General features: G+C 45.7%; 4 protein-coding genes across 4 annotated transcripts; 1 reads left to right on the top strand and 3 right to left on the bottom strand.

The window, feature by feature from the left end:
- Window positions 1-5,279: 5,279 nt before the first annotated feature.
- On the top strand, window positions 5,280-28,895 carry Cmtm7 (CKLF like MARVEL transmembrane domain containing 7). The gene is made up of 5 exons (XM_057768070.1): window positions 5,280-5,616; window positions 22,534-22,710; window positions 23,789-23,887; window positions 26,901-26,982; window positions 28,416-28,895. The coding sequence occupies exons 1-5, from the start codon at window positions 5,482-5,484 to the stop codon at window positions 28,427-28,429; spliced, it is 507 nt and encodes a 168-aa protein (XP_057624053.1). The 5' UTR covers window positions 5,280-5,481; the 3' UTR covers window positions 28,430-28,895.
- Window positions 28,896-33,530: 4,635 nt separating this feature from the next.
- LOC130872911 (40S ribosomal protein S2-like) lies at window positions 33,531-34,426 on the bottom strand. The gene has a single exon (XM_057767288.1). It carries the CDS (start codon window positions 34,414-34,416, stop codon window positions 33,535-33,537), a length of 882 nt encoding a protein of 293 aa, XP_057623271.1. The 5' UTR covers window positions 34,417-34,426; the 3' UTR covers window positions 33,531-33,534.
- A 5,100-nt stretch (window positions 34,427-39,526) lies between these two features.
- On the bottom strand, window positions 39,527-63,450 carry Cmtm6 (CKLF like MARVEL transmembrane domain containing 6). The gene is made up of 4 exons (XM_057768979.1): window positions 63,268-63,450; window positions 50,392-50,568; window positions 49,329-49,427; window positions 39,527-39,972 (listed from the first exon to the last, which is right to left on the bottom strand). Exons 1-4 carry the CDS (start codon window positions 63,403-63,405, stop codon window positions 39,835-39,837), a joined length of 552 nt encoding a protein of 183 aa, XP_057624962.1. The 5' UTR covers window positions 63,406-63,450; the 3' UTR covers window positions 39,527-39,834.
- A 9,244-nt stretch (window positions 63,451-72,694) lies between these two features.
- Window positions 72,695-114,338, bottom strand: Dync1li1 (dynein cytoplasmic 1 light intermediate chain 1). The gene is made up of 13 exons (XM_057768778.1): window positions 114,105-114,338; window positions 113,854-113,927; window positions 95,819-95,935; window positions 94,925-95,155; window positions 92,519-92,688; window positions 89,215-89,308; window positions 80,507-80,642; window positions 79,923-80,034; window positions 78,816-78,875; window positions 77,406-77,450; window positions 76,656-76,776; window positions 75,263-75,415; window positions 72,695-73,578 (listed from the first exon to the last, which is right to left on the bottom strand). Exons 1-13 carry the CDS (start codon window positions 114,248-114,250, stop codon window positions 73,466-73,468), a joined length of 1,572 nt encoding a protein of 523 aa, XP_057624761.1. The 5' UTR covers window positions 114,251-114,338; the 3' UTR covers window positions 72,695-73,465.
- Window positions 114,339-120,608: the final 6,270 nt, after the last annotated feature.

Genomic DNA, 120,608 nt, shown 5'->3' with positions numbered 1-120,608 from the left:
TCCTGTTTATTTGGTTCTCCATGGCATTCCTGGGACAGCCTACTACTTGGTGACTTTGTACACAATAAAGCTGCCAGCGGTTCTCATGTCCCTTGCAATACACTGGAGAGACTTTGCTTGCTATGCTGGTTGAAAGTGTGAACTCATTCGCTGCCCACATGGTCTATGAGACAATGGTTCTCAACCTGTGTGTGGGTCATGATCCCTTTGTGAGCCAATGACCCTTTAAAGGGGTTGCCTAGGGTCAGAAAACACAGATATTTACATTACAGTTCATAAGAAGAGCAACATTACAGTAGTCACGAAAATTATCTTTCCTCATAAGAGTTCCTAGCCAGTCACGCAGGAACTACAAAGCAAGACTGTCTCAACAAGAAAAAAGTAATGTTTGGGTAATCTCATTGTATTTTATCCCCCAGGTCATCAAAAACAAAAATGAATAAAGAAGTATGATTAACAAAAGCTCAGAGACAAAAATTGGGGTTCAACCTGAAGGTCAGAAAAGCAAAACAACCAGCCACTGGCTCTTACCTCTTCTTCAGTCTGAAATGGTGATCCTGCCTCCAGGAATCTCAGAATGAAACTGTGTGAGAGAGCTGTCTCCTCTAGTCTTATAGTCCTTTCTAGTTATGGGATTAAAGGCGTGCACCACTACCGCCTGGTTTCCATGGCAAGCTAGTGTGGCTACTGGGATTAAATGTGTGTGTTAACCACTGCCTGGTCTGTAAGGCTGACCAGTGGGGCTGTTTTACCTTTCTGATCTTCAGGCAAACTTTATTAAAATACACACGAACTGCCACTACAGTGAATTAATTAAAATAGTCTTACGTGTGTTATTTCTCTGTCCTCTCTCTCACCAAAGCAAGGACACCTTTTGTGTACCCAGTGGATTTTATAAAGTACTTTATACTGCAGTCAAGGCTCCTTAAAAGGGCAACAAAGTAGAGGCCTACAGGCATGTTTCTGGGAAGCTTCCAAGGGAGGCCCTTCCAAGTACGAGGGAGTAGTCCCCTGGGATGAGCATGGCTCTTTGTAGGCTGGAAATCTCAAAGATCTTGAACAAAGTCTTACCTTCTGCCTTCCTCTGTGGAAGCAGGCCCATAAGCTCCCATGAAAACTCATCAAAACAATAAACATAGGTTCAACCAAAAGAAAGCTTTGTTTCTTCAAAAAAAAAAAAAGTTATGAGAACTTTTTGGTGAATCATCTCCAAGTTTGCATTTTCGGATGACAAAATGATTCCAGGCAGCTGATGTCAACAAGCATTCCTGGAAAGAAGCTGTGTCTGCCGTAACTGATTGGCCTATAGATCTGCAGTGATGTGGAGAGGTTGGAGTGTCCTCAGATAACCTTATCTCTGGCTAACCACCCCTTCCCACCCCTCTTGAATAGCCATGCCTTGCTCACCTCTGTGTTTGGTTAGCAACTAACCACTTGTGACAAGTAAACTGAAAACCCCTGGCATCTATAACTTAGCAGAACACAGGCTTCCTCACTCCCAAAGCTAAGAGTGTCAGTATACAGAACGGAGGCGCATAGAGACACGCCTCCCATCTTGCTGTAACCACCTCTCTCCGACGCACCCCAGTGTATTTTAAACGCACTCTTTGTTCTGTCAAGCTATAGAAGTGTTCCACAGGGGAACAATAGAGTTTGGGTTCATTGAAATCTGTGTTCCAGGGCCATGGTCACTCAAATTTGGCTCCAGAATTACTCTTTTTAAGGTGATAGTGCCATGGGGGGCAGGGGATGTTTTTGTTTTGTCTTCTTTTTCTGCCAATAGTTGAAGCATTTAAACTGGATTTGATTTTGATTGTTTGCTTTTTGTTTTTCTGAGACAGGGTTTCTCTGTTACTTTGGAATCTGTCCTGGAACTCGCTCTGTAGACCAGGCTGGTCTCAAACTCACAGAGATCCACCTGCCTCTGCCTCCCTAGTGCTGGGATTAAAGGCATGCGCTACCACCGCCTCGCTGTGGGTTTGATTTTTGTTGTTTAAAACACACACACACACAGCATAGTGTTGCGTACTTTTTCCCCCCTCTGAGACAGGGTTTCTCCACCTGCTTGCTCTGCCTCCAGAGTGCTGGGTTTAAAGGTGTGCACCATCATCCAGCATGCTTCATCCAGGACCTAAGGTAGATTTTAATTCATCCTGGTGGAAGCAGTAACTGCCAAATCAGCCAGGACTACTTAGTGAGACCTGTTGGTGGGGGGGGGGGAGAAGAAAATGGGGGAAGGAACAAGGAAAACAAAGTATAATGAGATTTACATAGGAAGGTTCCATGGTAGGGCTGGCGAGATGGCTCTGCCGGTAAAGATGCTTGCCGCTGTGCCTGATGAGTTCAGCCCCTCCCTCCTCCCACTCACTCCCTTCCCGGACTCGCATAATGGGTGTGAGGGCAGTATAAACTGCCCTCTGATCTCTCTCTCTCTCTCTCTCTCTCTCTCTCTCTCTCTCTCTCTCTCTCTCTCTCTCTCTCTCTCTCTCTCTCTCACACACACACACACACACACAAGTGTAATTAAAATACTTTGAAGAAGCCATGGTGGAAGTCGTTACTTTGTATGCTCACTTAGAAACTGTCTCTCCAGCCATTCCTGCTCAGCAGCTGAGTGTTCACTTTCCAGCATTTCCTGGCCTCAGATGGAACTGGGCAGTTTTTAACTTAATGTGTTTACTACTCCGGGCAAATCAATACAAAGATGCTTGAGGCATTTCATCTCTCGCCATTGCTTTTCCAATCCATCCTCCTAATGAGAAATATTTGGCTAGCATCTGAAAACTATAAGAAAACCAAGAGAGGGAACACTTAATTGCAATAGTTCATTTTCAGATTTTTAAATTGCTCCATTCACTGGAGATATCCCTTCAGGGTATTAGCACCCGAAGAGTTCAAATGCAAAATGTATCTCTGTAGGAAGCACTAAAGACACACCAATTTCAATGGGTGAAAACCAATTCAAAGTCTGTACCTCTACCCCCAAGACAGCGTTCGAATTGAAAAGATGGCATATTGTGGGGGAAATGGACTTTATTGAAATGTACCGGAAAAGCTAGGTTTTCAGAGAAAATAACATGGACGTGCAATGCTAGAATGTAAGTATATGAGTATACACAATGCCCACACGTCCGCAGCTGGAGGATGGCTCGGAGGGGAAAGGTGTTTGCCACACGAGTCTGAGAACCTCGATTTGGATCCTTTGCACCCATGCACCCACAATTCTAGGATTGGGAAGGCAGAGACAGGAGAATCTCTGAGACTTACTGGCCAGTCTAGGCTGCTTGACAGACCCTGTTAAAAATCAAATCTAACAGATCATTTTTAAAGGTGCCTGAAGCCAGCTTAAGTCCTGGTACAAATGAGCAAAAACCACCAGCCCCCTGCTAAAGCCTGCTGGCCTTGCTATTTCCCTCCTCACTCCACCCAAATTCAACTTAGTTACCCACCCACCCTCCCGTGCCCAAACTAGTTTAGAGTGGAAAATTACTCACAGCCAAGTTTTGCAAGATCACATGAGTCTGATAACTTTAAAATAAACAACACACGTGTATCACACACCTTTAATCCCAGCACTCAGGAGACAGAAGCATGTTGATCTCTGTGAGTTGGAGGCCAGCTTGGTCTCCCTAGAGAGTTCCAGACCAGCCAGAGCTACAAAGTGAGTCCCTGTCTCCAAAGAACTCAAAAATAAACGGGAAGCGACCTGTAAGCAGGAAGCTGTGAAAGACAAGGGGAGACTGCTGCCCCAGTGTGGCTGATGTGGGATACAGGGAGGTGATGTATAATGCTGTGGGCTGGAGCGGGTGTAAAGGAAGGTACTGGAGCATGTGAGGGAAGACTGGATGGGGGCGGGGCTTCTGGTATCACAGGGGTAACCGTTTCTGCTGAGTGTATCAGCAAAACGTGTAGTCTGGCCTCCAGCCATTATCACTTTAAGTGAGGCCTCAACCTTGTGTATCAAAGAAAAGCAGTTTTCCACGGGCTGGAGAGATGGCTCATTGGTTAAGAGCAACAGCTGCCCTTCCAGAGGTCCTGAGTTCAATTCCCAGCATTCATATGGCAGCTCACAATTGTCTGTAACTCCAGGGGATCCAGCACCCTCTTCTGGTCTCCTCAGGCACCAGGCACACACATGGTGCACAGACATGGATGTAGGCAGTATACTCATAAACAGAAAGTAAATAAATAAATTTAAAAATCAAAGAGTCTTTTTTTAAAAGTCTTAAATCAGGCGGTAGCAGTGGCACACCCTTTTAATCCTGGCACCCTGGGAGGCAGAGGACCTCTGTGAGTTCCAGGACAGTGACACAGAGAAACTGTCTTGGGAAGAAAAAAAAATTAGGACTAAGCCTGTGTTATGTTACTTCCGAGACATGAACAAACATTGATTCATCCCGGGTCCAACAGCAGACCAGAAAAAACATTCCACCATGAGTCTAAATAATCTCACTGTTGCCAGGTATTTTCTCAGACTAGGGAACAAGAGTAACCAACACAACCAGGGCTATGGGCCGCTCTGCATCGCAGGAGAGAGACGAAGACAGCTAGTGACTGAGCAGGACTCCAGACGTCCTCCTCTGGCCTCCGTGTGTGTGTGTGTGTGTGTGTGTGTGTGTGTGTGTGTGTGTGTGTACATACAATATATACATACACAAAATCAAAAAGATGTACCACGACACGAGGATGTTTCCCGGTTAGCTTTAACTGCCCCTTTTACACAGCCTAGAGCATCTAAAAGGAGCAACTCCTTGGGGTGTGGTGCACACCTTTTCGGTCCAGCACTGGGGAAGCAGAAGCAGGAAGATCTCTGTGAGTTTGAAGCTAGTTGGGTTTATAGAGATTCTAACTTGTTTGTTTGTTTTTGAGACAAAGTCTCTCTATGTAGTCCTGGCGGTCCTGGAGCTCACTGTGTAGACCAGGTTGACCTCGAACTCAGAGATCCTCCTGCCTCTGCTTCCCAGGGCTGGAAGTGAAGTGCCACCACCAGTAAGAGAGAGACTGGCTTAAAACAAAGAAAAAAAGCAGAATAGAGGGAGGACGGGGGATGGAAGGTGTGTACACGCACCTGTGCACACACACAAGCACACGCAGAAATGAACAGCGCAACACAATACGCTCGGGGCATTTCGCCCTACTGGTGTCAGCACCCAGAGGCAGCCGCATCCCCCCCCCCCCCACACACACACACATTAAAAAAAATCCCTGGAGGCTCGTCACCAGCTGTGACCTGGGCGGTGCGCTTCTGGGAGAGGCCAGGGCCCCAGGCGTCCGGTTTCCTGCCCAGGCCAGTCCAACTTCCGCGCGTCTGGTGGGCAGAAGCTTGCGGGGCAACTGCTCCCGGGTCCCCTCTGGGTCCCGCCACAGTTGGGAAGAGGGACCCGAGCGCCCCGCCCCTGAGGCCCCGCCCCGTCCCGTCCCAGCTATACTAGCCAGAGGTCTCGGGGGCCCGTAGGCCGCCGGCCGGTCTGGGCCCCCGCGATGTCGCATGGATCGGGGCTCATCCGGACCACGTGCAGCAGCGGCGGCGCGCCGGGGCCAGGCCAGCCCTCGGAGGGACTGCTGGACCGGGTGTACCCGCGCACCCAGGGCGCCCTGCTCAAAGTGGCACAGATGGTAAGAAGGGTGGAGTGGCCTGGGGACGCGTACACGGGCTGCACCTGGCCGGGACCGCGGGATCACTGCGCACCGCTTTAGTGTCCTCCTAAAAAGTTCCCGGAGCAGCCCGCAAGGTCTCCCGTCCCCTCGCATCTCCAACCGCCGCCCTGCGGGGCCGGCCCGCTTCTCCACTGAAACCTGGGGTGCGAGTTCCTCCTCATCTTCCTTCCTCTTCTCCAGGCCGCGCGTCTCGCACCCGGGCAGGGAAGGGAGAGTCCCCTGCTGTCCCTACCATCCCCAGGCCGTGCCCGGCCGCCGGAGAGCGGAGGGCTCGGCTTGGCGTTCGATATCTGCTGGGGACGGGGAGAAGCGCCGCCTTTAAGATCATCGCTGGGCCCCCTGCGCTCCCCCAGGCCTCAGAGGCTCCTCGGAAGGCCGATGGTTAACTGGGAAGGCCCGTGACTGAGGGACTTCTGATGGTCACTTGGAGCCAGGCAGGGTGAGGGGGCCTGTTGTTAGTGTGAGCAGGGCTGCTCAGAAGCCTCTGGTCAGGCCAGAAGTTGCTAGGCAGGCCTGTTCCAGTTCGCTCTTTACCCACCCTTCTTTTCTTCCTCCTGTTTGCTGTTTTCAACTTCTTTGAAATGTCTCGTCTTCAACGCCTTTTCTGTTTGTGTGGTGTGTTTTGAAACTGGGTTGGACGGTTTGATGCTCCACTCACTATGGCTGGAGAAGGGAGTGGTAGTTTTGTAGAAAGCTGTGGGGACAGAAGTTTGGGGAACCTGGTGCAAAGTCACAGACCCGGAAGCGGGGTCCTGCCTGCTAAGCGCGAGCAGCCCCCCGGAGCTGGGGTACTGGGCCAGAGTTTTCTACCATCCGTAACCATTATTTTGGTTGCCTAGCGTTTCCCTGTGGAAAGGGAGGAAGGAGAAGTTCTTGCCTCTCTTAAGAAGGGAACTTGGAGAGACCAAAATTGGGACACAGGGGCATTTTAAAAACGAACTAAAAAGGTGTGGTGCTAAGCAGTTTTGGTTTGAGTGGTGTGTGGGACCCAAGCTACCGGCCTAGATCAGCCAAACAAAAGCAAGAGGCTACCTCTTTTGTCTTTAAAAGCTGGCGGGAGTCAGAGAGACTCCAGGCACAGGTGGAGATGAGATCCGAGGATCAGAGGCCTCTGCCTCCATCCACAAGTGAAGCAGTTGAAAATTGTCCCTGTTGGTGCACAAAATTAATTATGGAGGGGAGAATTCTCGCGTTTATGCCGGTCCCTGAGTCTGAGGAACAGGGATATTGTGCCAGCTTGTGGGTGACAGTGAAACCAGCCTTTTCCAAATCGGAGAGCAAAGATTTTAACAGTGACTTCACCTGCCTGCTGCCTCTCTTTTAAAACCCAGGCCAGGAGTCTCCCACCTTCGCTGCAGCTGACCAAACCCCGGGAGGGAGGCTGCCTGCTTGAACCTCCCCTCTGGCTCATGCCTTTGCTCCACTCTTCTGGGACTCTGTTCTAACATGGAATCTTCATTGTTAGAAGCCTCTCGCTTATCAGTTGAGGATGACCAACAGAAGCAGCTGTGCTGACAGCACCCAGAGGGCCCCTATCTCAGTGGCCTACAGACCTGCTTCTCAGCTTTGTGTTAAGCTTTCAGTGTTCCGATCAAGAGAGTTTTCATGTTACCCTAAGAACCAGAGGTGGGCTGGAGAGATGGCTCAGAGGTTAAGTAAGAGCACTCACTGCTCTTCCAGAGGTCCTGAATTCAATTCCCAGCAACCACATGGTAGCTCACAAACATCTGTAATGAGATCTGGTGCCCTCTTCTGGCCTGCAACCATACATGCAAGCAAAACACTGTATATGTAATAAATAAATCTTTAAAAAAAAAAAAAAGAACCACAGAGGCTGGGGTTGGAAAGATGGCTTAGTGGTTAAGAACTGGTACTTCCATTCCAGAGGACCCAAGTTGATTTCCACACCCAATTCAGGTGGCTCTATAACTCCAGGGAGATCTGATTGATGCCTCTGGCTTCCCTGGGCACCCACACTTTCCTGCACCTGCCCCCACACAGACACACATACATACCTTAGAAACTAAAACCTGCAAAGGCCAGGCCTGGGACTGTAGCTCAGTTGGTTAGAGTACTTGATTAGAACATATGAAGCCCTGTGACCAATTCTCAGCACCCCATAAATTTGGGTATGGTGGCTCGTGCCTTTAATCTCAGCTTTAGACCTCAGGTGGTAGAGGCAAAGGAACTAGGGGGTTCATGGTCGTTCTCAGCTATTCAGTGAGTTCCAGGCTAGCCTGGACTACCTGGGACCTGGCAAGGGGTGGGGAGAGGATGCCTTGGGCTCTTCTGGGCTTGTCGCTTCTAGAAGAGAAGAGGCCAGAGGTCAGGAAGGAAACGAGTCTCCAGTGAGCCCTGGTACTCGTGTGTTGTTAGTCAGGTGTGATTCTTGCAATCCTGTGGTCGATTTCTTTCATCTTCCTCAATGGGCAGTGATGTGATCACTGTTCTTAACTTGAAGGAATTCGTTTAAAAGCATCGTTTTGCTTGTTTTGTCTTTCCAGACAGGGTTTCTCTGTGTAGCCCCGGATGTTTTGGAACTCCTCTGTAAACCAGACTAGCCTTGAACTCAGAGCTCTGCCTGCCCCTACCTCCTGAGTGCTGAGATCAAACACACTTACTGCCACTCCTGGCTCTTTTCTTTTTTTTAAGCCAGCTTTCAATAATGTGCAAGTTGCATTCTGTACGCCATGACTGCATCATCGCACAAATGCTTTTAAGGAATAGAGTGAGTCATGTCATTGAATAGTGAGGAAACTGCCTGAAAGGCTGCGAGCACCTAAAGCCACACGGCAGGAGCAGCCGAAGACTGGCTGGCCCAGGTGTCACCTTGCATCCCCAGAACACACAATTCCGGCAGAGTCTGAACTTCCTAACAATTCAGAGCAATCAAAACCATGGTGAGACAATGTCACATGCATGAAGTGGATGATAAGAAAGGACAGGTGACAAGTGGCTAAGGTGTGGAAGGTGTGAAGAGGCTGGTGTAGGGGAGACCCAGCCAATCACCTTGCTGGTAGGGCGGGGTCCCCCGAGGATATTTTTTGCTTATAAAGATTGTGGGCACGCTCCCCGCCGCCCCTTCTGCTTTTCTGTTCTCCGCTGGAACCACGCGTTCTGTGAGTTTTTCCCTAATTAAAGCTGAAAATATTCTTATAATTTCTGTCTGCCTTCATTTTACGCCAATACAGGCTGGGACTCTGGGCCACCGCTGGTGGGCATGTAAACTGACACAGCCACCGTAAGGATGCAGATGCAGTAGCTCAGGAGTTCTGTCGCATTAGCATGAAAGGTGAATTTGCTCCATACACGCACCCATGTGCACACCCATACACTCACGCATGCATACACACAGGCACACACACGCGTGTGTTTACACACATGCACACCACATGCATGCACACCACTTGCACATACACACACATACACATGCGCATACGTGCACATGTGCGTACACACACACACCACACACACAGGCACATTAAATAGGTGCCTGTGATCCCTACTCCTGCTAGCCTAGAAGTGAGGATGTACATTCATATATATTCATTTTCATAGCAGTGTTATTCAAAATAGCCAGAAGCTAGAAACCACAGAGAACCCATAAATGGTAGATGAATTTAAAAAAAAAAAGCACTACACTTAAGTATTGTACAACAAAAGAAAAAGGAGGTGGGATTATGAGATACGCAACTCTGTTGGAACTCTCAAAACATTGTGCTAAGTGGGAGCAGGAAAGCCACCCACCAAAAGATGACATTCTGTGGTTCTGATCAGATGAAATGTTGAAAATACGCAAATTTATAGGCACAGATGAAAATCAGGGGCTGCTCAGGGCCGGGCCGGGGCCGTGTGGAAGGAAGTCAGGAGTGACTGTTGGTGGGTAGAGGTTTGAGGTGGTGTCTGAAACGGTTAAATGTTGTGGTTGGTTAGACAACCGCTGAGACTGTAGTAACGGCCGCTGGACTTCACAGGTCAGCCATTTGAAAAAATAGCCTTAGAGAAGCAGTTTCGGGTTGGGGGAGGGCAGACAGCATTTGAGCAGCCTCCAGGTCTGGGGAAGCGGGACTGTATTTCAGGAACACCTACAATCTGCCCAGCCTCACAGAGTATAGGCTGATGGGCCAGTCTTCTGGCATCACCTAGGGGCCCAAGAGGCCACAGCTGGAAGGGAAAGAATGGGTATGGAAGTCAGAGGACAGCTTTGTGGAATCTTCTAGAAGTGCTGTACACACCTGTAATCCAGCTACTCAGGAGGTGGAGGCAGGAGAATCAGAAGTTTAGGATCATCCTAGGCTACATAGAGTCCAAAACCAACCTGAACTACAACAGGGCATGGTGTTGCACACCCTGAAACCCAGAATTCCCAACACATGGATCTCTGTGAGTTCAAGGCGAGCCTGATCTACATACTAAGCTCTGGGTCAGTCAAGGCTACACAGAGTGTGAGACTGCCTCAAAAAGAACTAACTAACTAAATATGTCAGCATCCCTCAAATATTGTAATAATTAAAAGTGTACTCAGACCTCATCCAAGTGTGACCTGCACCCTCATTTTATAACGCCAGAAATATAGAGGCTAAAGGACAGCCAAGAAACACACTGCTAAGATTCTGCCCAATCCTGACCTGAGAACAGGCAGCCACTTTCTGCTAAAGGCAAAAACAAATTAAAAATTGATAAGGCTGGAGAGATGGCTCAGCAGTTAAGAGCACTGGCTACTTACTCTTCCTGAGGTCCTGGGTTCGATTCTCAGCACCCACATGGCAGTTCACAACTGTCTGTAACTCAAGTTTCAGAGGATGGGGTCTGACACCCTCTTCAGGCCTCTGTGGGCACCAGGCACACATGCAGACATACATACAGGAGAAACACTCATCACATGGAAGAAAAATAAATCTTTTTTTAAGTTGATAATAAAGCTATGGGTTTTATCCATCCTAATCAAAGTGATTGTTCAGTGTACATAACACCCAGAGGACAAAGAAGAACACCTGCTCTCCATTTACTCTCCTCCAACGGGAGCAATAAGTAAGACTTCTTAGGATTTCGTAGACGATACATATAGTTTTAATGTTGTTTACAACAAAATTAGAATGACCATGTACATATGAGATGCTCGCTTTGGGTTTATTGACTATAACTTACTGTTTACCTGATGTTTGGCTTTTAAATCTTTGTAGGGTGCTTGTCTGTGGGTGTGTTTGTTTCCATGCATTTATGTGTGCAGGAGCAGGTTGTGTGTACGTGCGTGTGTGTGTGTGTGCACACCTATGTCTGGAGGCCGGAAGTCCACTTCCAGTGTCCCTCCTTAGGAGCTGCCAGTCTGGTTTTCTGAGCCAGGATCCCACACTGGGACCTGGAGCTTGCTGACGCATCTAGATGACTGGCCTGCCCCCCTGCCCAGTGCCGGCGTTACAGGTGCTTGTCGCTACGCCTGGCCTTTTATATCAGTCTGGGGGTTTAAATCAACTCCATGATGGAGCATGTGGCAAGTACCGTACCAGGCTGTGTCATGGCACCCATCCCTTGGTCCCTCCCCCTATTTGAGACAGCCTCAGACTTACTGAGAACAAGCTTGAACCATGACCCTCTTGCCTCCACCTCCAGAGTACTGAAATGACAGCACACCCCAGCAGGCCTAGCTGTAATTGCATTTTTTCCTAGTGTATTTTGCAGCCAGGCATAGAGGCACTGATTCATGTTACAGCCTCCCCAACCCCCTTCCCCTCCCCCCGTTTGCCCCACACACACTTTCAAGCTCACAGACTTCCAGTCCTGTCCGTGTAAATGTGGTCACGTGCCCCTCCTTGTAGGGAAATCATGTTGAACAAACGTGCCAATTATTCCTCGGAATAGATGCCACCTGCCTTCTGCAGAGGGACGGTGCCCCTCGGAGGTGAATAGCATTGGACACTTTTCCAGGCGGGCCTCAAACTCCCGGCGATCCTCCTGCCCTTGCCTCCCGTCCTGGCACTAAAGGCAGCACCACCATGGCCCAGACTTTTCTAGACCTTTAAAAATATTTTTATTGTACTTACTTTGTGTGTGTGTGTGCACCCACAAGAACTCACACGCACACACCTGACTGCACATGTGGCTTTTCATGTGGGTTCTGGAGACGGAACTTGAGTCTTCCGGTGCGCACAGCTAGCACCTCTCTCCCAGGCTGCATTTATCTCCCTCCCAGGCCCAGGTTTTCGACTTCAATGTCTGTAAATTCATAGCTGTCCCTTTATTGTCCACAAATTTCAAGGTGCCAAGTAGAATAGTAATCATAATTGTAATAGGGGATTTGGTGCCTGGCCCTTTGGAAAAGGAGCGATGACAGGTTAATCAGTCATGCTTTGAAATGTGCCTGTACTTAACTGATGCGACAATGACTGTAGACAGTTCTAGAAGGTGGAGCCCCACAAGTAGGAGACTTTAAATCCTCAAGCTGCAAAGCCAAAGGATTTTGTAGGCACAGCCCATCCCCTGCTCTGCTAGGCACCCTGAAGAGCCAACCACTGCTATGCTGAGAACCACTGGCCAAAGGTGAGGTAACACTGCCTAGAAACAGGAGGAGGGTACACTAGGCCGCAGGGCCGCAGAGGGAAAAGGGTGTGTGGTCCCCTAGTGTGCCAACACTCCAACAGGTTGTTTGTTTAACTGTTCAGTGGGTCCCAGAGACCCTCCAGGGCCCTCCTGACTGTGCTGGGGGTGGCACCCGGGGACAGTAGTTCTTCAAATTCTGGTTGTAGACAAGAGCTCCCCTTCTTCCCCCGACCCGGTTTCCTGCATGGCCCGTGGGCAGCGCATCTGTTTCCTGCCTGCCATCTGCCTACCGCCTGTGCTGCTGGTCAGCCTTGGCCCTGGAAGCCCCCTCTGACCTGCCAGCTGCTGCTTCCCTTGTTACCAGACTGGCTCTGCAGCTTCCTCATTGGCTGGTTGGCCACACTCCCTGTATTTCTCACAGGCCAGTAAAGGCATCCTGGGCTTGGCAGGGCCTGGACCCAGCTGGGAGGGAGCCCCACGGACCTCAAGACTGAGACAACACCCCTGCTGACTCCACTCCACTCCCTGTGGGCCATCCGCAGCTGCAGAGGGGCAGCCTCCAACAGACGGCAAGCAGGTTCCCCTGGCTCATGCTGGCAGTCAGCAAGACTGAGACCTGTGCTCTGAGGCAGCTCACCCACCCATGGTTAGGACAAATGGCTGGATGGAGCAAGTGAAAAGCTGCTCGTGAGAGCTTTCCAGGCGCTCTGGGAGGACAGCTATGGGGTCCTCAGAAGCCCCTTCCTCCCAAGGGGTTGGTTTAGAAGATGGACGCTGGGAAATGAGAACCTGCAGCAGGACTCCCCACTTTCCTTCCCACAGGTCCCCCCCCCACCTCAGCAGCTGTCAGTAACTCCCCTCCTTGCTTAAGAAGAAGCAAAACAAACAAAAAACCTTTCCCCCTTCATAGTAGGAAAGTGTCAGTTAACTAAACAGTGATGGGCTGAGCACCCCAGGTAAGAGCTGCTGAGGTGGGTGTTTTCTCATGTTTCCTGGCTAAACTCTCGCTGACTTAGGAAGTTGGGTCCTATGCCCTTGTTTACAGATGAACATTGAGGAAGAGGAGCTATGTCGTTTGTCTTCAGGCCTGAAAGCCATGACTAGTGACAGTTGGTTTCCACCAAGTCAGAGCCCAGAACCTAAGTTTTTTTTTTGTTTGTTTGTTTGTTTTTTTTGGTTTTTGTTTTGTTTTGTTTTGGGACAGGGTTTCATGTATCCCACCCTCTTCACTGTGTACTTAAACATAAGTTTGCACTTCTGACCCTCACGCCTCCCCTGCAGAGTGCCAAGAATACCAACACGGGTGCTGTGGTTCCTGCTTGGTTAGTAGATGCTTTACCAGCCAGCCATCCGCCCCATGCCCATGCTGTGTCAGACATTTTTAGATTTATTTTAGTATTCTTATTTATGTGTATGTGTGTGTGCCTACATGAGTTTCTGTGCACCTCAGTACCTGACAGTCTCTAGAACAGGGGTTACGGACTATAGGCAGTTGTGATCTGCCATGTGGGTGTTGGGAACCGAACCCAAGTCCTCCGGAAGAGCAATAAGTTAAACACTGAGCTATTTCCCTGACTGTAATTTTCTTTCCCCTTTTTGGATAAACAAGCATTGAGAAAATTACGACCTTCCCCATGTTAAAAAAAAACAAAAAAGCACAACTCTATTGAATTCCACCTCTGCACTTGAACCTGGCCAGGGCCAACCAAGTCACTTTTTCTCACCAAACCTGCAGCTTTTGAGTGTGGTGAGCAGGCTCTCCCAGATTGGCTCAGCATGACAGGCACACCCATGTCTCCCCAGGGAGACACACTCTTATGTAAGTCCATCCTGAGTGAGGGTGGAATTCAGTCAGGGGATGCTGACTGATGGCATAGGAAACAGGAATGGAGCATCATCCCATGGGTACATCACACTGTCACAGAGGTGAGGGGCTGCCGAGGATGCAGTTAAGGGCTTCAGAGGCAGCTACTTCTGCTTATCCCTTAGGAGGGCCTAACACGTGCAGTAAAAAACCTTTGAAAGGAGCACTGCATCTTCCTAAAGGGGAGATTCGCCCCAGTTCCTCTCAAATGCTGGGATTGTAGGCGCAGGGGTACATGTCACCACCCAGTTTTAGGTGGAAGTGGGGATCAAACCCAGGGATTCCGGCATGCTGGGCAAGCCTTCTACCAACCAAATCACGTTCCCAGCCCTGGGTCAAATTTTGTTTTGTCAAGATGGGGTTTCTCTATGTTGCCCTGGCTGTCCTAAAAATCACTGTGTTCCAAGATGGCTTGAAATTAAAGAGATCTGCCGGCCTCTGCCTCCCAAGTGCTGGGATTAAAGCCTATACCACCATGAACGGTCGGCTTCCTGTGTGGAATTTTGTAAATTAAGAACTTTTTTGTTGGGCTAGAGAGATGATTCAGCAGTTAAGAGCATGTACTGCCATTCCAGAGGACCCACCTTTGGATCCCAGCACCCACATAGAGGGCTCAAAACTGCTCACACTAACCGTGGTTAGTGTGAGCAGTCACCATCAGTAGGCACAGAGTCCTTCCCCACTCGTGTTAGCTCTGGGTCCTTAGTGGCCTTGAACTCACAGAGATCCATCTACCTCTGTTTCCGGGGTGCAGGGATTAAAGGTGTGCACCACCACTGCCCAGCACACTGTCTCATTTTTAACTCCTTGTAACAACATAGCTCACAATCATGGACAGATGTGTCCTGGAAAATAGTACGTGACTGCTTGAGTGGGGACCTTCACAATCCTTCCTGCAGTTTCGCTTGGAAAGCCAGAAAACCACAGACACGCACATCAATGGTGCAATGCTAGCTTCTGAGACGATCTTGTTAGGTTGCCCCAGCTACCCTGGAACTCACAATCCCCTGCCTCTCCACCTCTCTAGTGCCATCATCCCCAGCTGGGACACTAGTTTTCCAAGGCTTCTCAGGATTAGTCAGGGTGTCCATTGTATGACACTCCGGGTGGACGAAAGAACTCTAGGGCAAGGTACTTGCGGGAGTTTGAACGAGAATAGCCCCCACAGGCTCATAGATTTAATGGTTTGGTACCCAGTTGGCGGAATTGTTTGGCAAGGATTAGGAGGCATGGCCTTATTAGTTATAGTGTTGTACAGTGTATATTGCACACTGTAATTGTACACTGTACACATACACTGTACACCATACATTGTACACCATACACTATACACCACTATACACTGTACTCAGGTTAAGGCTGGTCCTTGCCTCCTGAGAGGTTTTTTATTTTGTTTTTCATCATGAATGGATATTGAAATGCTTGCCATATGCTTTTTCTGCATCAGTTGACAGGGACATGTGGCTGCTTCTCGTGTCTGTCTCTCTAGTGTGGATTCAAATCATCTGGAACTCTTAGACCAGCTGTGCATTTCTGAGGTGCCCTGTGCTCCCGTCTCGTCTGTGTTGCTGGCCTGACACACTAAGATGCAATTGAGGGGCAGAAACCACTCCTTCTGAGACGTTTGCATGTGAACAGTCCACTCTGAGTTTTTCAGAGTCCATACCTTTTGCCCCTTCTGTGACTGACTTTTGTGGGTTGTTGTTTGTTTGTTTGTTTGTTTTTCGAGACAGGGTTTCTCTGTGTAGCCCTAGCTGTATTGGAACTTACTCCACCAACCTGCTTTGTCTGACAGGCTTTGACGGTGGCCAACCCTGCAGGCTGATGAAGGGAGCTTATGGGGCTAGCCAAGGTCAGCCGGGCCAGGTTATTTTTAATAAGTGGAGGCTAAGGGGGCGGGGACCTCGCTGAAGGGAGGCCTTTGTCTCCACAAACTCACCATGGACACAGTGAGGAGAACTCACTCACAGGCCAGGGAAGGCCACCTTCCACTGTGCACTGGAACAGAAGACAGCAGTCAGACCTCGGGAAAACAAGGTATCCAGGCCTCAGACCCCAGACTCATCTTTCCTTCCTCTAAGGTGGCGGCCTTCAACCCCTGGGTCGTGCTCCCTCGGGGTTGTTGAATGGCCCTTTCACAGGGGTTGCCCAAGACCATCAGAAACCACAGAAATTCACATTACGATTCATAACAGTAGCAAAATTGTAGTTATAAAGCAGCAAGGGAATAAAACGTTTATGGTTGGGGTCACCACACCATGCGGAACTGTGTTAAAGGGTCGCAGCATTAGGGAGGTTGAGAACCGCTGCTCTAAGGGGTTTTCTAGGCTGCTTGCTCCTTAGCTGCCCCTCAGAGGACCAAGGCTGCCTGCAGGATCGAGGTGGGGAGGCCCCAGCTAATTTCATTACTGCTTGGTTTGTGGGAGGATTTAGACTCAGTCTGCAATTGTTGTGAAAAAAACTCTCAGGACTCCGTAGCAGTGAGGGAGGGTTGGGGAGGTGCATGGACGCTCTTGTTTGTGTACCCACGGGGCTCCCTGCATCACCAGGCAGCGGAGTCCCCCCAAGCCCCTGGAGGTCTTGAGGGGGGCTCTTACTGCCTTCCCCTCTCCTGGTATTCCCCTGACTGTTACAGAAATTGGTTCTCTCATTCCACCATGTGAAACCTGAGGCTCAGACTCAGCCCTCAGACTTGGCAGTAACAGCCTTTGCCCTCTAAAGCATGTCGCCAGCATTCCTTTCTGTTTCCCGTCTTCTTACAGAAGGCCGGTCTTCAAGCAGCCTCGGGTCTATTGGGGTCCCCATGGGGGGTGATCCACCTGCTGAACAATAGTGGCTGTGACCCAGAGCACAGGCCCGTCATGGTTCTTGTGTACTTGCTTGGTCGTTTTTCCATTCCAGACTAATCCCTCTCCTCAGGCTGGCGCAGGCTTGGCTCCGGGCTGCTTCAGTTTTGAATCAAGGCATCCTGCAGCCTTGTTGAGGGACTCAGCAGGCACACACTTCTGGCACTTGCCCAAAGCTGCGTGCCAGGCCTCTTACAGGGTCTGACAAGCCTCGCTGATTCTCTAAGGATTGATTTCCCATGATACTGGCCAGAGTGCCAGCCCCATGTGCTCTTTGTCCAAGACTCCTGAGGGCTCCCCCTGGCAAAACGGAAGCTGGTGTGGCCTTTTTGGTGTTTGTTTGCTTTCAACTTCGTCATTGTCGTGTATATGTGTGTGCATGGCATGTGTCCCGCGGCTCGTGTATATGTGTGTGTATGGCGTGTGTCCCGCGGCTCGTGTATATGTGTGTGTATGGCGTGTCCCGCGGCTCGTGTATATGTGTGTGTATGGCGTGTGTCCCGCGGCTCGTGTATATGTGTGTGTATGGCGTGTGTCCCGCGGCTCGTGTATATGTGTGTGCATGGCGTGTGTCCCGCTGCTCGTGTATATGTGTGTGCATGGCGTGTGTCCCGCGGCTCGTGTATATGTGTGTGCATGGCGTGTGTCCCGCGGCTCATGATTGGATGGAGGGCAGAAAAAAACCATGTGCAGTCAGTTCTCTTTCCACTTTTCACGCAGGTTGTGGGATGGACTTCCATCATGAGGCTTACACGGCAGGTGCGTTTATCTGCTGGACTGTCTTACCAACTGGTTGGTTTTCATTTCTATCTTTCTTTCTTTCCTTTCTTTCTTTCCTTTCTTTCTTTCTTTCTTTCTTTCTTTCTTTCTTTCTTTCTTTCTTTCTTTCTTTCTTTCTTCTTTCTGTTTTGTTTTCCAAGACAGGTGTTGTGGGAGCTGCGGGCTGTGTTCCTGCCACCCCAGCTCCTGGTCGCCTGGCTAGCTTATGCCCCAAAATAACAACACACAAACTGTATTCTTTTAAACACTGCTTGGCCCATTAGCTCTAGCCCTTACTGGCTAATTCTCATATCCCGATCAACCCATCTCTAATAATCTGTGTAGCACCAGTCTTACCAGGAAAGATTCAGCATGTCTGACCTGGCGGCTTGCTTTATGGCATCTGCCCAGGAGAGGGGAGCATGGCGTCTGCTCCAGAGAGCAGAGCTGTCGAGTCTGAGCTCACTTCCTCTTCCTCCCAGCATTCTGTTCTGTTTACTCCACCCACCTATGTTCTAACCTATGAGGGCCAAGCAGTTTCTTTATTTTTTAACCAATGACCTTCCTCCATCAGACAGGGTTTCTCATGTAACAACCCTGGCTGTCCTGGAACTTACTCTCTAGACCAGGCTGACCTCGAACTCAGATCCACCTGCTTCTGCCTTCTGAGTGCTGGGATTAAAGGTGGGCACCACCACCCAGCATTTTTTGCTTTTTCTAAGACAAGGTTTCTCTGCAGCCCTGGGTATCCTGGAACTTGGTCTGTAGACCAGGCTGGCCTCATAGTCTCAGAGATCTGCTTGCCTCTGCCTCCCGAGTGCTGGGATTAAAGTTGTTTTTAAGATGGGGGTCTCAAGCTGGTTTCTAACTCACAAAGTAGAAGAAAATGACCTTGAACTTCTGATCCTCCCTCTGCCACCTCCCAAATGCTGGAATTAGGTTTGTACCACCACGCCTGGTTTATGAGGTGTTGAGGATTGAACCTAGAGTTTTGTGAGCACTAGGCAAGCACTCTGCCAAACAAACTAGACCCCAGTCCCTACATCGGTTTGTTTGTTTGTTTGTTTGGTTGGTTGGTTGGTTGGTTGGTTGGTTGGTTGGTTGGTTGTTTGGTTGTTTGTTTGTTTGGTTGGTTGGTTGGTTGGTTGTTTGGTTGGTTGGTTGGTTGGTTGTTTGTTTGGTTGGTTGGTTGGTTGGTTGCTTTGGTTTAATTTTGGTTTGAGAAGTCTCACTCTGTTGCACTGACTGGCCTCGAACTTGAAGCAATCCTCTGCCTCTGCCTCTGCCTCTGCCGAGATTGAAGGCAAGGGCCACCATGCTTAGCTTTATTGTAAATTTATGTCCTGACAGACAAGGATTAGAACTGGGGATGTGGTTGATATTCAATGAATAATTATCAAATAAATGAGTTCTTTTCAAGACAGAGTTTCTCTGCATAGCCGTAATTGTCCTAGAACTCTCTCTGTAGACCAGGCTGGCCTCAAATTCACAGAAATCCTCCTGCTTCTGCCTCCAGAGTGCTGGGATTAAGGTGTGAGCCACTACACTGGGCATAAATGTGGTTTGTTTGTTTGGGTTTTTTTTTTGTTTTTTTTTTGTTTTTCGAGACAGGGTTTCTCTGTGGTTTTGGAACCTGTCCTGGAACTAGCTCTTGTAGACTAGGCTGGTCTCAAACTCACAGAGATCCGCCTGCCTCTGCCTCCCGAGTGCTGGGATTAAAGGCGTGTGCCACCACCACCCGGCCATATAAATGTGTTTTTGTTCCCTTACTAAAAGCAATGGTAGACTGAAGCCAAGCCAGTTCTGAAAATAGATGTATCAGTTAGCTCTGCTGTATAACAAATAGTTAGGGGGCTGGAGAGATGGCTCAGTGGTTAAGAGCATTGCCTGCTCTTCCAAAGGTCCTGAGTTCAATTCCCGACAACCACATGGTGGCTCACAACCATCTGTAATGAGGTCTGGTGCCCTCTTCTGGCCTGCAGGCATACACACAGACAGACTATTGTATACATAATAAATAAATATTAAAAAAAAAATAGTTAGAAATCTTAGCCAGGCTATGGTAGCCCACTCCTTTAAACCCAACACTCAGGAAGCACAGGCAGGCAGATCTCTGTGAGTTCAAGGCCAACTTGGTCTAACATAGTGAGTTCCAGGACAGCTAGGGCAGTTACACAGAGAAACCCTGTCTCGACTTCCTCCCCACAAAAATCTTAATGACATCCAATGTAAAAATGCAATGTTCACTCTACGGTAGGTGAGCCAGGAACCAGGCTGGAGACTTAAAAACACATAAAGATACATGCACACTAAGAGACACAGGGGCACAGGTCATCCTTGAGACAAGAATGCCAAGAATGTCCACTTTATTGTGCTCAGGGGCAGCTTATATAGGCTTTGGCCACGCCCCAGCTCTCAGGAGCTTTCAGCAGCAGACTCATCAGAATCCACACCCCTACCATCAGGGTCTCAAGCTCAGATCAGCTGCAGGCTGCTCAGAGCGGAGGAAAACAAGTTGTTTACAAGAAATTCAGGGTCTGGTGGTTCGCAGTCCCCCAACAATCCAGTAAGTACTTACTGCTGGCTGGACAGGACTCTCGGGCCTGAGTCTGAGCTGCTGTGAGCCAGGGTTGGCAGATGTCACCTCCTCTGGGCAGCCTCCAGTGGGGTAATTGGGATGGCTTTGCACCATTCCAAAGTCTCTTGATCCAGCAGGACCGTAGCTTGGAGTAAAAGTGTAGGGGCAGCTGGGGATGTGATTCAGCTGTAGAGTGTTTATTTACGTCATATGCAATAAGCCTTAAATTCAATCCCTCGCACTGCCTAAACCAGGCCTGGTAAAACAAACCTGTAATCCTAGCACTCTAGAAATAGGATTAGGTGTTCATGGTTATCCTTGGCTACTTAGTGAGTTCCAGGCCAGCCTGGGCTTCAGGACACCCTTGTCTTCAAGGAAAGACAGAAAAGTGAACTGAAGCCGGGCGGTGGTGGCGCACGCCTTTAATCCCAGCACTCGGGAGGCAGAGGCAGGCGGATCTCTGTGAGTTCGAGGCCAGCCTGGTCTACAAGAGCTAGTTCCAGGACAGGCACCAAAGCTACAGAGAAACCCTGTCTCGAAAAAACAAAAAAAGAAAAAAAAAGAAAAGTGAACTGAAACGTGTTGTTATGGCAAACCGGAACACCTGCCTTCCTCTGTGGCTCTTTGTTTATTCATTATTTATGTTATTTGCACATGTAACGTGTGTGGGTACACACCTGTCACAGTACCGCATGTGGAGGTCAAAGGGCAGCCCACAGGGCTTGGTTCTCTACCACGAGGGTCCCATGAACTGAGATCATCATGTTTGACAGCAGCCACCGCTATCCTCTGAGCCGTCTCCCCAGTCCCAGGAGAGGTCACATTTAGCGCAAAGAATGCAACACGTGAAAGTGTTTGGTACCAGATCCTGCTCCTAGGGAAGCATGCACGGGGGTCTAGAGAATGCTGGAGGTCCTGCATGTCACCAGCCAGCTGTCGGGTCTGCAGGTCTCTCGGGTCTGCAGGTCTCTGGGGTCTGCAGGTCTCTGGGGTCTGCAGGTCTCTCGGGTCTGCAGGTCTCTGGGGTCTGCAGGTCTCTCGGGTCTGCAGGTCTCTCGGGTCTGCAGGTCTCTCACCTACCAGGCCTATGGCTCAGAGGTGGGGATTTACCACACTGTTCTCCACTGGTACCTGATGTGGGGCTGTCGGGTCATCCTCAGGACAGGGCTCTTAGTGGCATCAGCTTTGGTTCAGCTAAGACCGCTGCCATGGTGTCTCTGGCCGGGGAAACATTGTCAGGCAGACCCTCAGGTGCAGGTGTCGAGGGTGTTCCTCACCTGTGCCCATCATTCTCCTTTGGCAGAGTCCAGCTCTCTGAGCAAGAATCAAAACACAAAACTCATAACAACTCGTATATCACTTTCAAAACATGCCAAGTGCTTTTTGTGTGTGGGGGGGGGGTTTTGTTTTGTTTTCGTTGTTGTTGTTGTTTTCTATTGTCAGATAGCTCAGCATGTAAAGGCTCTCACAGCCAAGCCTGATCCCCAGAACTCATCTGGTGCGGGGAGAGAAATGACCCTTGACACTTGTCCTCTGACCTCCACACTGGCACTGTTCCATGTGTCCACACCTGTACACACACATACATTCACACATACGAAGTGGGAAGTTCTGCTCAGTGTGGGAGGTGCTGTTCTCTGGTTGGATCCTGGACTGTGTAAGTAGAGACAGGAGCTGGGACATTCGTCCCTCCGCCCCCGACTGTGGATGAGGTAACTGCTTCAAGGCCGTGCTGTGGGTGGAGAGATGGCTCTGTGGTTAAGAGCACGGCCTGCTCTTCTAGAAGTCCACATATGTGTGTGCACGCAAGCACACGCGTGCATGCACACTGATTCAAATATGTACTGCCTACAAGCTGAGCTAGTTGAACTAATTACTAGTGACCCAGTGACCTCCATTTCTCTCTATGAAACAGGGATGATTTTTGTCTACCTGGCAGAGTTCTTGAATGCTTTAATTGGATCATATATGCCACACGTCAATCAATAACTTGTTGTCCACTGATAAGGGACAATAGATGAGTTGCTCTTTTTGCCATCTGAAACAGCTGTATATTAGTTTTAGCTAATACATAAGCCCTGGCTCCCCCTGAATGTCTTTTTCAAGCCTGTGTTACATGAAAGCAAATTCTTTCAACCTCCTGGGCAGTTTGTGTGGGAATAACCTGGACTGTAGCAGTGTATCAGTTCAGGCTTGACACAGGGACAGCCCAGCGGGGTTCCTGTGTGTCCCCCTACTCCTGGGTGCCTGTCTTGGGCAGAAGTGTGCTAACATTTCCATGTCTGCCACAGGTCACCCTGCTGATCGCCTTCATCTGTGTGCGAAGCTCCTCCCCTTGGATCGACTATGGCGCCTACAGCTTCTTTGAAGTCGTCACCATCTGCGACCTGATAATGATTCTCGTCTTTTATCTGGTCCACCTCTTCCGCTTCTACCGTGTGCTTACCTGCATCAGCTGGCCCCTGTCGGTAAGAGGGAGACCTGGCCCCAGTGTCAGCACACAGGAGTTGGGACGTGGGTTGGGACACGGCTGCTTGGACCCCGACTCCTCAGTGCTTGGTGGACATCTCTGCTGGCCTCCTGAGGGTCCCTCAAACTCACATCCCAGCCTTAGAAGGCTGTGGCTCCTTTGGCATTTACCCGCTGTGTGTGTGGCGTGTAGGACAAGCCTTGAAGGAGAGAGCTGGTAAGGGTGTGCACACTGCCGAGAGAGCCGAATACACTTGGTGGCAGAGGCTGAGAAGGTAAACCAGAAGGATCTGCTTTGAAGACAGTGTCTCACTCTGTAGGCCAGGCTGGTCTGAAACTAGCAGAGATCCTCCTGCCTCTGCCTCCCGAGTTAAAAGTATGTGCTCGGAGGGCAGGTGTCATGACCTTTCCTGTGATCTCTGAAGGGAACCATTGTGTCTTTCATGTTGACGTGAAGCTAGATATGAATTGTTACGGTTACCTGTCATCAGACAGAGACCCTAATCTGTTGAGTGTTTTGTTGTTGTTGTTTTGTTTTGTTTTGTTTTTGGGTTTTGTGTTAGACGTTGTTGCTTTTTGTTTTTAGTTTTTTTGAGAGCATTTATTACTGTCATAGTTCCTTCTGTTCTGTTTCATTTTGCTTAATGCTGGATTAAACCTAGCACCTTAGGAAAAGGCCTACAAAATGATCTCGGGAACTGGGCAGTTCTTGGTCTCTGGCTCTGCTCACCAGAGATTGTGTCTCTTACTTGCCCAGCTTCCCTATCTCCAGTGTGGCTCTTCCTGGCCCAGCACTCTACACCGGTCGCCTGAGCAACATGCCCTTCTTCTGTCCTAAGTGTTCCAAGGGAGAGAACGCAGCTCTCCCGTCTCCCTATCCCAGAGTGGGCTCTCCCGTCTGTCTCCCTGCCCCGCATTGAGCTCTCCCATCTCCCTGCGCAGGAGTGAGCTCTCCCTTCTCCCTGCCCCAGAGTGGGCTCTCCCGTCCGTCTCCCTGCCCCGGATTGAGCTCTCCCATCTCCCTGCCCAGGAGTGAGCTCTCCATTCATTCCTTTCTTTCTTCCGCCCGGCTTCCAGGAGCTTCTGCACTATGTCATCGGCACCCTGCTTCTTCTCATCGCCTCCATCGTGGCAGCCTCCAAGAGCTACAACCAGAGTGGCCTGGTAGCGGGAGCGGTGAGATGCTTTCTACAACCAGTTCAGATTTTAGCTCCTTTCCTCCTAATAGTGGCCAGGGAAGGGGTTGATTTGGGGGCCTTCCTTCCTCAAACCCATACCTACCTCAATCCAGCCAGCTACTCTCTCCAAAGAGCCTGACATTTGGGCTCCTTTCAGAGGGTCTGGGAAGTAGACTGAAGGACTGTTGACAAACTTATACAGCTTCGGGAGCAGCCGGCCCACTCCTTACACCCTATCTCTGGGCCTATCTCCCTTACAGCCACTGCTTACATCAGAGCGAAAGGGTTTCAATCCCCATGCCAACTCTGAGCAATGCTCACGGCAGAGTATTTGGGCATCACTTTTGCTTCAAGAGGGAAGGGCACTGCAATGAACTAGTGATGTCTGCAATGAGTCTTTTGTCTCTTTTCATTTGGGTCTCACTGGGTAGTCCAGGCTGGCCTGGAACACGCTGTTTAGCCCAGGCAGCCTGGAATGCACTGTTTAGACCAGGCTGACCTAAAATGCATTGCTTAGCCCAACATGGCCTTAGACTTACAAAGATCCTCCTGCACCTGCATCCCCTGTCTCCTCCTGAGTACTAGGGCTGTAGGCATGCACCACACTGCTCAGATACCTTAAAAGATATATAGATAGATAGATCTTATGTAGCCAAAGCTGAACTTAAATTCATTATGTAGGTGAGGATAACCTTGAACTTCTGATCCTGCTGCCTCCACCTCCCCCATTCTGGGATTATAGGGGTGCTCCACCCATACCCTAGACTGAGCTTCTTCCCAGTCCCCATTTTAGTTTCAACAGTATTCAGGCCCGGAAGGGGCTCCTTATCCCTTGCAGAGATTAAAATGATCTGTCAGTAGCCACGTCCAGCTAGCTAGACTGCACAGTACAGCCCTGTGGGACATACATGAGCAGACGAATGTGTAGACACATATGGGAGTATGGTTGAAACATCCATAGATTCTTGTGATCTGATTTGTGATTTTGCCAACTTCATATCTGAGTGGCCTTTAGTTCAGAACCCAGGCAAGAAAAAAATTTGTGTTTAAGACTTGGTCTCTTGTAGCCCAGGCTGACCTCTAACTTAAGAAGTAGCCAAGGATGACCTTCAACTTGAGATTCTCCTGACTCCAGCCCCCGAGTGCTAGGATCTGAGGCATGCAACACCACACCTGGTGTGTGTGGTGCTGAGGACGGAGCCGAGGGCTTGGTACCTTTTGGCAAGCACTCTACCAACTGAGCTAAGACTTTTAAAATGAGTTTCAGGGTGTGTGCAAGTTTCTCTTACAAATATCACCAGACTTCTCCAGACCGTGGCCTGTCAGCCTGTTTGCTGCTGGAGTTTGCCTCAGCCTCTCTGCTCAAGGTCACACAGTGGGGACCAAACATGACTGCAGAGGGGTGGCCAAGTTCGTAAACAGTGCTGCCCCAATGCACCTTCAACAATGCACCTCACGTTCCATGTGACCTCTGAGCAGATAGGTGGCTGCCACCTGCAGGTTGGTACACGCCGTGGGAAGAGTCCAGGAATCCACCCCGCCCCAACCATCACCGCACACATTGTGCTTCAGGGCACACACGAAGGGATTCCCATTGGGCTGTATAATCAGGTCGCATATAAGCTGTGTCAACCCCATGGTCTCTCAGCCCCAGTAGCTAACATTTATCACACCACAGGGAAGCCAGGGAAAAATAAATAAATAAATAAAACAAAATGAGGTCCCTGCTCTGCTCATGCGAAAGTAGCTCTCTAGCACAGGCGAGGACAGGGCCCATGTGACAGCCAACAAACAAGGCACTGTGGTGTAGACGGGCATTCTGCAGGGATGGGATAATAGACTGTTCGATCATACAGTGCAGACAGTCGGGGACTGGATGTGATGTGCTAACTGTGCACAATAGACAATGGGAGGCAAGGGCTGGCTCTAGTCGACCAATTATGTGGCTCAGACAATCCGTACAGAGCCCTCGCCAAAGAGAAGACTTCTGGGCATGGGCCGCTGGGGACAACCGGGTACCTAAACCAGTGAGCTGGGCCTGGAAAGAACACCAACCATTTTTGGAAATCTACTCTTTGTCCGGCTGCTCCTGGAGCACACCTGTCCAGCGTCAGCAGCTGACCAGCGTCAGCACTGGTGTGAACATGGTGACCCAAGGCCTTCGTGTGGGTCTGCGGACACCTGCGCCACAGGCTAGCGGAGTGTGAGTCCTGGAGCCCACTGCCCGGGGTCAGACCCTGCACCCGGCATGCTCTGGGGCCTTAAGCAATGGGGCTGTGAAACAGGAAGGGCAAGGGTGGAGCACCAGCCTCGCCTTGGGGGATTGTAGGTTCAGAGTCAGCTACCTGAAGGCTAAGAAACCTGGCAGATGTGGAGATACTCCTTGGTGGCTACTGGAGAATGTCACAAGGAGAGGACCTGGCCACCAGCCTCATGGCTCCCAAGACACCAGGGCCATGATTATTCTCCCTCAACCATCTTTGAGAAGCCTACTAGATCAAGTTCAACCCTCCTCAAACCCAGCACTAGATGGACCCCTGAAGTGGTAGGAGCCCGGCCCTACCTTATTTTTACTGATAATGTTTAAATGTGTGTAGACATAAAGCCTCAGCTTAAGCTGGCTGAGACCAGACCAGAGGCCAATACAAATGAAACCCAATGATACTATATAATCTTCTGAACCATTCCAATTTTTAAATCTAAATTAAAATCAACAATACCACCTCTCTCGATTTTACTGGTTCTGGATCATCAGGGTCCAGTGGCTTGGCCCAAACTAGGTTGTGAATATAAACCCAAATCAGGGCCTTAGACTTACCTAAAGTAATAAGGACAAGGCCAGTGGCCAGGGGACCAGGAGCCTGAGGCTGGATCTTTTTTAACTTCCCCTCAGCAACCTAGTGAGGACTAAGTGACTAGGCCAGCCGGCCCCCAGCTTCCTTCCTGGCACACAGAGGAAAATCAGAGCAGTGGCCCCGTGACTGTGAGCTTCTTTCCCTCTCCCACTGTAGATCTTTGGGTTCCTGGCCAGCTTCCTCTGCCTGGCGAGCTTGTGGCTGTCGTACAAGATCACCTGCATAACCCAGTCAACAGGTAAGCTCCTGTCTTCAGGACACAGGGCACACAGGCTCAGCAATAGGGAATGTCTTGGTACCAAGGGCCAAAGTAGAGTTAAAGGGCAGGGCACAAAAGGAGGAAGGAACCCAAGGACCCTGCCTGCTTTCCTACCCTTCTCTATAAGCCTGGGGAGATATCCTGGGACACTCTGTTACCAAGTATGTCCTTGAACTCCTGATTCTTTTGCCTCTGCCTCCCAAGTGCTGGGATTATCCAAGCATTTCTTACAATAAGCTTCCTGGAACAATAACAAGACTCAGAACTCTTACAAAATATAGGTGTAGTTTTCATTGTTTTTTTTCTTTTCTTTTCTTAAATCTCATGATGAAGCCCAGGGTAGGTTTGAATTTGCAACCTTCCTGTCTCAGCCTCTAAAGCAATGGGATTGCAGGTGTGTGACACCAAGCCCAGCACTCAGAAGCAGTGCCTGGTCTCTTCCCAACATCTCCTGTTTGAAAAAAACTTGCAAATGTGCTTAGATAAAGAGAACCGGGGAAGGGCATGGTGGCACAGAAGTTTAATTCCAACATTGGGAAGCAGAGGCTGGTGGGTCACTGTGAGTTCAAGGCCATCATGCAGCCTGGTCTGCACTGCTTGTGCCAGGCCAAGGCCACATAGTGAGACCCTATTTCAAACACGAAGCCACACCTGCCCTTTCTCCCCACTACTTCATCTTGTGCCAGACATTGTTCTGGTGTCATTAGGAATCTTATTTTATTCTTTTCATTGATGGGGTCACTCGCCCTTTTTCCTACTCAGTTTTAGGTTTTGGTTTTAATTTTTTTGTTACTAAATGCTGATACACATCCTTGATGGTTTTTATCCTTAAGTTCTTTGGAGGCTTGGGTGAGGATTAGCCAGTGTCTACCCGTGTAGCCCAGGCTGGTTTTGAACTTTTGGCAGGCCTCTTGCCTCAGTTTCTCCAGTGCTAGGTTAGACAGTTGTGAGCCCCCTGGCATGGGTCTTCTATAGAAGCAGCAAATGCTCTTCACTGGCAAGTCACCTCTCCGCTCCCCTCTTTTCTTCCTTTTTAAAACCATATTTAGAGGGCTGGGGTTCTGGCAGTAAGATGCTTGCTATCCAGATCCTTAGTGCTCATTTAAAAAGGCGAATATGGTGGCAACCATGTGTAAGCCCAGCACTGAGATGGAGGCCGGCAGATGCCGGCGCTTACGGGACAGACACCCTAACCCTAGACAGTGAGTGCTAGGTTCAACAAGACACCGTGTTTCAAAAAATAAGGCAGAGAGCAAGAGGAAGCCGCCTGACCTCGATCTTCCTCCCTTCCCCCTCCCCTGCACGCACACACACATTCTATCCGGAACTCGGACATGTGGAGCAGAAGCCCATGGTTTCGGGATGAGTTCTGTTCCTGACAAGGTGACCTAACTTTCCATTTCTTTCTCAAGATGCATCTGCCTGACAAGGCCATCGCCTCTGGTCCCCTCAAAAGGACCTGCAGGATGTAGGCTCGCCCCAGGAGGACCCCAGGCATGGCTACGGACTGCTCAGATGACAAGGCCAGTACCTTCCCTGGCTTTGCCAGGACACTGGGCTCCTGAGCATCAAGCAGCTACAGCCTCCTTCGAGTCTGCCACAGAGAACATTTCTCCACTCTGGGCTCTCAGCACCACTCAGGTACCAAGGAAGGACTGCACTGAGCCTAGCAGAGACTTCTGGATCCGCCTGCATAGACGCGCCTTTTTTCATAGCCCTCAGGACCAAGAATCGGACCCTAATTTATCTGGCCTGTCAATCTGGTCTTCAAGAGCCTCTGTTCTAAGTGAGAAGCCAGCAGAAACACTATGTGGCCGCTCCATTTCTCCGGTCCCTATTTCTGCCTTTGTCACCGTGGGGGGGGGGAGTTAATAAAACGTCAGTCAATCACAGCAGGATCTGATATTGAATGAGATGCTATTTTACGCAGTCTTGGCCTTGAACTTGCTTTGTAGGCAGCGGTGACCTTTGAACTCCTGAGTCTCCCATTTCGGGATCCTCGCTGTGCACCACTGTGTCCAGCTTTGACTTTCGCTTCCTGCACCTTAAATTCTCTTCTAGTTGGGATGTGGGGTCTGACGTCACTTTCAGGAATACACTGGGACAGCGCGAACGCACGACAGAATCCTCATATGGTGACGCCGGGCGGTGGTGGCGCCGCCTTTAATCCCAGCACTCGGGAGGCAGAGGCAGTCGGACCTCTGTGAGTTTGAGTCCAGCCTGGTCTACAGAGTGAGTTCTAGGACAGCCAGGTTACGCAAAGAAGCCCTGTATCAAAGTCTGATGAGTTATCGGGAAGCATCCATTGCACGTGGCAGGGACACCGATGGAAGCTGAGAGGAGTGGGTAGTGACTGGGTAGGCTGGATAGGTTGTAGTGATCAATGACAACACTGGAACCCAGCCCTTGATCCACCAAGGTGCCCTGGGTGTGCTGACCAAGTCCATCCAAGAAAGCAGAGATGTGTCGCAAGGGAAGAATCTCCTAAAGCCTTGTCCACAAGGTGACATGGCTGTGCAGCCACAGGGGCTGCTCAGAATGGTGGGAACCCACGCCCTGGGCACCCCGACACCAAACTGTTCTCTTCTGCATCTAGGAAGCCCTTCTGGACTGGAAGAGCCCTTTCTGGGTATGAGTCTAAGGAGGCCCTCACCAGGGGAGAAGGAGCCAAGGGTGTGGTCAAGCAGCAGCTTTCTGAAGTTCATGGGAACCCAGGCTACCTCCCCACATCCGCAGCCCACACCTGTAATCCCAGCACTGTGGAGGAAAGGGGCAGGAGGATCACAATCAAGGTTATCATCAGCTACATATCTGCAGTGCACAACGCCTGTCTGCGCTCTGTGCGCTACATACAGTTCATGAGCTTCGGGCAAGGGGCTGGATGAAACACACAAAGACACACAGACAGAGAGACAGACCTCTAGTCACTGGTAAGAAGCCCTTTCTTCAATAGCACCACAGAGGCGTATAGACCCAACAGTCAGGTGGGCCAACAGGTGAAAACCTTATCCTCTGATCCTCAAGGCCAAGGCAACACGTGCTCGTGAAGCAGAGCTGGTAAACAACTTTGACACAGCTTTCAGTAACTCAAATCAGAAGGAAAGTAAAGATCTCTAGCAGGGAAGAGCAGCTGGAGGCCAGGACTTCAAGTGGTCCCAACACATACCAAGTGAGCTCCTGTCTCAATTTAAAAAATAAACAAAATACAAAAATAACACAGAGCAACAGCAACAAAACAAGAGGCAGGAGAGGTGGCACTCGGCTTCAATCTCAGAATTGTGAGACAGAGACGGGGATCTCTGAGTTCAAGGCCAGCAGAACCAGGGCTACAAAACAATAAAGCATTCCCCTGTCTATTGGTTCACTGTCAAACTACTGCCTAGCCACAGGTGGGTAGAGCCAAGTGTTCGTATAAGAGGGGAAAGGAAAGAAAGTGGGGTTCGCAGGGGCGAGTAGGGAAGCTGCAGCCTGCTCAGTCTTTCCCAGTATCCCCAGGGTTCAGGAGATGAAGTCATGGCTGGGTTACCTCTATCATCCACTGTACTCAGCAGCTTCTGGGCCTGACTGGGCCCTGGAGGGGAAATAAAGTAGGGAGAGGCTCTCGATGACAAGTCTCTGCTACAGGTAAGAGTTCTGTGCTGCTCAGAAAGTTCTGGAAACTGGCTGTCTTTGAGACCCTTCAAGGAAGCAGTAAGACTAGCCCAGGAAGGAAGCCAGGATATGGGATTAACAACAGTGCTGGAGCTTGGCACCAAGCTTGGTTATGTCCCGAGCCCAGACGGGACAGCAGAGTCTTCTTCTTCATGAGCAGTTGGCCAAAGGTGGGAAACAGAGACTGCCCACACTGGAGACCCAAGGCAGGTCATTAGGGCCCTGCTCAACACTACCAGCCCCCTCTTTTGGTGGCTGAGTCATGTCCTGCTAACCTGAAGGGGCACTGCAGGGCTGTAGACATGCGGGGCATGGATGAAGTATGTGCTACCTAGGACTATAGAGACGGCTCAGTGCAGCCCTGGTTCCATTCCCAGCATGCTCGTGGTGGCTCCAGTTTCTTCCAGGGAATCCGATGCCTTCCTCTGGCCTCTTCAGACACTGCATGAATGTGGTACAGACAAACATGCAGGCAAACACTCACACATAAAATAAAAGTAAATTTAACAAAAGAGAAAGGTGGTATTATCATCTTACAGTTCACATAGGCAAGTCACTGGTAGCAAACCTCTTCTTGGGTACCCCTCCCTGTCCAGGCTTTAAGGGATGCTGGCCTCCATATCCCATGGTGATACAAGACTGTGGAAATCTTCAGCTCCTTCCCAGGTACCTACAGACCAACCCAGCACAGACACACACCTGCAGCCCCTCCCTGCACAAGGCAGCTCCTCAGGCAGAGCCCTGCGTTGTTTTCCTCTTCTTTTTCTTTTCGTATTATGAGATGGGGTCTCTATAGCCCAGGCTAGCCTTGAACTCCGCATATACTCAAGAATGCCCTTGAACTGCTGATCTTCCCGCCTCCTTGTTCCAGATGCTGGGGTTACAAGTGTGAACCACAGCTCCCTCTGTTCTCATCAACCAGCAAAAAAACCCTCTGCATGAACGGGACATGGTGGTGCAAGCCTATAATCCTAGTAAGGCGGAAGTGGAGGCAGGGGGATCAGAAGTCCAATCAATGTCAGGTGGGGATAGGTGCACCCTTAGCAAAAACAAAAACCAAGGCAGGCAGATGTGCTGTAACTCCTGCACTCAGGATGCTGAGGCAGGAAGACGAGAAGTTTGAGGCCAACATGAGCTACGTAGTGAGAAAATAAAGAATGAAAAGGTAAAAAAAAAAAAAAATTTTAACATTTTTTTTCAAGCTTGAAAGCCTACAGGATGAAAGATTGTTGCTAGACTTACACTGAGGAACCAGGTGGACAGCAAGGATGGCCACCAGAAAATACTCAGTGCTTCCTGGGAAGCTGGGACAACCGGTGGGCTCCTTCCTATAGGTCTAGAAAAACTGCAAAAAATAAAAATACTCTCCACATACACTTGCAGAAAAAAAGGAACCGGCTACTACCAGAGGAGGAGCGCTGCCTGAATTAGTCAAGGCTCTCTAAGCCCCGGCAGACCCTGCCTGCTGGACGCCTTGCTCCGGGGGTGGCAGCTGGCCCAGGGCTGCCACCTGCCAGTTGCTCACTGCTGCCAGCTGCCCCAGTGACCCAGAAAATTGGAAATCTGGGCTTTCTAGCTAAGCATCTCCCGATTTGGAAACATTGCCAAAGAAACCGTCTAGAAATACAGCTGAGACCAAACAAAACCTGTCTGGGGACAGATGCTGCGGGCTAGACTGCGCAAGAGTCCTGGCAGTTCAGGGGTAAAGTAGGGGAAGACAGGTCAAGGCCCGCAGGGCTGCCAGCTGTTTCCTCTCGCAGCCGCTCAGGGTGGAGGCCTCTCGTGGGACCCCGTGTCCCCTGCCGCAGCTGTGCATGCTTGCAGCAGCCTCTCCTCCCAGCAGCACTCTGCATCCCAGTTGCAGAAACGAAACTCCACAGGGGTGGTGGAGGCCAAGGCCTTGTGCCCATTCGTGCAGCGCGCGCCTCCTGGCGGCCAGCGGGACGCACTGCCGCCCTGGCCCCACCCGAGCAGTAGCCGAGGTTCAGAAGCATTCTTATTAGTCATAGTCCCCAACACAGGCTAACCCCCGGCCCACCCGGCCCTTCCGCTCTCCCCTCCCTCCCCTTTCCTTCAGATTAGTTTTTACTATGTAGAATCAAGAAAACAGCCAACTATAACTACTTTGTATTAGGGTTCAGAACACACACACACACACACACACACACACACACACACACGGTTTATTTGAGTGGCTTACAGGCTGGGGCACAGGCTTGCCCAGGTACTGGGGCTTTAGATGACTCCGGATATAGCGGAGCTGACAACCACAATTAGCCATCACACTCCGCCTCACACCCATCTTTCCCTTCCCTCCATCTCTTCCAGTACCAATCACCACACAGCTGCTTTTCGTTTGTTTTTTATTATTTTTATTGCGCTATACATTCTTCTCCGCTCCACACTTGTTTTTCTTACGCTGGTTCCACTGTGGCTGTACTGCACTCTGAAGGTGCATGAGCCGTGAGTTCATCTGTCAGTGGGGACACCACTGTGCAACCCTTGGTGACCTCACTCAGCTGTCACTACACAACATACATTTTCCATCCTTCTAGCCTGACACCACACACCTTCTCTCCCTCACACCTAACGTTTTTTTAAAATAGGGTCTCAGCCAGCAGGCGGATCTCTGTGAGTTTGAGACCAGCCCGGTCTACATAGTGATTCCCAGTACAGCCAGAGCTACAGAAACCCTGTCTCGAGAAAAAAGATAGGGTCTCACTACAAAGTGAGACTGTCCTGGAACTCTATGTATCACAGGATGCTGGCCTTGAACTCTTAATGATCCCCCTGTCTCAGCCTCTCAGATCCTGTGATTTTATTTTATTTTTATTTATTTATTTTTTTTAACAGACTTTTATTTTCCTTGTATAAAAACCCTTATGTGGTGGCCACAGCTGGAGCCTGGGTCCTCTGAACAGAAACTCTGGTGTGGGTTTTCACAAGATGGTCAGTGAATTCCTGATAAGGAGACTTGGTGAACACAGTCTCTTTCCAGAGGTCGGGGGTCAGGTAGCTATAGGTCTTAGAGATGGCATCAAAGGTGGCCTTGGCAAAGTTGCCCAGGGTGGCAGTGCAGCCCCTGGCTGATGTGTAGCAGTCATCAATGCCAGCCATCATCAGCAGCTTCTTGGGCACAGGAGCGGAGACTATGCCAGTGCCTCTGGGGGCAGGGATGAGACGCACCAGCACAGAACCACAGCGACCTGTCACTTTGCAAGGAACAGTGTGGGGCTTGCCAATCTTGTTCCCCCAGTAGCCTCTCCGCACAGGGACAATGGAAAGCTTGGCCAAGATGATGGCCCCTCGGATGGCAGTGGCTACCTCCTTGGAGCACTTGACACCGAGACCTACGTGACCATTGTAGTCCCCAATAGCGACAAAAGCCTTGAACCTGGTCCGCTGGCCTGCCCTAGTCTGCTTCTGCACGGGCATGATCTTCAGAACCTCATCCTTTAGGGAAGCTCCCAGGAAAAAGTCAATAATCTCAGACTCCTTAATGGGCAGGGAGAACAGGTAGATCTCCTCTAGGGACTTGATTTTCATGTCCTTAACCAGGCGGCCCAGCTTGGTGACGGGAATCCACTCCTTGTCTTCAGCTTTACCTCCGCGAGCCCCGCGGCCTCGTCCTGGGCCACGGCCTCGACCACGGCCGCGGCCCCTCAGACCGCTGCCGAATCCTCCGCGGAAGCCGCCACGGCCTCCTAATCCTGGGCCCCCGGGTCCTCCGGGCCCTCCCGCTGCACCGGCGTCATCCGCCATTTGGTGTTTCCAGAAGAAGAAGGATCCTGGGATTTTAAATGCACAGCACCAGCTGGGGGCTCCTTCTCCTATCTCTTAGTTTCAAAAAGATTTTTTATTTTATGTATATGAGTGTTTTGCTTGCATATATGTGTGTGGACATGCATGCATGGTGCCTGCAGGGGCCAGAACAGGGAGTTAAATGGCCTGGAACTAGAGTGACAGGCAATTGTGAACATAGGTGAACACAGGCATGTGTGTCACCCCATCACTGCGGAGGTGGAGGCAGGAGAATGAGAAGTTCATAATTCTGCTACTTAATGTGCTCACTCCAGGCTAGCCTGGGATACATGAGACCCTGACTCAAAAAAAAGAAAAAGAGAGATGGTTTAATGGTTAAGAGCACTAGCTGCTCCTCCAGAAGTCCTGAGTTCAATTCCCAGCACCTACATGGTGGTTCACGGCCATCTATAGTAGGATCTGTTGCCTTCTTCCGGCATAAAGTCAATAGAACACTCATATAAATAAAATAAATAAATCTTTATAAGAAAAATCTATGATGCACATTACTAGTAGAATTATAATTTATCCTAAAAAAATAATGGACCTCTTAGAGCAGTCAGTACTGTAAATGTATGCTCACACACATGCATAAATGTGCAGTTCACATGTATGAGCATGCATATATGCACACGGGTGTGGGTGTATAGACCAGAGGACACCAGTGTTCCTTAGGACCCATCCACCTTTTCTCTTTGCCCTGGAGATCACCGAGCAGGCTACACTGGCTGGTCAGAAACCCCAGCCCTTAACAAGTGCTTTATAAACTGGGGGTCCAGTTTCTCATCAGTGCACCCCCCCACTCTAACATGATCCTCCCTCCCTCCGCTAGCAGGACCGATTTTGGAAGCTAAGCTTTGAAGGCAGTATTTTCACAGCATGCTGGGGGGGTTATGCTAATGCAGTCACAATGACTCAGCCCACTAAGGGTTCAAGGGAAAGGAATAGCTAGAGGCAGGAGCATCAACAACCCCTTCTCACCTTTGGACAGTTCTTACGCAGGTGGTGTCTAGGTCATCACACAAAGACTCAACTCTGAGGACAGAACTCACAGCAGAAAATGGATGGACAGAAAACCCAGAACACAAGTTAAACTGGGACGATATTAAGAAGCCACTGCACTTCCCAGGCTGGCCTCTGACCCCTGGGCCCAAGTGATCCCCCTGCCTCAGCCTCACACATGTAGGGACTACAGACACAGGACACCCGGCAAGGTACCTTCCCCAGACCTACCCTGAAGTAAGTTTTCCTTACTGTCGGGGACACAGCAATAGGTTTTCTGCTCTTCGCAGCTGGCTGCATATTGATACAGTGTTATTTATCAACACAGAACAAAGAAGCCTGAAGAATGTACAAATTCCAGTGAGTTCCTGAGGACTATAAAGATCCTGTTATTCTCGAGGGACTGGAGGCAGGCATTCTACAGACTCCACAGATAGTTTCGGGTTCAGCAGAACCTCCCAGCTCTGCTTCACACTTTCTGGTTATCACAGATACATCTATCTGTCTATAGCACCGAGTCACATCTAGAATGTGAAGCAGAGTTCAAACTTGCTTCTTTTAAATTACTTAGGTGGAGTAGCACACATCTATAATACCAGAATTTGGGAAGTGAAGACAGAAGGATCACGAGTTCAAAGTCATTCTCATCACATAGTGAGTGGGTTTGAAGCCAGCCTGGGCTACATGAGACCCTATCTCAAAAAACAATAACAACAAAAAAACAACAAAACAAACCAAAAAACAGAAGAAAGGAGAGGAGAAAGGAATAGAAAGGAGAAAGAGGAGGCAAAGGGATTTAAAGCCATTCAGTCATCCCATATGATGCCCTAAAAATATTTTTGTTTTCATTTGTTTATTTGGCTGACTGGAACTCTCTATGTAACTCACATTGGCCTTGAACTTATAGAGATCTCTTCCACCACAGCTGGTCCTAAGAACATTTTCACTGCCCTGGAGGCCAGGTTAGACTGAAGCCGGTGATCCTCCTGCCTCAGCCCCAAGTGCTGGCGCTAAAGGCCCCCTATGCTGGCAGGTTGACAAACATGCTGTTTAAATATGCCCTCCACAGATAGGGAGCAGGTCTGTTCCTCCAGACTCCAACAACCACACACCCACAGGGGACGGCTGCCCCTCAAATAAGGGCTTATAAACAAGTCTCTGCACTGAACAACTGTGAAGACATCAACACTGAAATTAAGAGGATTTATTTGAAAAGATTATAAAAGTCGGTATTAATAGTGATAAAAAAAAAAAAGACCCACAGGCTTAAATCAACAAATACAAAAGTGATTGGATATAAGCAATGTAAAAATACATTTCCCGGTACCCACATAAAGCGTAATTTAAGTACAGTAATTATAAAAGTCTTGTGCTGTAAGTATATTTCCCTTCTAAGTCTTAAAAACCATTCCAAACAATTTGTATAAAATACAGCAAATCAAATTTGCCACAGCTGTAAATGAAGACGTCTTTTCTGCCTGGCGACCTCTGGTCCCAGCTCTTGAGCTTATTCGTGCCACAGTCTTTAACCCCATCTCCCCCCAGGGAAGGCAGAAGCCAAGCAGTCACAGGTCCCCCAAAAGAGAAAGTTCCAAGAGTGACAATAGATACAAGTGACCAAATTATCTTAAAAGGAAAGAAAGGAGTAGCCGAGGAAGCCCTCAGCTGCGGCTCAGAGCAAACCCACGGTAAACAACTGGATGCTAAGTTGCTGCATGTGTGGAGCCAGGCCAGAGTGTCTGTCCCTCCTGAAGAAGCCAAACATGGGCAGAAAGGGGCACTGATGAGGTGAGTTGTTCCCAGGCCCTGGGTATCAGAGGCCAGTTCTCCGGGATGGCACTGTTGAGAGGTGTCAGAAACCTTTAGAGGCGGGGTCTGGTGTGAGGTCCTGGGTCAGTGGGGGCGTACCCTCCAAAGGGAACACGGGACCTCAAGACACACTCATTCTTTCCTTGCTTCCTGGATGCTCTACCACAAACCCCCACCATGATGCGCTGCTGTCTAAGACAACAGACTGACCATGGGCTGAAGCCTACAAAACCACAAACCAAGATAACTCTCTTTTTCTTTTTAACTTTTAATATTTAATTTATGTATGTATGTGTGAATGTATGCCATGCATGTCTAGGTGCCAGAGACCAAAGACACTGGATCCCCTGGCAGTATCAGGCACCCATGAGTCATCCCATGTGCGTGCTGGAGAGAACTCAGGTCCTCTGCAGAGAAGTAAGAAGCACTCGTAACCTCGGGAGCCATCTCTCCAGCCCTAATGCTTCTTCTTTTTAAGTTGACTGTCTCAGGTATTTTGTTACAGTAGCAGACAGCTGACTAACAGTTTGTAACACTAACATTGCCTTGATTTGCTGTTAGTTCTCCATAGGTCTGGACAGTATTTCCAGTGACTACAGCATAGCCTGATGTGAAATTCTAAAACTGTCTGCTATAAACTGGTTCCTTTAGAATTATTTTATTCTTGGTCTCAAGAACCTACTCTCCCTTCTCTTAGATGGCAGGCCAACATCCATGATTGGTTTCATAATCAAGAAGGTATGATGCCAGCAGATCAGGCAGCGAGTAAGAAAGAGTAGAAGCTGTGTGCTCAGATTCATCCCCGTGTGAGAACAACAGCTATACGCTCGTAACCAAAATCATCGAACACACACAGTGGCAGACAGGAAACCAAGAAGGAGGGGAACTTTACAGTAAATCCCTGGGAACATGATCACACGTCTTCAGGAAGAAACCCCAGCCTGGGAAACCTCCACCAGAGCACAGAAGGCCTTGACATACTTGAGTCTCAGTCAAACCCCAGAAGATAAGAAAGGTCCCCTTTGGGCACAAAGGTGCCCCAGTGGCTCTAAGGTACCCCTACAGCAACAAGCAACCCTTCCAAAGTGTCAGGAGCAGCCTGTGGCTTCCAGCATCACCAACAGTATTCACCAGCAGGGGTTCCTACCTCGGACTTTTGGTGATAAGAAGGGCACAAGAGTCTCGACGGCCTGGAGAGAATTGACAGTGAATCTGAGTGAGAAGGAAAAGAGCAAGATGGTGACGCAGCACAGGGACCATCTAGAAAGTCAGAAAAGGCATCTTGGGTGGGTGAGCAAACCTAGCCTAGGACTCTAAAAGAGAAGCCTGCAGAGCGGTGCTCACTTGAGAAGAAATGACCATCTGCCAGAAGGAGACCCAGTTTCCAGCTCACAGAATGAACACCATCAACTGTTTCCGTGTGCACACAGCACAGACACCGTCAACTGTTTCCGTGTACACACAACACAGACACCGTCAACTGTTTCCGTGTGCACACAGCACAGACACAGTCAACTGTTTCCGTGTTCACACAACACAGGCACCGTCAACTGTTTCCGTGTGCACACAGCACAGACACCGTCAACTGTTTCCGTGTGTGCACAGCATGACCCTTCACATCTCTCCCCAGTGGTCCAGCCTGCCTGTACAGTTATATCCACTGTACAGGACAAAGAGTCTACTCTATCTTTGGTCTCTAGATGTAGTATCAATTTCTTCAGTTTTTCTGCATTCCATAACAATCTTTTTTTTTTCTTTTAAACTTAATTTCAACAACCAGAGTGCAATCTAAAAAGCACAAGGCTTTGACACTGTTGCTTTTGTACACATAAAACACCAGCAGCCCGCACGTTTTCTGTTAGGCAATGCATGAATCAGAAAGAATTCAGAGTAATTGCCTTGAAAGGTTAGCACATAGCGTACGGTTGAACAAGATACAGTAAATACAAGGATCATATATTAAGGAAAGACGCCCACACCAACAACTTAAATACAAATTAAATCTCCAACATCAGAACAGAACTTAACCATCAAAAACTAACAGCAAAGCGAATGATTTTAAAATGCAAGAGGCCGGGCGGTGGTGGCGCACGCCTTTAATCCCAGCACTTGGGAGGCAGAGGCAGGCGGATCTCTGTGAGTTCGAGACCAGCCTGGTCTACAGAGCTAGTTCCAGGACAGGCTCCAAAGCCACAGAGAAACCCTGTCTCGAAAAACCAAAAAATAAAAAATAATAATAAAATAAAATAAAATGCAAGAGTTCCTGAAAGGACGGAGAACACACGGTCTGGAAGCCAGCCTGGTGAGGGCTGACCTGTAGCAAATGACAGACATGCAATTCAAAGACAACAGTCCTCGTCTTTAAAAATAAACAAATAACAAACCTCCTCCATTTGAAACGAGTTCCAACCGTTATTAAAAACCCTCTGAGCTAACTGGAGGAGCTGCCACTCAGTCCAGCACTGAGAAGCTGCCCTCCTGTCCTTCCCTTCTCTCCAAAAGAGGAGCACACATGACACCGGTCATGTGGAAGGCGCTCTCTTCTGGTCCGCAGCACCTGCTCCATCTTTAAGCATTCAGCGGCTCAGTGAGGGCTTCAGCCCTGGCGTTGTTCTCAGGTTTTCTCAGCTGGCTCTCCTGCCGTCTCTCATGCAGCATGACGACAAAGTCAATTAGGAACACCAGACTCGCCATAAACCCAAACACCTATGGAGGAAAAGGGGAGTTACATGAGGAAGTGCAGGCTGTAACCACGTGTCCTACTCAGCCCAAGAGTTCATATCCACTCCACCCTCTAACTACTTTCCAAAAAAGATGTTCATTTTTACCTCCGTGTATGTATTTGTCTGGGGAGCGAATGCCACATGCATGTGGGTTCTTTTGGAGGCCTAAAGAGAACCCAGGGTCCCTTGGAGGTGGGATAGCGCCACTGATATGGGTTCTGGGGACCAAACTCTGGTCCTCTAGAAGAGCAGTGAGTGTCTGAGCTGCTAAGCCACCCTTCTAGCCCCACACTTAGTATTCCTTAACAGAATTTAAAAGTCACTGAATGAGGAAAAGAAGTGACAAAAGAAAAATGTCCAGAGTAACAGGTACTACTCAAAGTCCCACGAGGTAACAACGCAGCTCTTTTGTTGTGTGGTGCCAGGCACAGAACCCAGTGCTGCTGCACGCTCAGCAAGCGCGCTACCAGAGTTGCAGACCCGGTTCCGAGCTTAGGAGCTGCCACTGGAAAAGACGGCAGCCCAGGACAAACCTAGTCTATACTGGAAGAGATGGCAGCCCAGGGCAGACCTAGTCTATACTGGGAAGAGTCGGCAGCCCAGGACAGATCTAGTCTCCACTGGAAGAGAAGGCAGCCCAGGACAGACCTAGTCTACACTGGAAGAGACGGCAGCCCAGGACAGACCTAGTCTATACTGGAAGAGTCGCCAGCCCAGGACAGACCTAATCTATACTGGAAGAGACAGCAGCCCAGGACAGACCTAGTCTACACTGGAAGAGACGGCAGCCCAGGACAGGCCTAGTCTATACTGGAAGAGTCGGCAGCCCAGGACAGGCCTAGTCTCCCTGCTCCTCTCTCTCCAAGCTACTGCAGAAGTCCCCAACCAAACCTCTACCCGACACCACCAAACACATCTCATCCAGCAGCTACCCTCCACAAGGGACACTAAGAATTCCTATTAGCCTAGGACACACGAGGCTGACAGTGAAGGCTGAACTTCAAGCTACACACCCGTCTCCCTTCCTAGCTGCTGTCTTTTTTGGCCTCTCCTTAAGAAAAGGAACAGCTGCCAAGAAGGGCCCACCTGACAGGTCTCAGACATTGGGGTCTAAGGAGGCATGAATGCCACAGAGAGACAGGGGCTCTGAGAAGAGTGCAGTCCTACAAGACAGAGTGTGGGGGCCTCCCTGTAGGTTTCAGAAGAGGTCAGTTCTCTGCCATGTGGGTGAACAACAGTCCATGGTATACGCTTAGAGTCAAGTTGTCCCTGACTCTTGTGTGGCGGGGAAAGAAAGGGGAGAGCTGTGTGACCTTGAGGGTGCGGGAAAGTAGGGAGGTGGGGCTCCGAGAGAACAAACCTCTGGCCCAGACTGGCAGGTTGTTGCTCAGATGGCATCCATTAAAGACCACACAGAAGCTCTCCATCACACATCCAAGGCAACTGACGTAGTAATGGATACCTTAAAGCCCCCCCCCCCCGCCTCCATACAAACTGACAATGGCCCTGCACACACATCTAAAGTCAGACAGGGAGCCTGCAAAGTCAACAGTGCTAAACAGACCTCCACTGTCATGTAGAGCAGAGAGATGAGCGGCCTTACACAGAAGTACTGAAACTAACCAGCAAAGAAGAATGCCTGGAGCAGCCCCAAGCTCCACTAAGCCTAAGTCCTTTCTGAGTGGCGTATGAGGCTCCTGTGTTAGGTGACTCTCCCTTCCCCACACAGCCGCGCTCTCACACACCTGTAGAAGGGAGCTGTGGGCAGCCTCCCACCGCCCGGCTCCTGGCTCCCGGCTAGCTTTACCCGAAATAACAACACACAAACTGTATTCTTTTAAACACTGCCTGGCCCATTATCTCTAGCCTCTTACTGGCTAACTCTTACTGGCTAACGCTCACATCTTGACTAACCCATTTCTAATAATCTGTGTAGCACCACGAGGTGGTGGCTTACCGGGAAAGATTCAGCATGTCTGAAATAGCTGCTGGCTCCATTGTGTCTGACCTCACTTCCCTCTTCCCAGCATTCTATTCTGTTTACTCCACCCACCTATGTTCTGACCTATCAGGCCAAGCAGTTTCTTTATTTTTATTTTTATTTTATTTTATTTTATTTGGTTTTTCGAGACAGGGTTTCTCTGTGTGGTTTTGGAGCCTGTCCTGGAACTAGCTCTTGTAGACCAGGCTGGTCTCGAACTCACAGAGATCCGCCTGCCTCTGCCTCCCAAGTGCTGGGATTAAAGGCGTGCGCCACCACCGCCCGGCAGCAGTTTCTTTATTAATTAACCAATGAAAGCAACAGATAGACATATGACCTTCCCACATCACACACCTGACATTCTAAGGCACACTGCTAACAACCAGCTACCAAAGAAGCCTTCCTCTGACTTACCACCTCTCCCCATCCTCTTGAGGAACAAATTCTACTTTAAAATCCTCACCTCTAAGCCCTGCTAACCCTCTTGGTCCTTCTCACCCCATCTGCTGCTGAATTATTGGGTCTTAGCTTTTGAATTAGTTTTTTCCAGGTTAAAGCAGGCTCACAGACTATGTTAAAACTAGGCTCTACCCCTGAGGAAAAGCTCTCAAAGCAACCCCACAGCCCTCTGACCTCCTCAAGGACCTCAAACTCATATTCAAAAATCAACCAGATGAGGCCATTTCCTCCCACAACCCTACCTGCCTCTCTAACACGGGAAAGAATTCCTTCAAACTCTCCTCACTGAGCGCTGGTGACCAGCCACACTGACCATAATGATGCCCTTGCTGTCCCTGGCATAGCTGACTGCTGATTACAAGGGAGCTCTATGAACTTTCTAGATGAAACTGTGTTCTCTATTTATCCCTGGAACCTTGACCCACTCTCACAACAACGAGCTCCTCTCCTTCCTTTACCCTTTTAGCTTCCCGTGCCTGTGCGGTCTCCATTAGAGAGGTGCTTCTCTTATTCCTGTTCGGTGTTGATCTGCAGAGACTCACTCTGGTTCTAGACACTGCTATTCTGGCAGACGCCTCAGACTTATAGGATACCTATATCCAGAATATGTCCCAATTTTCCAAGCTTACAACTCAAGAACGCCCATTGTCAGGCACATCTACCACAATGCTTCCTTGGTGGCCCATGAAGCCCTCTGCTTTACCAGACAAGACTTTTAAGGAGGCACCAAGGCCGGACATCTAGATCCCTCACCCTGCAGCTTACCATAACTCTCAACACTTTTGCTGGCTGCAAGTAAGACAGTGAAATTTTGTTTGTGATTTAACAAATGAAGCCTGCCTGAAGATCAGAGTGCGGAGCTAAGCCACTAGTTAACCATAGAGGCCAGGCAGTGGTGGCATACACCTTTAATCCCACCACTAGGAAGGTCTTTTCCACATAGGAAGGGATACGGCTGGGTGGAGAGAGGAATATAAGGCAGGAGGAGCAGGCGCGTATTACATTCAGTCTGAGGATTCGTGGAGACAGGATCTTGCCCATTTTGGCCTGAGGATTTGGTAGAGGTAAAAGGTCTCTCTAGTGGCTGGCTCCTTTACTTCTCTGATCTTTCAGCATTTACCCTGAAATTTGGTTCCGGGTTTTTATTATTAAGACCAATTGGAATCCGTGCTACAACAGTCCTTTGACCCAGTGCCCCCCCTCCAAACACACTGGGCTGAATGTGTACCTCCTATCTCCTGACTCAGCGGCTAGCAAGTCACCATACGGACAGGGGTGCCTAAAGCCACACAGCTATCTCTTTCTATGGCTGCCTCAAGATGAAAAATCCTTCTAGTCATTAAGAAGGTCCCCCCACTTGCCGGGTGGTGGTGGCACATGCCTTTAATCCCAGCACTTGGTAGGCAGAGGTAGGGGGATCTCCATGAGTTTGAGACCAGTCTGTTCTACAGAGCTGAGGTGCTTGGGCTACCAAAGAAAGCCTGTCTCAAAAACAAAACAAAATACCCCCCCACACACACACACACGAAGATTCCCCACTCTATCCTCTACCCACAGGCACATCAACACCTCCGATCTCTCCAGAGCTCTCAAGCCTGGCTCCTACACATGACAGCGGCAGGACGGACCCCAGGCAATGTCTCGACCCCTGGCCTCTCTCCTCCACCTCAGTCGGAAAAGGCAAAACCTGGACCTGCTGCTTTAAGACCTGGCCACTTTAGGAGTCAAGGTAGCATGGAAGGGATCCAGACACACCACCCAGCAGCCTGCCAGCCCAGACTGGCCTTGAAGCATCTACTTACTTACTTATCAATGTCCTACAAATCCCACGTTCCTCCAGTGGAGCCGCATTTTACCTTAGAGCACCCCACCCCAAAACTTGTAAAGGGAAGGCAACGCCCGTTTCCGGCCTTTTCAATGGATTCAAGGTCAAGTCCCTGTGGTGGTGGCCAGCATTACTAGCTGAACCCTCTCAGCCTCTGCTATACCTGACATGTATGCAGAAGCCTGTGTGGACTGTCCATCAATGACATTCAGTTCAGTGATAAAGAAAATTCCACAAAATGGTATCAAACACATGCTTATTAGCAAGGGCTTCACTGACCCACAGATGTGTTAGGGGAAACGTGATTTGCAACTCAGGTTAGGTGGAGACAGATAAAGCTATTCATATCTAAAGGAAAACTCCATTTTAAAAACTCTACTGGGTTAAATGACCTAAAATACATTTTCCAGTTACTTGTCACACAGGGACATGATGTCACCACCTACTTCCTCTTCCCTAAATCACTTCCTCATTGTATTATTCTAACATATGACCAAACATTCTGAGAATTCTGTCAAGAGACAAAAGACCATGCTTCAAATTTAGCTTCCTCACTAGCAAAGCCCTTAAGGAAGTGGAGACAAAACAGGAAGAAAACAGCACCAAATCTCTTGCAACTCCAGCCTCCTCCATGACTTTGTGCTGAGTGGGGGGGGGTGTTGACTTCCTAGGTAGCTGGCCTCAGTTTCCAGGATGCTAGGACTGACGGCAATCCCACACCAGGCTCACATTTCCATGATGACTGGTCATCTCTCAGAGTCTCTGACTTCAGTTCCTCAACCCCCCCTCCACCCTGAAGAACACACACAGTAAACCGGGCTCTGCACCATTCATTTCCTTAATGTGCGCAGCACAGCCCACACAAACTAATTTATAAACTCTCTACCGAACATGGGCCGTTCCCCTTTGGAGGCCTGACTGTATCTGTCCATCCCCTTACAAACCAGGCTGGCAAGGTGACGTCTGCAATTCTCTCAAGGCTTTCTTTTTAAAGATTTTACTTTTTTTTTTCTTTTCTGCATCTGAGTATTTTGCCTGTATGAGTGCCTGGTGCCGCAGGGAGTCGGATCCTCTGGAACTATGGATAGTTTTGAGCTGCGATGTGGCCACTGGAAACTGGAGCTGGGTCTTCAGCAGAATCAGCAAATGCTCTCCATGCTCACCCATCTTTCAGCACTCTGAACACCTTTTGTATTGTTCTATCTTAAAATGTAGTTTCAGGGCTAAGGCGATAGCTCCGTCAGTTAAATTCTTGCCTTGCAAGCATGAGCACCGCATTCAATCTCCTCAAACCCACATTTATAAAGGGGCCATTGCCTGGTGGCACACGCCTTTAATCCCGGCACTTAGGAAGCAGAAGCAGGCAGATCTCTGAGTTCAAGGCCAGCATGGGCTACAGAGCAACCTCTAGGACAGCCAGAGCTACACAGAAAAACCTTGTCTCGAAAACCCAAAAATAAAAAAATAAAAATGAAAATGAAAAAAGGGGCCAAAAAGATGGCTACATGGGTAAAGGTGCTTGCTGCTCTAAGCCTGACAACTTCAATACGAGCCCACATAAAGATGGAAGGAGAGAACGACTCCCAAAAGTCTTCTGACCACTACATGCATGTTATGGCGCGCGTGTGTGCGCGCGCACATACACACACACACACACACACACACACACACACACACACGTAGCATGACTAATAAAAACCCAGAGACAGACACTGGGGTTCAAGTTGAAGATTAGAAAATCAAAGCAGCCAAGTCACTAGAGAGTTCTTACCTCTGCCAAGGGCGATCCTGTCCTAGCGTGACTGTAACTACAATGCTCTCCACCAAACCTCGGACTGCAAGGAGACCGCACTGAACTCCTGCCTTGGATTCCTCTCTAATGCTGGGATTAAAGACATGTCATCCCAAGTGCTGGGATCAGAGGTGTGAGCGCTGGTCTTTTAGACTGAGTCACACTCACACAGCCCAGGGTGGCCTTGAACTCAGAGTGCTGGGATTACAGTATGGCCACCACTGCCTGTCCTCTATAACTAACTAGTGGCTCCTGTATGTGTGACTAACTAGTGACTTAGTTCTTAACTAGTGGTTTAGCTCTGCACTCTGATCTTCAGGCAAGCATTACTTATTAAAGCACAAATAAAATACCACTATACACACATTTCAAAAGCTAGATGTTGTGATATGGATTTGTAATCCTAATACTGAGGAGGATTACAAAGATCCCCAGAACTGGCTGACCAGCCAGCCTAGCCTACTTGGTCAATTCCCAGGCCAGTAAGAGGCTCTGTCTCAAAAACCAAGGTTGTAGACTAGAGAGAAGGCTCAGCAGGTAAGAAGATCCACTGCTCTGGCAGAGGACCCAAGCTCAGGTCTCAGCTCCCATGCTGTGAGGCTGACAACCTCCTGTAACTCTGGCTCCCAGGGGATCGGACACCTCTGACCTGAAGGCATCTGCACATACATGTACATACCCACACACAGTCTTACCATCTGCACATACATGTACATACCCACACACAGTCTTACCATCTTTTAAATATTAAAAAAACTACCCATGTTGTCCTGACCTGCACACACACATACACACAAACTCACACACACTACACCCTAAGGCTTCCTAATGTGGTACTAGCTGGCAGCTCTACTGGCTGAACTTCCCCTTGTTCACAAGGCACTGGCACCTGCTGACTTGCAGGAAGACCCATCAGCCTGTGCTCAGTCATTCAGGCTTCCCACACTGCTACCAGGCAGTACTGCCCACTCCCCTTCCTTCACAATTCTGACCTGTAAAGCTACAAAACTCAGTTTTCCTGGTTTGCTTGGCTCAAAATTCACACACAGGCTATTTAGTCCTCACCTACAGAGGTTCGTGTGTCTCCCTTCATAAATACTCAGATTGGATCATAGGGTGCTGCCCCAGGCCTTCGAAAAGTGTTGAATAATTCAGGGCATACAAAGATTACCTTTCTAAAATCTAGAATAATACAAATTAAAAAAAAAAAAAACAACAACACAAACTTGGAGCCAGGTGTAGTAGCACATGCCTGGGAGGCAAAGGCTGGCGCATCTCTGAGTTTGAGGCCAGCCTGGTCTACAGAGTGAGTTCCAGAACAGCCAGGACTACACAGTCTCCAAAAACAAAAACAAAAAACAACAAAACCCACAACCTTTGGCTCAAAGGATTCAAATAACTAGCTCTTCACTGAACTACCCTTTGTTGCCTCAAAGGGTTTTACAACTCAAAGTGTGACGCCGAAGTGAGTTTGGGACAGGCAAGTATGTTTTTCACAGCGCTGTGACAGAGAACGTGAGAGCTGATCGACTCCGCAGAGAGGACTCGTCACGGTGCCAGCTGGTTTTTTGTTTTGTGGTTTGGTTTGGTTTTTCAAGACAGGGTTTTCTGCAGCTTTGGAGCCTGTCCTGGAACTAGCTCTTGTAGACCAGGCTGGCCTCAAACTCACAGAGATCCGCCTGCTGGGATTAAAAGCGTGTGCCACAGCACTGCCCGGCTCCACAGTACTAGTTTTAAGAATGGTTGATAATGCCCAGCAGTGGTGGTGGCGCACTCCTTTAATCCCAGCACTTAGGAGGCAGAGGCAGGCGGATCTCTGAGTTCGAGGCCAGGCTGGTCAACAGAGCAAGTTCCAGGACAGGCTCCAAAGAAACCCTGTCTCAGAAAAAAAAGGTGGGGTGCTGGAGATATGGCTCAGTGGTTAAGAGCACTGGCTGCTCTTCCAGAGGTCGTGAGTTCAATTCCCAGCAACCACATGGTGGCTCACAACCATCTGTAATGAGATCTGGTGCCCTCTTCTGGCATGTGAGCATACATGGAGACAGACTATTGTAACATAATAAATAAATCTTTAAAAAAAAAAAAAGCTACTTGCCTAGCATGTATGAGGCCCTAAATTCAATCCCCAGCATTGCAACAAACAAACAAGAAGAAGAAGATAAAGAAAGACAGAAAAAAAGAAAAGAAAAACAAAAAGTAAAATAAGTACTCAAAGGAAAACTGAAGAGCAGATCAAAAGAAGAAGAACTTCTGTTGGTTCACTCAAACACTCCATCACAACTTGCTGGGCTAACCCTGCAAGCCTTTTCTTCAGAGTGTCTCTGCACTAAAGCAGTACTACAGGGCAAAAAACCAAAAACTGTATAACAAAGGCTCTTGCCACTCGCATTACCAGATACTTGTTTATATGTAGGATAAAGTAAACTTTGATAACAAAATTCAGTCAAATTCAGTCCTAGGTTCTTAAGACTACCGTATTTGTTTACTTTTAGGTTTTCTATTCAATGTTACATTTAAAAGTAGAAGAAAAACTACTCTCAGGCTGGGGAGATGGCTCAGTGGGGTAAAGTGCTTGGCACACAAGCCTGAAGATCTGAGTTCAGATCCCAGAGTCCATGTAAAAGTCAGACACAGTATTAAAAGCAGATCCCAGAACACCTACAAGAAATGGGAAGTGGAAATGGGACATTCCAAGAAGCTAATGGGGCCAAGTGAGATGTCTCATGCCACTGATCCCAGCACTCAGATCTCTTTGAGTTCTAGGCCAGCCAGGGTTACACAGTGAGACCCTATCTCAAAAAGGAGGGGTGGGAACTAGTGGGCTGGTTGGCCTGGCTATACAGCAGTGAAAAGACTGTCTCAAAACAAGGAAAAAAGACAGGGCCAACCTGAAGATCATCCCTTACCTCCACATAGATCACAGCACACAGGTGCCCACCTCACAAACACGCATCATGAATATAAATCAGTAATAATTATTACTCTTGTATAGAACTTATCAAGAACTTTCTAAATTCTCTATTTCTTTCTTTTAATGATTTATTTCGTTTTATTTTATGTGCATTAATATTTTGCCTGCATGTGTATCTGTATGAGGTTGTTGAATCTCCTGGAGCTGGAATTACAGACAGTTGTGAGCTACCATGTGGGTGCAGGGAATTGAACCTGGGTTCTCTGGACGAGCAGCCAGTGCTCTTAACTGAGGAGTCATCTCTCCAGCCCCTAAATCCTCTATATCTAAGGAAACAAAAATAAGGAAGGTTAAAAATGCAAAGTACTCACGATTGCAGCAATTTCAGCTGAGGTCCCAGCGTGGGTAGAAACAAAAATGATAGATGCCAAGAGAAACACACACCCTGTTCCCAGGGTGATATAAAAATCCTACAGGTGCAGAGAAAACAAGAACACAATAGGTTAGAAAGGCAGACACAAAGTTTAACATTTTGAATTTCGAAAACCCTTGAATGACTTACACGTTCTTGGTGCAACCCAAATTTAAACATGACAACCTGGTACCTTTCCAACACGTCTACACGCAAACACTATCAACTTTAAGTTGAACATAATTGTGTATTACAAAAAAAATATTGTTTGAGACAGGGTCTCACCATGTAGCCCTGGGTGGTCTGTGCTCAATGTGTGGACCAGGTTGGCCTGAACTCACAGAGATCTAACCACTTGCCTCTACTTCCTTAGCACTAGGTCATGTGTCACCATAACTAACTCATTTTCAGTTTTGATCTGGTTTTTCTTTTCCTTTTTTTTTTTTTTTTTTTTTTTTTTTTGTATTCCTGGGGAGTGAGCCTATGGCTTGTGAATGCTTGGCAAACACTACTACTGAGATCAACTTCTGTCTGGTAGTTTTATGCTTATTTCTACCACTGTGTGTCCAGCACACAGTGTCTGGTAGGGAGCAGGCACATAATTCCTAACTACACAGCCAATGAATGACACTCTAAAATGTAAGAAACAAAAAGTGACAAAACCAAACTTCTAAAAAAATGTTTAAGTAAGGCATGGTGGACCAAGTCTACAATGCCAGCACTCAGAAGCTGAGGCAGGAGGATCACAAGTTCAAGGCCAGTATGGGCTAGTAAGACCCTGTGTTAAAGCAAACAACATCGAAAGAAATGTCTAACATGAATTAGGTGAAGCCTTTCCCTCTCATTCTAGATTCATTTCCTGTCTCCGTCAGTGAAGTGGCGCCCGAGTTGCTAGGATGCAGAGAGCTAGAACATGGACACCACTCTTCCCGGTGCTTTGCTCTGAAAGCATCACCGCTGTGCCAATAAACCAGGACGACTGGCAGATGCGCGCCCTGACTCGGGCTGTCTTCCCCACTTACCGACGACTTGACTTTCCCAGCATCCACTCTGTCATACACTGGTGTGCAGTACACAATCAGCAGGACGAGGCTCAGGAGAAAGGCGCTGCAGCTCACAAACTCAAAGAAGTACAAGCCTCCACACAACGTGCACTCGGACACAACCTCTTCACAGATAAAGGCCAGCAAAGACAGCAGCTACAAAAGGAAACCAACTGACCTCAGTGATTCAGAGAACCCATGACAACCAAAACTACACGCAGGCTGTGCCTCGTGGCATGGGCCTATAAACCCAGACCTGTGGGAGGGTGATGCAGGAGGATCAAAAGTTCAAGGCCAGCCTTGCCAAGACTGTGAGACCACCCCTCCTAAGAAAAATTAAACCCACTATTTGTTTACTCAATATTTATAAAGTAGAGACTGGGGCAAACAAGATTAGCAGACAAACTTGATTAACAGAACTGACAGTCCTCTTGCCTTAAAGGGATACACCAATTAACTACTGTGTGTCAGACAGACTCAATGAAAGTGTTGTAACAGCCCCCCATCAAAAAAAAGGACTTTCAGAAGAAGAGAAAGCTGAATGCCACAATGCACAGCAAACTTTTTTTTTTTTTTTGGTTTTTCTTTTTTTTTAAAATATTTATTTATTTATTATGCATACAATATTCTGTCTGTGTGTATGTCTGCAGGTCAGAAGAGGACACCAGACCTCATTACAGATGGTTGTGAGCCACCATGCGGTTGCCGGGATTGAACTCAGGACCTTCGGAAGCGCAGGCAATGCTCTTAACCACTGAGCCATCTCTCCAGCCCTTTTTTTGGTTTTTCGAGACAGGGTTTCTCTGTGGCTTTGGAGCCTGTCCTGGAACTAGCTCTGTAGACCAGGCTGGTCTCGAACTCACAGAGATCCGCCTGCCTCTGCCTCCCGAGTGCTGGGATTAAAGGCGTGCGCCACCATCACCCGGCTTTTTTTCTTTTTATTGTGCTGTAATGAAAGAGTCAGGGAGAGAGGTAGGCAGAGGCATAGTTGGAGGCAAATGGTGAGACAGTCTAGAGCGCAGGGGATGTGTGCCTGCATACAGACTGCGGGAGGCAGCCAAGCAAGAGGTCTGAGAGATCACCAGGAGAGGGGGCAGTCTTCCTATGCGGCAACTGTGAAGAGTCTGCAAAGCGGAGAAACCAGCAAGGGCAGTAAGGAACAGCAGCCCAGGGAGGGGTTCTGAGATGAGAGCAAATGTGTCCAGCAGGTGGCGAGCACGCTACTGCTATGCAGAGGGCAAGAACCTGCATTAGCCGCACAAAAGAAAGCCGATGGTTGTATCACTGACAGTTGGCAAGAAAGCTGTCACCTGGCAGAGAAGTCAGATAACTCTGTACTTATGGGTGGGGGTGGGGAGACAGGGCAGTAGACTAGAAAAGCAGAGTCAAGTCAGGGTGCAGGGGACGAGGGCACAGGAAGGGAAGTTCAAGGAGAAAACACTAAGCACTTTTAACTGCCTTACAGAACCATGTGCTGGGAGGGCCTGGAGACAGGCAGGGCGCAGCTCTGGGAGGGAGGAGTGGGCGGGCGCTCAGGGGTTAACTCTTCAGAAAGCAGAAGAAGACTGACTGTTCATGAGCAGGTTTTGAGAAAGCTTGGGAAATGACCTTCTGAGTGCCCAAACCATCAAAAGGACTGATGACCCAAAATGAAAAGCCAAGGGAAATCCCACCTTACCCCAGGGAGAGCAGGAGAAACAGACACAAGAGTAGCACACACTGCTACAAAAGAAAGAAAGAAAGAAAGAAAGAAAGAAAGAAAGGAAGGAAGGAAGGAAGGAAGGAAGGAAGGAAGGAAGGAAGGAAGGAAGGAAGGAAGGAAGGAAGGAAGGAAGAGAGAAAAAAAAAAAAAGCACCAACAAAGCAGACTAGAGAGCTGGTGCACACACACCTATGAATCCAGCACTCAGGATCCACTGGAGTTCAGGGCCAGCCTGGGCTACAATGTGAGACCTTGTCTCAAAAAACCACCTAGGAAGCCGGGCGGTGGTGGCGCACGCCTTTAACCCCAGCACTCGGGAGGCAGAGACAGGCGGATCTCTGTGAGTTCGAGGCCAGCCTGGTCTACAAAAGCTAGTTCCAGGACAGGAACCAAAAGCTACGGAGAAACCCTGTCTCGAAAAATCCAAAAAAAAAAAAAAAAAAAAAAAAAAAAAAAAAAAAAAAAAAACCTAGGAGCTAGGAATGTAGCTGAGTGACAGAATGCATGTCTGGCATTCAGGAGGCCTTGGATTCAATCCCCAGCCCTGGGGGAAAAAAAAAAAAACAACAGAAAGCAAAAACAAAAAACAAAACCAGACAAGATTCCAGGACAGGCTCCAAAGCCACAGAGAAACCCTGTCTCGAAAAACCAAAAAAAAAAAAAAAAAAAAAAAAAAAAACCAGACAAGAAACAGGGAAGCTTGGAAAAGAAAGTAAAAATAAAAATCAAGAGCTGCATTTCACAATGGACAGTGAATAGCTCTCCCACACTTGTTTTCTTTTTTTCTTTTTGGCTTTTTGAGACAAGATTTCCCTGTAGCTCTGGTTGTCCTGGAACTCGCTCTGTAGACCAGGCTGGTCTCGAACTCACAGAGATCTGCCTGCCTCTGCCTCCCAAGTGCTGGGATTAAAGGCACATGCCACCACTGCCCAGCTCACCCACACTTTCTTGCCAATGTCAACAGACCAGCTAGTGCTTCTTCAAAGCTAAGCACTCCTGGGTACTCCAGGGAAATGAAAACCTACCTTAAGAAAAAGCAGGTACAGGAACACCATAACAACTTTATTCTCATAGCCCCAAACTAGACACAATGCAGGTGCCTTCATCAGCTAAAGGAAGCTGAGGTACAAAATGTCCAGCTTAGATCAATCTCCAGATAACTGTACAAAGTATAAAAATTCAATCTCAGCAGCTGGGGGAGGCTATAGCTCGGTTGGCAGAGTGCACACCTACCATGCGTGAAGCCCTTCGTTCACTACCCAATACTAGCGAATTAGTTAGTTAATTTGTAGTGGCATTCCATTTGTATTTTAATAAATAAAGTTTGCCTAAAGATCAGAGAGTAAAACAGCCCCACTGGTCAGCCTTACGGACCAGAGAATGGCAACACACATCTTTAATCCCAGTAGCCACACTAGTTTGCCATCGAAACCGGGTGGTGCACGTCTTTAATCCCATACCTAGAGAGGAATATAAAACGGGAAGAGACAGCTCTCAGACACAGTCTCATTCTGAGATTCCTTGAGGCAGATTCGCCATTTCAGACTGATGTCGAGGTAAGAGCCAGTGGCTGGCTGCTTTGCTTTTTGGATCTTCAGGTTGAACCACAATTTCTCTCTCTGAATTTTTATTAATAGTGCTTCATTAATTAATTGATTCAGCCTTGAAAGGTTATAGCTAGGAGCCTGGAGAGATGGCTCTGCCAGTCCTGGGCAAGCCTGATGACCAGCTCTCAATCTCAGAACTCGGAGGGTAGAAGAGAACCAATACTCAAGAGATATTCTCTGACCTTCACATGTGCACCGTGGCATACACTCCTACACACCACACACACACAGTAAACTCAGCCTTTGGGAGGTCAAGAATCAAGAGTTCGGGGCTGGAGAGATGGCTCAGAGGTTAAGAGCACTGCCTGCTCTTCCAAAGGTCCTGAGTTCAATTCCCAGCAACCACATGGTGGCTCACAACCATCTGGAATGAGATCTGGTGCCCTCTTCTGGCCTGCAGACATACACACAGACAGAATATTGTATACATAATAAATAAATATTTAAAAAAAAAAAAAAAAAAAAAAAGAATCAAGAGTTCAAGGATAAGAGAGTCTGTCTCAAAAAACAAGTTATATCAAAAACATGGTGGCACATGCCTTTAATCCCAGCATTTGAGAGGCAAAATGTCTCTGAGTTCAAAGACCAGCCTGATCTACAAAGTGAGTTCCAGGACAACCAGGCCTACACAGAGAAACCCTGTTTCCAAAAAAATTTTAAATAATAAATAAAAATAAAAGGTAAACAGAAAAAAAAGTCAAATGCAAAGTAGCATATAATCTTCTAAGGCAGTGGTTCTCATCCTCCCTAATGCTGTGACCCTTTAATACAGTTCCTCATGTTTGGAATGACCAACCATAAAGTTATTTTCATTGCTAATTCAAAACTGTGATTTTGCTACTGTTCTGAATCATAATGTAATATCTGTGTTTTCTGATAGTCTCAGGCTACCCCTGTGAAAGGGTCATTCAATCCCCCAAAGGGGTTACAAGCCACAGGTTGAGAACCACTGTTCCAAGGGAAACTTCCCACCTCACGACTAAAAAGGTTTTATGCCAGAACAAAAGCAGACCTGTTTCCCGTGAAGTTAACCAGACATAAAGTAGACCCCTATCCTGAACGTCGATGGAGGCATTCCCTGCCATTACATCACAGGATATGGAGTGACACACAGAGACAAATCACACATAACTGTTTCCTTAACCTCCTGCACTGGTGGCAACAGTATGGAATTTTAGGATGAGAATCCAATGTGAATTGTAAATGCATAAGGGTCTACTTGCTGTATAATTATATGTTAAAGTTTATCCAAGTTTAAGAGTCTAGGAAATGTCTAAAAAACATAGCTACATGGGGCTGGAGAGATGGCTCAGCAGTTAAGAGCCATCTGGCTGCTCCTTCAGAGGACCCAGGTTCAATTCCCAGCAACCACATGGCAGCTTACAACTATCTGTAACTCCAGGTCCAGGGGATTCAACACTCCCTTCTGGTGGCCCTGGGTACCAAGCATGCAAAAAGTACAGACATATATGCAGACAAAAAGCTCATATACATAAAATAAAAATACACCTATGTGTATGAAAGTCAGTTGAAGTCAGCTGTGGCGGGCACTCCTGTAATCCTAGCACCCGAGAAGCAGAAGAAAAAAGATCAGGAGTTCAAGGCAATTCTTGGTTAACGTTCCAAGCCAGATGACTGTGAGAAAACTTTTAACTGAGAATTCTGTCTGACTGCTCTTGACCCACTCCTGTGAGAGCTGTAGACAGTAATGCCTGGCCTGCAGCACAGACATAGGCTGCCTGTCTGGGAAGAAGGGCAGGACCGCTCCCAGAGTAGAGGGTCCCAGGCCACCAGTAGCCCTGCCCTATATATTAGCAAGAGTAATTCATACTATCAAGAGGCAGACTCTACCTGGCCATCCTAGCAGAAGGAAGGGGTTCAACATCCAGGCTGAACACTTACTAGTTCTGATCTCTAGGTTTTAAAGGGCAAGATCTTCGCATCACACACTACTGTCAATGTGAAGCTCGCTCCTCCCTAACGGTTCTTTTACAATCACCCTCCGCACGATGCCTGCTCCAGCGCGGAGTGGGCTTTAAGATCAGGCAACAATGGGTGTGTATGAGCATGTCATGATGGAGCAACACGAGCGATGCACAGGAAACAATGGGCAACCGTGCTTCACACCACACAGCTGAGCAGTCCTCGAGAAGTGGAGAAAATATTGGGGAAAAGCCCAGAGTAGCCAGACAAGGACGGATGGACACATGGGCAGGAGAGGACATTCCCAGTCGAGGGAGCAAGGACAGACTCAGGAGGGCAAGAACCTGCCCGGTGAGTCCAAAGGGGTAATGACCTAACTGGGAATGGTAAGAAATTCAAAAGGAATGGGTGTGGCTATGTGATGAGAACCGCAGGAGTCTGGGAATTAAGGGAGTTCCCCAGGTCAAGAGTAGAAGGTAAAGTGGGTGGTGGTGGAACTGCACCTTTAGTCCCAGCAGAGGCAGAAAGAAGCAGGTGAGTTCAAGGCCAGCCTGGTCTACAAAGCAAGTCCAAGACAGCCAGGGCTGATACACAGAGAAATCCTCTCTCGAAAAACCAAAAAGGGGGGCGGGGTGAGTACAGAATAAGTAAGTCAGGATAGATTGGTTTTCTTTTTTTTTTTTTTAAATAAAAAGGGAAACTTTTTTTTAAAAGTTTTTTTCTTTTTTCTTTTTGGTTTTTTTTTTTTTTTTTTTTGGTTTTTCGAGACAGGGTTTCTCTGTGGTTTTGGAGCCTGTCTTGGAACTAGCTCTTGTAGACCAGGCTGGTCTCGAACTCACAGAGATCCGCCTGCCTCTGCCTCCCGAGTGCTGGGATTAAAGGCGTGCGCCACCACCGCCCGGCCTCTTTTTTCTTTTTTTATTTTTTTCCCCGAGACAGGGTTTCTCTGTAGCTTTGGAGCCTGTCCTGGAACTCCCTTTGTAGACCAGGCTGGCCTCGAACTCAGAGATCAGCCTGCCTCTGCCTCCCAAGTGCTGGAATTAAAGGCGTGGGCCAACACCGCCCCCCTAAAAAGGGAAACTTTTAAAGCAAGTAAAAACACTCCAAACAATGTATCCAACAGTGATACCTAGGAATGAGTCAGATGGGGTGTTTTATTTTAATCTTATTTTAGTTGTTTTGGTAAACAGATACTTTCTGTATTAAATAAAGAAAAAGAATGTGCTCAATAAGAGAAGGAAGAATTTCAAGAAACAGTGGTCACCAGCATTTCACAAGTGATCAAGGGCAGGAAGCAAGACTCCCACACACAGCAAAGAAACGAATTTGATAAAAGGCTCCTTGCTGTTTTCTTGGTAAGCACATCCATTATTAACAGCAAGAACTTATCATACTAGAGACTGTTCAGCGAGCACACAGCTAAGTGCCCGATGCAGCCAGCTCTCTGAGACATGGCTAGAGGAAAAAGAGCATTCAGGGCCGGGATCATCTGGAGAACAGCTTCCCATCTGAGTTTACAGATGAACCTGAGCTAGTGCAACACGGTGTAAAAGTCTGTCTCCTTAAACATCTTAAAAACTGACTGGCAGAGAGGACTGGGGTAAAGGGGACACTCCTCCATTGCTGGTGGGAGTGCAAACTGGTACAGCAGCTTTGGATTTCTTTTTTTCTTTTTCTTTCTTTCTTTCTTTTTTTTTTTTAGATTTATTTTATTATGTAGACAGTGTTCTCCCTGCATGTGTGCCTACAGACCAGAAGAGGTTACCAGATCTTATTACAGATGTTTGTGAGCCACCATGTGGTTGCTGGGAATTGAACTCAGGACCTCTGGAAGAACAGTCAGTGCTCTTAACCTCTGAGCCATCTCTCCAGCCCTGATGCTTTGGATTTCAGTATGGCAATTTCTCAGAAAATTAGAAAACAACTTACCTCAAGACCCAGCAATACCACTTTTGGGTATATATCCAAAGGATGTTCAATCATACCACAAGAACATGTGCTCAACTATGTTCATAGCAGCATTATTTGTCATAGCCAAAACCTGGGAACAACCTAAATGTCCCTTGACTGAAGAACAGATAAGGAAAATGTAGTACATTTACACGATGGAGTACTACACAGTAGAAAAAAATAATGGTATCTTGAAATTTGCGGGCAAATGGATAGATCTAGAAAGCATCATATTGAGTGAGGTAACCCAGACCCTGACAGACAAATGTCATACACACTCACTCATAAGTGGCTTTCAGAAATAAGGTGGAAAAAAAAAAAAAGGCAGCCTCTAATTCACAATCCCAGAGAACCTAGACAACAATGAGGACCCTAAGAGAGACACGCATGGATCTAATCTACATGGAAATAGAAAAAGACAAGATCTCCTGAGTAAAGTGGGAGCATGGGGACCATGGGAGATGGCAGGAAGGGAGGGAAAAAGAAGGGAGGAAAGCAGAGAAAAATGCATAGCTCAATAAAAACAATTTTAAAAAACTGACTGGATGGTGGCGCACGCCTTTAATCCCAGCACTTGGGAGGCAGAGGCAGGCGGATCTCTGTGAGTTCGAGACCAGCCTGGTCTACAAGAGCTAGTTCCAGGACAGGCTCCAAAACCACAGAGAAACCCTGTCTCGAAAAACCAAAAAAAAAAAAAAAAAAAAAAAAAAACTGACTGGCATTAGTTAGACATTATCTTCTATAAAATTACATGTACTCAGAGAAGAGCACACTATTAAAAACAGTTTTAAGAAGCTGGAAAGATGATTCAATGGTTAAGAGCACTTACTGCCCTTGCAAAGGATCCAAGTTCAGTTCCCAGCATCCATGCAGGGTGGTCTACAAGCACCTGCAACTCCAGCCTCAGGGGATCTGACATCCCTGGCCTCTGCAGGTACCTGCACTGACATACACATAGCCTCACAAAAGACACACAGACACACACACAGAGGGAGAAAGAGAGAATGGATTTTAAAAAAAGAAAAAAAAAGGTTTAAGAACATATCACTGAAGCCACAAGCGAACATGCCTATAATCCCAGCACTCAGAAGGCCAAGATGGGGAGGACACCGTGAGCCTGAGCTACACAGCAAGTCTCAGGCTAGCCTGGGTTACACTATGAGATCCTCTCTCAAACAAAACAAAAGCTGGGCATGGTGGTACACCCTACAACCCCAGCACCTACCTCCCAGGGAGGTAGAGGAAGAAGGATCCTGAGTTCAGGGACACCTTCAGCTACTTTCTGAATTAAGGTCAATCATTCAAACAGGGAGGGCTACATGAGACCCTGTCTCAAAACAAGAAAAACCATAAAGATTGTACAATTACAAAGACCTGAGTTTGATTCCCTAGAACCTACAAAAAAGAACAAATAAAAAAAGAGCCTGGCATAAAAACAAAAAAAAGCTGGAAGCTGAACGTGAATAACTATGATGCCAGCACTCAGGAGGCAGAGGCAGAATTTAAGTATGTCTCCTAGTTACATGGGAAATTCAAGGCCAGTTGTGGCTACACGAGACTTCACCACCAGAGAGAGCACCCACAGGGGCCAGAGTACTGGGGAAGTGGAAACAAGCCAGCCTTGAGGCAGTTGACCTCTGCCCTCCACATACACACATGGGCACACACACAAACCAGTATAATTCATGCAGCTCACCACAACCTGTATCTCTAATTCCAGAGGATCAGATATGACTCTTTTTACTTCTGGAAACATCAGTCATGCACATGGCACACAGATACACATGCAAGAAAAATACCAATACATATAAAATTAAATAAATTCATTTGGGGTAGCAATTTAGTTTCATAGTATTATGCTAGCCAACAGTAAATGTTTTTCAATCATATGTATAATCAACAAAGATTATATGAAGCTTGGCAGTGGTGGCACACACCTTTAATCTCAGCACTTGGGAGGCAGAGGCAGGTGGATCTCCATGAGTTTGAGTACAGCCTGGTCAGCTAGTTTGAGCAGCGCGAGTTCCAGGAGAGACTCCAAAGTTACATAGAGAAACTGTGTCTCAAAAAAAAAAAAAAAAGTATGAATCCATATAAAGACCTTTCAGACTATGGGGACGACATGATGGCTCAAAATAAAAGCACTTGCCATGCAAGCAAGGATCTGAGTTCAATCCTAGAACCTGCATAAAGATGGAAGGAGAGAGAACCGAGTCCACAAAGTTGTCCTCTGACCTCCACACACATGACATAGCATGCATACCCATCCACATGAATCATGAACACAAACACACACAATAAATTTAAGTTAAAACTTAAATCACAGACTGGTTAATGTAGTCATTTAAACATTATAACCTGAAAAAATTCATCATTCAAAAAATAACAAATAAAATAGGAACATAAGGGCAAACCTACAAATAGAATAAAGCAAAGTCCAGTTGCATAAAATTGAAGATTCTAGCCCAGTGGTAGTGGTACACATCTTTAGTTCCAGCACTTGGGAGGCAGAGGCAGGAGGGTCTCTGTGAGTTCAAGGCCAGCCAGGACAGTCAAGGTTACACAGGGAAACCAGTGCGTGCGTGCGTGCTGTGCGTGTGTGAGTGTGTGTGGTCCAGGAGCTCCTGACAACATAGTTTCCCCCACTCCTTCACTGCTCAGCTTGGGAAAGGTAGAAGCCAGTGAGCCCAGCCTTTACATTTTCCACAAGTCTTTGACAAGATGCAGGTTAGACCGAGAGACAAACAGCAGCAGAATTCCAAGAGCCAGACAGGCTTTGTTTGCACTTCTACCATAATCTCCTGTGCTCGCAGGCTCGCCCTGTGCCCCTTGGTAAATTAGCTTGGTAACCAAGTCGGGAGCAGCCTGGGAGATCTACCCATGGAAAGAACCTAGAGGACGCCCAGCCCCACCGCCCAGGGCTCTGTTGGAAGAATTCCAAGTCTACTGCTCACAGCAGGCTTCTTTTTCTCTTTGGAGTCTTTGAGAATCTGTTAAGATTTATGAACCCAGGGGGCTGGAGAGATGGCTCAGCGGTTAAGAGCATTGCATGCTCTTCCAAAGGACCTGAGTTCGATTCCCAGCAACCACATGGTGGCTCACAACCATCTGTAATGAGGTCTGGTGTCCTCTTCTAGCAGGCATATATGCAAACAGAATATTGTATCCATAATAAATAAATATTTAAAAAAAAAGATTTATGAACCCAGAATAACAAATCACACACAAACGTCCTGAATACTTATCTCAGGGTTTGGTTTGGAGGTTCCCTGTTAACACACTGTGCCTCCTCTTCTGATTGTGATGGCTCCACACCCTGTTTTCTTATCAGAGTTCTGCAACACTATTAGACTTCAAATCAACTAAAGGCGCGGAGAATGGCAGAGTATAAGGCGAAAAATGTCTTGCCTATAGCGCTCATCCTGGATGCATTTTTATAGATCTCATCTATAACTTTCTTGGGACTTTTTAAAAATCACTCCATAGTATATTTTTATTGTTAATAGGTAAAACATTATTAAAACAGAAAAAGCAGGAACAAAAGGGCAACCATAGAAATGAAAGTGTTTAAAATTCCGTGCTAAAGAAAGCAAGCCTGTAATATTACAAGTTACAGGCTTTCTCAGAGGCAGTGTTCCGTGCCATTCCCACTTCTTAGGACTGATGGCAAACACAGAGAACAGCTAACAGCCTTTTCAAAGCAAACTGAGCCCTGGGATCCAACTGTCAGTACCAACAAAAACTTCTGGTTGGTTCTCTTATGCTGAGTTATAATAAAGTAATGAGAATTTTTTTAAAAAATATTTATTATATATACAGTGTTCTGCCTGTATGTCTGCCTGCAGGCCAGAAGAGGGCACCAGATCTCATCATGGGTGGTAGTGAGCCACCATATGCTTACTGGGAATTGAACTCAGGACCTCTGGAAGAACAGCCGCTGCTCTTAACCACTGAGTCATCTCTCCAGCCCCCAGTAATGAGAATTATTACTTTGGCTTTAGCATTACTTATTAGAAAATAAAAGCAACTGAAAATAATAGATTTAATGACCAGGAGATCAGGAGGCACAATTTCCTTGGAGCTGCAAGAATGCTTTGGTTGTACAGTGATTTCTCTCTGTTCAAAAAGGTTCATTAGAACTGTGTATTTTTCCACAGAGCACAGCAGGTATCTAGGAAATATGTGAGGACGAAGGAGAAGAAGACACAAGCACTCGGGAGGCAGAGGCTGGTGGACCTCTGTGAGTTCAAGACCAGCCTGATCTACAGAGGTCCAGGACAGCCAGAGCTGATACACAAGAAGCCCTGTCTCGAGAAGAAAAAGAGAGAGAGAGAGAATCTGGATCTATAGGTATAGCTCAGTTGGTGGAGTGCTAACCTTGCATACACAAGGCCCTGGGTTCAAGTCTCAGTACCATGTAAACCGCATGGTGGGGCACACCAGTAATCCCAGCACTGAGGCAGGGCGATCAGAAGTTCAAGGTCATCCTCCTCAACTTAGTAATGAGTTTGAAGGTAATCTAGACTACTAAGAGCCTGTGAAGAAACAGTGGGAGAAATAGAGTGGGGAGAGGGAAAGATGGGGGAGGGAGAGCAGGGGGAAAAGAGAGGGGAGAAGGAGAATGAAGAGAGGCAGGAAGGGAGTGGGGGAGGGGGGCAAAACCACACCCATTCGTGTAAAAGGAACTGGTTCTGTAAAGGTGCAATGACAGGATGGAGGCCCAGTGCCTAAGAACCTGAAACTGCCCACTGTGGACATTCTAGGAGGATGTGGAGGGAGGGACACCCAGGACCAGATTCTCTAGGGTCGTACACATCACTTTATCTAACTTGTCTCCAAGTGACTTCTTCATCCCAGCTTCCATCGCTGTAGCAACTAAAAGCAGTGCCTAACTGCTGTTTTTCTACCCCAGGAAAGTAGGTCAACTGAGTTCCAAGAATGTTAGTTCTGGTTATCGGAGTTTTAAGAATTTTAAACCTTCCCAAGGAAACCCATGGGCTGTTTTTAGCAAAAATGGTTCACAAAACAAAGCAAAAACCACAGTCTGTTTTTTCCTAAAATTGTCTTCTTGAAAAACACCCACTGACAGCTGAGTCAGGAGCCTGAAACGCAACATGAGTATCAATTTGATCATAATACAAATATCAAAGATGTCTACATTTTCGCGCCTAAGCTTATGGCACTTGAGAAGCATGCCGTGATCTAGTTCTCTCACCAGCACACACGAACCAGAAAGACGTCCTTTTGACTCTACCTGGAACCCACTGTGCAAGTTCAACCCATACACAACACAAATTGTCCGACAAGTTGAACTGGGCTAGCACCCGGAAAACCACAAAAGCCAGAAACGATAAACAGAAAGTACTTCGTTGTCTAAAACACAAGCACTCAGGGCGATAATGAAAGAGTGTTCGCAGAGAGAAGGGAAAGGAGGTTTCGGTGGCTGAGGGAGAGGAGCTACCGCGGGGCTACGGGAAGGAGGCAGACGGACGGCAACGCCCCCTTCCTTAGTGGAAAGGGAAGGAACTGGGGCGTGGAAACGGCGGCTTCCCGAACGAGGCCGAGCAGCGGCGGCCTCGAGCCCACAGTTCCCCAGCTCACAGGTCCCCCGCCCTGACCCTGGCCCGACCCCCGACCCGGCGCCCGCTCCTCCGCCGCCGCCGCTGCCCTCACCAGCTGCAAGCCTTTGAGAATGCGCCGAGACGATGGGAGCCGGCCTAGGAAGAAGTAGGCGGCCAGGCCGCTGCGCGCACCCCGGCCCGCGCCCGGGGCCGCCTCGGTGGTGGGACTGTACACCGCTCCGTTCTCCATCGCCGCTAAAGTCGCTCGCCCAGCAAGTCTCCGCGGCGCAGCAGGGGGGCGTCACTTCCTGAGACTCCGCCCCCGCTTCCGGTCAGCTCCGCCCTCGGCACGCCCACTCACTCGCCGCGCCCCGACCCGTAGACAGTCCCTTGGTTCGCCACGCCCCTTACCACGCCTTCCAGCTTCGCCGCACCCCAGTTCGCCACGCCCCCTCCACCTTTCCGGCTCTCCTGTTAACTCTTGAAATGTTGGTAATTGAGTTCCATGCTTTCAGCGGACTTTTCTTTTTCTGTGGCTTTTTCTTTTTTTGGTTTGGGGGGTGGGTTTTTTTTCATTACATTTATTTTTTTAATATATCTAGGGGCACTCTGTGGAGGTCGGGAAACTATTCGGGGAGTCAGTTCTATCCCTTCGTGTGGGTCCTGAGAGCTGAATCATCTAATCATCTTTAGGAGTGGCGGCTGGTGTCTTTACCCACAGAGCCATCCCTCCGCCCAGGCCTTAAGTTTGGTTTCGATCTGATTTTTTTTTTTTTTTTTTTTTTTTTTTGCAACACGATCTCACCACCCAGACTAGCCTAGAACACAGTAGTAGCTCCTGGAATTAGTGCCAATCGTCCAGCCTTGATCTCTAAAGTGCTGGGGTTACAGGCATGCACTCCTCCATGCTCAGCCTGTTTTATGTTTAAAAGGTGTCGGGGATGGAACTCAGGGCCTTCGGCATGCTAAAACCCACACACCCCTGTTGAGCTGTATCCCCAACCTCCTCCCATGGAGTTCGGATTTATTTTGTGGGATATTTGCACGCTGTGTGAAGATGTACTTGCTGTGATTGGTGTAATAAAAAGCCGACCGGCCAATAGCTAAGCAGGAAGTATATAGACGGGCTGTCCAGGGAAAGAAAGGAAGGGGAGAATGTAGACCCACAGAGATGCCAGGACGTGTGGGAGGAGCAGGGTGGGCAGTAAGTATCAGACCATAGATTAAGTGGGTTAATTTAAGTTATAAGAGATAGGTAAACCGGGCGATGGTGGCGCACGCCTTTAATCCCAGCACTCGGGAGGCAAAGGCAGGCGGATCTCTGTGAGTTCGAGGACAGGCTCCAAAGCCACAGAGAAACCATGTCTTGAAAAACCAAAAAAGAAAAAAGAAGAGAGAGGGAGAGGGAGAGGGAGGGAGGGAGGGAGGGAGGGAGGGAGGGAGGGAGGGAGGGAGGGAGGGAGGGAGGGAGAGAGAGAGGGAGAGAGAGAGAGAGAGAGAGAGAGAGAGAGAGAGAGAGAGAGAGAGAGAGAGAGAGAGAGAGAGTTAAAAATAGCCTGAGCGGGAGCTGGAGAGATGGCTCAGAGGTTAAGCGCACTGGCTCTCCCTCCAGAGGTCCTGAGTTCAATTCCCAGCAACCACAAGGTAATTTCCTCTGTAATGAGGACTAGTGCCCTCTTCTGGCCAGAAGACGTACATGCGGACAACACTGTATACATAATGAATAGTTAAAAAAGAAAAAAACAAGCCTAAGCTAAGGCCGAGCTTTCATAATTAGTACGAAGTCTCCCTGTCATTATTTGCGAACTGGGCTGCTCCATTTTTCAGATCACCACCCATGGGGGTGGTGCACATGTGTATGAAGGTGCGGGCTCACATGTGTGAGTGTGGAGATCTCAAGTCAACCTTGGGCATCGTCTCCAGGCAGGGTCTCTCACTGAACCCAGCTCACCAGAATAGGCTAGAATAAAATGGCTCTGAAGGCTCAGGTATGCCTGTCTCTGTGTCCCCAGAACTGGAACTCCGAGTTCAAAAACCACCATGCCTGGCTTTTTCATATGGGTTCTAGGAACTGAACTCATGTCGTCAATGCCAACAAGCACTTTGTCAGCTAAGCTGTCTTCCAACTCCTATTTTTTTTTTTTTTTTTTTTTTTTTTGGTTTTTTCGAGACAGGGTTTCTCTGTGGTTTTGGAGCCTGTCCTGGAACTAGCTCTTGTAGACCAGGCTGGTCTCGAACTCACAGAGATCCGCCTGCCTCTGCCTCCCGAGTGCTGGGATTAAAGGCGTGCGCCACCACCGCCCGGCCCAACTCCTATTTTTCAGTATTGCCGGATGTCTATAGTACAACTGAAAACCAGATCTCGGTATTAAGTTTACTGTCGAGTGCCAACTAAAGACACAAAACCATTCCCAGCAGGACACTAGGCAGAGTAATGAAAGTCCTAAAGGACAATTAATAAACAGATTAATCAGAATATTAGATATTGATAAATGACATGAAGGAAGATATTGACCATGCCAACCTATGATTTTTTAATTTTAGATTTTTTTAACTTTTTAACTTTAGATTTTTTTAACTGATGGTATAGAATCCATCTATATTCAGCAGAAACCACTTTTTGACCTGGAAAGTGGCTCTTTTCAATAAATGGTGTGAAATAGTCAACTACTATTTTGTGAAACTGGGTTTATTGTTTTAAAATATTTTCCCAAACATGGGCTAATGTAACTATGTTTAGGGGAGGCTAAACAAATATTTATTTCACTATATTTAACAGGGTTAAACACATTTGCAACTGTTCATAATTTTTATGAATGAATTGTTCTATCAATCAACAGACTGCTGAACTGACCAGACAATTCTCAAAAGAAAGATAAATGGCCAATGAGAACTTGAATAGTTCAACTTCCTTAACTTCAGGAAAATGCAAATTAAGGCCAGGCTCTCCCCAGGCAGAAGGAGCGAGTGTCACAAAGGGCCAGGGAAGACAGACCTCTGTTCTCTACTGTGAAAGTGCCAACTTGTGCGTCCACCCTGGAAATCAGTGTGGGGTTCCTCAAGCCACTGAAAACAGAACTCCCGTTCAACCACTATGCCATTCCTGCGTATTTACACAAAAGCCTTTGGGTCAATGTACCCTAGAGTTCCTTGCACATGTTTCTAGCAGAATGTTCCCAATAACCAGGAACTGGAGCCAGCCTGGATGCCCACCAACAGAGGAACGGGCCAAGAAAATGCAGTACGTATACACAAGAAAACTTTTTTCAACAGTTTGTGTGTATGTGTGACGTATGCAGGAAAAAGAATACAACTGAGTGTTGCTGTTAAGTGAAATAAGGCAAATTCAAAAGACGAAGACCATATGGTCTCTGATATGCAGATCCTAGATTTAAAATGGTATGTATGGGACTGAGAGATGACTCACTGGTTAAGAGCAATTTCTGCTCTTTTATGGGACCTGAGTTCAGTTTCCAGCACCCACATAGAGTAACTCACAAGCAACCCATTACTCCAGTTCCAGGGGATCCAGTGTCCTTTTTTTGGCCTCCCCTGACACACACACAAAGAGAAAGAGAGCACGCGTGCGAGAGAGAGAGAGAGAGAGAGAGAGAGAGAGAGAGAGAGAGAGATACAAAGAAAAAGGTTAAAAAATAAAAGTTAACTAAATTTGTATGCCTGCATATGTTGTGTGTATCTGTATACCATGCATATGCTGCTGCCTGCAGAGGTCAAAGAGGGCATCAGAGTCCCTGGAACTAGGGTCATAGGCAGCTATGAACTGCCATGCAGGTGTTGTGAATCAATCTTGGGTCCTTTGCGAGAGCAACAAGTGCCCTTAACCACTGAGCCATCTTTCCAGCCTCAGGATAATTTTTTAATCTAATTTAAATTTGTGCTTGTGTGTGTGTTTACATAGGTGTATTTGTAGATCATGAAATTTAAAAAAGGGGCTCATGACAGCACTCAGGAGGCAGAGGCAGGCAGATCTCTGTGAGTTCAAGACCAGCATGGTCTACAGAGTTAATTCCAGGGCAGTTAGGGCTACACAGAGAAGCCTTGTCTCAAAAAAAAAAAAACAAATAAATAAAAGAGAGGGAAGGAGATGCTGAGAGAGATGGGAGGGAGGACACAGAGGGCAGGAAACAGAACTACAGACTGAGGGAAGAGAGCGCGCCAGCTGGAGGGGAGGGAAACAAATGAGGCCCAAGAACAATGAAACACATATGAAATGCCACAGTGAAAACCACACTTCCTATGCTGACCTAAAATATGAAGATAGGGCTGGAGGTGCAGGTCAGATGGTGGAGGGCTTGCCTAGAACGCATGAAGTCCTGGGTTGCATCCCCAGCGACACATAAAACCTAGTTGATGGTACACGCACACAAATCCCAACACCTGGACGTGGACCAGAAGTTCAAAGTTACCTTTGGGCTACACAGCAACTGAGTTTGAGGACAGTCTGGTCTACATCAGACTTTGTCTCAAAACAAAAATTAATTTAGTCCAGCAAGATGGCTCAGGCAGTAAGTGTTTACCTCACAAGTGGAAGGAGAGAGCAGACTCCTGAAAGCTGTCCTCCGTCCTTCGTTGTGAAATAAGCTTTTTGTACACTGTGAAGATGTGTCACTCTGATTGGTGGAACAGAAATCTGAATGGCCAATAGCTAGGGCAGGATTTCCGGGCAGAGGGGATGCTGGAAAGAAGGATGAGACGCCAGGAGACACGGAGCAAGCAGGATGGGTACTACAGAGATAAGGTAATAAAGTCATGAGGCAGAAAGGAAATTTATAGAAACAGGTGAAGCTATAAGAGCTAGTTAGAAACAAGGCAAAGCTATTGGCCAAACTTTCATATTTATAATAAGCCCATGTGACATTTAGGGAGCCAACAGTCCTGCTTAAAAAGTCCCAAGACAGGGCGGTGGTGGCGCATGCCTTTAATCCCAGCATTCGGGAGGCAGAGGCAGGCGGATCTCTGGGAGTTCGAGGCCAGCCTGGTCTACAAGAGCTAGTTCCGGGACAGGCACCAAAGCTACAGAGAAACCCTGTCTCGAAAAATAACCCCCCCCCAAAAAAAAATTAAAAAAAAAAAGTCCCAAGACAATCCTCCGTATATACAGTGTGTCGTGTATACACCCATACCCATGAACACCCTCATAAGAATAAATTTCCATTTAAAAGTTTGATATTTCAGACACAGAAAGACAATTATCACATGTACTCACTCATAAGTGGTTTTTAAACATAAAGCAAAGAAAACCAGCCTACAAATCACAATGCCAGAGAACTTGGACAACAATGAGGACACTAAGAGAGACTTACATAGATCTAATCTACATGGGAAGTAGAAAAAGACAAGATCTCCTTAGTAAATTGGGACCTTGGGGGAGGGTTGAAGGAAGGGAAGAGGCAAGAAAGGGAGCAGAGAAAAATGTAGAGCTCAATAAAAATCAATTTAAAAAAGAAAAAAAAGTTCGATATTTCAAATTTATGGTGGGTTCACAGGGACCCTGTACTGGTAATGCAGTGAAAAACACACGCCTGCAGATGGAAGGGTCCCTTCATAAATGGGTGGTGGGGAAAGGTGTCTCTGAACACCACGGTGTTAGTGTTGAACGAGACCCCATGTGTGGGGAGGCCCTCAGGTTTACACTTCAGAGTGGGAGATAACCAAAGAACAGACAGGCAAATGCACAGACCAATATATACACAAATGCTTAAAGGAGTTGGGAAAGAGCACAAGAAACAATGTTAGAAAAGGCAAACGAAGTCCCTAGAATGGATTTAGGAGTTGTTTAAACTGGTCAGACAGACATTGGCGTTTAGGGAAGCTCGAGCTACATTCCCAATCTGCACGTTCCATTTCCACCAGCAGAGGACGACAAAACAAAGGCATGCTAAGGAGGCATGCTGGCTGGTGTGTTCATCACTAAGCACGGTGAGGATCAGAGTGCTCTTAGGGAAAAAAGGTTGAGGGGTCAGCTCCTCCTGTGAGCACTTTAGTGCAAAACACTTTGATCACCTAGGAGGGCAGAGGGTAGTAAACGTGTAGTTACCTGGGGATAGAAGAGGGTGGGATCCAGTCTGGAATTTGGATTAGAGGGAGCTTGGGCACTATTTCCTTTTTTCAAAGTATTTATCTTTACTATTTATTACATATATAGTGTTCTGCCTGCATGTATCCCTACACACCAGAAGAGAGCAACAAGATCTCATAACTGCTGAGCCATCACTTCCCAGATCTTTATTGTGTTTCTCTAATAGAAAGAGACAGATACAGAAACGTGTGTTCATTGGCGTGAGCACACACATGTGGGCTGAGAAGTGCATGCATTAGAAGTTTCTGTGCTGGTCACATGTGGTCACTTTGTGGTATTTCAAATCGTAATTGTAATATGAACTTTTCTGTGTTTGTACACTTCACCAATCTGCTGAAAGAAACAAGAATAAAATTAGCTGAGTGTGGTGGCACATGTCTGTCAACCCGGCCCTTGGAGGATCAGGAGTTCATTCTTGGCTCTTAGCAGGTTGTAGAGAGCGGCCTGGGCTACATGAAAACTTGTCTCAACAACAAAACACCAAACCAGAAACAACTCAGTTTTAAAGCAAAATTCTAGGGCCAGTGGGATGATTCTATGGATAAAAACATTTGCCAGGACAACCTGACCACCTGAGTTTGAGCCCCAGATCCCCAGTAGTTGTCCTCTGGCCTCCATATCTGTGCCACTCAGATATCTGCCCTCACAATGAGAACTATAATAAGAATTTTAAATCCCTATATTGCTAAAATTGCAGAATCCTTTCTGCTCTAGATTTTATCAATGACTCCCATCTCAACGCAATACTGAGCATTTAATCCATATGCCACACATGTTCTCCCTGAGCTGAATATCTCCAGCCCATTTACTTTAAGGTGAGTCTCACTAAACTGCCTAGACAGGCCTTAAGCACTCCATCTTCTGCCTGAGTCTCCCCAGCAGCTGGGATGACAGATGTGCGCCACACCCAGCTTCAACAGCTTTTTTCTTTTAGAGCAAATAAGAAAGTTTTCCCCACATAGAAACAAATGATTTTCTTGTGTATTTATGTATTTTTAGCAGTTAAATCAAATTACAGGGTGTCAAATAGCACTGTAAGACGACATTTTAGTTTAAAACTACAAGAGTTTAAAGAAGTTTTTTGTTTGGTTTTGCTGGAGACAAAATATTACTACAGTCTTGGATAGCCTGGAACTTGCTATGTAGATCAGACTGGCCTCAGATATCTGGTTGCCTCAACCTTCCAAGTGATTGGATTACAGCTGTGAACCCACCACATACAGTCTAGATTTTAACGTTTTAGTGAAAAGATGTTACATCATAGACGTTTAGTTTTTGTTTGCTGCTTTTGGATTTTGTTTGTTTGGTTTTTCAAGACAGGGTTTCCTTGTGTAATAGCCCTGGCTGTCCTGGAACTCACTCTGTAGATCAGGCTGGTCTCGAACTCAGAGATCCAGTTGCCTCTGCCTCCCATGTGCTGGTATGAAAGGTGTGTATCACCACCACCAATTATTTATTTGGAAAATGTCTTTGGAATATAAAAGCCAGATATGGTGGCTCATGCCAGCTATCCTAGCACCGGAGAGGCGAAGGCAGAAGAAACACTGAGAGTTTAAGGCTAGCCTGTGCCACATAGTTTTAGGACAGCAACTTGAGTTAGAGACACTGTTTCAAACAAATCTTTGAGTATATAAAGCAGAAAAAAAGACCAATGTCATGCTCTATCACTAAGACAAAATACCTTTGAAAAGAGCATAAGCGTTTATCATTTTACTAAATTTTAAAAATTCTATATACTAGGGACTGGAGAGATGGCTCAGAGGTTAAGAGCATTGCCTGCTCTTCCAAAGGTCCTGAGTTCAATTCCCAGCAACCACATGGTGGCTCACAACCATCTGTAATGGGGTCTGGTACCCTCTTCTTGCCTGCAGGCATACACACAGATAGAATATTGTATATATAATAAATTTTTTTTAAAAATTTCTATATACTACACATACTATATCAGTGTGGAGATCAGAGGACAACTTGTGAATGTCTGTTTTCTCCCTCTACTCTGGTCTTCAGGCTTAGAGGCAAGCAAGCACCTTTACCTGCTGAGCCATCTCACTGGCACCATAGTGTGAGGATTTTAGTTCATGGTCACTTGTCCTTGGCCTTCATTGCTGCTGGACTTATGCACAGTGAGGCAAAACATTGTGGCAGGCAATGCATGGTAGGGTAAAAAAGGTTCAACCCATGGTAGACAAAGAGGCCAGAGAGAGGAGTCTGGGGACAAGATGACCTCTCAAAGGTACATTTCCAATGACCTACTTCCTCCAAACAGAAATCACCTTCTAAGGAATCAATAGCACCCCCGCCCCAATTTTACTACCAGGGAGACCAAGTATTTAAATAATGAGCCTATGGGGATATTTCAAATTTAAATCATAATAACAAAGATAACAAGTCCATCTGAAATGACTAATGAGTCAAATGTGGATGTCTTTTCTTAGCTAAATTTCAGTAAAAACACCACCTTATTAAAGGCATTCTAAAACAGGCACTGAAAAGTGAGCTCATTAAAAAGGCAGAACTGGTCACACTTGTCTTCTACCTATTCGCTGCTCTGGTGCAATTGCCAAGTTTTAAAAATAGCTTCTAACTTGGGGAGGTGCATGTCTGTAATCCCAGCATTTGGAAGGCATAGGCAGAACAATCCCAAATTCTAGGCTTTTTTTTTTTTTTTTTTTTTTTCTTCAAGACAGGGTTTCTCTGTGGTTTTGGAGCCTGTCCTGGAACTAGCTCTTGTAGACCAGGCTGGTCTCGAACTCACAGAGATCCGCCTGCCTCTGCCTCCCAAGTGCTGGGATTAAAGGCGTGCGCCACCACTAGGCTTTCTGACTGAATATGAGGCCCCACTCCACAAGAGGATATCCAAGCCTGGTTCTGTAAAGCTGGCCAAAAGCCCTTGGAAGTCATGCTGTAGTGGGAACCCACTATTGTCTGTAAAACTATTGTCCAACTGCCATCAAAGTACTTGTATTTACGTCTGTAGATTTGTGCTGCCAGGCCCTACATTCAATTTTTAGTGCCACAGAAAAAAAGGCACAATGGCACAAATCCATAATCCCAACGCGAGGGAAGCAGAGGCAGAAGGATCGGGAGTTCAAGGCCAGCCTTGGCTACCTGAGACTCTGCCTCAAAAAAAAAAAAAAAAAAAAAAAAAAAAACCAAAGAGGGTAAGGAAAAATTAAACTACATAGTGAGTTAAAAGTTAGCATGAGATACATGGCACCCTGTTTCAAAAACAAACAACCTGTAATTCCACACCTGTCGGAGAAGGTACTGACCAAGAACTTCTAAATTAAGAAAACTTAGGAGTGAATTTCACCTGTTCATTTGCCTCTGAGAAAGATCAGATTGCTTAATAATCCTATTAAGTCAAACATTTCAAATTACTAACAAATTTCATTCCTCAGCTGACAAATCAAACTGGAAGAATGTAAGACAAGGCAACACATTATTTGACCCTGAATGCAGAGAATAAATACTTTATTAACTGATTACAGTTGAAAGTCACGAACAAAAAAGGAGTATATTAAGGCAGAGCCATATATATATACATATACATATATATATGTATGTATAGACAACTGCAAAGCCGGTTCTCTTTACATGTTCATAACTTCGACATCTCTCACACTCAGGTGTGCTTGCTTTCTTGATCAGAGGAGCATCTTGGCCAATGGTTCTAGTCCTTCTGGTGGTAATGTACAGCATCACGGAGTGAGACGACTGTGCCTCAGGTGTGATTACACTCTGGTTGGTGTGAAATCAGACGACTCATCAGTGTTCTTCAGAAAAACATGGGATTTTAAAAAGGATTTCAATAGTCTTACCTAACACAAGTTTAGACTTCTGAGTTAATCAACTGCCCTTCCCTAAATGCTCCTGTACGGAGCATTATTTTCTAGGCTTATACTGCCTAGAACACAGGATCACCTGGTTCTATTGCAGTCTTATACAGTCTGACAGTTTTTTCAAAATCCAAAATTACTTCCTTATGCAGAATGGCAATGCAAACAGTTATTCTACATAATGTAAAATTGTCTTTCTTCTGTGTAGCTCCTCTTTTAAAAATGGGCAGCCACAGGGAAAAAAAAAAGGGACATAAACTTTGTCTGTCTGTATAAGCTCCCAGCCCCCTAATTCCAACTTGGAAGGAAAAGGCAGACAGAGGCGAGCTGCTTTCCCCAGAAGAATGAACAAATGGCTTTGTTTGGTATCTTCAGGAGGCTTCTCCTTCCGTAGGAGATGTAGGTGTTGTAGGAGAAACAGAAGCAGGTTTCCGTGTGATTCTGTCTAGCTCTGCATGAACGTCTGAGAGCACAGGCTTCTGGCCTACAGAAAGAACAAGAGTTAGTTAGACATAGTCTTCTACTTAAAACTGGCCAATGCTTTCACGGACTTTACACTTCCTCCTAAGGCTGCCTGTGGTGGCTAAGGGAGATGACTGTTGAGTTTAAGGCTACACACCACGCCCTGGCTTTGGGGTGGGGGTGGCAGGTGACCACTCCTGCAGTCCCAGCACTGGGGGAAGCTGAGAAAGGTGGACTGGGATAACATCATGGCTAACCTGGGCTAAGATAGGACCTGAGTTTGAGGCCCTATCTTAAAAAACAACCACAACAATAACAACAAAAAACGTTATGTACCCTTATATTATATAAACATCCTTAAAAATACAGGTCCTCGGGGGCTGGAGAGATGGCTTAGCGGTTAAGAGCATTGCCTGCTCTTCCAAAGGTCCTGAGTTCAATTCCCAGTAACCACATGGTGGCTCATAAACATCTGTAGAGGGGTCTGGTGCCCTCTTCTGGCCTGCAGGCATACACACAGACAGAATATTGTATACATAATAAATATTAAAAAAAAAAAAAATACAGGTCCTCATTTTAAACTGAGGGGCAGTGACCAGTACCTATCAATTAACCTCATATGTGAGTTTTGTTGTTTCTATTTTTAGGGCACAGGGCAGTGAACAACCCAGCAAATAGCAGAGCTGGATCTGGAGAGATGAGCAAGAACTGTCTCAAAATGAGCAGAGTATAAAGGTCAGGGGCCAGAGCCCTCCTAACCAGCCGAGGGGTGACATGTCTAACTCTCTGAAATGCCAGCCATTCTCCAATCTTTAAATGTAGGGTTGATGTGACGGCTCGGCAGGTAAAGGCACTTGCCACCAAGCCTGATGACCTGAGTTTGATCTCTGGGACCCACATGGTAGAAGAAAACTGAAACCAGAAAGTTGTCTTCTGACCTCCACACACAAATTTAACATAGAATCATGACATGACCCAGGAACTCCAATCTCAAATATTGTCCCAAATAATTAAAAATGTAAGATCGCATAAAAATTAACTCATAGCAGCATTATTCAAAGTGGCCAAGACGAAAGAGAGAGAGAAAAAAAAGAAAAGGAAGAAGAGAGAAAGAAAGAAAGAAAGAAAGAAAGAGAGAGAGAGAGAGAGAGAGAGAGAGAGAAGGGGAAGGAGGGAGAGAGAAAGAAAGAATAGCCAAATGAAATGTAACTTTTCCACACAAGGGTGTGTTACTGAGCAATGAAAAGAAAGGAAGCTCTAAGGCCGGGCGGTGGTGGCACACGCCTTTAATCCCAGCACTCGGGAGGCAGAGGCAGGCGGATCTCTGTGAGTTCGAGACCAGCCTGGTCTACAAGAGCTAGTTCCAGGACAGGCTCCAAAACCACAGAGAAACCCTGTCTCGAAAAACCAAAAAAAAAAAAAAAGGAAGCTCTAACACAGGTTACTACATGAAGGAGGCTGAGAACACAGAAAACAAGATACACTGCTACGATTGCAGTTACGTGAAGGCCAGCCAGGCAGCCCAGACAAGACCAGCACCAGCGGCCCACCCACTGAAAGGCATGGAAAGTTTGACTTTTCTTTGAGAGATGAAGATGATCTGAAATTAGACTGTGACAGTTTCTAAAGCCTCATGCGACTTCATCTGCGTCACACCCAGTGAGGCTGCACTCCAACAACAACACCCCCTGCTTAGAAGGCTCTACCTGACTTTTTGGCCGAGGGTGGCAAGCCGGGGCTTCCGCCTGTAGCGCCTCCTCCAGGACTGCCCCCGACCCCAGGGCCTCCAGGGGAGCCAGTCTTCTTACTCAACAGACTGTTGAAGAAGTTTGCCAGGACTCCTTCGCTCGTCGCTCCAGCTTTAAAACAAACAAACAAACGTTTTAGAACAGATTCCATTTTCCCATATTATTACAAACTACTTATACTTTCATCTGCTCACACACAAAGTGATAGCAAGGACAAGTTTTTAGTCTTAGTTTTATCATTATTGTCTTCAAGTCCGATCTGTGTGTGAGTGTGTGGGTGGTAGAGGATGTGGCTCCGCACTGTATGTGTGAAGGCCAGAGACAGCCTGAGGAGCCGGTTTCTCTCCCTCACATTCACATGTGTTCGGGGCCTGTACTCAGGTGATTGGGCTTGGACAGCAGTATTAAACTTGCTAAGCCATCTTGCCAGTCCAAAAGTAGTATTTTAAAGGGCCAAGAACATTTTTTATTTTATTTATATTATTGTATTGTGTGCGTATGTGTGTGCATATGGACCACAGGTGTGTAGGGGTCCACAGAGGTCAGAAGAGGCATCAGATCCCCTGGACTTGCAGTTACATACGGCTGAGCAGTCACGTGGGTGCTGGGAACTGCACCTAGATCCTCTGCAAAAGCAGCCAGTGCCCTTAACCACTGAAGTATCTGGGCAGTCCTGGGCCAGAAGTATTTTAAACATTCATATTAGATGCTAATATACCTCCCCTCCTTTTTAAATTTTATTTTTCAAAACAGGGTTTCTTTGTGTAGTCCTGGCTGACCTGGAACTTGCTCTATAGACTAGGCTGGCCTCAAACTCAGAGATCCACCTGCCTCTGCATACAGAATGCTGGGATTAAAGGCTTGTGTCAACACCACCCAGCTACCTGTCCCTTTTAAAAGAGCTTCATAATCTTTTTTTTACATTTATTCTGTGTGTGTGTGTGTGTGTGTGTGTGTGTGTGTGTGTGTGTGTAAGTTACAGGACAACCTGCAGGGGTGGTTCTCGCCTTCTACTATGTGGGTAGTTCTAGGGATTGAATGAACTCAAGTTGTCAGGCTTGGTAGCAAGTGACTTTGCCACTAACCATTTCGCCAACCCTAGATTACCTATTAACTATCAAAATTAATTTCTCCAACGGTCTCCCAGAGGAGAATAACTGAAGCTTTTGCCACAAGCACAGTGAGACAGTGAGAAGACACTGTGGTGTTTACAGCCCGATCATGAGCTCCTAGCTACAAAACGAAGCTTAGAGAGTATGGAGCAGCAAAGGAAAACATTTCAGCAGATTCCAGACACGCACGCTCATTATAAAACGCACTGCATGGCTTCCTCCAAGAGACGGAGCTATACCTTTCATGTTCGGATCAATTTTTTTTGATCCAGCAGGGATGGGGGACACACTGGCAACATTGGATGACACAGATCTGTTTGGGGTTCGAGGGGAGCCTCCAGGAACTCTTGGTGATGCATCCTAGGAAAAAAATGGGAAAAGCACAAATATTAAAAATTAAAGTCTTCACAATATTCAAAAACATTCTGCTACTGTCCCCACCTATTCTACTAGCTATTACAACTTATTGATAAAAACGCTAACAATTCCGCCCTCATTACTAGGGAGCACCACAGGCCCACATTTCAGGACAGCCATCACTGCACTGGTAGAAAGGGAGTAATGTACTGGATAGTGAAGTGTAGCTCTAAGCACAAGCTTGGGAGACAGAGCTGGTTTCCCAGTTGCTTGATCAGACAGGTCATGGTGTCCTCCCTAGTCTCCACTCCCATCTATAATGTGGAACTATTATGTAACAGGACTCCTCTGTAAGGATGTATTGAGGGTTTGTAAAAGTACACACACAGCTTGTGTAGTGACGTACAGTGACGTACAGGTATAAAATAAACACTGAAGTGATATCTACATTTCAATGTACTAAAAAGTATAGATTCTTTAAAAACATCTCACAATTGCAGAAGAATTACCAATTGAAGTTTATACTGAAGCATACTGCACTGTGTGTGTGTGCATGTGTGGATGTGTATTTAAGAGAATTACAACAGCATGAGCTGAACATTAACAGTTTTGGCAAGGTTAATAATACTGACCACAGGCCTTCCAGCTGCAGTTGGTGGTTGCTTTGCTAAAAGGGACTGGGGGAAAAAAAGAATTCTAGTTTAGACATTCATAGCTTACATTACTGTCTTTTTAATATACATACATACATATATACATATATATACATATATATATATATATATATATATATATATATATATATATATATAAATACACACACACAGGGTTTATTTTTATTTTTTTAAAGACAAGGTTTCTTTGTGTAGCCCCAGCTATCCTGGAACTCATTCTGTAGACAAGGCTGGCCTCAGAGATCTGCTTGCCTCTGATTCCCAAGTGCTGGGATTAAAGGCATGCACCACCAGCACCTGGTGTATACATCTGTATGCACATTAACCTTAAAAGTAACCATGGGCCAGGCATAGTAATGTATACCTTTAATTTCAGCACTCAGAGGAAGACTCAGATGGATCCTTGTGATTTCCAGGCCAGCCTGGTCTACACAATGAGTGTCAGGCCAGTCAGGGCTACACAGTGAGACCTTGGGTCAAAAATAAATAAATTAGCCAGGGATTGGCCTTTAATCTGGGGAGGCAGAGGCAGGCAGATCTCTCTGAGTTCAAGGCCAGCCTGGTTTACAAAAGGAGTGCTAGGACAGCTAGGGCTGTTACACAGGGAAACCCTGTCTCAAAAAGTCAATAAACAAATAAATAAGGGGCTGGAAAGATGGTTCAGCTGTTAGGAATACTGGTCACTCTTCTAGAGGATCCAGGTTCAATTCCCAGCACCCATATGGTAGCTCACAACCATCCAAACTCCAGTTCTAAGAGATCCTACAGCTCTTTTCTAATCTCTTTGGGCGCTAAATATGCACATGGCACACATACATACACCCAAACAAAACATTCATAGATAGAAAATTTGCTTTAATTAAAATACTTTAGTTTTTAAAAAAGTAAAAGCAGCTGGTGGTGGCATATGCTTTTAATCCCAGCACTTGGGAGGAAGAGGCAGGCGGATCTTTGTGAGTTCAAGGCTAGCCTAGCCTAGTCTTACAGAGTGAGTTCCAGGATAGCCAGGGCTACACAAAGAAACCCTGTCTCACAAAACTAAAAATAAATAAATAAATAAATAAAAATTAAAAGCAATCTCTGGCATGGTGCATGATGGTTAAAAGGGTAAAGTGAAGACATGTGACTCATGACCTAGACTATGGCCAATACCCAGGAGGACCAACCCCCAAAAGTTGTCCTCTCACAACAGAGAAGTAACAGCATGCATGCATACCTCACCCTAACTCATACACATTAAATAAATAAATAATGTGATATAAATTTAAGTACGCTATAGTTATACAGATATGCATATGGCTTGAAGGCAAATTAAATCATCTTTGCATAATTAATTCTACAAAGACCACCTTGAACGTGACTTCATACCTGTAACTTCATAAGAAACACTTGATCATCTTCTGCCATGATCTCCTTCTCATGCACAAACTGAAAGGAGTAAGTTGAAAGAAATGAGTAAGTTGAATAAGTTTGCTAACACCACTAATAACTGTGTGAATCAGACTGAAAGACGGTTCAAGAACTTGGACTTTGCCTCTGCTTACATAGGTGACGCCCAAGTATGGCTGTGTAATTTTGTTAGGTTTATAATGAAAAGCTACACATGGTTGGACAGTGGTAATCCCAGCACACAGGAGGCAGAGACAGGCGGATCTCTGGGAGTTCGAGGCCAGCCTGGTGTACAGAGCAAGTTCTAGGACAGGCTCCAAAGCTACACAGAAAAAAAAAAAAAACAAAGAGAGAGAGGGAGAGAGGGAGGGAGGGAGGGAGGGAGGGAGGAAGGGAGGGAGGGAGGGAGGGAGGGAGGGAGCTAGCTTGCTTTTGTCACTACTTAACAACCCCCACACAAAGACAGATGCCTAAACTGTGAACACTGCAGTTCAATAAGGTTCATGATATGTACCTCACCAGTATTATTTTTTCCTAAAATGCTGCATTAGATTTTTGAGGAGGATTACATACACGAAAATATTCATTTTATGTCATTTCTAGGAACATCTTAATATAAGATGTACACATAAGAAAAGTACCTTCTGGAACCTGATTTAACAATCCTAAAGACTTACCCAAGACTAAAACAAAACGGCAAGTTTTAGCTAGCTATGAGCCAATACAGGCAATCAGTGACTAAGGTCAAGACCCAAGATCCTCAATGGGTAGAGTGGAGGAAACCCCTGCAGTGTTGGCCTGGCAGCCTCCGAAGTCCACAGTCTCCATGTGCTCTAAAGTGCTCAAGATCCACATGTCCACTCACGTGGCTTCCACAGTATGTTAGAAACAGACTCAGTGCTAGTGTCTGCAATCTAAAGATGGAAAAGACTCCTGTCCGGAACCAAGTAGTCAGCTGACATTTGCTGGAACAGGTGCACAGGTAGAGAACAGTCAGTCCCATGACTGCTAAGGAGACCTTCTTCTTCTGTGCCCTTACCACTGCAGGCCAGAAATAGTGCTCAGCTTACCATTTCTATAACTTACCTTTCGGACAGGAGGTTTGGTTATGATGTCTTCAAAATTATCTTCTATTTTCAAGGTTTGAAAATTTTCATGTAATATTCCTATTTTCTTATCATTATCCCATCCTGCTGGACTGGGGAGAAATGCACACAAAACATAACATCATCACTTTTTTCACTTAACCCATGGAACCCTTTGGGGAGTTGAGGGAGCATGGTACTAAGGACTGAACATGTGGCTTCGTGCATGCAGTGTCATTCTCTACCATTACAGCCCCAGGGACCAACTGCAGGACTTCATGCATGCTAGGGAAGCATTCTACCAGCCCCTTCCCGAAAATATGTAAAACCAAGTCCACATTAAATTTTGGGCATCATATACCATAACAGCTGAATAAGCAGATATACCAATAAGGCGCCTGACAGACAAGTTAGTTAAAACAGCAGAGAACTTGTGACGGAATAAAACTGAAGGGCAGTGAGATGCAGGTCCGAGCAGGTTATAAACAAACTATCCCACCCACTTGTCACACAGGCCTCAAGCCCCATCTCCAAACAGAGCACAGAGACTGAGCACAGGAGAAACTGCACTTTGCGCACACTTACATAAACACCGCGTCCTTTTCCACCACCACCGCAGGGATCTTGTAGGGGAACCCGTAGAGCTTCTGGACGATGTATTTATAAACTAGGTCTATGTTCTTGTTCTCCTTTACTGAGGTGTAAATAAGCGCTGCACCATCTAGTCATCTCATTAAGGAAGAACGTGTGATTCATGAAGGTGCCACAAACCATGTTCTCAGCTTAACATGCACATGTATGCACAGTGCCAAGGAGAAAACAGCCATGGTAGCTAATATGATGACACAATAAGCAAGAAGTTCTGAATTATGCAGCACTCAGGAAGGAGAAGCAGGAGGATCAGAAGCTCACAGTCATCGTCAGCTATACAGAGAGTTTAAGGCCATCAGTGATATGTGAGACACTGCCTCAAAAAAAAAAAAAAATTCCAAAGTAAAAAATATTTATGTGCTATAAGTAAAATAAAATAATTCTATATAATTTAGGTTAGAAGCTGGGCGGTGGTGGCACACGCCTTTAAACCCAGCACTCAGGAGGCAGAGGCAGGTAGATCTCTGTGAGTTCAAGGCCAGCCTAAACTCTACAAGAGCTAGTTCCAGGACAGCCAGGGCTACACAGAGAAACCCTGTCTTGAAAACCTAAAGAAAAAATAAATAAAATAAAAAATTTAGTTTAGGAGGGTAGATGCTTCAGAAGCCTAAGAAGTATAAGCAAATTTAACAATACTGATACCACTACCATGTTTAAAGCACATGAAATGTTAGGCATGGCAGCACACACCTGGAATCACAGCACCAAGGAGGCTGAGGCAGAAGGATCATCAGTTTGAAGCCAGCCTGGACCACACAGTGATGCCTTGTCTTAAAAGAGGAATGGGATAGCAGTAGGGGGCTGAAGAGATAGCATCATGGGTAAGAGTGCTTCCTGGGAAAGCAAGAGGACCCAGATTCAAATCCAGCACCTATCTGGATTTAAAAGCTGGATATGTAGTCCCAGCAGTGGGGAGCAGAGCCAGGTGGACCCCAGGAGCCTACTGGCTGGTCAGCCTAACTGGACCAGTAATTTTCAGATTCAGTAAAAAACCCTGTCTCAAAAGATAAGGTGGACAGCAACAAAGAAAGACATCCAGCGTTCTCCATCTGTCACACATACATGGCATGGGCAAATACATAGACCTCCCAACACACACACACAAGCCAAAGAAACAATAAACAACAATAAATAAAGATGTTTGGGAACTTAAAGAGAAGGCTCAGTAGGTAAAAGCTCTTGCTACCAAGCCTGAAGACCTGAGTTCAAATCCTGGGACCCACATGGTGAAAGGAAAGAACCAACTCTTGTAAATTGTCCCCCTACCTTTTATCTAGAAGCCACGGTGGATTAAAGGTCTAAGGAAAAGAGCATGTGACCACTGATAGGCGATCTATTCAGAGTGGCTATTCCAACTTCTACAATCACCTAGAAGGATCACAGTCTAGCACAGGCCACTGTGTTCCTGAAAAAGGAGAGTAGCTAAGTCTAACATGGAATGATGAGAATATTCCCAACTAGGATATTCCTATTGTCTTAGGACATGACTTCAGCCCTACAAACTTCAAATACTGTCAAATATAACTTGGCATAAACAAAATATTAATCTTAAGCAAAAACTTACTGGTATGAATTCTGAATAATTTTGTTCATAATATGAACTGATTTTTAATAATTTAAAAGATTTCTATAAATGAAAAACCTGAGTTGCAATTAAAAGCTTTAAAACAGTCACTGACTTCAGACTGTTATTTTTTTTTTATTTTTTTATTTTTTTTGGTTTTTCGAAACCGGGTTTCTCTGTAGCTTTGGAGCCTGTCCTGGAACTCCCTCTGTAGACCAGGCTGGCCTCGAACTCCCAGAGATCCACCTGCCTCTGCCTCCCGAGTGCTGGGATTAAAGGGTGCGCCACCACCGCCCGGCCTTCAGACTGTTACTGTCAATGAATACACACTCCACCATCTTGACCTCTCACAGGCAGTACTCTCTGGGAACCAACTGGCTATAATCTCTTTGGTAGTGCACAGCGTCTTCCCTGGTTACATTTCTACATTTACACTGTTGTCTTTTCCCCCTAAGCGTACAGCACCCAGTACCCACCCATGTGTTAACCAGGCCGGCTCTGCCTAGCCTCTGAGAGTAACAAAATCAGGCACAGTCAGGGTGGGATGGCTGTAGACAACATTTACATTTTCAATCATAACTTTTTTTTTTAAGGTGCATTGGTGCTTTGCCTGTATGTCTGTCTATACGTGTCGAATCTTGGAATTACAGACAGTTGTGAGCTACCACATGGGTGCTAAGAATCAAACATGGGGGCTGGAGAGATGGCTCAGTGGTTGGGAGCACTGATGGTTCTTCCAGAGGACCCGAGTTCAATTCCCAGCACCCACATGCAGCTCACAACTATATGTAACTCCAGCTCCAAGGGATCTGATACCTTCACAGCAACACATAGTTAAATAAATTTTTAAAAAAAGAATCAAACATGGGTCCTCTAGAAGAAAAGTCAGTGTTCTTAGCCACTGAGTCATCTCTCCAGCCCACAACTGTTTTTTTATTTTGAGACAGTCTCACTATGCTGCCGACCATGCTGTCCTGGAACTCACTAGAATCTGCTGAGATTAAAGGTACGTGTGTATACCTAGCTTTTTTTAATTTTTATGTTCAATCCCAGCACTCGGGAGGCAGAGGCAGGCGGATCTCTGTGAGTTCGAGACCAGCCTGGTCTACAGAGCTAGTTCCAGGACAGGCACCAAAGCTACAGAGAAACCCTGTCTCGAAAAACCAAAAAAAAAAAAAAATTATGTTCACTAGTGTTTTGCCTGCATGTGTGTGTAAGCGCTTATTTTCTTTCTTTCTTTTTTTTAAATAGATTTATTTTATTTATTTGGGGGTGTTTGTTTTTCTATGTAGCCCTGGCTGTCCTTGAACTCACTATGCAGACCAGACTGACGTCAAACTCACAGAGATCCACCTGCCCCAGTCTCCTGTGTAGTGGGATTAAAGTCATCTGCCACTACACCTGGTCCCAGCAAGTTTTTTATTGTTGTCTATTTGTTTTTCAATGATTTATCTATTTTATGTATATGAATGTTATATCTGCATGTACGACTTTATGCCAGAAGAGGGCATCAGACCCCACGATAGATGGTTGTGAGCCACCAAGCAGTTGCTGGGAATCTGAAAGAGCAGCAGGTGAGTGCTCTCAACAGCTGAGTCACCTCTCCAGTCCCCTACCCACTACCTCACCCCTGAAATTTCATTTTTTAATTTTTTTTGGTTTTTCGAGACAGGGTTTCTCTGTGGCTTTGGAGCCTGTCCTGGAACTAGCTCTATAGACCAGGATGGTCTCGAACTCACAGAGATCCGCCTGCCTCTGTCTCCCGAGTGCTGGGATTAAAGGCGTGCGCCACCATCGCCCAGCTTACCCCTGAAATTTTAAAAATAGATTTTTCCATCCTTAACTTGGAATGTTTCAAACTAAGAGGTCTTAGAATATAAGAGTTAGGTAAACATAGTCTGAAAAGTACTTCTGAAAGTACTAAGTAAGGCTCTGTGTAACATACAGAACAAGTTAAAAATGAAAACAAACCAACAGGCTGATCTTGTCCTACCACTCATTAATAAATGGACACAGCTGAGTGTGATCTCTGTGAGTTCAAGGCCAGCCTGGTCCACAAGAGCTAGTTTCAGGAAAGGCTCCAAAGCTACAGAGAAACCTTGTCTCAAAAAAACACACCCCCTCCTTTAATCCCAGCACTCGGGAGGCAGAGACAGGCGGATCTCTGTGAGTTCGAGACCAGCCTGGTCTACAAGCGCTAGTTCCAGGACAGGCTCCAAAACCACAGAGAAACCTTGTCTCGAAAAACCAAAAAAAAAAAAAAAACCACCCCCTAAAAAAGATAGACAGACAGAGAGACAGAAAGCAAGCAAGCAAGAAAGAATAAATGGATACAGTTTTTTTGGGTTTTGCTGCAGGGTTTCAGGATGTGGCCCAGATAGGCCATGAACTCATTATATAGCCCAGGCTAGCCCCAAACTCCATTCTATTGTCTCAGTCTCCTAGGTGTTGGGATTACAGGCATGCTCCACTACGCCGGTCACAGATTTTAATCATGTAAATTGACAAGACTGTCACATTAGAATTTTCCACATATACATATGTATTAGTTGCTTTTCTGCTGCTGTGTGGTAAAACACCAGAAGCAAGACAACTTATAGATGGAGGAGTTTATTCAGCTTACAGTTCCAGAGGGATAACTGCCTGTCATGGCAGGGAGGCATGGCAGCAAGCACGGAGCAGAACTCACATCCTTTACCACAACCACAAAGTAGAGAGAAAGGCTGTGAGTTTTTTAATGCTAAAATCAATCTCTCTATCTATGGCACATACTTATAGGTATCATATATCATTTTAGGTAAACATAAAATACTATGGTTCCCTTCTATATATGTGTTGATTTTATTGGTTAATGAATAAAGCTGCTTTAGCCAATGGCTTAGAAGAGTAAAGTCAGGCATGATTTCTGAACAGAGATATAGAGAGAGAGTAGGCGAAGTCAGAGAGATGCCATAGCTGCCGAAGGAAACACATGCCAGAACTTTACCTGATAAGCCATACATAAAATAGAAATGGGTTAATTCAATATATAAGAACTAGCTAGAAATACTCCTAAGTCATTGGCCAATCAGTATTGTAATTAATATAGTTTCCGTGTGATTTTTTGGGTCTGGGCCTCCAGGAACCAAACGCGCAGTCTCTGGTTACAAAATGGTGCCCACCGACTGGGGCATGGATCCACATAAGACCTAAAAAAAGCTTAAGAAAAAAGAGAGAGAGAGAGAGAGAGAGAGAGAGAGAGAGAGAGAGAGAGAGAGAGAGAGAGAGAGAGCGCTTCTAGACCCACAAAAATGGGAACCAAGCACAACTTCTTGGTTGCCACATTTTTTTTTTTCTCATTTAGGCTCTGTTTGCTGGCTGCAAGCAGAGGCACAGCTTCTTTAAGAGATGGCTTCCTGGTTCATACTGGCATGAATGGCTCTGGCTCTTTTGGGAGTTCCGGCTACAGAGCACTTAAATGGGGTTTGTGAGCAGAGTGTTACAAGTTGCTTAATGGCAACATAGACCCACTGCACCCCTGGAGTTGGGGCAGTGAGCATGGCTCACAGAGGCAGTGAACAAACCTCTGCCATGTTGGAGTGGGAGGAGTAATAGGCAGGGCCCTGAAGTTGGTCCTAACCACAACCACTTCACACTTAAAAAGAAAAATCCTGGTCAGAAAATGATTACAAGCCGGGCGATGGTGGCGCACGCCTTTAATCCCAGCACTCGGGAGGCAGAGGCAGGCGGATCTCTGTGAGTTCGAGACCAGCCTGGTCTACAGAGCTAGTTCCAGGACAGGCTCCAAAGCCACAGAGAAACCCTGTCTCGAAAAACCAAAAAAAAAAAAAAAAAAAAAGAAAATGATTACAGCTGGGCAATAAAGACAGATTCAGACAAAAAGAAACCTCTGAATGGGTCACAATGTGTTTTAAAAATGTAAATAGGCTTGGTAAAGAAAGGACAAAGAGTATAGACAGAAGTACAGACAGTCATAGATTAAAGGAGGAAAGATAATAAAATATTAAAAAGTAATAGAGTAAAAAAATAAGCCATGTAAAGATGGAAAAATATACATAGAATTTGTATTATATATATTATTGTGTTTTCTTTGAATTTTTTGACTGAAAATGAACTAAGTACAAAGAGACATTTTACTATACTGGCTACAAAGCTAAACCAACATTATACATACATACATACATACATACATACACATTCTGCTTTTGTTTCCACAGAAGATGAGCACCTGTGGATTCCTTCCAGGATAATATGGTTTGATGGAACAAGACTCCCCCAAAAGGTCTCCATGAACCCTAAAAATACTTCACTCAACAAACAGCAGGAAGCAGTTTGGAGAAAACAACACCCAAAATCCCAAAATGATTGTTTATAAATGTTTGTATTCATTTAAAGGGGGTATATGATATAGAAATGAATTCTTTACATTGATATGGACTTTGGTTTATTGATATTAATTTAAGGTCAATTTTGTTATATGTATATGTCTCCTCTGGTTTAAGGTATTATATGTTCATGTAGCTAATCTAAAAATGTAATATATAATTAAAAATTACAGATTAATAGTCACTTATAATAGTCAAACTTGTAGTCATGTTAGTTAAGTTTTCTAGATGTACAGAGATATATTTCAAATGGGTAGGTATTCTTCAAAACAAAGACCTACAGAATATGGCATTTAAAATATTTTAGGAATTTAGGACTTTTTTCAATAGTGAGACTTGTCTGCTTCTGGCAGCACCAATTACTTCAGAGAAGTTGATGGGCATCAAAAAAACCTGTTATGGAATTTGCCTTCAATGTGCCTGCACCACTTTATGGTATACTGTATGAACTGGACATGCAGGACCCACAGAAAAGTGACTACTGAACATTTCCAAAAGATGGGATGGTCCTTCAGGTTCCTGCTTCACAGAAGAAACTGACAGACATTCTGCAGGACACAGGAGAAAGCAACTGATAAACTTTGCCATTACAAGGCAGAAGAGATCTTCATATTCCCTGCTTCATGGAAAAGTTTGCTGGATACTATGAGCCAGTAGGCTGAAGATGGATGCCCCAACATTACAGAAGAACTTTGGGTAACTGTCCAGGCAGCAAGATGTCTTTGTTAATTCTAGAACTTTGGAAGTTGCTTATAATGCACTTTCCATTTACTTAGGTAATATTATATCCTTCTGGGCTCTTTGAAGAATTGAAGACAAATATAGTTATTTTCCTTAGTTATGATAAAATGTAAATTAGATATGAAATTCTAGACTCATAAAGAAACATTGTAATTGGAATTCTTGCTTAATACCTATTTTATTATATGTAATTTTGCTATGTTAAAGTTAAAACCTTCCTTTCTATTTATACAGAAAAGGGAAGAGATACGGCATGTCCTTCTAAACATGTGTTGCTTTTATTGGATAATGAATAAAGCTATTTTGGCCAATGGCTTAGCAGAGTAAAGCTAGGTGGAAAATCCAAACAGAGATATATAGAGAGAATAGGCAGAGTCAGAGAGACACCATGTAGCTGCCGAAGGAGACAGATGTCAGAACCTTACCCGGTAAGCCACAGCCTTGTGGAGATACACAGAATAATAGAAATGGGTTAGTTCAAGATGTAAGATCTTCAAATACATGAGCCTATGGGGGACAGTCTCATTCAAACCATCACAACCTGATTAACTATTTTTCTTAAGCACAATTTTTTAAATATGGCAAATTAATATTACATATTTCAGGGTTTATTTTTTTTTTTGTTTTGTTTGCTTGCTTTTTGCTGACACAGGATTTCTCTGTAGTTTTGGAGCCTGTCCTGGAACTCGCTCTGTAGATCAGGTTGGTGTTGGGGGAAGCTGCGGACTGTGTTCCTGCCGCCCCAGCTCCTGGTCGCCTAGCTAGCTTATGCCCCAAAATAACAACACACAAACTGTATTCTTTTAAACACTGCTTGGCCCATTAGCTCTAGCCCTTACTGGCTAATTCTCATATCCTGATCAACCCATCTCAAATAATCTGTGTAGCATCAGTCTTACCGGGAAAGATTCAGCATGTCCGACCTGGCAGTTTGCTTCATTGCGTCTGCTCTGGAGAGGAGCGGCATCGCGTCTGTCCCAGAGAGGAGAGGAAATGGCATCTGAGCTCACTTCCTCTTCCTCCCCACATTCTGTTCTGTTTACTCCACCCACCTATGTTATAACCTATGAGGGCCAAGCAGTTTCTTTATTATTTAACCAATGACCTTCCTCCATCAGGTTGGCCTTGAACTCACAGAGATCTGCCTGCCTGTCTCCCAAGTGCTGGGATTACAAGTGTGTGCCACCACCGCCTGGCACATATTTCAATTCCTGGTTTCACATGTTACAGAGCAGGCAAGAGCCATTAGCTGTATCCCTCTTCCCAACCATTTCCCCAAATTTTTAATGAACCATCTCTTTAGTGTGCTACTACGAACAAAATGAGGCTTCTGGAATGACCCTCTTTTCTTCAGCTCACATGGACTGACTTTAGCAAAACAATGTGTCTGTTTAAAACAAACAAAACTGTAGGTGCTGATCCATAATAGTTTTCACCAGGAGATGCATTTTCTGAAAAGGTTCTACCAAGAGCTGAGTGTAAAGTACAGTCCATAATCCCAACACTTAGAGGCTGACACAGGACGCTCTTGAGTTCTCTGCAAGGCTAGGCTATACAGTCTGCCTCAACACACACACACACACACACACACACACACACACACACACCAAAACTCGAGAGAAAAGCAGCCAGCTCCCCATACCCCAGCCTGCAGCTGTCCTGTTCACTCTCACAGGACACCTTTTGTGCCCTTCTCCCAAGATAGAGACTTGAGAACAAACCTGCTCAGAACCAGCCTTGAATAAGTCTGCTTTTCCCCATTTACTTTCATCTCCATCTTCCATGTTTTCAACAAAGCAGAGAGAGAGCAGCACAAACCTAATACTCTAGTTAAACAGCACCTCAGAATGCCCACATGGAAGTGACCTGGCAAGTGGACAGGTGGGCTATACTCACAGACTTTCTAAAGTCCTCAGGATTGTTCTGCTTGGTGGGGCACTGCTAAAGGATACACTGTAAACAGAACTTGCGGATGTGGGACTGGATAAAATCGAAGTGTTCATCTCGGTAGTCATGCTCTTTCTCCAATACACTAATGGCATCACACTGTGGAGATAAAGCAATCATAAGATGGTATTGCAGTAACTTTAAACACTGAAATACAATAGGATAATTTAAAAAACCAAACAGTTCAATTTTGGATAAGAAAACATAACAAGTTAGCAATACCTATGGTAACTGACTAGCAGGACCAGGAATACCAACAGAGATATCCTTAACAGTACTGGCTTCTGTGTTATCCATCTGGCCAGGATGCGCCAGGCAGTTTCAGTACATGAAAGAATGAAGACCAACAGACTTGTGTCCAGTGGTCACATTTGCCATTCAGCCACCAATCTCCTAAAATGAATGGATTCTACAGAACACAGCTGTGTATTCCCTTGGCCTGTGGCCCTCATCTCTTTTTCTGGTGCTTCAAACACCTCTTCACAGGTTCACCATAACAAAGCAAGCCTGGTTGTGAAACACCGCCTGCAATAACAAAATTAACTGCTGTAGAAAAACACTACGGACACTACAAAGAGGCATGTTCAAACACCATGACATACAAATAATTTCATTGAAACCCTTCCAAACTGAAAGTGTAGAATATATATATATATAAAAACACTGTATATTGTTAATTATTATATGCAATATTAGTATATAGTCAAAATTTCATATATAGATTTGTTACACACATACATTACGAAAGTCTTCCTATTTAATCATGAATACCGGCTTGCCCAGTTTATATACTACTGAGTGACATTTCAAATAATTAAAAACACTTTATTGTGCCTTTAATCCCAGCACTTGGGAGGCAGAGGCAGGCGGATCTCTGAGTTCGAGGCCAGCCTGGTCTACAAGAGCTAGTTCCGGGACAGGCACCAAAGCTACAGAGAAACCCTGCCTCGAAAAACCAAAAAAAAAAAAAAACCACTTTATTGTACTGTTGACATACTGGTGAAGTATGGCAATTTAGTAAATAGCTTTTAACCTAAACAAGGGACTGGAGATGTAGCTCGGTGGTAGAGTATGTGTGAAATCCTGGATTTGGCTCCCAGCATCCTCTCACTCCTTAAAAAGGGTTAACTGAGCATGGCATGGTAGTGCACTGTACTTCAGAAAATTTTTTTTTTGGGGGGGTTTTCGAGACAGGGTTTCTCTGTGGTTTTGGAGCCTGTCCTGGAACTAGCTCTTGTAGACCAGGCTGGTCTCGAACTCACAGAGATCTGCCTGCCTCTGCCTCCCGAGTGCTGGGATTAAGGCGTGCGCCACCACCGCCCGGCTACTTCATAAAATCTTAAGACATCATCAGGTATACTTAGTGTATGAGCTTTAAAAACGTGTAGGGAGGAAACAAAACAAGAAGTATAAGAGCACTAAGAGTGTGGAAATGTTGACTCAATGCATCAGCATAAAGAATGACAATGCAGAGGCTGCAGAAGTGGTTCAGTAGGTGGCACTTGCCAGTAAACCTGACACCAGGTATTCTATCTCAAGTCCCAAATGATGGAAGGAGAGAGAGGCTGCCCACAAATTGTCCTCTGACCTCCACTTGGTCACTACAGAAAAACTCACACATAAAACACAAATGTTTTTTATGAACTAAGTTGTATGTAGTTCTAAAACACTGATGTATTTGCCAATAACAAGCTGTCAAACAAACACAAACTACACACAGATTTCAGTGTATGTAAAAGGATGTAACAAGGTATTACACCAAAATCACCACGTGAAAAGAAGACAACAGGCTTTAACTCATTTAAATACTCCCGCCCTACTCCTCAATTACTGATAATTTTTGTAAAATTTAAAATAAAATTTAAGCCAGATCTTTAGGGGTTTCTTGTTTTGTTTTTTTAATCATTTTTATCCCAAAATGAGCAGATGTCTGTACTTTCTTCTCATTACATGCACCTTTTCCATAAAATAAAAAGCAGGAATAAGCCGGGTGGTGTTGGTGGCACACACCTTTAATCCCAGCACTTGGGAGGCAGAGGCAGGCAGATCTCTGTGAGTTCAAGGCCAGCCTGGTCTATAAGAGCTAGCTCCAGGACAGGCTCCAAAGCTACAGAGAAATCCTGTCCACACCCCCGCCCCCCAAAAAAGAAGGAATAATTTTAGGCCTATAGGATTATGTTAGTTCTAGGAGTGGAGCTCAAAGGCAGAATATTTGCCTAGCATATACAAGGCCCCGTGTTTTGATGGAATGGAACAGGCCAGTTTATGTCCTGACACTTTCTCAACTATTCCATAATGGACAAATAGTAAAAACACATTACTTAGGAACAAGTGGAAAAAAAAATGAGCTTGGCAGTTAAGTTATGCTTCAAAAGAAGTATTGTTGGGGAATATTATTTTAAGGTGTGTGATTTTTGTTTATGCTGCATTTGTTTAATTCTGTGAAGTGAAGTTGTGATTCTTTGTGTGACTAAAACACTTGATTGATCTAATAAAGAGCTGAATGGCAAATAGCGAGGCAGGAGCAAGGATGGGGGTGGGGGCTGGCAGGCAGAGAGTATAAACAGGAGAACTGAGAAAGAGGAGGAACAAAGAGAGAACAAGAAGAGGATGTCAGGGAACAGCCAGCCAGCCAGCCACGGAGTAAAAAGAAAAGTAAGACATACAGAGGTAAGAAAAGGAAAAACCCCAGAGGCAAAAGGTAGTTCGGATAATTTAAGAAAAGATGGCAAAAAAACAAGTCAAGCTAAGGCAGGGTATTCCTAACTAAGAGAATAAGCCCCTGTGTGTGATTTTATTTGGGAGTTGTGTGGTGGGTCCCTAAAAAAGCCGAAAGAGTTAAATCTTGCACAACAAAGTATCTTTTCATAACAAAACACATTCAGTAAAAAGAACTAAGCTACAGAGAAACCCTTTCTTGAAAAACCAAAACACAGCTGGGCGGTGGTGGCCCACGCCTTTAATCCCAGCACTTGGGAGGCAGAGGCAGGCGGATCTCTGTGAGTTTGAGACCAGCCTGGTCTACAAGAGCTAGTTCCAGGACAGGCTCCAAAACCACAGAGAAACCCTGTCTCGAAAAAAAAAAAAAAAGAAGTTCAACCATGAACAGTCTATTTAAAATACCATTTTCGTTCAAGAAACCTGTTTCAGACCTCGAGCACCTCATTAGCATAGTAGTACTCGCTTGTGGTTCCACTGCCTGGAGGCCAGGACCTGAAGAAAATGAATCTGACACGAGACCCTGTCATCTAGACACCCCAAAAACAAAACGGCCGCACACTCTGCGAGACTCCCAGGAAGCACACTAACCTTCGTGCAGACGACGAGCACCGGGAGGCCCAGGTTGTGTGTGAGTGTGTCTGCACCCAGGGGGAGGACAACACTGTCATCTCTGTCCTCCTGTGCGGCTGTGGCTCTTCGCTGAGGGGAAGCCGGGAAGTCTTCTCCTGGCTCCACGTACTCTTGGAAGTCTCTAATCACTGCAAGTCCAAGTAAGCATAGTTTAGGAATAGCACTATGTGAGCCTCCACTATTTCTGCCACAATCTAAATCTATTTTTTCTAGGCTTAGATACCATCTTAGACAGGAGAAGAAACAAAAAAATGACTTTAGAAGAGCTATGTATACAAAAGAAAGTACACAAAGAGTAGCCCACATTGCTGGTTTTACAGCACAGTTCCACAATGGTGGCTGGCTCTACACAGTGAGGTTCCATGAAGGGTTAGTTAGTTGTATAAGACGTGGGAGGCCGGAGAGATGACTCAGTGGTAAAGGTACCTGTGGCCAAGCCTGATGACTGAAATTGATACCTGTGCCCCACGGAGTGGAAGGAGAGAACCAACTCCAGCAAACTGTTCTCTCACCCCACATGCAGTTGCACCTGGATCCACACACACAAATAAAAAATTACAATTTATTGTGTTTAGTGCGTATCCTGCATACACTCTCCACATGTGTGCATTGCATGCACACACAGACACACCAGAGAGCTTTGGCCCTCCGCCTTCTCTAAAGGAAGCATACTGCAGAATTAGAGAAAACTAAATATAGAAGGAAAAGAATCTACAACTTAAGCATAGTGCTGGCGCTGGAGAGATGGTTCAGCACTTAAGAGCATTGGCTGCTCTTCTGGAGGACCTGGTTTCAATTCCCAGCATCCACAAGGTGACTAACAGTCATTTGTAACTTAGGTTGCAGGGGACCTAATGCCCTCTTCTGGTCTTCATGGGCATTCTGCACATGATACAAAGATAGACATGCATGCAAAACACTCATACACATAAAATAAATAAAACATCCTGCTTCTGCCTACAGAGTGCTGGGATTACAGGCGTGAGCCACCACATTCAGGTGGGTACTTCTTTCCCTTGTGAAAGGTTTTCCCTATGTAGCTAGGACTGGCCTGGAATCCACCTCAACCTCCTAAGTGTCAGGATCATAGGTGAGCAACCATGCCCTGCAAGAATACATACCTTAATCAAGTATGTCCACAATTCCTTGCCTGCTTTGGAGTTTTTAACAGCAGCTAGTGATATGCCTATGTTGAAAAAGCACTTGTTGGGCAAGCATGAGGACCTGAGTTCAAATCTCTACCACTAAAAGCTAGGCCCAGTGGTATATACTTATAATCCAAGCACTGGGAACGCAGAGTCAAGCTGTTGTAGCCAGCTAGTCAAGCTGAAGACGTGAGCTCTGGGTTCAGCAAGGATCCTATCTCAAAACCTAAGGTGGAGAGGATAGAAAGATGCTCAGTGTCTAACAGCACATACTGCTCTTGCAGAATCTGGTTCTCAGCACCATGGGCAGCTCACACTGTTCTAAATCCAGCTCTAGGGCATCCAAAGTCTTCCCCTGGACTTTGTAAGGATCTGCACTCACAGGTGCACATTTCTTACAAAACATAAATGAAATTAAAAATAATGGGGATCTATATGCACATGTCCACACAAACTCATACATAAAACACACAAGAGTGTGAACCAGAAGCAAACATTGGATTAGGGTGGGGAGGGAAACGACTCTGTGGGCAACGATCATCGATGAAAGAAAACTGCAGTTTAAAATCCTTTAAGGCAGTCAGGTGTGGTAGTACATGCCTGTAATCTCAGCATTGGGGAAGAAAAGCAGGAAGAATTCAAGTTTGAGTCCAGCCTAAGATACAAAGGGAGACACTGTACAAAACAAACAAACATATATATATATAACATAAAAATTCAAACATAACACATATAAGAGTGTGAACCAGAAGCAGAGATCCATGGTTCTAGCACAAGCTTGAACTAGGGGGCAAGGGGAAATGATCTACAGGCAAAAGACACACACACACTTTACTCTATAAATAACAAAATCAGCTTATTATTTATGTTAACATTTTGTCACATTAACAAAGTTGGTAAGACTACTAGTCACAAAACGGTTGGAAGTAAGAGAGCAACTAAAGAAAGGTTCACATTTTTATACATAAAAATGACCTTTGAAAATGAATACACATAGTCATTTGGCAAGAATAAAACACACTTCTTACCAAAGAATTTACTATTATGTCTATTAAATATTAAAACGCAACGCATCATTCAAGTTGAATTTCAAAATGATAGTCATACTATATTTCCTTCACTGAATTTTGTTTGTAGAAAAAAAACAATCAGAATGATTTTTTATAGTCAGCTAACACATCTCAACTGGAAGCCCACGTTAGTATTTCTTGTCACTCACATTTCTGCTCCATTTCTTTCATCTCTTCAGGGGGTATTTTCAGCTTGTCAACGTGTTCTCTCACCACGCTTGCCCATTTCTGTAAGGAATCCAAAGCAGTCCAAGGCTTTGACATATCTACAGCCAGTATAACCAGAGTGTCCTTCAAAGAAAGGGCATCCAGGGAGAACTTGAGTAGCCCTTTGTGATACAGGTCTCCATCCAAGATCCACACATTACATCTTGTTTGATCTACAAAGACAAAAGAACCCATATTGTTTCTTTTAGCAGCTCTGCTAAGTCATTTAATTATCCACAATGATGTCTGTTATCATTGCTAAAGTTTAACTATCTGGGTCAATGACAATTCAGAAAGGCCTAAAATGATGCTCGCAGGCGGCTGTAGGACAGAGCACCTCCTCTCTATTTCCTATTCCTTAATCAAGGCCAAGACATTAAATACCGTTTACATTTCACCATCAGCAGACAGAACTGTACAGACTCAAGAAATTACACACACAAAAAGGACAGTGCCCTATAGAAGAAAAGAAAGCTGAACAAATGAAAACAACTTTGGGGACAATTACACTATTATAGGAAAATGAGGAAAAGGTGAAAAGAGGTGGGCAAAATAATCACCATACTTCAGGAAAAACAACTTCAAAACAGATTTTTTGAGAATGGCGAGAGGGTTCATATCCCACATAAGAACACTGTAAGATGCTTAGAACCACATAATCTGAAGCCCAACTTCACGTGATTAGATGGCTATACATAACTATTCATTGACCGAAGCAACATCCCAGATATCTGCTGAACAATGACAAACTGGAAAAGAACCAACTGCAGAAGAGAACAGCAGGGTCCCTCAAAGTTGACTTCATGAAGCCAGTGTCACAGACAAGTCACACTTACCATCCCTGTCTTCATCATGTACACTTAAGTACAAATACTCCAGTCCTCTTCCTTTCTTGTACTCCTCTATTCCCTGAAGTTTTCTTATTAAGCTTGTTTTTCCAGCTCCATCTTCACCTAGATAGACACATTTTTAAAAAAGAAAAGAAAAAGTCTGTTTTCATTCTAATATGGACCAAGGACACTTTCTGGCACCATGTAAAAAGCCAGCTCAAGTGGCATCAGGCACAAAGTAATCTGAAGAAGACAGATGGGCACGGCACTATTAAAGACAATGTCTCCACACCAGACTTCCTTCTCACTACTGTTGTAACTCTTGTTGAATCTTGTTCCATCCTGCTACAAAGAGTGTCTTCTGGGGGACAGAGTGACAAAGTGGGATGCCACGGCTTCAGGAAATGCCAATTTGCATCATCCTACTTTAATCTATAAGGAACAAAGGGCTCCCTCTTAACCTTCAGTCTGAAGAATCTTAGCGATATAGAGACACCTTCTTTGTTTGGTTAAAGACCAGAGTACAGGCAAGTCTACAAAGTATACCACAAACTACAGAGTGCAATGATGGTAACAGAACCACCACTCTCTGTTTGGATTTTAAAAAAATATTTACTTTAAAATGTATGTGTGTGTGGTCTATGTTCACGAGTACAGGTATCTGGAGACCAGAGAATCTGCTTTCCCTGGACATGGAGCTACACATGTTGGACCACCCAACCGGGAACAGGGAAACAAACACAGATTCTCAGCAAGAGTAGATATGCTCTAAACCTATGAGCCATTCCTTCAGTACTCTCCACCCCTTCTTTTTTGAGAAAACATCTCACTGTGTAGCCCAGGTTGGTCTCTAACTCAAGACCTGCTTGCCTGTCTCAACTGGGACAACAGGAATCCTACCACTCTTGACCTGGGAGTGGCCTGATCTGAATCATGCCCACATTGACTTATTCAACAGGTCAGGCCAGGGAACTGGGTTCAATTATTAACCATGAGACATGGGGTTGAGAGAGCAGAGAAGGGATAGTAAGTTGGGCAAAAGAAAAGAAAAGAAGGAAGGTAGAACAGACAAAAGTAGGAAATAGCCTTAAAAATATTAATGACAGGAAAGTGTATGATTTAAACTTAGTAAATATAGAAAGTTTAAGAACTGGGATGTGACTTAGTTGATAGAGTCTTGTCTAGCATATACAAATCCCTGGGTTTCCCTCCAGCACCACTGTAGTATTTGAATGGAATTGCCCCCCCCCCATAAGCTCATAGGGAATGGCTTTGTTAGAGTAGGTATGGCTTTGTTAAAGGAGGTGTGTCACTGTGGGATTGGGCTTTGAGGTCTCCTATGCTCAAGCTACCCTTAGTGTGACACTCAGACTACTTCCTTTTACCTGCAGGTCAAGATGTAGGACTCTCAGCTACTTCTCCAGCAACATGTCTACCTGCATGTTAGTAAGTTCCACCATGATGATAATGGTCTAAACCTCTGAAACTGTAAGGTAACCCAGTTAAATGTTTTCCTTTATAATAGTTGCCATGGTTATAATGTCTCTTCACAGCAATAGAAACTCTAAGGCAACCATATAAACATGGTAAGATGATACATGTCTGTAATTCTATACTTAGTAGGTAGAGCAAAAGGTTCAGGAGTTCAAACTATCCTCAGTTACAAATTGAGTCTGAAGCCAGTCTAGGCTACATAAAACCTTGTCTCAATATTTTTCTTCATTTATTTTTATTTTATGTACGAAGGTACTTTGCCTGCATCTATGTCTGTGCACAAGGTTCATGCCTGGTGCTAGTGGAGATGAGAAGAGGCTGTCAGATCCCCTGGAACTAGAATTACACATAGTTGGTTGTGAGCTGCCACATAGGTCCTGGAATTGAACAGGGGTCCTCTGGAATAGCAGCCAGTGCTTTTAACTGCTATACCATCTCTCCAGCCTATTTTCATTTTCATGTTGAAGAAGAAGAAAGGAGGCGAAGGAGAAAGAAGAGGAAGAAGATGATGAAGCAGCAGCAGCTGAGGCCACCTATGTCATAGATTTGAATGACTACCTCTATTATCTGAATGCTGCCACAAGATCACAGTGGCTACCTGTCCACTGTTCATTATTTCTTTTTCTTTTTCTTTTTTTTTTGGGGGGGGGGAGGCGGTTTCAGTGTAGCCCTGGCTTCCCTGGAACTCATACTGTAGACCAAGCAAGCCTCAAACTCAGAGATCCACCTGCCTCTGTCTCCCAAGCCTGGCATTAAAGGTGTGCATCACCGTGTCTGGCCCACTGGTGTTTCTCTCTCTCTCTTTTTCTTTAAGATTTAATTATTATGTATACAGTGTTCTGCCTACACACCAGAAGAGGGCACCAGATCCCATTATGGACGGTTGTGAGCCACCATATGGTTACTGGGAATTGAACTCAGGATCTCTAAAAGATCAACCAGTGCTCTTAACCTCTGAGTCATCTCTCCAGCCCCCTACTGGTGTTTCTAATCATGATATCAGGAGGAGACAGAGGTGACACAGGAAAAGAGAAGAGATGGCCACACAGGCACATCCAACTCAAAACAAAGCGTTCCTGGGGGTTAGAGAGATGGCTCAGTGGTTAAGAGTACCTGAGCTTAGTTCTCAGCACCCACATCAAGCAGTTCACAGCTACCAGTAACAGGAGCTCCAGTGGGATCCAACAGGCACTAGCACAAACTCATACAAAGACACACATACACACAATTAAAACAAACCTATTGAAGTTTTAAAAAGCAAAGTATTCCAGATGTCAAGTGTCTTAGTTATGTTTCTATTGCTGTAAAAAAGACCATGACCAAAAACAACTTTGGTGTGTGGGAGTTCAGCTACAGCCTACAGTTCATCATGCAGGGAAGTCAGGGAAGGAACTCAAGGCAGGAACCTGGAAGCAGGAACTGAAGCATGGACCATGGATAAGTGCTGCTTACTGGCTTGCTCTTTCTGCTTCCTTTCTTTTTATTTTATATCTTTTATTTTATCATATGAATGTTTTGCCTGAATGTATGTCTGTTCATCATGTGTGAACTGCCCTGTGAAGATCAGAAGACGGCATCAGATCCCCTAGAACAGGAGTTACAGGCTTCTGTGAGCCCGTATGGGTGTTGGGAATTGAATCCTAGTCATCAGCAAAAGCAGCTAGTGCTTTTAACTTTTGAGCCATCTCTACCTCCCTCTTTGCTTTCTTTTAACCATACGACCATCTGTCCAGGGAGAGCATGGTCCACAGTAGGCTCGACTTTCCCACATCAATTATCAATCAAAAAAAAAAAGTTCCACAGACTTGCCTATAGGCCAATCTGTTGGAGGCATTTTCTCAGTTGAAGTTCCCTCTTCTCTGATGACTCTAGTTTGTATCAAGTAGAGAAAAAAAACTAACCAACACACACCAGAAGTAGTGATGCATGCCTATAATCCCAGTACTTAGTTGTCTGAGGCAATGTATTGAGAGCTTCAGGCTAACCTGGGATACACAGTTAATGCAAAACTAGACAGTATATACTACAAGCAAAAAAGAGTACCTCACAACATTCCCTACTGTATTTCATCTGTGGTTTAAGACTGGTTATTTTCACGAATCATTTCCAACACCTTATTGTTAGTAAATAACCATAAATGTCTATCAGAAGTTTGACATTGTATACATATATAATACATGCATACATACATATAAATCAGATCGATATGTTGAAAAGTTATTTGCACTCCACTGTTCATTGCAGCATTATCCACAATGCCAAGATATAAAACTTAAGAGTCATCATAAGATGAATGGATAAAGAAAATTCAGTAAAACCAGGCATGATGGTGCATATCTATAGTCACAGCATTTAGGATTTGGAGACAGGAGGATCATATATTAAAAATCAGCCTCAACTTTATGAGTTTGAAGCCAGCTTAGGCTACATGAGACCCTGCCTCAAAAAATAAAAAGAAACATATAGATAAACAGCAGACTGCTACAAAGTCATAAAAGAAATGTTGAATTTGTGAAAACTTAAAATGAACTCAGAGGATACAATGTTAAGTGAGATAAGCCAGGCACAAAAGACAAAACCACAGCAATGTCTCTTCTAGAGGGAGCTAGAGACTGTGCCCACAGACAGAATGTGCAGTGCTGGTTCCCAGGGTCTGGGGAACTGGTGAAGCAGAGATCACAAAGATCACAAAGTATCAGGTAGAAAGGAAAAGTGGTATCAGAGTGCTCCTGTGCTGCAGTAAGCACCAGGACTTGCAGCAGCCTGCAGTGTGTGGGGGACTGCCTGGAGCATGCTGAGGCTTCCCATCACAAGACTGGCACATTTGACATGACAAGCCACCGCCCAGGGTACATACGTCCCCCACAGTATGTTGTACACAGCAAACGTATAATTTTACTTTATTAAGAAAAAGAATGTGTGGGGGGAGGGGGAGAGGGGCGGGAGGAGGGGGAGGGAAATGGGAGGCGGAAAATTTTTTTTTCAATAAAAAAAAAAAGAAAAAGAATGTGGCGATTAAATGAGTATTCCATGCTACATTTATGATATACTATTAAACTAGCCATCAAAACAACAGACTGGGTTAAAAACAACAATATCTTTGACAATAACAGCAATTCCCATGATCAACCATCATGCTCAAAAGCTGTAAATAAAGCTAACTGCTGCAAAGTGGGATATGTCAAAAATGTTTCCTGTATTGGTCTTGTGATTTGAATTCTCTTAGCTCTATATAGCATTATGGCATTTAACTTATAGCTTTGTAATTGCTTGAGAGCAATAAGGAAGAGAATTTCTATCCATCACCTCAGGAGGCTGGAGAGGATTCTCAAACTAAAAATTATTTGAATCACCATGTTAGAAGAGCTATGGGAAAGCTTAAGAGACCTGCGCCTGCCTATAAACCCTGAACTAGAAATACAAAAAAAAATCAGTTGGTGCACACCTTTAATCTCAGCACTCAGGAGACAGAGGCAGGCAGATCTCTGAGTTCGAGGCCAGCTTTGTCTATGGAAATGAGTTCCAGGACAGCCAGAGCTACACAGAGAAACCCTGTCTCAAAAAAAAAAAAAAGAAAGAAAAAAGAAATACGAAAGTCCACCCCCCTGTCACTGTCCTAAGAAGTAAGGAGCCTAGTTAGGCCTGAAGTCAGACAGCCTTGCAACTAAGGCAACACTTCAGCCAACCTTGCAGGATTAATTAACCACCAGAGTTAATCATTTCAGAAAGAGAAAACGAGTGCAGAGACTCAGGCAAAGGAAGTGCCCTTCTAACAAGGACAAATAAACACTTGGCATGGTGGTACAGCCTACAGTCCCAGCACTGTGTGAAATGGGGTAGGATCCCAAGTTTGAGACCAGCTTAGGCTATGTAGAAAGTAGACCAAGCGGCAAGCTTGAGGCCAGCATGTCAGGCTAAGAAAGTTAATAAAACTAATAAAACTGTCCTTATGATGATGGGAAGTCACCAGCAGTTTAGATATTTTAGAAAGATTGTGTGGAAAATCCAGGAAGCCAAACTCGTGTAAGATTAGGTCTGAGGCCGGGCAGTGGTGGTGCACGCCATTAATCCCAGCACTCGGGAGGCAGAGGCAGGCAGATCTTTGTGAGTTCGAGGTCAACCTGGTCTACAAGAGCTAACTCCAGAACAGGCTCCAAAGCTAAAGAGAAATCCTGTCTCAAAAAACAAAAAACAAAAACAAAAACAAAAGTATTCATCTCTAGTCTTCCATAGAGTGGTCACTGAACGGTGCCATCAACTCAGTACTAGCCCAGATTCTTGTGAGTTTCACAAATCCCCTCTCCTATTTTAACGAATATTTTAGGCTAGATGTGATGGTATCAGCATACCTTTAATCCCAGCACTCAGGAGGCAGAGGCAAGTGGATCTCTATGACTTTGAGGTCAGCCTGATCTAAAAAGTGAGTTCCAGGACCACCAAGACTGTTTTAAAAAAACAAAAAAAAACAAAAAACAAAAAACAAAAAAAACCACTTTATCTTGAAAAACCAAAATAAATAAATGAATAAATAAATAAATAAAAAATAAAGAGGCAGACTTGGAATATAGCTCACTGGCAGAGAGCTTGCCTAGCATACACAAGGCACTGAGTTTGATTTCCAGCAACAGAAAGAAAAACAAATGTAGTTCAATCTTTTTTAAAAGTATTTTTACACTTATTTATTTATAGGCAAAGATGTACAAGTGGAAGAGAACAACTCTCCTATCATGTGATCCCAGGGTCAAACATAGGTCATTAGACTTGATGGCAATCACCTGTGCCCACAGAGCCATCTCTCAGGCCCTGTAATTAAATCTAATGGCCTAAGTTGTACACGGTGGTGCACAGCACCACAGTGCCAGCACTGGGAAGGTAAGTGAGGCAGGAGACCTCGGGTTTGGGTTCCAATAGTGAGCCAACCTAGGTTGCCTTGTCTCAAACAATAAAGAAGACAAAGCCTCTGTAGGCAGGAGCTCTTAACCAAATGCAGGACATAAAGGACTTGCTTTTGAGGAGGTCCCAGACAAGAAATTACCCCATTCTTCTCTGGCAGACTACCTGCTTGCTCACCCAAACAGAACCATGCCTTAGGCACTGAAGATCTTTTACCAGCATCCATGTCAACTGCTCACCACCACCCACACTCTCTCTGTCCATAATACACCTTATGGACCTGCTTGTCCTGGGCCTTCACCACGTCTACTAAAACTGCTCGTAACTCAGGGTTAGAAAACTTGAAGCTATACACTGGGCATGGAGGCACACTCCTTTCATCCCAGCAGAGGCAGAAGGATCTCTCTGAGTGTGAGGCCTGCCTGGTCTACATAATAGAGTAGCTATGTAAGCAAACCAAGGTGAAAGCCCTGTGAAGTCAAGAACCCTGCAGGTGATGTTGTTAAGATAAGTTTATCTAAATTTGCATTTTTATAAACTAGATTTTCATAAAGAGAACATAATTTCACTTTTCCTTTTATTCTAGCATTGGGAACTGACCATAGGACCTCATATACTATCAGGAGGCAAGCACTCTACCACTGAGCTATATCCTTAGTCCTAGGCATATTTTAAAGTGCCTTTATTTATTATTATTATTATTATTATTATTATTATTATTATTTGGTTTTTCGAGACAGGGTTTCTCTGTGGTTTTGGAGCCTGTCCTGGAACTAGCTCTTGTAGACCAGGCTGGTCTCGAACTCACAGAGATCCGCCTGCCTCTGCCTCCCAAGTGCTGGGATTAAAGGCGTGCGCCGCCACCACCACCCGGCTTAAAGTGTCTTTAAAACAGACTAAAGCTCGGTCATTGCTCTGGAGACAGAAGCAGGAGGATCATAGGTTTGAGGTCAGACTGAAATACATATGGAGACTCTGTCTTCAAAAGAGGGGGTGGGAAAATAAGAGCACACCTGGAAGACACTATTTTTTTTTTTTGGAAGATACTATTATAATAGTTATTTTCATGCCCACATACAGATACTAGGAAGCTTTTAATGTAAATGGCTAGAAAATTAAGCTACAGGACACATAGGTCTCTCACATAGTCTTTTATAGCCTCTAACATTTAAAAAAATTAATTACATTTAGAGTGTGTGTGCGTGCACGTGCCTGCACGCGAGCGCAAGGAGGTCAGAGAACTATTTGCAGGGAGGTTGCTTCTCTGCCTCCACTTGCAGGTCCTGAAGACCAAACTCAGAGCACCAGCACTTGTATATACTGAGCCATCTCACTGCCCCTGTAGCTCTTTAAACCCCTAAAAAAACAGAAACAAAAGTCATTCTTAGCTTGTTGACCATTTAAAATCACCATGGGACAATCCCTGAATGTCAGCTGGGAACTGCTTTGTCCTAGTCACGTGTGGAGACATTTAAGAGCCCATGGACAGGGAAGGGCCGTGTCTAACAGAAGGATAAGTAAAGGCGAGAAGGCTTGTTGATCATGGTTGCAGACAACAGTGAGACTCTCCACCGTGAGTAAGCCTGTTCTCCATCCTATCTGTCAAGACTCTGCTCACATAAGCCACTCACAAGATCCGGCACTTACCAGTTTTTCTCCAAAGCAACCACAGTTGTCAATTCTTATTCCTCAATTCAAATTTAAAAACCAAAGTGGGGGGGCTGAAGAGATGGCTCAGAGGTTAAGAGCATTGCCTGCTCTTCCAAAGGTCCTCAGTTCAATTCCCAGCAACCACATGGTGGCTCACAACCATCTGTAATGAGGTCTGGTGCCCTCTTCTGGCCTGCAGGCATACACACAGACAGAATATTGTATACATAATTAATAAATAAATATTTTTAAAAAAAAACACCAAAGTGGGGGTCTGGAGAGACAGTTCAGAGGTTAGGAGCACTGGCTGCTATTCCAAAGGTCCTGAGTTCAATTCCCAGCAATCACATGGTGGCTCACAGCCATCTAGAGTGAGTTCTGGTGCCCTTTTCTGGCCTGCAGGTGTATATGAAGGCAGAACACTGCATGTGTAATAAATAAATCCTTTAAAAAAAAAAAAAAAAAAAGGCCGGGCGGTGGTGGCGCACGCCTTTAATCCCAGCACTTGGGAGGCAGAGGCAGGCGGATCTCTGTGAGTTCGAGACCAGCCTGGTCTACAAGAGCTAGTTCCAGGACAGGCTCCAAAACCACAGAGAAACCCTGTCTCGTAAAACCAAAAAAAAAAAAAAAAAAGTGATCACAAAATCAAGTTCTGCAAAAATCACTGGAAGTGTACACAGATAAATGTATGCTGATGGTGCTGTATGTCCCTGAAAGATAATCTCTAATTCAACAAAGAGATGTGATACCAAAATCATTTTTATATGTTTGCTTATTTTAGTGGTGGGGGAAGTGCATGTGCCATGGCGCATGTATGGTATCAGAGAATAACTTGAGGGGCTCAGTTCTCTCCCTCCACCATGTCGATGCCAGGGATCTAACCCAGGTTATCAGGTTTGGCAGCAGGAGCCTTTAACACTGACCCATCTCATCAGGCTATTAAGATACTTTGTAACATCAGTTTGCAGATGAAGAATGTGAAGATTTGGATATGACTTCTGTGACATCCCTTCACCAGCTGGGTGACCCTAGACACAGCAGGGCCCTAAAATTCTGTCCCAATTATTATTCACTGGATCTGTGACATTGTAATAATGAAACTCCTATAGGTCCACCAGCAGTACTTAGAAAAGAGTATCATGAGCTGGGAGGTGGTGGCGCACACCTTTAATCCCAGCACTTAGGAGGCAGAGGCAGGCAGATCTCTGAGTTTGAGGCCAGCCTGGTCTACAGAGCGAGATCCAGGACAGTCAGGGTTACACAGAGAAACCGTCTTGAAACATTCCACATCAAGAAAAAAAAAAAAAACATGAAAACACAAAGCAGGTGCAAGTGAGAAGGCACACACAACATGTGATGCAACTGCTGTTCCAAACACGAAAGCATAGCACTGTTTCCAGGGTTTCACAGAAGTTACTAAAAATCATGCCCACAAGGCTAGAAAGTGGGTGCTACTGTCTAAAATGCAAAGCAACCTAAGCCTGCCCAGCGCTCATGAACACAAAGCCACATTACCACATTGTGCCTAGATCAGCCCCGCCCCCATGGTTCATAACAAAGAGTCAAATTAAATAGCACTCTGCATTCTTTTCTCTGTCCTCTCTACTGCTGAGACACTACTTCCTGCTTAGCACAGCCTTGGTGCCACACACCTCTGCAGAGCTTTGGCTGGCACCTCCACACCCGATAGATACATCAGGTGCACATCAAGATAAATGGGTGAGAAGGAATCCCCAACCTGCCATATAAAAACGAGGTGCAACTTTATTTGACTTTGCATGAAACATAAAGCAACATGTTTCATCTGAAAGTTCTAGTGACAAAAGCCATGAGGGATCATTCTTTTTGTTTTGTTTTGTTTTATTTTTTGAGACAGCGTCTCTCCACGGAGCCCTGACTGTCCTAGAGTTGCCTATGTAACTAGGCTGACCTTGAACTCACAGAGCTCTACCTCCAAAGTGCTGGTGTGTGCCACCACACACAGCCTCACGAGGGACCTTCATTCAACTACTTTTGGCTCAGATCTTCCACTTAGTCCTCCTAAGGTCATGTGGAGGCTCCAGAGAGATGGGGGATAGGGGGAGAGGCTTTTATCTACTCCCATCTCTCAGTGGGCATCTCCTCCTTGGCGGGGTAGAGTGGGAATAGGCTGCTGCCATGAGTAAACTTGTATGCACACCTGTTCAGACTAAATGTTCAGAAGCATCAAGGAGTATATGCAAAGCAAAAAGACAAAGCCGACCTTGAATACTAGTGAAACTGTGAAGCCTGAGACACAAAGCCCTTGTCTGTAAAACAGCAGAAACACTACACGACACTTCACTTGGGAAAACCTCAGCACGAGTAACTGGCATAACAGGATAGTTCCCATCACATGAAAACATCAGAACTTATTATCAGTTTTTTTTTCTGACTCTCACAGACTGATTAAAGGGAATCAAAACCAGTTTAATTCAATAAGCACTAAAGCCAGTAAATGCTGATCCCAATGGCTATCACCAGCTCCTCTGCTCCAGAGGTCAAAGTCTCATTGAACTAAAGACTCTTTATCAGCAGCTCTGTATGCCGGTATGCATTACTTAGCAATGTCGCTAGCAGGAATTTATCCCAAAGATAATACTGGGTACATGGAAAATAAGATGTAACAATAATGACCTATAATCAACCATAATTACGATACAACCAAGTATACTATTATTCAATAAGGAAAGATAAAGCTGGGCTGGTGAGGTGGCTCAGCACATAAAATGCTTGCCAAGCAAGCCCAACAACCTGAGTTTGGTCTCTGGATCCCACATAAAGGTGGAAGGGTTTCCCACGTGTAGGCTTCTGCAGAATTTCTGGGAGTTTCAACTTTATTATTAACAACACTGATTTTACATGCTCATGCACTAGTACTTTGCTAGACCTTTTGTCTGTCATAAAGATATGCAAATAAAGTTAGCATACACCAACTCGAAGGCTTTGTTTAATGACTAGTATTTGGAACAATATCTCTTTCCATTTGGTCTAGGAAATGTTTTGTAGAAAAAAACCCTAAAATACCATAATCTGTTTCTTATGTTGTTGTTCTTACTGTTTTTACTCATTGCTTTCTGCTGTTGCAAGAGGGTGTCTTACCACTAAGTAGCCCAACTGGCACAGAACTCTCTTGTAGCATAGGCCGATTTCAAACTAAATTCCTCAGTCTACAGAATGCTCAGATTACAAATATGTTAACACAAACTTGGTTGTCTTTTAACAATTAATAATAAAAAAGGTCAATTTTCAAACTAAAAAAAAGTGGAAGAGAGAAGTAGCTCAACAAAGTTGTTCTCACTCCACACCACATACATAACACATATTTAAATATATATTTATATAAATAATGCGTATGATAGAAATATAGCTGGTCTTTTGGATTTTTGTTTGTTTGTTTGTTTGGAATTGTTTTGTTTCCAATAAAACCTCACTATGTTACACTGAAACTCACTCTGCAGACCAGGCTGGCCTCAACCTCACAGAGAGCCGCCTGCCTCTACCTCCCAAGTGCTGGGATTTAAAGGCTTGCGCCACCGTGCCTGGCAGTTGACTTCATCTTTTTAACACTTTATTTTTCTTTTTCTAGCATGAAACATGCACAACTTTTAAATCAGTGACTTCCAACTTTAAAGGTTTTTAGACATAATGTCTTTTGGTTCTTTTAATACCATGAAGTATGAAATTATCTCAATTTATACCTCAGGAGGCGATGTCCACAATGCTCCAGCTTCCAAAGACAGAACAGTCTACTCCAAGCTGCCTGGCCTCCAGCTGGACTCCTTCCACCACAGCTGAGGTTCTTCAGCCTTTTTCAGCAGGTTTTCGCACCTTCCCACTGTCCCTCACCCAGAGTCTCCTCCCCAGGGCACTTCCAGCAACAGTTTCTCATGACTGCTTCACACTGACATGTCATCTAACTCCTGCTACTCTGTCATCTCCCTGTAGGACTTTAAAGGCTTCTGGAGAGCAGAAGGGAGTCTCAGGCCATGTTTTCCTTAGATGATGCTGCACAGTGTAATTCTAAAACTACTGAAGAAATGTATCTATTAAGCCAGAGAAGACAGGCTTTCCCATCAATTCAGGGCTCTTCTGTTTGGCTTTTATTTTTATTTTTTTGAGACAAAAAAAGCTGAACTCTAACTCACTATGTAATGAGAACGACTCTGACGCATTCTCTTTCAGTGGATTTACTCCAGCTGAAGAACCATCCTACTAGTCTGCATCTATCACTCCTGCAGCTCTGTTTTCTGTTTTTGACAGTGGCACTGGGGGAAACAGGTCTACTCTTCTTCTTTTTTTTTTTTAATTTTATTTTTTCTGTGGCTGGCCATGTGAAGCTCTGCACACCTTTCCAGCACCACTCGCATGGAAAAGCTGCTCTCAGTGCCAGCTGTGATTTTTATCCCCTCCCAAACATTAATTCTTAAATCTCTACTCAACCAAACTGAGAGTTAATTCATCATTTATGCAACACATACTCACTGAGCATCTACTATGCCAGATACCGCAACTCATTCAACAAAGCCTCCATTAACTGTCAGCTTAGGGATAAAACTAACGGCAACAAAGGGGTTATGGGAAGGCATAATTCATCAATTTCAGGTCACAGACCAAAACTAGCCTGTTGCTTGTTTCTATAAATAAAAGTTTTAGACCAGGCTGGCCTCGAACTCAGTGATCCACCCGCCTCTGCATCTAGAGTGCTGGGATTAAAGGCGTGCGCCACCAACAACTAGCAGCCCTAACTATTTTTTTTGTTTGTTTTTTTGGGTTTTTTTTTTTTGTTTTGTTTTTCGAGACAAGGTTTCTCTGTGGTTTTGGAGCCTGTCCTGGAACTAGCTCTTGTAGACCAGGCTGGTCTCGAACTCACAGAGATCCACCTGCCTCTGCCTCCCGAGTGCTGGGATTAAAGGCGTGCGCCACCACCACCCGGCAGCCCTAACTATTTTAAGATAACAATATGCCATCTGGTCCTCATAACATTTTGTATTTGGTATATTTTTAATAATAACATATATTAAACAATATAATTTTATGCTAATCCTCAACTCAGGATATGAGAGATGCTTTTCTTTGTATCATCTATCACTGGCATCATAGTCTCATAATTACTAAAGCAGAAAACAGCATCAACACAACTAATAAAAACCTGTTTCCTACAGTTACAGAACTCTGGTGATCTTTAATACCTGCTCCACAAGAGCTCAGGGTAAGAGTATCTTCTGCCTGTTATGTGAGGCTGCGGGTTTAAGCCCTACTACTCACCTGACCCCTCCCCACACTAAAAAAAGAGAAATATACAGATATAGGTAGAATGATTAAGTACTGTCATAGTCTTTCTGGACTCCACTATGAGTCAGGTCCAGGTAGATTAAATGGCTGCTTATTCATAAGTGTCATGGCCTGTTATATCTGTCAATAAGTCACAACCCTAAACTCAATAAGTACTTGGATTTTCTTCATCTTTTTGTTTGTTGTTGTTATATTATAGTCTCTCCTTATTCTTTTTTTATTTTATACTTTATTGTTTTTAATTGAGGTATACTTTTTCCCCACTCCTTTTCCTTCCTCCCCTCCCCCTGCCCCCCATGCTCCCAATTTATTTAGAAGATCTTCTTTTTCTCCTTTCTAGGCAGATCCATATATTTCTCCCTTAGGGTCTTATTTGTTGTCTAGGTTCTCTGGGGTTGTAGACTGTAAGCTGGTTATTCTTTGCTTTATGTCTAAAATCCACGTATGAGTAAGTACATATTATATTTGTCTTTCTGGGTCTGGGTTACCTCATTCAGTATGGTTTTCTTCTAGTTCTGTCCATTTGCCCACAAATTTCAAGATGTCATTATTTTTTACTGCTGAGTAGTACTCCACTATGTAAATATACCACATTTTCCTTATCCATTCTTCAGTTGAGGAGCATCTAGGTTGTTTCCACGTTCTGGCTATCACAAATAATGTTCCTATGAACATGGCTGAGCAAATGTCCTTGTGGTATGATTGAGCATTCTTTGGGAATGTGCCCAAGAGTGGTATTGGTAGCTTACAGTATGGGAAAGGAGCTTCATCAATCCTACATCTGACAGAGGACTGATTTCCAAAATATACAAAGAACTCAGGAAACTAGACATCAAAAGAATAACCCAATAAAAAAAAAGGGGGGGGTACAGACCTAAACAGAGAACTCTCAACAGAGGAATCTCAAATAACCAAAAGATACTTAGGGAAATGTTCAACACCCTTAGCCATCAGAGAAATACAAATCAAAACAACTCTGAGATACTATCGTATACCTGTCAGAATGGCCAAGATCAAAAACACTGATGACAGCTTATGCTAGAGAGGATGTGGATAAGGGGAATACTCCTGCATTGCTGGTGGGAGTGCAAACTGGTACAGCTGCTTTGGATGTCAGTATGACAATTTCTCGGAAAATTTGGACTCAATCTACCTCAAGATCCAGCAATACAATTTTTCATCTACTCTTGTTAGGTTTTGTTGTTGTTGTTTTGTTTTTAGGAGTTATTTTTTATTTGGGCTTTTGAGGTTTTGTTTTAGGTTTATGAGCATTTAGTCTCTACATGTATGTGTGTGCCCCACTTTTGTGCCTGGTGAGGAGGCCAGAAGAGGGTGTCGGGTCCCTGGACCTGGAATTACAGATGGCTATGAGCCACTATGTGGTCTTGGGCCCTCTGCAAGATCAGCAAGTGTTCTTAATTGCTGAGCCATTTTTCCAGCCCCTTGCTCTTGGGTTTTTTGTTTTGGTTTGGTTTGGTTTTGGTTTATTGTTGCTGCTGTTGGCTGTTGTCTTACTAAGTAACTGGGAATGGCTTTACATTCCTGATCTTCCTGCCTGAGACTCCAAACACTGGGACAAGAGGAACTCGTCACCACATCGCCAGCTTCTTTTTAAAGATAAGATGTCCGTCCCTATACAGTCCCTGAATTTGTTTTTTTTTTTTAAATATTTATTTATTACATATACAATATATTGTGTCTGTATATGCCTGCAGGCCAGAAGAGGGCACCAGACCTCATTACAGATGGTTGTGTGCCACCATGTGGTTGCTGGGAATTGAACTCAGGACCTTTGGAAGAGCAGGCAATGCTCTTAACCACTGAACCATCTCTCCAGCCCAGTCCCTGAATTTGTGTTTCTCATGCTTTAGCCTCCTGGATTAAGACCAGATTTTTTTCTTTTAAATAATTACCGGTATTTGGATCAAAAATAACCATAGAGTAGTAAAAATTTTGTATATGGCATTATCTTCCTTGAAGGAACATCGATCCAGTTGGAAAGCTATGCCAGGACCACACCACACAGGACCCTTAGAATAGTATGAGTTTGGAGAACTACTGAACTGTATCTATATACCATCACCTCATCTACAAATTGGTGCTACCATCTACCCTCTAGATTGGATGATAGAACTGTAGATGAGATGTGTATGAAAATGTTTTTGAGAGATAGCTCAGTGGTTAAGAGCACATACTGCTCTTGCTGAGGACCTGAGTTCGAATCACAGCACCTACATCAGGTAGCTCCAGGGGAATCTGATACTTCTGGCCTCTAAGGGCACTTGCATTCATGTGTATATAGTCCCCACTCACCCACTATACATAACTGAAATAATAATTAATCCTTGACACATAGTTCCTGCTCCTTTATCCTACTGAAGGAAAGGTGAAGTAGCAAGTTAAGGGTTAACTGGGGTGTGTCGCTATGCAGTGTAGCTATGCAAGGGATTCAGACAAAGGCCTATACCATCCCCCTTACCAGGCTATTTGTGAAATACAAAGCCTTGTTAAGGGGCTCAGACTTCTTTTCTTTGAGCATAAATGACAAAACACCATCCTCACTCATGAGTGACATATTAGAGCCAAGCACCTATCTGCCTGGCCTGACAGCCTCAAACTCAATAACAAAGACAACAGAACACCTGTGTGTTTCCTTCCTCTACCAACACAGACTGAACACTGCTATAATACCTGATAATTAAATGCCTCTAAGAGCTCTTTGGAGGAATTTTGGAAAAGTAACTATTTTTGCACAAACTGTATTTTAAAATCAATGATTAGCTGAAAAGGGCTCTCAGGAAAACCCTAATAGTAATGAAAGAAAAACATGACATTTCAGGCTTATATAACTTGACACCAGATGGAGTTTTCTGAACTATTAAGTTCATAAGAAAGAAAACTAGCTTAGGTAGAGGGCAGTTGAGGGAGTGTACACCAAAGCTTATAGACTGAACCAGTATCTGAAGGATCTAGAAAACACCAGACAGGAACAAGACTGCCACTCTTATTGGTGAGACTCAAAAAGGAATCTATTTAACAGAGTAATTAAAACAGAATCCACTTCGAGAGGGACATACAGTCTGAAGTTCTCAGTAGCAGTTAGTAACCTGTCTACATTAGCAATTAAAAGCATTCTCTGGAACTGGTTTGGTTTTGTTGCTTTGGGACCCTATCAGTATCACTGATGTAGGTAGTGACCTTGTCTTGTTTGTAAGGAAGAAGACACTGGGAACACTGCAATGGGAGCAGCAGACACATCCGCAGCTCTAAGCCACTGGTTAAAGACTTCTCAGGAATGGGTTCGAATTCATTTAAACCACTGGTTAAAGACTTCTCAGGAATGGGTTCGAATTCATCTAAGCCACTGGCTAAAGACTTCTCAGGAATGGGTTCGAATTCATCTAAGCCACTGGCTAAAGACTTCTCAGGAATGGGTTCGAATTCATCTAAGCCACTGGCTAAAGACTTCTCAGGAATGGGTTCACAATTCAGTCCAGCACATCGCATAGTCTGCAGCCTGGCTTTCTGGTGTCCCATCTGACCCTCCCACAATTCCAGCAGGCAGGCACTGTTATTCCCAAAGCTAGCATTTGAAAGATGAAGGACCCCAGGATTACAGACACCTATGAACTCTGTTTGTATGCAAACAGGGGGGAGGGGGGGCTTTATTCAATCCAGGCTACACGTGGTGCAAAGCTCATCTTCCAACTAGCTTGACCATAGCTTTCTACAACACAAAGACGCCTGCACGCAGCGGCAGGAGGTCATAGACAATGAGTCATTTCTTCCTACCTGCCCATTGACAGTCACTGTGGAGCCTCTCAGGGAGCAATTCCTAGGTACACATAACAAAAACACTTCAGGAACAGCTTCCCAGCCTTTTGGCTAAAATTCAAGAGTCTAAAGTCTTGAGACACCCACACCAAAGTTTTAAAATATAACTGTCATCTTATTATACACTCCAAATCTTGCGTGTAAAACAAAAATAAAAAATAAAAAAAGTGAGATTTCTCCTGGAGCTGGAAAAACTTGCAAAAATGCGAGGCTAGGATTGTCTGCTGTCCTTTAGCCCTTTATCCCCACTTCACAGCCGGTAGAGATAAAAAATACCTAATGGAAGGGGTAGAGACATGTCTTCCTTATTCTAGCCATTCGGCTGAAGGAACTAAATGAGATCGCTGTTCTACTGCCCTTTACAAATTTCAGAGTTATTAGGTGACAGTCAAAAAGGCAGCTGCAACCCGAGCACAGCGCCAGGAGAACGGGAGAACGCTGATTCAAATAACACTCATCACGACCCAGTCTCTGGCTCCTGTCAATTACACAAAAGAGTCAGCTATTAAATATTAACGGCATGCATTTGCGCTGGAGCCCTCCTGCTTGCTACCAATCTCTGTTATGAAAGGGAAAACTGTCCCCATTCGTCTAGGTGGAACCTCAGACCACTAGGATTCCCTTGGGTGTTATGTTCGTTCATTCTGCCTCTCTCAAGGGAGATGACAGAGCCACCCCACATCCCGGGGAGGAGAAAGGACGGGAGGGACCAAGCCGGGAGGAACCGGGTGCCTTGTCCCCCAGCTGTCAGCCGCAGGCCGGGAGGCGGGGCGCGGCTGGGCTCCGCTGTCCGCACAAAGGGAGTGGGCGAGCGGAGCGGTGAGCCTGCAGCCCCGATCCCGGCGGAGAGCACTTACCCAGCAGCAGCACGTTCTTCCCGGTCGGGAGCTTGGAGCGCGAGCGCGTGGAGACCTCGCTGAGGATGCAGGACCTAACAGGGAGCAAGGCGCAGGCTGAGGCCGGGCTCGGCCGAGGACGGGAACCGCCGGCCCCAGCTCCCGGGAGGCCCCGCCCGGCTCCCTGCTCCCGCGGGGCTCTGGGATCCCGAAGGCGTCCGCCCCGGAGAGGAGATAACCCGCGGGGGACCAGAGAGGGGTGCAGTCGTTACCAAAGGTTCTGTCCGTCCTCGTCGTCGCCCGCCGCGGGGCCGCCGCTGCCCGACGCCAGCTCGTTGGCCAGGGGCCCGCTGGCGTAAGTCGAAGCTAACCCGGGCGGGGATGAACCGAACGAGCCGACTCGCCCCACGGCCGCCATCTTGATCGGGAATCACACCACTCCTGACAGGGCTGAGAGAGCGAGGCGGCGGCGGCTGAGGGAACCCGGATATGGGCGTCCGGGGCTCAGGAGCTGACCGCGCCTGCGGGGGCGGGGACCAAGCCTGAGGGCGGGGTCTGGGGCGGGGCCGTAGGGAAACGCTGCTGCGCCTGCGCGGAAGACCAAGTCCAGGGACTGCGCATGCGCAGCTTGATGAGTTGCTTATTCTGTGGTCATGCTGCTTTTCCTCGAGTCTCCAACCTGAAACATTGCCCCGCGTGCATCACCGGTCACCCTGGCTGCAGCGGTAGAGCGGGCAGTATGTATCAGGTGGAAACCTAGTACTGACGTGGATACTGCGCTGCCCACCATTCAGTCGGTCCAAGCGGGGTCGGCAGCCTTCACTGAGCCCAGGTACAAACCGACTGTTCCTGTCCCCGCCGCCCGGGTTGGAGTCTTCCTATCGTCCTTTATTTCTGGATTTCTCTCTGCATTCTCAAGGGGCGATGAGTACCTCAAGCTGGACCCACATCTGGAGCCGGTTCTTTCAGTTTCTATGCAACTGATGACAGATGAATGTTGGCAGCACTTGTAAAATTAGTGGTCTTGATGGATTTGTGTTTGGTTTTTTTGTTTGTTTCAGGTGGGGATCTCATGTCACCCAAACTGGACCCTTAACTGATCTTACTGCTTGCTTGTCCCAAGTGCTGAGGTTTTCAGGTGAACATCACCATGCCGGCTTCTGATCTTGATGTCTGAAATGTCCCCCGTGAGATTGTTAAGACCCCACCCTACCTCCTGGCCCCAACACAAGTCTTTCCATCACTGTAGTTAATATAGCAAGCCCATAGAACCTAAGCTAGCACCCAGATAATTCTCTGTTAGAATTTTATTGGCTAAATAGATTGGAACGTCTGAGAGCCATCTCTTTAGGCTCATGTCATGTAAGAACAATTGCTGAAAATAGTAGTTTTTACGTATTTGAAGATGGCTTGCTCACGTGACCTGAACAATGCTGTTAAGCTAGCAAGAAAGCCCATCGCTAAGCATTTTGCTACAGGTCACTTTGCACTAATAGACTCTGTGGGCTGACTAACCTAGGTTCAGTTTATTGGCTTTGTAACCTCACAACTTACCCTCTCTGAGTCTCAGGTTTTTACTGTAAGGTGGGGATAAAAGGAAGGCTAAATAAGATGATTCGTGTAAAGAGTTAAAATATTTCCTAGAAAATCGTAAGTTTAATAATTAATGTTAATTATTGTTTTGTTTTTATTTTTAAACCTTTTTATAAAGATGTATTTATTTTTGGCAGAGCAGTGGAGGTGCATGCCTTTAATCCCAGCACTCGAGAGGCAGAGACAGGCAGATCTCTGAGTTTGATGCCACCCTGATCTACAGAGTGAGTTCCAGGACAGCCAGGGCTACACAGAGAAACCCTATCTGAAAAAAAAAAAAAAAAAAAAAGATGTATTTATTTTTATTTTATGTGTACTTTGCCTGGATGCTGGATATATGTCTCTGTACCACATGCATGCCTGTGCCTGGTGCCAGTGGAGGCCAGAGGAGAACATTGAATGTTCTGGAATCGGAGTTGCAGACTGTTGTGAACTGCCATGTGCATGCTGGGAATCAAAGCTAGGTCCTCTGGATGAGGAGCCAGTGATGGAATGTCCTTCTGTGTATGTGTTGTTTTTATTGGCTAATGAATAAAGAAGCTACTTTGGCCTAAGGCAGGGCAGAATATAGCCAGGCTGGAAGAGATACAGAGAGAAAGAAGGCAGAGTCAGAAAGACATGATGTAGCTGCGCAAGAAGGTAACAAACCACCAGCCTTGTGGTAAAATATAAATTAATATAAATGGGTTAATTTAAGATGTAAGAGTTAGTTACCTGAGCTAATAGGCCAAACAGTGTTGTGATTAATATAGTTTCTGTGTGATTATTTGGGTCAGGGAGGCCAGGAAACGAATGAGCAGGGTCGTTTACAAGCCAGTGCTCTTAACTGCTGGGCCATCTCTCCAACCCTGTCAAATAATCTCTGTGTGTGAGTTGCGAGTCAGTCTCCACCTTCCACCTTGCTTGAGACAGGGTCTCTTGTGGTTGGTTTATTTGTAGTTTGCTAGTGCAATCTGCCAGTTAGTTGACCCTAAAGAGTCCAAAGATTCGTTCATCTGCCTTTGCCTCCCACTTGATGTAGAAACACTGCTCATCTAGCTTTATGTGGATTCTAGGCATCTTCACTGAGCCCTCAAGCTGCAAGCACTTCCCCCACAGAGCCATCTCCCCAGCCCATTTTACTGATGTGTTAGACTAGCTACTGCTGGCTTTGACTCTCCTGTGTCAATGATGACGACAATGAGCCACTGATCTTCCTGCCTCCAACCTCTCAAGTGCTGGAACTACAAGTGAAAACCACCTCACCTAGTTAATTATTCTTACTGTCTTTTCTTAACCTTTCAAATCATATCTTGCCAAGCCCTGGTAAAGGTGGCTTGAATTTCTAGAGCTAAAATCCATGCCATTGTGATTAGGGAAAGAACCAGAGCCTGCTGTGGGATTATGTTCTTGTACACTGTGAAGATTTGTCACTCATATTGGTTTAGTAAAATGTTACTTGGCCAGTAGCCAGGCAAGAAGTAAAGGCAGGGCAACCAGACTAGGAGAATTCTGGGAAGAGGAAAGGCAGAATGACAGTCACCAGCCAGATTCAGGGGGAGCAAAATGAGAAAAGGCACCAAGTCACATGGCTAAACATAGACCTGAATTATAGGTTAGTTTAAGGTGTAAGAGCTAGTTAGTAATAAGCCTCATCTAACAGGCCAACAAGTTTATAATTAATATGAGCCTCTTGGGCTTTGTTGGGAATGAATGACTGAGGGACTGAGCAGGACAGAAACTTCCTACTAGAAGAGCCCTCCCTTTGATTCTAGGTTTCCCATGATGCCAAACAACCTGGAGCCTCCCAAGTCACAGCCACAAAGGAAAACTCTGTAGAGCTGTGGCCCCTCTGAGAGATGATTCACCTTCTGCTCTACTTCGTTGCTTCAGTCATCTCTCCTCGGAGCATTTTCTCAATTGTGTTTGTGCCCAGCATTATGGTTTCCCTACCAGATTTGCTTTGTCCGAGAAGTGTTTACTTTCCTAACAATGGCAGACCTTCAGAAGGCTAATTAAAGGCTTAAACTGAGGTCAAAGTTGTATTCCTCTGGGGCAGGGGATGTAGATCAGTTGGTAGACTGCCAGTCTCCCATGCATGAAGCCCTGAGTTCAATCCCCAGCACAGAATACACCAGGAGGAGTGGCATAGGCCTATAATCCCAGCATTTGGGAGGTGGAAGCAGGAGAACGGTAAATTCAAGGTCATCCTCAGATACACAGGCAACTCAAGGGCACCCTGGGCTACATGTGACCCCACTTCCAGAAAGAAAAGAAAAAAGACAAAAGGGAAGTTGTATTCCTGTGATTTTGTAGTATTGATATGTAGCATTTTTCTATTAAGATGCCTGATAAAAATGATTGCTTATAAATACCTACCATGTACCAGGCTGCATTCTTTGTAATGTGATTTTCTGTCTTCATCTTTGTTTTTAACATTTTATTTTTTTTTAATTTTATGTGTATAAGTGTTTGCTACATGTTTGTATCTGTACCACATGAGTACCTGATGCCTCTGAAGCCAGAAGCTGTTTGATCACCTCAGACTGGAGTTACATGGTTATAAGCCACCATATGGGTTCTGGGAATTAAACATGGGTTCCCAGGAAAGAGCAGCTGAACTGTTGAGTCATCTCTCCAGCCCCTCATTTAATGATTTTTAAAATGTGTGTGTGCGCGCGCGCGCGCGCGCGCGCGCGCGCGTGTGCATGCATGTGTGTACGTCTGTGTGTGTGTGTGTGTGTGCGCGTGCGCACATGCTTCTTCAAGTATATATGCATTTAGAGGCCAGAAGATTTCATCAGCTCACTGGAACTGGAGTCACAGGCCCTTTGAGTAGCCGTAAGGGCACTTGCAACCAAACATTGGTTCTCTGCAAGAGCAGTTTGTGCTCTTAACCACTGAACCATCTCTCCAGCCTCCATTTAATGATTTGTTTGTTTTTGTTTTTCTTGACACAAGATTTCTCTCTTTTTTACCTGCCCTGGAACTTGCTCTATAGACCAGGCTAGTCTTGAACTCACAGAGATCCACCTGCCTCTACCTCCCGAGTGCTGGTATCAAAGGCACGTGTGGCACCACTCACTGCCCAGTGAAAAAAAGACTATTTCCCTGCCATCATTCTTCAGCACAGAAGTACCAAATCACTTTATCTTTGGACAGTGCTGTGTTAGACTGTTTGATTTTTTTTTAAGTTGCTATATAAGTTACTAACTTAAGTTTCATTAAAAAATTATTAATGGCAGCCGGGCGGTGGTGGCGCACACCTTTAATCCCAGCACTTGGGAGGCAGAGGCAGGCGGATCTCTGTAAGTTCAAGGCCAGCCTGGTCTACAAGAGCTAGTTCCAGGACTGGAACCAAAAAACTACAGAGAAACCCTGTCTCGAAAATCCAAAAAAAAAAAATATATATATATATATTAATGCCAGGTAGTGATGGTACATGATTTAAGACTTTTTTTTCCTATAATTATTCTGTTTGTACAAAGCAGAAAATTTCATTCATTATGTAAAATAGTGTTAAATTGAAGCTGAGGTGTTTCAGGCAGCTTCCATTAACTTTACAGAGTGTAAGAGCATGCACTATGCAAAGTCCACATGTGTGTTCAGAACCATGGCTGTGGTGCAGTCCTTTAATGCAACACAGGTGAGTGGGGCTAGAAACACCTTGGATTCATTGTGCATTTGATTTTTATTAATTTGGAGTTGTCTGTTCAGAACTTTTTTTTTTTCTAAGACAGGGTTTCTCAGTGTAACAGTCCTACCTGTTCTGGAACTCACTTTGTAGACCAAACTGGCCTGGAATTTACAGAGATCTGCTTGCCTCTGCCTCCCAAGTGCTGGGATTAAAGGTGTGCTCCATCACTGCCCAGTCAGAACCCTTTTACTGTTGCCAAATTTTTCTTTTCTTTTTTTTTTTTTTTTGCCAAATTTTTCATAACCCCATTTCGGTTATGAGACCCTATGTAGAATCACAATCCACAAGAAGCTAAGATTTAAAAAACATGGACTAATGTAGTGGCACATGTCTGTAATCTGAGCCCTAGGAAGGCTAAGACAGGCTAATTGAAAGTCCAAGACCAGCACAAGCAAGGCTCTGTCTAAAAGAAAAAAGAAGTGTATGAGAGCATATGCAGAGATTAGATGCAAATATGGCACTATTTATATCAGGAACTTTGGCATCATCAGATGGTGGCATTCACAGTAGGTGCTGGAACCAGTCCCCACTCACACCATACAGACACCAAAGGATGCCTACATACGATACAGGAGTCTACATATATTTCTCCAGCCTAGAGGTTCCTCTGGAATTCAGATTAGTATACCCACCTGCCAAATTTACATCTCCACTCAGATGTTTAATAGGCATTTCAAACTCAACATACCCCAAACTAAACGAGCCTTCTCCCATAATAGCTTCATTACCCCACTTCTCCATTACAGAGCAAGCCTTTGTGGCCTGGGCCCAAAACCTGAGTCATTTGTAACTTCTCTATTTCTCTCAAACCTCAAACTGAAACTTGAAACCATTGGAAATCCTGCTCTGCCTATCTACCTTCAACATATACCCATAATGCAACTTCTTTTGTGTGCCTGCGCATGTGTGTGTGCACATGTGTGTGCTTTGTGAATGGAGTTGGTCTTCTTCCATTTTTCCACGAGCTGGTACAGCAAGCACTTTTACCCCTGAGCCATTCGACAGCCCCACAGTGCAGCTTGTTTGTTTGTTTGTTTTGTTTCTTCAAGACAGGGTTTCTCTGTGTAGCTCTGGCTGTCTTGGAACTCACTTTGTAGACCAGGCTGGCCTCGACCTCAGAGATCTGCCTGCCTCTTCCTCCTGAGTGGTGGTATAAAAGTGGTGGGTCACCACTGCTAGGCTCACAATACAACTTCTGATCACTCATTACTGAGAGCCCCTTTGGGTGAGCAGTAATTCCCCTTTTTAGTTCTTTGATCTCATGCACGTATATAATGAGATTTTGCCATTTCACCTCTTTCCCCGTTTATTCTCACTCTCCTGCTGAAAAGTTCTTCCCATCAAGTAGCTCCCCCACTTCCTGTCTTGGTTTTGTTTTCTGTTACTCACTGAATTTAGTTACAGTTGCTTGAGCTCGAATGGAGGGGTGTTTTATTGGCAATGGTTTTTGAGACAGGCTCTCATGTAGCACAGGCTAGCTTTACATTTACTATGTACATTTACAAGA

This window comes from Chionomys nivalis, chromosome 4, assembly GCF_950005125.1.
Source record: "Chionomys nivalis chromosome 4, mChiNiv1.1, whole genome shotgun sequence".
In the NCBI taxonomy this organism is placed as follows: domain Eukaryota; kingdom Metazoa; phylum Chordata; class Mammalia; order Rodentia; family Cricetidae; genus Chionomys; species Chionomys nivalis.
This window is presented reverse-complemented; position numbering and strand designations above follow the sequence as displayed.

What these genes read in the sequence shown, in the direction of transcription:
- Cmtm7 (XM_057768070.1), top strand. Translation starts at nt 5,482, where the DNA reads ATGTCGCATGGATCGGGGCTCATCCGGACCACGTGCAGCAGCGGCGGC. An exon ending in TGCTCAAAGTGGCACAGATG is followed by an intron (nt 5,617 to 22,533) that starts GTAAGAAGGGTG and finishes TGTCTGCCACAG; the next exon opens with GTCACCCTGCTGATCGCCTT. An exon ending in GCATCAGCTGGCCCCTGTCG is followed by an intron (nt 22,711 to 23,788) that starts GTAAGAGGGAGA and finishes CCCGGCTTCCAG; the next exon opens with GAGCTTCTGCACTATGTCAT.
- LOC130872911 (XM_057767288.1), bottom strand. Translation starts at nt 34,416, where the DNA reads ATGGCGGATGACGCCGGTGCAGCGGGAGGGCCCGGAGGACCCGGGGGC.
- Cmtm6 (XM_057768979.1), bottom strand. Translation starts at nt 63,405, where the DNA reads ATGGAGAACGGAGCGGTGTACAGTCCCACCACCGAGGCGGCCCCGGGC. An exon ending in TTCTCAAAGGCTTGCAGCTG is followed by an intron (nt 50,569 to 63,267) that starts GTGAGGGCAGCG and finishes TTCCTTTTGTAG; the next exon opens with CTGCTGTCTTTGCTGGCCTT. An exon ending in CAGCTGAAATTGCTGCAATC is followed by an intron (nt 39,973 to 49,328) that starts GTGAGTACTTTG and finishes TTTCCTCCATAG; the next exon opens with GTGTTTGGGTTTATGGCGAG.
- Dync1li1 (XM_057768778.1), bottom strand. Translation starts at nt 114,250, where the DNA reads ATGGCGGCCGTGGGGCGAGTCGGCTCGTTCGGTTCATCCCCGCCCGGG. An exon ending in CCGCAAGTTCTGTTTACAGT is followed by an intron (nt 80,643 to 89,214) that starts GTATCCTTTAGC and finishes TGAGATGACTAG; the next exon opens with ATGGTGCAGCGCTTATTTAC. An exon ending in AATTGATCCGAACATGAAAG is followed by an intron (nt 75,416 to 76,655) that starts GTATAGCTCCGT and finishes TTTGTTTTAAAG; the next exon opens with CTGGAGCGACGAGCGAAGGA.